Source organism: Arachis stenosperma, chromosome 2 (genome assembly GCF_014773155.1).
Source record: "Arachis stenosperma cultivar V10309 chromosome 2, arast.V10309.gnm1.PFL2, whole genome shotgun sequence".
Classification (NCBI taxonomy): Eukaryota; Viridiplantae; Streptophyta; class Magnoliopsida; order Fabales; family Fabaceae; genus Arachis; species Arachis stenosperma.
Genome location: NC_080378.1, coordinates 8,005,401 through 8,148,889, shown reverse-complemented (window position 1 = coordinate 8,148,889; position 143,489 = coordinate 8,005,401). Strand labels below are relative to the sequence as shown.

The window sequence follows — 143,489 nt, the reverse complement described above, 5'->3', positions numbered from 1 at the left end:
ATCATGAGTGAAGAAGAATTTGGGAGAAATATGCTTTGTTCTATCACCTTTGATGTATCCTCCCTTAAGTTGAGCAATGCATGCTGTATTATCTTCAAACAGGACAGTTGGAGCTATCTTATGATCAATCAGTCCACATGATGACATAATATATTGAATCAAACTCCTCAGCCAAAAACACTCGCGACTAGCTTCATGAATCGCCAGTATTTCAGCATGATTAGAGGATGTTGCAGCAATCGTCTGTTTTGTGGACCTCCAAGATATAGCTGTACCACCATATGTGAACAGGTATCCTGTTTGAGATCTCCCTTTATGTGGATCAGACAAGTATCCAGCATCTGCATAGCCAACTAGTTGTGATTTGGACCCATAGGGATAAAACAATCCCATATCAACCGTTCCATGAAGATATCGAAAAATTTGTTTTGATTCCACTCCAATGTCTTCTGGTTGGAGAGGAACTATACCTTGCTAGTAAATTCACCGCAAATGATATGTCAGGTCGCGTATTATTAGCAAGATACATTAGTGCTCCAATGGCACTAAGATATGGTACTTCAGGACCAAGGATATCTTCATTTTCTTCTTTAGGACGGAATTGATCCTTTTTCACATCCAAAGATCTTACGATCATTGGGGTACTTAATGGATGTGACTTATCCATATAAAATCTCTTCAAGATCTTTTCTGTGTATGTTGTTTGATGAATAAAGATCCCGTCTTTTATATGCTCGATCTGCAGGCCGAGACAAAATTTAGTCTTTCCAAGATCTTTCATCTCAAACTCTTCTTTTAGAGTTTTTATAATTGTTGGAATCTCTTCAGGAGTCCCAATGATATTTAAATCATCAACGTACACAGCAATTATAACGAATCCAGATGCAGATTTCTTTATGAAAACACATGGGCAGATATCATCATTCTTGAATCCGTTTTTGGCCAGATACTCAGTAAGACGATTATACCACATTCGTCCAGATTGCTTTAGACCATATAAAGATCTTTGCAATTTGACTGAGTATAACCCTTGCGAATATTCATTGGATGGTTTAGATATCTTTAATCCTTCAGGGACTTTCATATAGATATCCCGATCTAATGAGCCGTATAAAAAGGCTGTTACCACATCCATTAAATGCATATGCAGTTTATGATATGCAGATAAGTTGACCAAATAACGCAAAGTTATCGCATCCACTACAAGGGAATACGTTTCTTCATAATCTATACCGGGCCTTTGTGAAAAACCTTGTGCCACAAGTCGGGCTTTGTAGCGCACGACTTCATTTTTCTCATTTCGTTTTCTCACAAATACCCACTTATATCCAACAGGTTTTACATCTTCAGGTGTACGGACTATAGGTCCAAAGACTTCACGTTTTGCAAGTGAGTCTAATTCAGCCTTCATGGCTGCTTCCCATTTTGGCCAATCATTTCTTTGTCGACATTCTTCGACTGATCTTGGCTCAAGATCCTTACTTTCATGCATGATATCTACTGCCACATTATATGCAAATATTTCATTGACAATTGTCTTATTTCGGTCCCATTTCTCTCCTGTAAAGACATAATTTATCGAGATCTCGTCATTTTCACAATTTTCAGGTACCTGAACGTCTTCTGGCGTTATATCAGAATTTTGGACAACTGCCGGTGTCTTTACTATGTCTTTTTCAACAGGAATCGTATTTACCTCTTTTCTCTTTCGAGGATTTTTATCTTTGGAACCGACAGGCTTGCCACGCTTCTGGCGTGTATTTGCTTCCGTGGCTATTTGTCCTACTGGGACATCAATTCGAATTGGGGCATTTTCCGCCCTGCCACGCTTCTGGCGTGAATTTGCTTCAGTGGCTACTTGTCCTACTGGGACGTCAATTCGAATTGAGGCATTTTCCGCTGGTATATAAGATTTGGTTATCCTCTTTGTATCGGAAAATGCATCAGGCAATTCATTTGCTATTCTTTGCAAATGTATAATCTTTTGAACTTCTAGTTCACATTGCCCTGATCGAGGATCTAAATGCATCAACGATGATGCATTCCAATTAAGTTCCTTTTCAGGAAGCTTATTCTCTCCCCCTAATGTTGGAAATTTTGATTCATCAAAATGACAATCCGCAAACCGGGCTTTAAACACATCACCAGTTTGTATCTCAAGATACCTCACTATAGAGGGAGAATCATATCCAACATATATCCCCAATTTTCTTTGGGGTCCCATTTTGGTGCGATTAGGTGGTGCAATGGGAACATATATTGCACACCCAAATATTCTTAAATGGGAAACATTTGGCTGCTGGCCAAAAGCTAATTGCATAGGAGAGAATTGATGATAACTTGTTGGCCTCAAACGAATAAGTGCTGCGGCATGTAAAATAGCATGCCCCCAAACCGAGGTTGGGAGATTTGTTCTCATAAGCAAGGGTCTAGCGATTAATTGGAGGCGCTTAATAAGTGATTCTGCTAACCCATTTTGTGTGTGAACATAAGCTACTGGATGTTCAACACTTATTCCATTAGCCATACAATAAGCATCAAAAGCTTGGGAAGTAAATTCACCAGCATTATCAAGACGAATTGCTTTAATTGGATTTTCTGGAAATTGTGCTTTTAATCAAATAATTTGAGCCAGTAATCTCGCAAACGCCAGGTTGCGAGAAGATAATAAGCACACATGTGACCATCTCGAAGATGCGTCTATCAGGACCATAAAATATCTAAAAGATCCACATGGTGGATGAATAGGTCCACATATATCACCTTGAATCCTTTCTAGGAATTCAGGAGACTCAAATCCAATCTTTACTGGTGATGGCCTTAAAATTAACTTTCCTTGAGAACATGCAGCACAACAAAATTCACTAGTTTTAAGAATCTTCTGGTTCTTTAGTGAATGTCCATGAGAGTTTTCAATAATTCTCCTCATCATGGTTGTTCCCGGATGACCCAATCGGTCGTGCCAAGTTATGAACTCATTTGAGCTAGTAAACTTCTGGTTTACAGTGGCATGTGATTCAATTGCACTAATCTTGGTATAATACAACCCAGATAAAAGTGAGGGTAATTTTTCTAATATAACTTTCATATTTGAATCATGAGTTGTGATACATAAATACTCATGATTTCCCTCATTCATCGTCTCAACATGATATCCATTTCGGCGAATATCTTTGAAACTCAACAAGTTTCTCAGAGACTTGGTAGATAATAGTGCATTATTTATTATAAATTTTGTTCCTCCAGGAAACAAAATTATAGCTCTTCCGGAGCCTTCTATCACATTGCCTGAGCCAATAATAGTATTAACATATTCCTCTTTTGGCACAAGATGGGTAAAATATATATCACTTTTGAGAATAGTGTGCGAACTTGCACTATCCGCAAGGCATACATCTTCATTACATATCCTTGCCATTTTCTTCAAAAACAAATAATAATAAAATGAGTAGTATGCATAGTTAAATTGAATGCTTGATCAGAATTATTTCTCTAAGGAACACTATACATAAAATAATGTCATATACTAAAATTTTATTTTAAAATTTGACACATTTAATAATTTCAAAATTCATAAACATTAAAATTTTATTATTTATGTACATCACTTAAATACATAGAAAATAAAACTTAACAATAAGTTCTTTACATTATTTATTTACATAAATACTTCACAATCTCACATGTTAAACTATTCCATCATTGATCAAATGACCAATATTTCCTTCGGGATCCTCAAAGAAATCAGATACATCATAATGAGTGGTGGAGTTCTCAGCATCATTTGAAACAAAATTTGTTTCCTTTCCTTTGTCGTTCTTTTTCAAAGATGCCTGATAAAGATCGACTAGGTGCCTTGGGGTACGACAGGTACGAGACCAATGGCCCTTTCCACCACAACGGAAACACTTCTCCTCTGTTGATTTATTCTGCCCGATATTCTTTTCTTTATCCCACTTCTGGTGAGATCCTCTCTTTTGAACATAATTCTTTTTCCTTCCATAATTTTTCTTGTTATTAAAAGCTTGCCATTTACCTCTTCTGGGGTAATAATTTGCCGCATTTACTTCAGGAAATGGGGCGGCGCCAGCTGGGCGCGCTTCATGATTTTTCAATAACAACTCATTGTTGCGTTCAGCAACAAGAAGGCAAGAAATTAACTCAGAATATTTTTTAAACCCTTTTTCTCGATACTGCTGCTGCAGGAGCACATTCGAGGCATGGAAGGTTGAGAAAGTTTTCTCCAACATATCATGATCAGTTATTTTTTCCCCACACAATTTCATTCGTGAGGTGATTCGAAACATTACAGAATTATATTCATTTATAGATTTAAAATCTTGTAAACGCAAATGCGTCCATTCATATCGGGCCTGAGGAAGTATTATCGTTTTCTGATGATTGTACCTTTCTTCAAGGTCTTTCCAAAGATCTGCAGGATCTTTTAATGTAAGATATTCATTTTTCAATCCTTCGTCAAGATGACGACGGAGAAAAATCATGGCTTTAGCTTTATCCTTCTGGGATGCATTATTCTCAGCTTTAATGGTATCTCCAAGATCCATTGAATCAAGATGGATTTCAGCATCTAATATCCATGATAAATAATTGTTTCCAGATATATCGAGAGCATTGATTCAAGATGAGAGAGCTTCGACATAATGAAAAATTATTACCTGAGTCTTCCTAAAAATTTGATCAGAGTCTCGTGCTGATAACGTGTTGTAAAATAAAGGATATATATATAATAAAGATGTATAAATAGAAGACTCTATTATTAATATAATTAGCTCAATAATTATTATATATATAATAATAATATTATATGTTGTATTGTGTATATATATACAAAGATAAGAAAAAGTATTAAAAATAAAGAGAGGGAGATTTGCATTTGATACTATCTCAATATAATAAAGATGGTTAATATTGCTATTAATATTATATGTAAAGAGTAATAGAAAATAGAATTTAAAATACTTATAAAATAAAAGAAGAGAAAGAATTGTAATAGTAATATAAGAAGAAGGGTATTTGATTGCAACATAAAAGATAGAAGTATTCGTAAGAAGAGAGAGAGAGAGAGTATATTAGCTTTCTTTTTATTGCTGTACGTATACTTCATATCAAGTTCTTATTTATAGGCAAACACATGGTAACATTTTCAAACATTATTTAATAAGATTCCCTTTGAAAACCTGAGACTTGTGGAAAATGGGAATCCACCTCAGGCAATCTTATCACAACAGTACTATATATTTACAAATTTTAATTTTTTAAAATGGTCACGGTTAGTCAAATAGTTTTAAATCAGTAAAGGAAGAAATAAGACATATAAAATTATAAGGGGAGACTCACATAAAAATGGCCAAAACAACTCTTTTTTAATTGCTGACATGTCACTTTATTATTGGTATTTATTAAAATCGATTAATAAAATATATTTTTAAATCAGATGCTTTAAATTCGGTTCGATTCAGCTGGTTTAAATAAACTGGTCCAGATATTTTTTTTCTTAAATTCACTAAATTATGTCATTTCACAGTCTTTTCTTCTCCCTCAACATCACTTTCACAGAAGCTCTCTCATCTCTCGTACCACTTTCAAAGAAGCTCTCTCATCTCTCATATCTCATTTACGTGAACCCATGTTTTCTCCTTCTATCGGCATTGGTCTCTCTCACTATCTCCGACAAGTTCGTCGGTCGTCTCCTGCGATCACCGATCTCGCGTTCCTTCTTTGCCCTCGTCGTCACTAGAGGCAATAGCAGCAACTCCCGAACCTGAACGTCGTCGCCGCTCTATGTAGTCTCGCACTGTCGTTGCCCCCGTCGACACCGAGACCGAAGCAGCAGGTTCCTGACTTCCTCCTCGCCTTCAGCAACTCCTCGACTTCCTTCGCACAACCTGGTTTCAATTTGGTGAGTTTCAACAAATTTTTCTGTTCGCCTCTTTTGTGTTTGGTTGTTGTGTTTGATTTTTTTGCCAAAAATAATCACATTGAGTGAAGATCACCAATATAGACACATGGGTATTCATAAAAAGATGAACTGTATGAATGATTGAAGTCTAAATTAGGGTTTTTTACTATTTTATTAATAATTGTATAATTGGGATCAAATAGAATTAAATGGGTTATGCAAAAAACTGGTAACTAAAATTAAAATGGATTTTGAAATAAGAAGTAGTGATGAAAGGGAAACAGTAATATAAAAAAATATAATTGCAGAGGTGCAAATTGTAGAAAGAATATATAGCTATATATATGATAAGGTCTTAATATTTTTGTATGTCATTCTTTCTGTGTTGAATTCTTTGTCTTTTGTATATGTATTAAAGGTTTGTTGTGTCTTGTACTTTTTCATTGAGATTAAACAAAACATTAGAAGGGACAAATCTCGAATTGGAAAATCAGAAAACCAACAGAACCATAGGAATATATATATATATATATATATATATATATATATATATGAGTATAAAGGTTCTTTAATGTCTACTAGACTGTATCAAGGGATTAAAACAACTTTTCTACATGTATTCTATCCCAAAGTTTAAGATGCACACACATCCAATCATGAAAGTGAACATTTGCAATGACCATTTTTAATGGTTAGACTTAAGATCCTATCAAAATATATATTTATTTTTACGATGATTTAGATAGTTAATGCTTGCCAAAATGTTATCATTCTAATGCCTACTCTTGAATCTTGATAGCTTGATCTATTGCTGAAAAATTATTGAGATGAATTTGGTACTATTCTATTCAAATAATCTTGATAGTTAAATCTTTTTGTTGTTGAAAATCATTACTGAATTGAACTTGTTAGTGATTGAACCTTGAATTTGTTACTTCTAGGCCCCTTGGGTTACAATTCCTCTTTGTATGTTGCGTTTTTTTATAACTTAGTTTTAATTTATCAATTTTTTATTTAAAGTTTGAGTTGCATACAAAGCTCTTGTTAACTTCCATTTTAGTTTAGGTTAAGATGTCTTATGAAGCTATCTCCTACTTCTACCAATTCTTGTTTAGGGGGTAAAATGTTTACTTTTTTACATATATAGAATTAGAAAGAAAATGAGTCTGGGTGCAATGGATGTTGATTCAGAACCACTCAATTCACAAGACAACGTTAAAGATTGCTTGATGATTGGTGTGGAAGAGAATGTAAATTGCACTTGTGATTGTGGTGGCAGCAATAGCAAGTTTGTTGTTGTGATGGCCGATGATATTATAAACCAAACATTTGAAACATCAGATGCAACTTATAACTTGTATGTGCGTTATGCAAGGTGTGTCGGGTTCGGAGTTCGCAAGGGTGATACAGCGCGTGGAAAAGATGGAACACAACGCAAAAGGTAATTTTTTTGCAACATGGAAGGAAAGAGAGCCGATAGATATATCTCTAATTTGAACAGGAAGAGGGAGCATAAAGCACTGATTCGTACGGGTTGTGAAGCCATGCTTGCGGTGTACTTTGACACCAAAACTTCAGCTTGGAGAGTTAAAAAATAGTTGAGAAGCACAACCACGATCTTGTCCCCCAATGTTTGATACACCTAATTCCAAACCACCATGAGATGAATGAGGCTCAAAAAGCTCAGGCGAACACCATGCACGATATGGTCTACCAACCTCTAAAATAATGGGACTAATGGTAGGCCAATCTGGGGGTTATGCTAATGTCGGGTTCACAAAGAATGATCTGGATAACCACATTGAAAGAACTCGTCGTGCAAAGCTCATTGGTGGGGATTCTAATGCAACAATTAGCTATCTACTTGGAAAAGCCGATGTTAACCCCATGGCCATGGCAAGGTACAGTGCTACTGATGAAAGTCGGCTGGCGAATCGGATTATCAGTGCTTTGGAGATGTGCTTGCATTTGATACAACCTATCAAAAAAATAAGTACAGAAGACTGTTGGTAATCTTCCCAGGTTGTAACCATCATCATCAAACATGCATATTTGGCTTTGCCTTGATAGAGAACGAACAAACGGTAACATATACGTGGTTGTTGCAAAACTTTCTAGATGTCATAATGAACAAGTCTCCTAGTGTTGTGGTCACAGACGGTGATGAGGCAATGAAGACAGCAATTCAAGAAATCTTCCCAAATGCAACTCACCGATTATGTGGTTGGCACATTCAGAAAAATGTAACGGCAAACATAAAAAGTGAAGTTTTTTCTGACGACTTCAGAAGATGGTTGTATGCTCCATGGCATTCGGATGAATTTGAAGAATATTGGGAGAATATGATAAAAAAAAATATGGGTTAGAGGAAAATGAATGGGTACTAAATGAATATCAAAAGAGGAAAAGCTGGGCAAGCGCCTACTTGCGAGATAAATTCCGTGCTGAATTTAGAACAACATCAAGGTGTGAAGGGATAAACAACTTCATCAAGAGGTTTATAGGGCATTCGCCAAAGTCTTTTTTAAGCTAGTCCAAAATCTTGAACATGCTCTTAAGAATTATAGACACAACGAATTAGTTTCTCAATTTAAGACGGTGTACGGAGAGCCTGTGTTAACAACTCGCTTAGCTGCATTGGAGCTTTGTGGTGCAAATTTTTACACACGGGAGATGTTTGGCAAAGTAAAAACAGAGATTGAAGGAGTGATTGCATTGGATGTTATAAATGAGGAAAACATATCAACTACTGTTGTGTTAAAAGTTAAGGAGTATGATAGAGGGCAACATATATACACCGTACTTTATGAGTGCAACACCAAGCATATAGAGTGTGAATGTAGTAGGTGGAGTAGTGAAGGCATTCTCTGTAGTCACATGTTTTGTGCCATGAAAAGGGTAGGTTTTCAGAAGTTGCCAGAAAGTCTTCTTTTGAGAAAATGATCCAAAGATGCCAAAAAATATATGGATGAAAATTCAGTTGAAAGCACTGTGCAAGACAGAGAAAGAGAATTTTTAATGCGCTATGGCGCATTGTCAATGGCAGCTACGTGGATGGTATTCTTAGGAGATCAAGATGGTCCTTCTTTCCATGACACTATGAATGAAGTCTCTCATTTGACCAAAACACTAGAGTAAAAATCGTGCTTGAAAAGAGGAACAAGAGATTCTCCCATGCCGAACTTTGTTGGTGACCCTTCAGTTGTCAAGACAAAAGGTGCACCAAAGGAAAAAAAAAGAGGAAAATGGAGGTGCACTAAATGCAACAATGCCGGTCATGTAAAGAATAATTGTCCTATGAAGAATGAGGGTGACAAATTGGGTGATAAGACTGGTGGTGGCACACAGGCTAGCTTTGGTGCAGAAGAGGTCAGTCAAATTCAAAATGGCATTATGCTTTACTTGAATTAAAATAACCTGTTAAATTCTATGTTGTAGTTATACTTGATAGCAAGTTTGATTTTATGCCTTCTTTTGTCAGATGATTTAGATCAGAATAGGTTTCACCTCTTGCCTTTATATATTATCTCATTTGAAATCTTTTAAAATTTTGCACAGTTTAAATGTCAACTACATCCTATTATAAGAATGCATCTCCAGTTTTTCTTATTTTTTGTCATATCCTTTTTTCTTTCAGAGGTGCAAGTCCTGGAAGAGACCCTATTGGGAAGTCTGGGGAGCTAAACTAGGGACACAATATATTGGCTAGTCCTGGTCAAAAAGCATCTGAACCAGCATCTAAAACTCAGGACTTTTCGAAAAGTCCTTCACCACATGGTATGCCTAAGCGTATAAAAAAGGACGTGGCTTTACAGAGACCTATGCCTTTGCACGCAGATATCATTTTGCCAAGCTAGATTCTTTGGAACATGTTGGATATTGTTCTCAGTTTTATGTTATTTTTAGAAACTCAAGCTACATAAGATATTCTGAGCATTCCCCTCCAAGACGTTTTCGGAGCCCACCAAAGGGTAGGAACTGTCCAAGATGCTTCCTCCCTCTCATTTGCCGTCACGTAGTTATCCGTTGTTACCTTTTATTGTTACTTAACGAGATCTTAACCATATATAACTAGAATTGTCTATGTACATGCTATGGCATGATGGATGCTTCATTAAACTAATTTTTCTTCGAACTATAACTGCATTTTCATGGTTATTGTGTTCTTATACTATACCTTTGTCCTCCTTTCTTTATGTTTTTCTGTAATTGCATTTTAATGTAAACAAGTAGTGCTTCTTTCATGGAAACTAGTACAAAAAAATGGAAAACAATAGTGCTTAAACTTAATTCATATACTTGTTATTTTAGATACCAAAATAGAAGAAGTCGAAGTAGGAGCATCTCTCGCATTCCAGTGCGTGGCCGTTTTAGAGACCATGGTCGCAGCCAGAGTCCAGTACGTAGCCCTAGTCCTGAAGACAGGAGGCCTCGAATAAGTGACAGATTGAAATCCCGACTTGGTCCTCGTAATGATCTACCCTCTCCGGACAAAGGCAGGTCAAGGTCCAATTCCAGGAGTAACAGATCTTCTAGTTCCAGATCACCTGATGCGACACCACCAAAACGACGACATGAAAAAATGACATCATCTCGAAGCAGGTCTAGATCAAGATCACTGTCTGGACAAAAGGGGTTAGTTTCTTATGGAGATGCAATTCCTGATTCTGGGGCAACATAGGTATGGTGCTACTAGTAAATCCCAAGCCTTGACAGGAGCTAAAATTGCTATGCATCTTATAAAAATATCCAGTTGTTGGACATTATGGCATTAATTTTTGTCTGCTTATTCATCCGCTTGTCCTTAGTTGAATTAGGATGTTAAACATGTAGAGCCTATTTTAAGTGTTACCATTTAACTTTAAACCAAGTCACCAAGTCTCCTGAAGCCGTTTAGTTCAAGTAGGTTGTTGGGGCCAAAAATTTTAAGAGACGCCTCTTAAACTGGTTGCAATTGTACATTATCTTAAGCTGGCATTGTTGTGCTCATTATTTTTTTGAGAATAATTTGTGAACATAATAACATCTCTCCCTTTGTTTCTGACGTGTCTCATTTTTGTTGTGAAATGTTTTTGTCATTAGTGTTCTACCTCACTTTCCATTTTCAATGCTTTTGCTAAAAAAATAGAGTAAACAAATAATCATCATCAACAATACAATTCGGTTTCTCATTTATAGTTCATATGGAATAATGAGCAGATATTAGCTCAGGTGAAGACTATATACCCATTTTTTATAGAAAAAAATTTTGCAAAATAAATAAAGATGATGCCAAAAATAAGAAGTTGAAAGGAGGAAGAATAAGAAAGGGATTAAGAAGTTGAAAGAGACAGTGGTGTTTGTTTCAACGTGACCTTTCACTATATTTAATTTTATCCAACTTTATTTAACTCCACAAGAATACCTTTTTATTTTCTGCTTCATGAATTACTAATTTGAAACTATAGTTAATCCTAAATTCTGAAGATATATCTGTGGATTATCTTTAGCACATGTTAAAACATTTCTGAAATATTTTTCAGCTTTATGTATAGTCATATATGTAGCAATCTCTTACCTTTGACCTGTAAAATTATGCAGCAAAAATAGCACTGCTAAGATATATCAAAGCATGCTTCCCAGTAATAGAAATTCTTCATCTCCTTCCTGGTGCATACCTCATTTCTGCATTCAATTTGTTATGGAAGGTTAAAGGAATTCGCATCCATTCAATAATATATATATTATAGAGTAAAAACTACTGAACTTAAAATTTAGGTTAGGTTCAATAATAATGAAACAATTGCTGCAAAGATAATGTATAAATTATTATAAATAAAAAAGAACAATATATATTTAAATAGTTCAAAAGAAATAATATATAAATCATTATATACTAAAATATAAAGATAAAGAGTATCTTAAAATCCTAAGTTTGAAGGACAGACTGTTGCATCTTTTTATTCCAGTCCGCAACAGCAAGCTCTTTTATAATATCCTGCTTTGGGTTGTGCCATTTGTACACCAAATACATAGCCAATCGCATTTTTGAGTAATCATTGACAACCTAAAAGACATTAACAATGATATTATTTAATTAAATAAATCCAACAAACTAAACATTATAAAATTCATAGACGATTTTCCTACCCATGGCTTATTGACGCCCCAATAGTGGTTGAGGATCATCCATTCAACGACCCAAATACCACAATCATTCCTTCACCACAATTCAAGGCACACATTAACAAATCAATATTATAAAAGAACAAACAACCAGAAAATTAATTTGTACTTTGAAAATTCATATTTTTAAACTTATGATTTGGCATTTTTTGTGGGACAGCTGGCTTAGAGAATTTATACTTAGAAAATTGAAGGTTTTTATGTAAAGGTGTTTCTTGGAAGTTTTTATCGGATACAACTTCTCAAGATAAGTTAACACATTGTCAATGACATTCTTACGCTCTGTCATCGATGTACAACGCTTGAACGAGTCCATATATCTCACGGTCTCATAAAGCAAATTAACCACTATGAGAAACCAATGACCATTAAGGTAAATTAGCACAAAAATCTACAACATTTAGAAGATAATTTTTAATAAAAACAGTAATGGAATATTAATATTCCAATTAATTGAATATTGACCGGAATTAACGAACCTCGTGTAAACCGCCGAGGTCTCCCATAAAGTTATCCTTGATGTATTTTATTGTGCCGGAACATTTTTGTTTCGAACTTAAAATAATTTGTTACATTGCATATTGAACTAAGTGAGAAATCTTATTATATTTATAGTATAACTAAGAAGATATATTTATATTGAAGAGTAAATTTTGAATTGCTAATAAAGTTACGGAGAATGTCAGTGGCAAAAATCATTGGTTGCCTAATTTGATTTTACTTGGCCCAAATGGCCCTTTGATTATCATCGTACAAACTAAGGTAAGCACATATGGATTAAAGACAATCACGGTTATGCTGCACTAATCCAAATTTTATAATTTTACAAGCATAACAAAGAAATACTGCTGAAATAATTCTTCATCACCAATTATTGGCTTACTGGGCATCATAGTCAGAAGAGTCTCACGTGTGTCTATATAATGATCGTCTGGAACAAGTACTTCCCTTAATTTTACTTACTTCGGATCTAAATTGTTTCCAAAAATGTAAGCAGCAATAGCCAACTCATATTAAAAAAAGTTCATCTCTTTAGTTAGTCGAAATAAAAGGTCCAAACACTATAAAAACAATGTCAACATTAATTATTTAGTCAAAGTGTACACACAAAATTCTATTAATAATAATGTTATCCTAAAGACCGAAACTTACATGTGGCATGTCATCTCCGTCCATGTTTGGATTGTAATTATTGTAGTAAAGCCATGAATGGCCTGGAGGAAGCTTCTCCCTAAAATGTAATTCTTTCTACAAATCTAAAAAATATGACAATTAATTTAAGAAGTAAGGCAAATATGAAAGATATAACAGGGAATTTGATAATGATGTTAATGCTTTTAATTTCTCTAGAAAGATATAACGGGGAATTTGGTATAATTGAGATTTGATAATATGAAAACTTTTTGCTGTGCTTGAGAATAGACAATTCTTCCCTTATTGGTTCAAAAATTTGTTTAGAGTACTTCCAAAAGTAGTCTAATTGGCTTTGCGCCTTTTTCCAAATCGGTTATTCAATTTGAAGAGTTTCGTGCTAATAACGTTCAGCACCAAGAATATCACCTTTTAATCTAAGTAGCATATTTATCTTATAAAACTATTCTTGATTTTCTTGCTTGCTACTATAGCAGGTGGATAGAGGAAAACAAAATTGCCATAAAGTCTCCTTTAGTAAGTTGCAACTAATTCAAGGCAGGTTGATGGGAAGTAGCAACTCTACACATATCACAATTCATAATTGTACTCTTATCTTACAAATAACACAGAGGATTAGATAAGAATAAATTATAACCGTTTGTTTATTTTTATTCTTTTATATAAAAAGATTTCAGAAAAAAAGATAATGATAAAAATATAATTATAAAAATTAATAACAATAATAAAAAATAAAAAATAAATTGTGACATTTGTTAAAAAAAAACATAAAACCATAACTTCAGAGACTGGTAATCCATGCTTCCTTCCTTTGCACCTCGGTGTCCTTTTTTTCGTTACTGGCTCGTCACCAAATACATTGTGGGGTTGGCCTCGGTGTCAAGGAAGCGTTTCAAACTATCTGCCGGTGGTGTAACAGCTACAGCAGTATTCGAGGGCTTGACACTGTGATTCTCAATTTTTGATGAGGAACCAACCGTTTTCACAAATTTTGGCAGAACTTTTGTTGTCCCATCCACAACAGCTTCGCGTATCATCGGTTACAGTGCCTCGAGAATACCCTTTCCAAGCTTCAAGATGCCATACAATAAGACACGTATTACTAAATAATAAGGTAACAACACAACAAATCTAGACATCACAAAAGATAACTACACACGTGTTTAAAAAAACTTGCTAAGAAAGCAAGGCATCTTCTGCTACAACAGCCAAAAAATACATTACCTTCTCATCCAAAGCAGAAAAGTGCATGTTCGATTCTCCCTTAGAAGTTACAGAGGCTGCTAGTGTTCGCTAGTCAAACCAAATAAATTTCACTATTGATATTAGACTAAAAGGAAAATAGAAAATAAAAACAGATTACGAAAGATTGATAATCATATTTTTTATTTAACAAAAACATGTATGATTACCTTACTCATCCTCTTTGCTCCTTCAGTTTACTATGCCTGAAAAAAAAGAGTGCTTAGGTTTAAAACATCACGTAAAATACTATTATTTATAGCGATAACCAACAAAAATGATGCAGAAATCTAATTTTATTATAAAGATATCCTAATAAATAATAACAATATTCTAATTTCAAATTTGATATTCAAAATCAAATTCAATCTAGTAATTTTTTATAAAAATGTTGTACAAAATAATAGATAATCCAATTTACGATCTCATATTCTAATTAAAGATCTTATATTGAAATTTTAATTTACCCATTTGTTATGAGAGTGGCCTGCTTCCACGAATCTCCATCGTTGCTACGAGGAATCACAAACCACCACTTAGGAATCACACAATTACAGAGAGTTGGCGTAGGCCTTGTTTTCTCTGTAATCTCAACGGCAGTGGCTGCAATTGTTGAGGTGAAAAGAAGGGATAAAGGGAGAAAAGACCATTCTAACCCCATAAGCCTGTTCTGGCTTTCGTTCCAGTACACTATATTTGGTGTTCTGGTATGAGCGGATTTAGGGACGGTTAATTACTTCTGCTAGATTAGGTGATTTTTACCAACCTTTGGAATCACAGCAGATAAATATGAATTTATGGTAAATTCGTTTGGCAGCTGATAAAAATTGTTGCTAATCCGTCTGTTATGTCTCATACCAACAATCACTATAAATCAACAACGTACAAATAACCGAATAATAAGGAACCCTTACCCATCACAAGAAGAATACAATTACACTTCATCTCCGAGAAATAATAGACCACAATCAAATCAAACAACCTAACTATACTACGTGGCAAAAGCAAAACCGACATCCACTCTATAAATACAAAACCCTAAACAAGCAAAAGGTACGCTATTCACTCTGAATTGCATCATACTCATCTCATTCTCTTTCTGACTTGAATGTTCTGTCATTGCAGGTGCTCACTGCTGCCGTTCTTGGAAAGCTGATGTATACCTCATCCAACCTAAGTAGGAGTGAGTTCAACCCTGGATTGGACGAGCTATACCCCTCCCACAGCTTAGCACGCAGGAACATTTGGTGCCTACCATAGGGCCCGAAAATTCTAAACTAACCCCACATTTACTTTTTCTATATTGTTTTCACCTCTCTGTTGCAGGTTATAACCTATGGCGGACGAGCGGAGAAATCCTCCTCCACCCCCGTCCCAAGCCTAAATATTGGCCATCAATGAATCCCTACAAGCATAAAACCAACGGATGACCGACTTGTTGAATAAAAGAGAACACAATCAAAGCATGGGGGAAGAGCACAAGAACCCTGAAAATAAAGATGATGAAGAGGAGAACACGTCGGAGGCCAAACCATTAGTAACAACCACCGCGAAGCCAACGGTGAAGAGAACCAATTCATTTTCAAAAGACATCATGAACTTTTAGATGCCGAAGAACTTCACTTTGCCAACAAATTTGAAACCCTACGAAGGAATTGGCAATCCCAACATACATGTCACTAAATTCTACACGATGATGTTTATGAACGGTGCATCTGATTTAATACTCTATCGCACATTCCTTACCTTTTTAGACGGTGCTGCCTTGATCTTGTTTTTTAGCTTGCCTGCAAGTTCTATATCAAGTTCCAATTAGCTAGGTGACCTTTTTGTTAACAATTTTGCTGCCTCGAAGATCTATGTACACGACTCAGACTACCCCAGTACCATAAAACAAGGACAAAATGAAATCCTTAAAGACTACATGAAAACGTTCGCAAAGAAACCATGAAGATGCCAGACCTCAATCCAGAAGTTTACCTACACGCATTGAAAAGTAGGCTCCGACCTAGAAAGTTCCAGAAAACTATAGTTGTGACAAAACCAAAGACACTGGCCGAGTTCAGAGAAAAAGCAACAAGCCAAATTGAGATAGAAGAATTCTGACAGATCCAAAAGGCAGAGAGGCCCAACCCTAGCCGAGAAGAAGATAGACGAAGCAAATACCCAAATAACAAACCAGACTAGAAACCCTTCAAATTCACCCCAAAATTTGACACGTACACCCCTTTCAACACTAAGAGAGAGGACATCTTCAAAGACATCAAACCTCCAAATAAAGCAGGAACCTATCAAGACCAACGATATGTGGACAAAATAAAATATTGCACTTTCTATCAAAAGTATGGGCACACTACAGACAACTATATTATAGAAAAGGATCTTCTTGAGAAGCTAGCCCGCCAAGGTCTGCTAGTAGGGGTGGCAGGCGGGGAAACCCGCCCCGCCTAACTGCGGGCTGGCGGGCTAAACCCGCTAAATCTCCTCTTTTTTTTACTATTAACTATTAAATAATATATATAATTTTACAATCATTAATTTTAGTAAAATTATAATTTCTAAAAGCATAAAAAAATTATAATTTTTATATTCACAAACATTAGAGTCTTTGTAATTATAAATATCTAATAAGCATAATTATAAACCAAGTTTTCATCCAAAACATAATTATAAATATTGTCTCCAAAGCAAAATAATCATAATCCAAAATATAATTATAAATATTTTCTCCAAAACAAAATAAACATAATCCAAAATATTCAATTTTCATCTTCATTCTCTTGTAAGTTGGGTTAGGAAAAATTAGGTTTTGGCCAAAAAAATTGTAAAAATACCCCCTTGCCAAAGAACACTAAACCTGGCGGGGAAGCCCGCCTCGCCCCGTCAAAGTCCGCAGTTTAAGCGTTACGGGTTAGGCGGACTTTTGCTATTTGGCGGTCCCGATTTTCCAACCCGGCCCACCTTTTTTGGCGGGTTACACGGGCCGAGCCGACGGATTTAGGCCCGTTTGCCACCCCTATCTGCTAGACAAGTACATTGACAGCCGAGGGCATAAACAAAACTCGAAAAACCTCGACCAACATTCTAAATCAAGTGAACACCACTACGGCACTACCCTAGCCTCCAAGCTAGCTCTCTCCTTTTTCAGTTTCTTTTCTGAATCATTCGCCAACCTCACTTTCTCTTCAAAGGCCTTAACCTGGTCCAATGCCTCCCGAAGCTTATCACTTTTCTCTGTATTCTCCTTCATAACTTGATCAAAACAAGCCCTATCAAAAGCGTCCCTCATGTACTTTAGCTCTTGAGTTCGGCCAACAGACATCAGCCGAGCTCTCATGACCTGCACAATCTTTACCAGACATCATCCAAAAAAAAAAACAACGCCCCACATACCTGCAAATACTGAGCAATCTCAACATCACCAACATCCTGGACGTAGGGGGTGGCAATGGGGTGGGTAGAGACAGATTGTTGTCCTACCCGACCCTGCCTCACCCTACAATAACCCACATCGAACCCATCCTGCTTCTACCCGCTAGTAGTAAAAAGTTAAATCCTAACCCGTCCACCCCGCCTTTACCCGCCCTGCCCTGCCTCTGTCCGCTCCTATAATTATTAAAATCTAACAAATTAAATTAAATTTTAAAATTTATGTAACAATTATTACATACATAACATAAATTAAAATAAAAATTTAAATATAATACAATATTATTGATTATTTTATATATATTAAAAATATATATATATATATATATATATATATATATATATTATATACCGGGAGCGGGTTTAACCTAAACCCGCCCCGCCCAAGAACTTGCCCCGTTAAAAACCAGCCCTGGTGCAGGGACAGGTAGGGGTTAGGTGGGTACCCACGAGATCAGGTAGTGTTGTCACCCTAGACGAGCTTAACATCGGCTGGACATTAACCATACTCATCAAACACAAGCATAAAGGGAAAATGACCACTTTACACAGAGGTAAGATCCTTATTGCCCTTATACCCATGTAGCAATTTCTAGTTTTCAATAAACCTTTTCACTTCCTCAAAATTAACCTTCTTATCAACAAATTTAGTTTCGGTGAAATCCACTGTAGCTTCTTTTTCATTTACCCTTTTTCTTTTATACCCAACATTCTTTCGTGGCGATGCTTGATTCACCTCGGCCCCTCTTTCAGCATTTGCAATATTACTCGACCATTCCTTATACACATTCTTCGCTTTAAAGAAAGCATGCAAACTACTCGATGTAACCTTCGGCGCTTTCTCACCTGCAAAACAACACACAAACAACAATCAATGCCAAAACACTATAACATTAACAGAACACCAACTCTTTCTACATTACCTAAATACTCAGTCAAGGATTCTTTATCAGACTCCAACTCAAGCAACTCAGCAATAGCCAATAACCTTGACAACGATATATTATTTACTAGAAACTCCACAATCATTTCATCTCTATACTCCATCCGATCCATTCTCAGTATTTGACGCGGTGACACATGCCAAAACAAAGGAAACCTCTCCACAAAAAACTCATCAACATAAAACGGATACTCATGCTCAGGCGACCTAACCTTCACAAACATTTTCTTAAATCCTTTGAACGACGATTTGTAAAGACTAAATATAGCCCAGTTAGGAGCACTAGCCAAGTTCAACCATAACCCATTCTTCACCTATTTCGCCTGAAACAAAACGAAAAACACCTCCAGCGATGGTTCAATTTCAAGAAAATCCATTAATATCTCAAACCCTCTCACGAATGCCAAGAATTTGGATGCAATTGAGAAGGTGCACATTTCATTTGCGTCAAAACACCACATTTGAGGAAGGTGCACATTTCATTTGCGTCAAAACACCACATTCGAGGGAAGTAAAGGGAAACTCAATTCCCAACTCCATAAACAAATAAACATACATAAAAAATACTCATATCTCTCCCCTATATGACATGCAATCAGACTGCCACCGCTGTCGTTCTTGAAAAGCCGACATATATCCTAGATCGAACGAGCTATATCCCTCCTCAGCTTACCACACAGGAATATTTATTTTAATCTGTCAAATGTTTGCTGTGGTTTAAATCTGCTGCTGAATTCTAATTTGTTTTGGAAACCGAATGTTTATATTATGGTGATTCAATTTACTGTTGCGAAATTCTTTGTTATTTTTTTAAGTCTTTTTATTGGTTGAATACATTTCTTTTTTCTGTTTAATAATCAATAATTTTTTTATTTTGTATCATTTTTATTATTTTAAAATATTTATTAAAAATTCATTGAAATAACATTCAACTGCAAAATAAAATTGCTAAGTGAATAAAGTATATCCAATATATATAACTATAAAAATATTACGTGTATACAAAAAAACAATCATCATATATTTATATATTTATATATATATATTAGTTTTTTACGGTATCTTTCAATCCGACAGATCAAGAACTAATTCGTCGTGCACAATACTAAATTTTATTTAAAGATTTGCTATTGGTCAATAAATTATTATATACATAAAATAAGATTTAAACTCTGATATTTATTTAAATGGACTAATAAATTAACTACCAGACCAATCTATTAATCTAATTTGGTTGCGATCCTTGTATATACCTTACTTAAATATTACTTTTTCTGTTCGGCTAAAAAATTAAATAAGAGATATTGACAAATACAATAGAGCTACCTCGATAAGACAAATATTATTAGGGAATATTTTTTACTTATTTATTCATTGAGAAGAACAGCACTCAGAATTTGACATGCGCAGTGTGCTCAGAATCTTGCTCAACCCTATTTAATAAAATTAAAAAGAAAAAAAAAACTGTATCCAAATCTTCGAAACTAACAATTGAATAAAGGATAGCAACATTATTACAATGTATTATACTGTAAATACTTCTATCTGTATTATTTGCTAACAATCACGCCAATTTCGGCATTCTATGTGTCTCTTTGATTTGATCTGTGACTTTAAATTAGGAGATATGTGTATTTATGTTGTATGTAATTTAGACACTAATAATCTCTATTAATTAGTTGAATTGCTCAAAACCGTGATTTGCGCCTTCTCATATTATTGTCGGTTCCCATCTATTGTCCCACCTTTTCCATAATTAGAAAATTAAAAATACGTCTCACGTTGAAAGTGAGTTTGTAATAACTAATGACTTAGTACCGTTAAAATTTAGGTAAAGTCAATTTTGTACGAAATTAATAATTAAAAATAATTAAATAAAAATTTAATTTAATAATTTTTAATTATTAATTTTACGTAAAATTGATTATATCTAAATTTTTATTGCCTAATATTCAATTTTAAATAGGTTAAAGGACTTTATTCACTTGCATAAAAAGAGAGAGATTTTATACTTGCATTATCTCTCAATGGTGAACACCGAACAGAGCAAAAAGTGCAACCTCTTAATATTTTCGTACAGTATTTTTTTTTTTGGTGACATTTTCGTACAGTATTTGAGATCATAAACATAGTTATTAGAATTAAATTAGTAATTAAATTGATTAAACTACTGATTTATTAGATTATTAGTTTTAGGGGTGAAGTTAGATAAATATTAGAGAAGATTAAAAATATTTATATAATAAAATAAAATTAAAATAAAATTTAAAAAAAAATTAAACTAAAATTTATATATAATTTACATATAAAAAATTAAAATTAGGAAAGGTCATTACTCCCCTTTATCACTATGTGGTTCTGTTCTGATTGGTTCAACCGGTAGATTATAAATTGAACCGGTTAATTCGATCTTACATAAATAAAAATATAAAATAATCAATACAGAACAACATATATACAACAATATATATAACAACAACAACATAGAACAACAATGAACAATATATTACACTATAAAACAATATATTACGCTATAAAATAAAAAATTGAATAATCTACCAGGAATCAACAAGTTATAATCAACAAAATATAATCAATAACAAATTTAGAATTCAACTCGACTATAATACAAATTTAACTCTAAATCCCACTATATTCCCATCACATAAAATTACTAAATATTTCTCCCATATGCACATGAATTCAACTGTTCATCTTCATTTGTTTCTAATTTTCAAATACTGAATCCTATTCTCTCTAAAACACTGTATTTAATAACCATCACAAGATTCAAATTCACTACCGATCTAGTCATTTCAATATCACACATCAAAATAAAGACAAATTTGGATTTTTTTTTAAACAGAGACAAATTCATAATCACAAGCAAAAAATTTCAGCACTACAACATTAATCAACAAATTTAATCAACCAAATATAATCAACTACAATATAGATTCAACAAATTTAATTAATCAACATCATTAATCAGTTAATCAACATTATTATTCCAAAAAAGGCAGAACTCTATCTCTCGTGGATTAACTGATTAGTTATAATGATGTTGATTAACTGATTAATGATGTTGATTAAGTGAATTTGTTGAATCTTGATTGTGGTTGATTATAATTTGTTGATTAATATTGTAATGCTGAAAATTTTTGCTTGTGATTATGAATTTGCCCCTGTTAAAATAAAAACTCTCCAAATCTGTCTTTGTTTTGATGTTTGATATTGAAATGATTAGATCTGTGGTGGATTTGAATGCTGTAGTGGTCATTAGATACAGTGCTTTTGGAGATGTTAGGATTCAGTGTTTGAAAATTTTAAATTTGAAAATTAAAAACAGTTGAAGATGAATAGTTGAATTCATTGCATATGGGAGGAAGATTTAGTAATTTTATGTGATGGGAATATAGTGGGATTTAGAGTTGAATTTGTATTATAGTTGAATTGAATTCTAAATTTGTTATTGATTATATTTGATTGATTATAACTTGTTGATTCCTGGCAGATTATTCAACTTTTTATTTTATAGTGTAATATATTGTTTATTACTGTTCTAAGCTGTTGCTGTTGTATATATATTATTGTATTTATATTGTTTTATGTTGATTATTTTATATTTTTATTTTTGTGGGACCGGGTTAACTGGTTCAACCTGTGATTTATCGGTTGAACTAGTAACCCAGTGACCTGATAACTTGATCAATTTAATTATTGGTTCGATTCTGACAACTATGCTTTTTCAACAAGAAGGTGTTAGTGTTGAAACGAGCTGCCACCTCAAACCAAATAATCTATAGAACCCTTTCTTCATTTCTCAGCATACGTTTTGAACCAACGCGATTCAAGGTAAGTCCTACTTTTGATTTCTTTGCCTCTATTCATTCACATTTCGCTCAATTTCACTTTCTGCCAAGGTTCTGAAAATCGGTTCAAACTGATTGAACGATGAACCAATGAGATTTGCGGTTCAATTAAAAATTATAGAGTATATATCCATTTTGGTCCTCAAAAAATTTTAGACTGGGCACTTTAGTCCCCAGCTAAAATTAATTATTCGATTGGTCCCTAATAATTAGCTCCGTTAGTCACTCAGGTCCTTTACTCCGTTAATTCTAACGGAGGACAAAATAGTCCCTGACAACTCTAACAGGGGACAAAATGGTCCTTGATCTCCTCTGTTCGGAAACAACAGTGTTCTCTCCCAATTTCCATCATATATCGCATAACACTAATAGTCTAACACTGTAACTTCAAACTACACAATGCACACTCTATAAATTTAATATTTACAAGAAAAAAATCCTCAACTTGTTCTCAACCAAGTCATACCCAGGAAACTAATGCCTATGTCTCTCAACTAGTTGTCGTCTTGGATGGATCCCATGAATCTAGACAGCAAGTCTGATTTGTTAAAACTTGTCGTCGTCGTGGCCATCTGCCTCCTCCTCTGCCCTAACATCTCCATGACCACATTGTCCACTACTCCAATCGCTTCCTTCAGCTTCTTCTCCATACCAATGTTCAGTAATCACTTCAGTTTCTATATGAGCGGCAACGACAACATTGCTCGTTGTGATAACTTGGATGCGAGGTCGAAGTTGTCTGCCAACATGGAATCCGGGAAAGAAGGAATGAAGCACTCAGTGTCTATTTCAAATGAGAATTTGCATATGATGTCGAAGGAGAATCTTTTCATGATGTTCTAATGTCCAACAATCTATATTGCTTGCCGGAGAGTGGAGAAAGGCATGCCTTTGGAGTAGTTGTAGAACTTGGTCTTGAGGATGTCGTGGACGTTGTCAGGGTTGGAGGTGATGTTATCAAAGACGTGGAAGTGGATACTTTTTGTGAGTGAAGTGCAGAGGAGGTGGATGTACCAGTCACAAAGATTTAGGAAGTGTGTGGTCCATGATATATTGAGATAGGTGCGAAACGTGTGACAATTACACCATGCCTTAATCTTGGAGCTAAAGAGGAGGAAGGAAAAGATGGAAAAGAAGATTGTGAAGGTGAAGAAGGAAAGTATGAATGTTAGAGTTATACGAGATATGATAAAAATTGGGGAAGAACAGTGTCATTTTCGAATAAAGGGGTCAGGGATCATTTTGTCCCTTGTTAGAGTTGTCAATGATCATTTTGTCCCATGTTAAAATTTTCAGGGACCATTTTATCTTCCGTTAGAGTTGACGGAGCCAAGAACCTAAGTGACTGACAAAATTAATTATTTGAGGACCAAAATAGATATATACTCAAAACTATAATGGCCAAATTTAAAAACCGCTGTCAAACTGTCGAACCGGTCAGTCAAATTGAATCGTGACGGACCGATTTTCAAAAATTTCCTCAAACGGCGCCGTTTTGTTTCAAACTCCAAAAAAAACCTAACCAAATTGCAGTACCCTCACTCACTCACTCCTCTTTCCTCTTTCCTCTTTCCTCTTTCCAGCCCCCTTCCTGAATCAGGAAGCAACCCTAGCCTCCAAACTCCAAAGGCTCAAACGGCAACCCTAGCCTCCACTCACTCACTCACCCTCTCTTAACCAGTTAATCCTAAAGGCCTCCCTAGTCCCTTGATTCATCAACTCATCATCAAGACTCATCAGCCAGCCACCATCAGCTGGAGCAGGCAGCAGCTCCTACCATCGCCGAACTCCTCTCCTCGGCCAGAGCTCACCGTCGCCACCGGAATTGTGACCGACAGAGGGTGCAGTCGCGGAACGTCTCTGCCACTCACCATCTTCTCCTCGCCGTGGAATCTCTGCTCGGAGCTCTTCTCGTTGCCATCGCGAACTGCTCCTGCTCGGCTCCTGGCGTCTCTCTCTATCTCTACAAGGTCGCTTTCAGTGCCGTGTTCCTCCGAGCTCACTCTGTCACCGCCGTTCCTCCCCCGGCGTCTCACCGGTAGGCCATTTCTTCTTCAGTTTCATCTTTATTTTCTAGTTAATTTTTAAGATTCTGAGCTGAGTGTGTGTTCTGAAATTGGATTCTGAAGTTATTGTTGGCATGAAGTTTTTTAGTTGTTGCAGTTGGTTCTGTTGTTGCCGAATTTGTGTTGTTGCTTCATTGTAATTACTAATTTGCAATCATATATAATTTCTGTTGTTACTGATTTTAGATATGAATTTGTTGTTGATGATTGCTGAATTGTTGCTTGATTCTGGCAAGATTGAACGCATATCTGGTTGTTAGCGATGATTGAACCATCTTAAAGCTCTCCCTTACATAACTTGAATCATTGAATGATTAGCTATGCTATTCTGTACTCTATATTCTGTATTCTTGGTGTTGAATTCCTGCAATTCAATTCGCTAGTTTCCTTAGCTAAGAAAACCTAAATCTCCTCATTCTCTGCTTAAAACTAGTATTATTGATCAATTAGTGTGGGAATATGTTCTAAACTTCGATTCTTGCAGTGCCTCCACCTTTTTGTGCATTTCATTTTAATCTGTGTCTGGGATAGGTTGATTCGACACAATGGTGCAGTATAACTTCAAGAAGATTACGGTAGTGCCGAATGGGAAGGACTTTGTTGACATCATCCTCTCCCGTACCCAGCGCCAGACACCAACCGTCGTGCACAAAGGATATGCAATTTCCCGTCTCCGTCAGTTTTATATGCGAAAAGTGAAGTACACTCAACAAAATTTCCATGACAAGCTCTCTACCATCATTGATGAGTTTCCTCGCCTCGACGATATTCACCCGTTCTACGGAGATCTCCTCCACGTGCTCTACAACAAAGACCATTACAAGCTTGCACTTGGACAGATCAACACCGCCAGGAATCTTATTGGTAAGATTGCAAAAGACTATGTGAAGCTGTTGAAGTATGGTGACTCGCTGTACCGGTGCAAGTGTCTGAAGGTTGCTGCTCTTGGTCGCATGTGCACTGTCATCAAGAGGATTGGCCCGAGTTTGGCTTACCTTGAACAGGTTAGGCAACATATGGCTAGGCTTCCGTCGATAGATCCAAACACCAGGACTATTTTGATTTGTGGCTACCCTAATGTTGGCAAGAGTTCATTCATTAACAAAATTACAAGAGCTGATGTGGACGTGCAGCCTTATGCTTTCACCACAAAGTCGCTGTTCGTTGGCCACACAGACTACAAATACCTGAGGTACCAAGTAATTGATACACCGGGTATTTTGGACAGGCCTTTTGAGGATCGAAATATTATTGAGATGTGCAGTATTACTGCTTTAGCTCATCTGAGAGCTGCAATACTGTTTTTCTTGGATATATCTGGGTCTTGTGGTTATAGTATTGCTCAGCAGGCAGCTCTATTTCACAGCATTAAGTCTTTGTTTATGAACAAGCCGCTGATCATAGTGTGCAACAAGACCGACTTGCAACCACTGGAGGGGATATCTGAGGAAGACATGAAGCTGGTCATCGAGATGAAATCCGAAGCCTTGAAGACTGTAATTGGCCAAGGAGGTGAGGCAACAAGTGATGACAGTGTGTTGTTGACCATGAGCACTTTGACAGAGGAAGGGGTGATTTCTGTGAAAAATGCAGCATGTGAGAGGCTACTGAATCAGAGGGTGGAGGTGAAGATGAAGTCAAAGAAAATTAATGACTGCTTGAATAGGTTTCATGTTGCGATACCAAAACAACGTGACCAGAAGGAAAGGCCACCATGCATTCCTCAGGCTGTTTTGGAAGCTAAAGCAAAAGCAGCAGCTGAAAAGGAAAAGAGAAAAACCGAGAAGGATCTGGAGAATGCGAATGGTGGAGCAGGTGTATACTCAATGAACTTGAGGAAGCATTACATTTTGGCTAATGATGAATGGAAAGAAGATATACTGCCAGAAATTTTGGATGGTCACAATGTGTATGACTTCATTGATCCTGATATTCTCCAAAGGGTTGAAGAGTTGGAAAGAGAAGAGGGCATAAGACAGGCAGAAGAGGAAAATGGCGAGTTTGAGATTGATGGAGCTGAGTTGACTCCAGAACAGCAAGCAGCTTTAGCTGAGATTAGAAAAAAGAAAAGCTTGCTCATCCAACAGCATAGGATTAAGAAGAGCAATGCGGAGAGCCGGCCAACTGTTCCTAGGAAATTTGACAAAGACAAGAAATTCACATCTGAGAGAATGGGTAGGCAGTTGTCTTCTCTGGGGCTTGATCCCAGTCTGGCAATCCAGAGAATGCGAAGTAGGTCTGTCTCTAGGAGAGGTCGGAAGAGGGACAGGTCACCTGATGGTGGAGACAGTATGGATGTTGATGGTGATACACCCGACAAGAAGCAGCGCCTGAGTAGGTCACGTTCACGATCCAGGTCTGTATCTCGCCCACCTCATGAAGTTGTGCCCGGAGAGGGCTTAAAGGACTCTGCACAAAAGATCAAGGCGATTAAACTTGCAAAGAAATCTGTCAAGAAGAGAAACAAGCAAGCTCGCCGCGGAGAAGCTGATAGAGTCATACCAACTCTTAAGCCGAAGCACTTGTTTTCTGGAAAGCGCTCCACTGGAAAAACCGATCGGCGCTGAAAAAGGTAATGTTTTTGGCCTTTACATCTTATTCTTTGTGCATCTTGCTTTACTAAGTCTACTAACTCTCCACAAACCTTAGATTTCATTGCATGCTTCTGTAGCTGTTGACTGCTGTCATGCCAAAGTTACTTGTGTAGTTAAGTTTATTTTATACATACATTAGATTTCATTACATGCATGCTCTTGTAGCTGTTGAATGCTGACATGCCAAAATTTCATCACTAGTTAGTTTTCCCTTGCACATACATTTATTCTGATCCTATAAGTTGGTTCTTCATTTTTTCTCAGCAGGGGAAATTGTTTTATGCTGGTTGTTGGAGAAGTTTCTCGGCATTACTTGAGGCTGCCAAAAGTTTTGTTTCTCTATATTAGTGATACTGTGTTAGATTTAAGTATGCTAATGTTGCCAAAATTTTATTATATACCTCTGCTTCAATTTTATTTTAGAATTTTCACTGTCTGTTGCACAGCTTGCATTATTCATCGTTGTATGTTTTGTCAAATTTTGGGGACCTTATAATATAGTTATTTGAACGAATGAAGATGGTTGAGCTTTTTTAAATGTTTCGTCACGTAAACTCGAAAGTAAATAAGTATTGTTTCAGCATTCTGCATCGTTTGGTCTGAACTTGTTCCAAGCTTTTGTGTAGTTATTGGAAGTTTAGCATTACAAGTTTAGTGCGCATCAAAGGGTAATTTATCACAAGTATTTCGCATTATTGCAGGATTGGAAAAAAGGCTGTACTTAGAGTATAATATAGGTAGTCTAACATGAGAATTATATCACTAATTCCGCAATTTGAATCCGTAGTTTTGGGTAATACGGAATCAACTCTAGTTATTCAAACGTTGTTCTAAGATTCCCTCACATAAGTTTAATGCCTAGTAAGTAAACAAAATTGAAGTTCCTAGAACTACAAGTGTATGAAAATATAGTAGTTACCGATTATAAAGAGGAAGAAGTGCTTGGATGCATTAGAAAATCATACTATACCTAATGCTTATGGTAATTTATTAATTAATTTGTTAGCTCCAAATGGATATTGTCAAATATTTTGGGTTTAGGTTTCGGTTTGTTGTATTGAATCAAGTTTTATTCTTAGTATGTTGGGTAACAAATGTGTTTGAGGCCCGCAGATTATAAAAACAAAGGTAGTGTTAGGGAGTCAATGGTTTAAGTGTACAATGGATTATTGAATTATAAAATAAACATCACCTATACTACCATCCGAGTACTAGGGATAATAAACATCTTGGGTCCTTCTCCAAAAAATTTGAACTGATTTTGGAATTCACCAAGAATCGAATTCTTAACATTTCAGACCTAGAATTATAATACCATGTCATGATACCACTCATTTCAAAAACTTCTGCGGATGAAAAAATGTAACATTAATGATTATATCTTTAATACTTCTTAAATCTCTATCCATTGGCTCCCTATACTTTCTCTAAAAACAAAACAATGAAAATACCGTTTCTGCAGATAAAAGAACTTAGTATATCAAGACCCAAAAAAAGCGACTTAGTATATCATAACCAAGATGTCAATGAAATCCTCATACCATACCTACTTTCCTTAGACAGTTAATGCGGTCAGAATTGTAAAGTTTTGATGTTTCCTGTATTGTACTTGCTGATGGTGATTGGCTAAGTCACTTGGCTGTGTTGCACTCCCAAGTGGCAAAGTAAGATGTAGCCTAGCTTATTATATGGCATAAAGGTAACAATTACTTGGTAACAATTTGTTTAACCATCACTAATTGCATGTTCAGCATTAAAAAGATTGAATACTTGGTAATTGAATAACATATATTTGATGTAACAACTTCTATACATAAATTTACAATGTATTTGTTGACGATTGAATATGCTTAAGGATTACAAAAACATTCTGATCACTGTAAATAATAAGTTAGTATCATCCACATTTCAGGCGCATTTCCCATCATTTTGGAGCTTTTAATAGTCTTGATAGATTTCAGCTTGCACGTATTGAGCAATCTTGGTATTGCTGATTCTAAGACCCCTTCTTTTTGACCAACACAAACAGAACCAGAACCACTTTTTCCATGATAAAATGTCTGATCTTTATAGTGTAATTGATGCCAAATTTTTATCAATTGATGAAAGATTCATTTGGATTCTTGTGCTTTGCCTGTGAGAAAATCAATTAGCAAGTTAATATATTCATGTCCATAGCATTCTTAACGTGAACCATTTTAGGGGATGAGACAAGAAAATTAGAAAATGATCGAAAGCAGGAAACAGAAAACAAATTAGAAGAAAATATATAATTGATATCACAGGCACCTCAAACACTGACCTTCATCTTTTCCCACTCTCCTTCTGCTACGCCACAAAAGTCGAATGGGTGTACCAGAAAAACCAGCATCAGTACGCAGTTGCCTCTCCATATAGCGGCGGTAAGTCTCAGGAAAAAGTTTTGCATCATTGACAAAGAACACAAATGTAGGGGGCCTTATAGCAGCCTGCAAGGGAACAACACCCAGCAAGAGTGTATTTGATAACAAGTAATTAAATTGCATATGACTTGTGAGTATGTCGAGCAGAAACAACCCACCTCATGATTGATCCAGTTGGCATTAATCATATCATTCAAGTTCTCATTGGTAAAAGTTTTCACCAGTAAAATATATTATTCATTTTAACATCTTAACAAATGCAAAGGGCAATACTCCGGCATTAAAAATAAAGGCAACAGGACAACAAACAGGGATTCATACAAACATCTAAGCTAAAGGCATACAATAGCAACTATTACAAGCATCACTACATGGACATACCTGTGTACAATAGTAAACACGCCCTCTTTTACCAGCTCGTGTCCTAGGAGGAGGCTTAAAAGCCACTGCTTCCAGCACTACTTGATTTAGTATAGAAGTTCCGAGTCTTCTTGATCTCTCCTTTTCAACCTCACTAGCAGCATCAATAATCCTTTGTTCAAAAAAGCAAAAGGGAATCAGCAATTCTCTCAGAGGATCAACTCCAATAAAAGGTTTCAATCCTGAGTAAGTCATAATATCATGACAAATATGGCACTAAATTATTGTCTACCTCCAAGAAACCTATCCACCATAATTGATCTAAAGCATTAATTACACTCTATAGTAAGGGAGAAAAGAAATCCTGTAAGGCTGTAACTGAAATAGAGAATTTGTTTGAAATAGCCGAGTCCATTTCCATGAGCATAACTCAAGCCCTATAAATAATTTATGAAATCATTTTGGTAGTACTAGTCTAGTATAGACTAGTTATGCAATGGAGATTATGTAACTACCACCATCCCTATATAGCAAACCCTAAATTTCAACAAAATATAAAAAATTGGGCTCATTCACAATGTCAATTTCAAGCTGATATTTATTTATAAAGATGAACTCCGCAGAAGGGTGAAACTGTTTTTAAGGAAAAGATGGAGTAAGTCACAGAATGAACGGTTCGTATATGACGCAGATTAAATTTATCAATAATATTTCAGCTAAAACATACTTGTCAACACTATGGCCAGCTATTGCAGTAGAATAAACAATTGGAGCCCAGTCAAGTATTCGAAGCTTCTCTCTGACATCTTGCTCATAGTATGTTGCAGTCTGCTGGTTCTTATTTGGTATTGTATCCCACTTGTTAACAACTATTACACAACCTTTCCCTTCTTGTTCTATTCTTTCAGCTATCTTGTAGTCCTTCAAAACATATTCATAGATGTGTGAGGAAAAATAAATTAAATAAATGAATAACCAGTGTATGAAAATTGATTATGAACTAGAATACATAAAATAAAAGCGTCTATCAAGAACCTGTTCTGTGATACAAGCCATGGCCTCAATTACAAGGGCAACAACATCAGAACGGCGAATAGCACGAAATGCTCTATTCACCGACAAAGCCTCTGTGGTACTTCCAGCTGAGGCTACAGCTGCTCTTTTCCTGATTCCGGCAGTATCAATAAGCTGGAATTTCTACAGAAAGAATACCAGAAGTCAATTATCATGTTGACCCAAAATTCAAAAAGCTCATACAAATATAATTATGGTCCAAGTAAATTAGCTATATGAACCAAGTGGGAAAACCTTATAACTAACAAATCCTTCCTAGTTTTCATTCTCACAGCATAAATTGAGTAAAAGATGTTATTGAGTAGTCATTAGCTTCACAAAAATTGAATTACTGGATAGTCACCAAAAGAATCAAACCTGGCCATCTGGTCCGGTAAATTCAGTATCAATGGCATCACGTGTAGTGCCACTGACAGGGCTTACTATTGTTCTGTCCTCACCAACTAGTGCATTCAAAATGCTACTTTTGCCAACATTTGGTCTGCCAACAATTGAGATTGCAGGGACATAATCTCCTTCTTCATCAATATTGTTTGGCTCCTATTGTTTTGCAAAAATAAATCATAAATTAAACAAGCTCGGGGTTCAAATAAGATTAAAACAAGCTGATCTATGATGGTAATTATAATATTTTCAATGAAGTTCCCATGATTTGTTACTGTTTTGGAGAAAGCATGATTTAGTCAAACCCACTTTCTTGTGACATGAAAAAAGATAGGACCCAAAGTTAGCTATTATCAATGATATATACAGAAGAAAATTCAATCTTCATAGAAACCAACCTCAACTTTTTGCAACCCTGAACAAACAAGATCAAGAAGATCTCCAGTTCCAGTGCCTGATATAGCTGATATTGGAATTGGTTCAAACCTGATATAGTAGCAAGTAATATACGTTAGATTCAAAACTACTCATTTGCTCATAACCAGTGGCTTAAGCTTTTGGAAGATATCAGAGTCTGCATGATTATATGTTGGCAAAATTAATCAGTTCGATCTCAGACCTCAACTGGATCTTCAAACCAATCCACAAACAATTCATGCTCATTAAGGCAAATTCAAAACCACATTTAAAAAATGACATCAAAAGCAAACATAACATATTATATATCTAGTCCACGATATCCATGCCAAGAGACCATAAAAATAAGAGTGTATCGTGATCATGTTGAATTGTGTCTAATCATGCCTCAAGCATGTAACTTTCCCACCCAATGACTCACCCATGGAAGGGAATGCTCACAGATATAACTTACCCAAGGGACCAAAATTCAGATGCCTGCAAAATTCCTTTGCGTGGAGACTCACACTTGTTAACTGCAAGAATGACACATTTATCTGAGTAGTTTCTACGAAGCCAATCCGCAATCTCCTCATCGGCAGCCGATGGACCTGCCTGTTTAGCATAATCAACTATGATCTTCAGGTGATGATCAGGAGTAGTTTAATAAAACAAGATCATATGACACACTTAATATACATAAAACCCAGATGTTATCAATCATGACTCACAATAGACTCAATGTGAAAAAAATAAAATATTTTATGCAAGCATAAAAATACCTGACCATCAACGACGAAAACAATAACAGATGATTCTTCGACAGCTGCAACTGCTTGCCTCTCAATCATTGATGGCATCCTGGCAACTGCAGCCTCTCTAGTGGCAAGCGGAATACCATCCATACCAACTGTAGTAGTAATAGCCAGATCTTCCATAACATTAGCTTGTGATTTGGAAAGAGTAAGAACCCCGCCTGTGTCCACCACCATGAATTCACGGTCTCCCCAGTAGGACCTACCATACAAGCGATCCCTAGTCACCCCAGGTTCGTCCACCACAATTGCCCTGTTTCCCTAACAATGTAAGCAGCAAGAAGACAACTTTAAAAACACAGACGAACTTTAATTCCCAATTTAAAGCTCAAAGAAAGATCAAATACCCCAACAAGACGGTTGAACAAGGCTGATTTGCCAACATTTGGCCTCCCTACAATTGCAACTCTTGGGAGAAGGTTGTCAGGGATCTGCCATTCAAATCAGTAACCTCTTTCAAAACCTATTTTATTTCAATGTCTTAAAGATATTGAACTCATAACTACATACAATCATGCAACTGCTCCTGTACTCTCAGATTCCTCCAGAATATAAAGAGTTCCATAATTCAGAAAACAAAGCTGAATGTTACCCTGACATTGTTTGCTCCGATTTTACCCCTCTTGAGTCTTTTAGCTGTTTGCTTAATATCATTTTTCTCGTCATCTGAAATCACCAAACACAAAAAACACAAAGAAAAATAAAAATAGAGTTACTGAGGAGTTTCGTGAATAAGCAAAATGAAAAGGAGAGTTTAAAAATGTAGAGTGACCAATGGTGAGAATGTGTGAGAGAGAGGTAGAGTAAGCTTCGATAGCGTCCTTGGCTTCTTGCTCTAGCGCGTTGACATCAAGCTCCTCGTTTTCATCTTCGTTGTCAGTGTCGGAAAATTGGAGGTGGTCGAGTTTGTGGGACGGTTCGTGGCGGTCGTGGGTGGTGCGTAGGACGGAGCAGGGGAGTGTCCGACGGGAGATGGAAATAGTGGAAAGGAAGGGAGGGGAGAAAGGGAATGAGAAAATTGAGATCAGGGTTTTAGGGATGGAAGTGGGAGCTTGCAAGTGCTGAACAAGAGATGACATTGCAGCAATTCTCAACTCAACTGTTAACTGTTTACAACAAGCGGAGCTAAGCATAGTTATGAGAATTGAACCGGTAATCAATCTGGTCATAAGACGGGATCATTGGGTCACTGGTTTAACTAGTGGGTTACTAGTTGAACCGGTGGATCCAATCACAATTAAATATAAATATAAAATTACAAAAAATAAGCTTAAATTAAAAATTCAAAAGCAAGCCTTCACAAATACATTAATAACAATCAAGTATTAATTCTTAAACATAACTAATAATGCAAAAATAGAAAATAAACTAGTCACTGGTATAAAATCCTTTCTCAATTTAAATGGAGAGCACAGTTCTTAGTTTACTTGCAAAAACCGAACCTATCAATGAACCGGTAGAGTGACTGGTTCAATGGTTCAGAGGTTCAACCGAAGTTCAACTGGTTTAATTAAATATAAATAAAATTATTAAAAATTTAATATATAATTTTAATTATTTAAATTTAATGATTTTAAGTTGATAAAATTTAAAAATTTACAATTTTACCTAATAAATTATCCCTAATTTATCAACTAAAATTCACAAACATCTTCAAACATCAAAATTTATAACTAATAAAAATCAAAATGCTCATAAATGACAAATAAGAATAAGAAACATCAGATCAGACAAATTCCAACAAAAGAAAAATTCCAACATAGCTCTGCACCACAGTATCTTCAACAACTCAGATCAGACAAATAAACAACCAAAATCAACAAATCATAAAAATCAGCATAAACAATTCAAAATCAGAATCATAGTATAAACAACTCAATTGATTCCAGCATAGAAATCAATGAATTGAAAGGGCTAAGTTATATGTCTCTGCAATCCCTACCAGTCCAGTCCCACAACATCCGTTTGCAACATTTATAGACCCTGAAATGATTAATTAACTTAAAACATACATGATATGGTGATTATCAATTGCCACCAAATTAAATAGCACATGAGCCACACTAACCTGAACTAAAAGGATTTTGTATGATCTTGGGCAGTGCAGCACAGAAATCAATGAATTGAAAGGTAGAACCAGAAAGTGCTGCTTGCAAAGAACTAACAGTCGATGCTAATTGACCATTGAATAATTGAGCTTCTCCATTGACAATATCAGAACACAATCTTAAAGGTCCTCCTGCTGCAGTTCTACCTCCTGGCAAAGCACCCCAATGGCAATGTACTCAGAACCCACACTTTTCTTGCTCCGGCATCGTATAGTTGCTTCGTCATATAATCATCAATTAACCAACAATAACATTATATAACGGTAAGCATGCATGTTGGAATCGGTGACAAATTAATTACCTTGGCGACGGAGCTTCCCAGCGGAGGAGAGTTCCGCGATGACAACGAAGTGGGACTGCGGGAGCTGCGGTGACTCCGGGGACTCCGGTGGCTGTGGGGGTTGCGGTGGCTGCGGGGCTGCGGGGGGGCTGGCGGTGCTAGAGTTCTTTGTTCCCTTTTCACTTTTCAGTTTCAGCTCAACCGCGGAGGATGACAGCGGGTGCGAGCTGCGCGAAGGACGACGGACAACAGCTTCGAAGTGTGACTGTGGGAGACGGGTGATGAACAACGGCCGCTGCGACAGCGAGGGAGAGAAAGGGTGAGACAGGGACTGCGACGGTGAGGAGGAGAGTGGAGATGGGCTGAGTCTGTGTGAGAGTTGAGGGAGAGACTGGATTTTGAACTGAAGTGGAGAGGACTTGAGAGTTAGGAGGATGATAACACTACCCGACCTCTACCCGTCCGAGTGGATACTTACCCGCTCGGGGTGGATTTTCCGTGGGATGAGGTCTGGGGTGAGGGAAAATTAGATAATATTCGTCTGGTGTTTATATAATATATATAAAATAATTAATGAATTAATTAATAATATTATATTTAAATATATGACGATGGTTATATAAATTTTAAGATTTAATTTTATTTATTAAATTTTAATAATTATAGGAACGGATATGGATGAGATAAATATTTGTAAGAGAAAAGCTTAGTATACAAGCGATTAGGGCTTGTAACTATTACAAGTTCATTAACGCCTAATCCACTAAAACGCGCTGCAACTTCTACGTCACTTACACGCGATATACAAAGATCTCGCGTTTGTATAACTACCAAATTTAAAAGATTTGTTTCCTTCTTTGTTTTCTTTCTTTTCAAATTTCATCGTTCTTCTTCTCGCGCGTCTTTCCCTGATTTTTCGATCGTTCTTTTCCTCTCCTTTTTCATTGGTTTGTTCTTCGTCATTGACGTTAGTTTTTCTCTCTGTAACTCCAGCTTCGTTTTGACATGGTGTATTTATAGTTTTTGACATGGTGTATTCTGCAACCTCTCTGTTGTTGATGACCAGTTTATTCCGAAGGTTGGAATGACCTTTACCACCCTTGAAGATGCTGGAAAATTTTACAGGAACTATACCAAGGTTGCAGGTTTTTCTACAAGAGTTCGGAGCACAAATAGAAAGGAAAACGAGATTAAGAATCAATTGATTACATGTAGCAGAGAGGAAAAATGAAACTCTCATAGCAAAGACTCATTTGATAGGAATTGGAATGATTTTCTGCTAAACTTTGGTCTTGTGGACAACAAGTGGCTTTCATGTAGTGTTGGGTTAAAATCTGCAGCAAAGGTGTAAATTTAATTTTTTATCAGGTGTATTTATAGTCTGTGTTTGGGTGTATTATGCAGATCTCTATGCAGACTGTTATATATGGGTTTCAATCTATCTAATCACCACTTCATATTATAGTACCTGTAAATCAGACATTTTGAATACACCAGAGAGAGTTTAATTAATTTTGGACTTGTAGACAACAAGTGGCTTTCAGGTAGTGTTGGGTTAAAATCTGCAGCAGGGGTGTAAATTTAATTTTTTATCGGGTGTATTTATAGTTTGTGTTTGAGTGTATTATGCAGATCTCTATGCAGACCGTCATATATGGGTTCCAATCTATCTGGATCACCACTTCATATTATAGTACCTGTAAATCAGACATTTTGAATACACCAGAGAGAGTTTAATTAATTTTGGTCTTGTGGACAACAAGTGGCTTTTAGGTAGTGTTGGGTTAAAATTTGCAGCAGAGGTGTAAATTTAATTTTTTATCGGGTGTATTTATAGTCTGTGTTTGGGTGTATTATGCAGATCTCTATGCAGACCGTCATATATGGATTCCAATCTATCTGGATCACCACTTCATATTATAGTACCTGTAAATCAGAAATTTTGAATACACTAGAGAGAGTTTAATTAATTTTGGTCTTGTGGACAACAAGTGGCTTTCAGGTAGTGTTGGGTTAAAATCTGCAGCAGAGGTGTAAATTTAATTTTTTATCGGGTGTATTTATAGTCTGTGTTTGGGTGTATTATGCAGATCTCTATACAGACCGTCATATATGGGTTCCAATCTATCTGGATCACCACTTCATATTATAGTACCTGTAAATCAGACATTTTGAATACACCAGAGATAGTTTAATTAATTTTGGTCTTGTGGACAACAAGTGGCTTTCAGGTAGTGTTGGGTTAAAATCTGCAGCAGAGGTGTAAATTTAATTTTTTATCGGGTGTATTTATAGTCTATGTTTGGGTGTATTATGCAGATCTCTATGCAGACCGTCATATATGGGTTCCAATCTATCTGGATCACCACTTCATATTATAGTACCTGTAAATCAGAAATTTTGAATACACTAGAGAGAGTTTAATTAATTTTGGTCTTGTGGACAACAAGTGGCTTCCAGGTAGTGTTGGGTTAAAATTTGCAGCAGAGGTGTAAATTTAATTTTTTATCGGGTGTATTTATAGTCTGTGTTTGGGTGTATTATGCAGATCTCTATGCAGACCGTCATATATGGGTTCCAATCTATCTGGATCACCACTTCATATTATAGTACCTGTAAATCAGAAATTTTGAATACACTAGAGAGAGTTTAATTAATTTTGGTCTTGTGGACAACAAGTGGCTTTCAGGTAGTGTTGGGTTAAAATCTGCAGCAGAGGTGTAAATTTAATTTTTTATCGGGTGTATTTATAGTCTGTGTTTGGGTGTATTATGCAGATCTCTATGCAGACCGTCATATATGGGTTCCAATCTATCTGGATCACCACTTCATATTATAGTACCTGTAAATCAGAAATTTTGAATACACTAGAGAGAGTTTAATTAATTTTGGTCTTGTGGACAACAAGTGGCTTCCAGGTAGTGTTGGGTTAAAATTTGCAGCAGAGGTGTAAATTTAATTTTTTATCGGGTGTATTTATAGTCTGTGTTTGGGTGTATTATGCAGATCTCTATGCAGACCGTCATATATGGGTTCCAATCTATCTGGATCACCACTTCATATTATAGTACCTGTAAATCAGAAATTTTGAATACACTAGAGAGAGTTTAATTAATTTTGGTCTTGTGGACAACAAGTGGCTTTCAGGTAGTGTTGGGTTAAAATCTGCAGCAGAGGTGTAAATTTAATTTTTTATCGGGTGTATTTATAGTCTGTGTTTGGGTGTATTATGCAGACCGTCATATATGGGTTCCAATCTATCTGGATCACCACTTCATATTATAGTACCTGTAAATCAGACATTTTGAATACACCAGAGAGAGTTTAATTAATTTTGGTCTTGTGAACAACAAGTGGCTTTCAGGTAGTGTTGGGTTAAAATCTGCAGCAGAGGTGTAAATTTAATTTTTTATCGGGTGTATTTATAGTCTGTGTTTGGGTGTATTATGCAGATCTCTATGCAGACCGTCATATATGGGTTCCAATCTATCTGGATCACCACTTCATATTATAGTACCTGTAAATCAGACATTTTGAATACACCAGAGAGAGTTTAATTATGGAAAAAAAATTTACTTATAATTGGATCAAATATATTTACACCATGTGTTCAATTTCTTAGAACAAGAAGATCAATAAAACCTAGAAGAACATAGAAGAACAGTAAAACATAGTTCTTCGATTTCGAAATCAGAAACAGAAATGTGAAAAATGTACAAGATGAGTAAAACAATAACGTACCTTGAATAATATTTTGTTGATGGTTTCTGCTATTATTCGCGACGAGTTCAAATGTCTCTTCAGTTTGGAATGTTGCTCGAAACTTGAGGATTTGTGTTATCTTTAAAGGAGAAGAGGAAGAGTGAGCCATAACGAGCGGTTTTTTCGAAGCGTAATCGTTCGAGTGACGCGCATGAAATTGACGCTCCATTTAAAGGGAGGGAGTGCGCGTGGATTAAACCTGAGTTGGGCCAACTTGTAAGATTGTATGCGTTATTTGCTTGTATGTGTAGCGGGGCCCTATTTGTAAAGGCAGATTAGAATTTAAATTTTTATTGTAAGGCAGGGCGGGTATAGTAAAAAAATTTTTCTATCCGTCCTATTACCACCCGTATTTAGAGACCGTTTAGATGCAAGATAGAAAATAGAAAGAAAGAAAATGGGAAAAAAAGAAAATGAGAGAAAAGAAAATAAAAAAATTGATTTTTTTTATGTTGTTTAAATAAAAAATAAATAAATAAAAAAAATAAGAAGAAATTTTTTTTTGTTTGGATGAAAGAAAAAAAATAAGAAAAGAAAAAATCATAACCAAATGATATTATATTAATATCTTTTTCTATATTATATATAAATTATAATATATTAATATATATAAATTATTTTTTAATAAAAAATAAATATATAATTGTATCTTTTTTATTTTTTTTTGTTTGTTTTCATCTCATAGGAGAAGAGAAAATATTTGGTTGTACAGAGGCAGAGCTTAGTTAAGACAATGGAGGCCATGGCCCCCCAAACTTTTGATAAAAAAAATTAGTAATACTTTTTCAAAAAATAAAAAATTAGTTCAATTGGTTCAAATATTTTACTATGACTTAAAATACCAAAGTTCAATCTTCATCTCTTGCTTTTATTGCATAATAATTTTTAGTTTTAAATATTCAAAACATGTTGGATTTGGACTGAACTGAATGTATTCGCATTTCGTAACTCTCTATTCAATAAGCAACATTATCTCTACCTTTGAGTTCAAATATAAAAAATTAGGTATTTTTTATTTATGTAATTTAACATTATTTTATATTTTACTATTTATTTAATTTAATTTTTTATATGATAAAAAATATTAGAATATTCAATAAGTATTGATATTATTGTATTTGTATAAATTGATAAAAAAATTCAATAAATATTATAAATTTTAATATTTGTAATTCTAACTTCTTTTTTACATATTTTAGAGGATATATATTCAAATTTTTATATAAAATAATCATGAAAAATCAAAGAATTGATGCATTTTTTAAGAAGAAAGCTAATATTCAAGAAGGAGAACATATGACTTTTACAATATCAACACATGTAGATTGTTCTTCTACTTTAATGAATCACGAAAAAAGTGAGATACAACCTCCAAAAGTTCAAAGAGTTGCATTTGATGAGTTTGACCTTAATTTTTTGGAACGAGACCCTGGAAAACGGATTTAAATTTGGCAATATCACCCAAATCAGAGAGATGAGGTTAGACGAATTTATCTTAAATGGAATTCATATCAAAAGCATATTGACAATTATTTTCTATCTTACCCCAAAATTTTGTTTCAGCTCCGCAATTGCTCATTTCACTTTTTTTTTTTGTTTCCTTTAAAACAAACACTGCATTAGGGTTAAGTTTAATTTAATGATAATTTTAGATATAATTTGATACTTGTATCATTTTTACGTTGTTAATTTTTGTTTTTTTTATTAAATCTAGAATTATATTATGTTTTTTATCCAAAAAATATTTTCTATTAATTAATTTAAATATAACTTTTAAAAAAATTATAAACACATGATATTAAAACAAGATCATAACTTTTAATGTAAAATTTCTTTTTATTTGTTAATGTATATATACCTAAGAACAATCATTAACAATATTTAATTTAATGAAAAATAGATAGTCATATTTTAATACAAAAATGATATTTATATACTAAAATCAATTATTATATATTTGCATATAAATGTGTTATTTAATTATTTTTAATATATTTTATATTTTAATATATATTTTATACTAGTAGCTGATTTTGATAATTAATTTTGATATACACCTAACATAATTGATTTTAATAATGTCACTTATTTTCTCTACAAATTTATGCAAATATATACTACAAAGTGTTTGTGTGAAGTATTATGAAAAATAAAGTTGACATGATCATTTTTCCATTTAATGTAATAATATGTAGTTAGTAACATCATTTTTGTAAAGCAGTTTGCATTTTATTTTGCTTCTCATATAGTTATACCAATTGTTCCACCACTTTTTATTATTACATAAATGTCTTTCTACCAATATTTCATTGATCTCTTCCTCCATGATACAATAATTAAATTTCTCTGTTACATGTGAAGCATCTTTAAGTTATATATTGTCAATAATGTATTTATGTACAGACTGCAGAACATTGGTGCTACCACCAAACCCCCACAAAAAAACCTACAAACTACCGAATAATGGGTGCTCTTACTTTCCTACTATCTTTGCATTGCAACATAAAATAGTCATCCCTATTCCCTAATTATGTCCATTTCTATGGATTCTTTTGATTGCCAATTGGAAGGGAATATATAAGGCCCTCTGCTTATTGTTTTAGGGGTAGCAACTCAAGAATTTCTTATTCTCTTATCATGCTTTGCTTGCTACCTCTGTGGAAACAAATACCTCTTCTGGTTTAACTTTTATCTTGACTGGATTCCCTAGCTTTGATTTATCTTCCATTCTTGCAATTTCTAAAGCTTTTGCACATACAGGAAAACTTTGATCATCCCATGACTCCAAAATCACACCGGAACCTATGCATTTTCTTCCCTCATAGAAGGCCGCAAATTGCCCAGCTGCTAGGCCTTGATCATCTTCAGATAACCGGACAACAGCAATGCTTTCTTGGCCATCCTCTCCTACTTCCATTTCGAAACTACAATCGTAGAATCCCGGACCGTGTCTCACCTGAAATGGTTCAAGATAACAGAACTTACAGTACTATACACAGAACGAAAATGTTTCTAGTTTCTCCCAACAGGGAAGAAAAACTGAAATTCGAGAACTCCTCACCTTGCATTGAAGCTGACTTGTCTGGGTTGCAGGCAGCCCACTCAACCATTTTAAAGAGCTTACACGAAATAGGCGCCTTCTTTTGTCAAAGGAAAAGTAATTTCTTGACACAAAGACTACATTGTTTTTAATATCCTTTTCAACAACATACCTGCACGAGAAGAAAAGTGGGATAAGAAACTTTACAAGGAGGCAAAAAGTGATACTTTAGACTAGGATAAATATACAATGAAAACAAATTTTAAAATGAATCTAGGTGGAGAAACTTATTGAAGAGCAAAAGCTTGATCCCTTTCACAAAAATTATCAAAAGTTCAAAAACCTCCCAATGTGAACTATATAGTTTAGACTTTCATACTTCTTCACCTACAATATGTGGGATCTATCTTCAGAATAAAATAAAATCTATAATTATATGATTGAAACTTTCATTAGATAGATAATACAGCTGATGCCAAAAAGAAATATATAGGGAACAAACCATGGGCCCCCAGGTAGACGTAAACCCTGGCGCTGGCCAATAGTATAAAACCAGAATCCCCGATGTTTGCCAAGGAAATCTCCTGTCTCAGCTTCTAGTATGATACCTTCCCTCTCCCCAATATGTCTTGCAACAAATTCACTGAACCTTATCTGTTACCCAGAAGGTAAGGACATGGTTTTGAATAAGAAAACAATTTTTGAGATTTGTTTCAAAATATTAAAATGTGAACTAATTGACAACGTAAAAGTAAATTATTCAAAATGTAAATTAACATGAATAAAATTTCAGAATCAACGTCGTCCACATTCAAATCAATTCAAAAGAATCATTAGTGATATGTAAAAGAATCTATTTCTCAAAACTTTGACATAGATATAGTGTAATGGAGCTGTTTACTTTGCATACCTTGCCCAAAAAGCATATACCTTGTGAATCCTTTCTATCCTTATTTGGAAGATCAAATTCTGTTGCCAGCCTGCGGACTTCATCCTGCAAAATTTGTGGCAGGAGACAAAAGTTAGACTTCAAATTTTATTTTTCACAATGCAGTGCTATAATTGTCTTTAATCTTTTCATTTACAAAAAAATGTTAGCATGCCCGAAATGATAAAAAATGTTAACTAAACAGAACAAAATAACTTCTTGGACCTTTCATAAGTGGTTAGTGCAAAACAGCATACAATTTTCAAACTCAAATTACAATTCAGGGCACTACAAAAGTAACAAGTATTTTCTGAATGCATACAGCCGATTAGTCATGCTAGACCATCATAAAAGTGACAACATAATGCACAAAAATAAAGCATTGTAACTGGTACAAGTCAGTCACAACAAACCTTGGAAATACACCCAAGAGGAAAAAGAAGTTGCTTCAGCTGGGACTGTGAGAGGTGTGAAAGGAAATACGTTTGATCTTTCACCTAAAATTTTAAAACCACGTAAGAAACCAACTGCTAACAAAAATATTTACCTGAGTAATAAACGAGAAAGCAAACACTTAATAGGACTTCTAAAAAAATTTAAGTTAATCTGTCTAAATTCTTCACAGAAAGCTGACTATGTATATCACCTATAAACCTGAAATGCAAACAAGATCAGGTAATGATAATGGTATATACATCTCATATGGGTACCATGTCTTGTGACAGCTCCAGAACAGAAGGTTCCTCCATTTGATCTGCACATGGGTGGATAACATTTGCATAATGTCCGGAGGCAACATAGTCAAATCCCATACCACTTATTGCATCCAAAAATGCACCTGAAAAACTAATGTTTGATTAACGAAATAGTACACAGAATAAACCATGGCAGTGGATTCGTTCATCACATGTAATTCAACGCGCACCAAATTTTATTCTTGTGTTACAGAGAACATCCGGATTAGGAGTTCGGCCACAACGATACTCTTCAATGAGGTAAGAAACCTGATATGCAGCATGTGTGCATCTTAATTAGAATCACTCAATTATTTTAATAGTCTAATTACACGAATGTGCTATAATTTGATGTTTGACAGCTTGGGTGAAACTGAGTAAAGAATAGACAAAAACAAGTTCAAGAGAGGGGTTAATTTCATCATACCACATTGTTCCAGTATTCATCGGTCAAATGCACAACTTCTAATGGCACCTCAACCTGTAATAAAACTCGTTTGCATTATACATAAGCAACAATGAGCTCTTTCTTTTGAGTAGTGAACAAGGAAAGAAATTAACCTGATTACAAACAGCTTTGGCATACTTCAAATCCTCTTCCCAGGGGCACTCTGACCAAAAGTTCTCAAAATCTTCCTACAGATAAAAGCCACGTGTCAGAACCAATCTAACCAAGTGTGTTGGGAATGGTTGGATTAAAATGCAGTTATGTTAACTAACTACATGCAAGCATATACTAGGTCAAATCATGTCATGAACACTCAGTTGTGAGAATTTAATGAGGGATTAGAGTTTGGAGGGAGCAGTACTTGGAACCAAATCTTGAGGTAGAAGGCGGTGCAGGAATGGCCGGCAGCGTGGAGGAGCCGGAGGGCGACGCTGCTGTCAACACCGCCGCTGAGAAGTACTGCGACTCGGAGGTGCTTGTGAGGCATGGAGCAGCGGAGATAAGGTTGGAGATCAACATGGAAGGAGGAGGAAGAGGAGTCACTGGGAGCAAGTGTCGCGGAGGCGGACAGAGGAGAGAGGAGGTTTGAGGTGGGGAAGCGGAGGAGACGTGGGCGGCGAGGGAATCGAAGTGTTGGGAGAGGAAGAGAAGCCATTGGCTTCCAGCAGCTCCATCGCACCGCCACTCTCAGCATCATACCCTCCTTCACCTTCTTTGCAGCTCGAAAACGGAAAATAAAAAGAGAGAAGAAAATTTCAATTTCATGTTGCTTTGTTGTTGCCCTACCCTACCACCAATATCAATTGTTTTACCTGCATTTATTTGCCTTTTGCTACCGAAACAAATCAAACAATCAATCAATTTCGCTCTCCGTGACATAACATAAAGGTGTTTGAGTAAACACTCAAATTTGGTCTTAAAAATAAGAACATAAAACACCCACGTGAATTGCAATAAACTCAACCAAGAGCATAGTTGTCAGAAGTCAGAACCAAACCAGTTATCAAACCAATCAGGCTACTGATTCACTGGTTGAACCGGTGACTTGGTCCCACGTAAATAAAAATATAAAATAGTCAATAACTTAATATTAAAATTTGAATTAGTCAGCTACAATGGCATCTTAATTTAACAACAATCAAGTCTCAATTAGTTAGTACTACAATAGTATCTTAGTTTAACACACGAGTAACAATTCATGAATTATATCTAAGAAATAATTCAGCAATTCGGAAATTCAGCAATGCATAAACTAATTCAGAACTGATTCAAAACCAATCCAAAACCAATTCAATCTAATTCAGCAATTTAAAACCAATTCAACATTTCAACTCTGCCAAGAAGCCAAAACTGAATGAAGAACTATGCAATAGCTTGAGGAACAAATAATAGCAAAGGAACCCTTTGAGAAAACAGAATGAAAACCAATAATCTATTGTAATCTGAATATACCTCTTCATTAGTATAACAAAAAAAAAGTGTATACAAAAGCAATGATCTATATCTCTCTCTTTAGAACCTGATGACTCATAGCTATTTATACATGTACTGCAAAATTAGTATGCAAACCAATAACCAACTTGAGAACACCAATCCTAACTAACCAATCTTGAGTCTTCTTGACTTCTTTCTTTAATATCTTTGCTATCTTTATTTATACCTTCAATAAATTCAACCATTGCCTTAGTTATTTCTAATCAGCTCATAAACCAATCAACAATAAAATTCACAGCAATAACACAAGAAATTTCAGCAATTCAGCAAATTCAGAAATTCAGTAATTCATAAACAAAGTTCGGAAACCAATTCAACTAATTCAGCCATTCAAAACCAATTCAACATTTCAACTCGACCCTGCCATATTTATTTCTAATCAGCTCATCAACCAATCAACAATAAAATTCACAGCAATAACACAAGAAATTTCACGGGAAAAAAAAAAACTGAAAAAACAAGTAAATGCTCACGGCAGGAAAGAGAGTGGAGCAGTAGAGCACACCACGAAGAGTGCTCACGGCAGGGAAGCAATGGAGCACACCAGGGACGCAGGCGGCCGGAGGAGGAGACGCGAGATGCGAGCGGAGGAGAGCTGGTGGATCCGGCGAAGGCGCGGCGACGGAGGTGAGTGTGCGGTGGCGCCGTGGCGGTGAACCGAGGTGACAGAGACAGAGTTGGGGTGGCTGCCGATTTGGAAGGTGGATTCAGCCGTTCGGTTCTTCAGGAGGACAGGAAGGACGAAGTCACGAAGGAGAATGGGTGAGAGTAACAAGGTTGAAGCTGAAGCTTGAAGGAGACAAGGATGGGGGAGAGTCTCAGTCTCTCTGAACTCTGAAGGGAAGGAGAATGGGGGAGTAGTGAGCTAGGCTTTCGTTTGGGGATGGGGTTTCTTTTTTTTTATTTTTTTAGTTTGAACCGGTCCAGATTTTAAAATTCGACCGGTTCGCCAATTTTCTACCAAACCGACCAATTCAAACCAGTTCTTACCGGTTTTATTTTTTATCCGGTCGTATGCATCATCCGGACCGAGCCGGTTCAGCAATTTTCCAGTCCGACCGAGTAATTCGATCCGATTTTGACAATTATGACCAAGAGCGTAAAAAGAAATTGCTGTACATTTTTATTTTATTTTAGTTACTAATTTTCAATCTGGTAAATAAATCTATGATAACATTAACAAGCTGAATGCATCAACACACAGCTCATATTTTACGAGTAAATAGACATCTATTAGCAGAGACCATTAATACGTTGCACTCCAAAATCAGCATTGTTAAAACTAATTTACACACTCTGATAATGTATTGACAATATTTTCGGTCTAAGCAATTACACCAATCTAACAACTCGGTAAAATTTTGATTTACATGGAAAATTAAAATATCAACATTTTACACACACAATTCAAAACTAGAAATGGACACTGCAATAAAAAAGACATAAGAAAAATTAAAACTACACAAACTGTCTTCCTTCCTAGTCATGCCTCCAAATACCAGAGGGAATAACTAAGCTCTACTAAAACCGCCGATTAAAATGGCCTCCTAGGTTTTCGTATGGTAACAAACTGTGTAATTGGGTCAGCTCATGCCAGAACCATGGCATATCAACTCCACCATGTTCGAGAGGGGTTTAAAGATCACAAGACCATGTTCATTAATTCCACAAGGAACTGAGTTTGGCTGCAAGTTTAGCACTCTTGTAATCGTCCCTAAGCTGAACAAATCTGGTAGACAAAAAGAAAAATGAATTGTATCAGAAAACATGAGCAACCAGCAAGTTATTATGGATATAAGATGATAAACAGAAGTATTAACAGTTCCAACATATACCTTTGTGCATCCTTGCGAATGCTAGGTGTACCCTCAAACAAACTTGCAAGGCTCTCCGGAGCAACAATAAAGACATTGGCCATTCTATACAAATGTTCAGAAAAAGTTACAGAAATGACAAGATAATGGCAGAAATCTAAAAATCATTGCATATCTTGTGCACTTACATGCCCAACAACTCAAATTTCTCATCAACAGAAGGAGCATTGAAACTACGCACAAAATCTCCATAATCAGTGATGTCGCGCTTCAGTCGCAATCCCCCACTAGAAAGTTGGACAAACAACAATGAGAATGATCCCATAAAATGTTTTAGTGACAAAAATGAAGATCCTGAAGTACAGTTGGAGTGCCAAATGAGAAATTGCAGATAACATCAGTTGCTTACACAACATACTAAATTGATGTGGATAGACCAAGAGATAAAACATTGTAGGGAAAATTATAAACGCGGAGGACCTCTATCATAGATGAAGATTTTTATGTCATTGCAGTGTGCCCATTGCAACAAACTACATGGATCAGGGAATACAAGACAGAGGCCAATTACCTTGGATTAAACGTAAACTTTTGCCAATGGTTTAGCAACACCTTGTGCAAGCGATTTCCCTACAGTGATATATCAATGCAATTAGGAAAACGGTATGAAACTAAGAAACCAAAACCAAATCAGTACATCTCGCAATTTAACTACCTAAGAGAGCATGGTTAGCATTAAATTCAAGGTAGTTAGACATTCTTCAGATACAGCAAATGACTCAGTTAGGACCCTACTTCATTGGCAAAACACTGACTAATGACAGAAATATAAAAAAAATAAGAAATATATAAAGAAGTACATAATCTAAAGGATTTGTGTTTCTATAAGTATCATACTGTTTCATTCAGGGAACAGACATAAAACACATACCAACTCAGTCAGGAATGCTTGCTTGTTAAGACCTTCTAGAGCTGTGAATGCGGACTCCAGCACACGAGAAAGATAAGCCACAACCCTAACAAAGAACCAAATATACTTATTAGTAATAGAAACTTCGGGAAACAGATTTTGACTGATAATTTTATCACTCTAATGCATTATTTGACATAAAATAGAATAAACAGCAAGTCATTTTCTATCAAAATAATAATAGGAACAATAATCAGAGTCATCTACATTATACAAAGAATTTAAAACTGGTCTCCTAGATAACATTGAAACCTATGCTCTGGTAACCTATGTAAAACTGCTATGAAACCAAAGAGGACAGGAAAGATCAGGAACCACTCTGATCATCCCTTTAAAAATGGAAGCTTAGAAACTGATGGATTGACATTAAAGATATAGTTTGACGTTTTCCTTCGTCATTGTAATCCCATACTTAATATATGTAGTATTTTTTCTACAAATCCAAATTGGAGCTTAACGCCTTAAGACTCTCTCTTCAATAAATAAATATATATATATATATATTCAAATTTAAATGTTCAGTAAAAGAAAATAATTGAGAAACTATCAGTCCAATAATACAAATAACATTATCAATACCGCTAAAAAATATAACAGAAAATATACTTGGGTCTTCAAGTTATATCCACCTTGTGCAGGCATTGGTTGCCCGGTGATCAGGAACCAGATTATCATCAGATGTTCGATAGTCTGTTGCCTTTTGCTCAGCTGAGAGTAATCGCTCCACCTATCCATGGTTTAAAGTGGAACATTTATGATTTTAGATATTATAATTCCAGCTTTATATTATAGCAAAAAGAAAGCACGAAAAATTTAACCACCAAAATCTCAGCATTAAATTGTAGGATAGGTCGCAAAAGACTGTTCATGACAAACTACAGTCAGGCACAACTAACCTCGGCCATGACAGTTTCAATGCACTGTTGTAGTCCTTTGTAAGCAGCAGCCTCTGCACTGGACATTGCTGTTGCCATTTCTTCACAAGAAGCAGCATGTGCACCATCCACGGGAAGTAGAAGCCGGGATATAGAATTTGCAAAATACTGTAGTAGATAAGCAATCAATTCAGTTTGAGGTTTTCTTACTGTTAACCCAATATATATATATATATATATATATATAAAAGAAAAAGTCTTCTTAAATTACTTGTTGAATAATAGCTACACTGCTTCCAGAACGTTGTACAGCAACCATGAATGATCTGAAACTGCTTTCTCCAGCTGCAGCGGCAGCCTCAGCCTGCATATCGACAAGTAAATTCAATATGTTTTCTTAAAACACCTTCATATCTTATACAGCATTGGAAGCAAAAAATTCAATCATAAGCATGCAAAGGCTCTTGAAGTTACAGCAGATGCAGCTGCAGCAGCCACTCTACGGCTCACACTTGTACCCAGCACAAATCTTTCCCGTAAATTAGCTGCCTCAGTCAGGCTGTCTCTAGCTCGTTCAAGCCCATCCGCAATATATTGACTGACCTGTAAAATGAATAAAGACAGACCAGAAAATACTGAGCTCCAGTAAATAAAATGTACCAAATGTTTGCATTCTGACAAATTGTGAAGCTACCAACTTACTTGATCTAGTAAACATGTAAACACGGCTTTAACATGGGTTGCAAGTGTGGCAGGCTGCAAAAGAACAGAAGATTCAGCATTCCATTACACTGCTTTTACTCGGTAAAAGGTTCTTACAACAGTTATCCCAAGTGAGTACTATGTTGAGTTTCATAAAGGACACTTTTGGAAGAAAAATACCCCAAAATGGAATCACAGAAAAGTTACCTGGGAACAGAAGAGATTGCATCTTGATATGGCTTCTTCATTCCAACGGACAAACTCTGTCACAACAGTGACAGATATTTGTTGCTGAGATGAAGCAGCAGCCACTGATGCTCCTTTTGAGCGTCCAAGTGACCCAGATGAATCAGAAATCTGGCCTTCCGCTCGCAATTCCTCCATCTGCATTGCATTAACCCATCTAAAGCGTTGCCAACCAGATCCAATTTTGAAACGAAAAGAACTTAAAACAATTACCAACCTTCACTTTATATAATTGTCTAAGAGCTGCCTGCTCATATTCAAGATATTCATCTTTGTGACTAGAAAACAGGGACTCTGTCAGACCTGATCCACATCAAGTTTCTTTGTAAGTAACCTAAATATTTTAATATTCCAAGTCCAGTGCTAATCATGCTCAACCAAAGAACTTATTGACACACTTTTAAAACTGTTACAGTCAAATATTAATAGGAAAAATAATACAAGAATGAGGCATGTACTGAATACTAATACAAATAAGATCGTTGTGATAAAAGTAAAACTAAGTCGGAAAAAAAAGCTATACTTGAGAATTGCCATAAGCCAAAATTGAGTACTTGGAAATCCTAGAATGAATTGAATACAAAAATGAGTACTGAGGTTGCTAATAAAAATGAGACCATGAGGCAAAAGTTCCTGCTAAACCAATCAGTTGAGTAGAAAATTCCAATATGAAAGCATTCTCAAATTTTGGCCAAATAACAAATTATATTACAAGAAGAGGACCAACCTTGATGATTCATGAAAATCAATTGGTGACATGTCTTGCTATAATTGCATTAATTAGTTCTTAAATATTACTAGGAAATACATCTAGTAGTATAAGGGGTGGCAAACACCCAAAAAATATTTGAGTACCATCGGAATCTATGCTCCAAATTTGTTTCTTAGAGATGGGTTATTGTCAATGCAGAGAAATAAGGTACTCATGGAAGTATTGGTGTTGTAAAGTTAACTTTATTACCCTCGACATCCAAGTCACCACATCCCACAGTCCGTAGATCTGTCGCAAGTTCTCGAGTCTTTTCATATGCCACTGCCAGCATTCTAAGATACTGAAACACAAAGCACATAAAGATCAGCCTGCTCTAAAGCTGACTCTATGATAATAATGAAAGCATGAGGTTAGTTGTACTCACTAATAGCAGCCCACCTTCCCCCATGGAAGGTAAATTCACAAGAGACGGTTTCATTAAGAGTTTGTCCAGAAGAGCTGTGATTCGCTGCTCTAAAACTCGCTGCATATAGGATCAGAAGGAAATAAATTAACGAACAATACCAGTTTGCCTTGAGAACAACCAAACTATGCAATGTCTATAAAGCCACAGCATTCATTGAAGACCATATTCTTATCTTTGATACCTGAACTAAAATCGACATAACTTCACTTGGAGAAGGGAATACAGCAGTTATTGTTGCTGCCTCTTTTCTAACGGTATCTGCAACAAATTACTATGCATCACCAATCTTATCAATAAATTACTACTTTACTAACAAAACATTACACTTCAAACCTGTGATTTCTTTATACAAAGACGAAAGCCCAGAAGCAACATCACTAGGACTAGCCTGTACAGCCTGGTCACCAAGAACCAGCCTAGTGTCTGCATTCATTACTTCCACATCAATAAACATCGGACGTGTTGCCACATAATGTTGCATCGCACTTGTGCCCCTATTGAACTGCATTGAAAAGTTTATTTAGTGAAAAAGACAGTCAATTATAAAAGAAACATTATTGAAACAAAATTGATAAATCACTCAATGAACTTGAGCTAGTGAGTTATATTACCTACACTATAAGCAACCTAGACGGCGTATATAGGAAACAGAAACATCTGAAAGCAACCTTTCAAACAACTAATTTTTACAAATCATAAGTTGAAGCTTTGTTCTGTGTATATAATATAATCATACATTTGGATTTGGACTAGAACAGAAATTTACCCAAGACAAAAGATTTGATTTATTGTATGGTGTAATTATATATATCAGTGTTGAACATGTCCATTCACTAACTCTCTCAAGGATCTTTATTAAGAACTAGGCCAAATGCCAAATATGATCTAACAAAATAATTCCACCTGGTTTCGGTCAGCAACCTCATAAAATTTACGAACAAAAAAGTACAAAGGTAAAAGGTCAAAGAACAACACTGTCTAAGCAATGTACAGATAAATACAACGTTATTCTCAAATTGATCACTTGATAATGCAATTTACATTAAGCACTTTAGCTTATGCAGTCAATGAATGATGTGGGGAACTTTGGCACCAGATATATGAAGGTGGAGATTGGAGAACAGGAATAGCAAACTATTCTCATAACAAAATGAGATAAACTGAGATAAATGTTATGCTTCTTCTAGGAGGAAGTCAAGTACCATTTCTGTCTGGTTTTATCAGCCGGATATGAAGGGTTAAGCAAGGAGACACATGGAAGGGTGAAATCAGCTACAGCAAAACATTATTACCTGAGACAAAATTTTGGCACATTCCGCCATTGTAGTCAATTCTCTTTTCTGTGATGCAGAATCAAACCGAGAAATCAATCTATTCTCCAATTCTGCAGAAATAGAAAAGGAATCATGGAACGCATTAGGGCATCCAAGAGCCAAGAATTAAAACATTCATGGGTACTGCTGCTAAATATCTTGGTCTATCCATATGAAAGGTAAGCTACTCAAAATCATGTCAACCAAAGGGATAAGATTGTACTTTTATTCTTAAGACAACAAGAACTTTCTGCCCAATGGCCATGGTAAAGGGCAAAAGGTAGAATTGGGTTGATATTGAATTGTGAGTCTCAAGGGTTGGTTAATTCATTCATTATAAATATTCTAATTCCATTAAAAGGGATCAAATATTCCATGAGATCAAATCCCTTAAAATTGTTTACATTAAGATCATACTTTATTGAGAATAGATAAGAAATAATAAAATCTAAGGTCACAAAATTAAACAGGTAGGAATGGAGAGCAATAACACATAATGTGGATAGATATAATCATGTTTTAAAAATCACTTACCATTGCAATAGTCCTGCAAATTAGCAACTGCAACTTCTAATCCTCTGCTAGCAGCTGCATTTCCAACAGCTGATGAAAGTCTACCAATATCTTCCTCAGCAAATGTCCCTGGAAATGAACAGAATTAGCATCCCATTGACTTGATACGGTTTTGGCACTAAAAACGCAATCTAGGACACAAGGTTTGCCTTGGAGGATACATCTTATAGCCGTCAAACAAAAAGAAGGAACTAATTTTAGGAGTTGAGAATAGTGCTCTCTATGTCGCAATGCAACAACTTTACCAGTGCACTAAAGCTTTGGTCAAAGCATTATTTAAATAATAATAATAATAATAATAATAATAATAATAATAAATAAATAAATAAATAAAATAATAATTCTTACGTAATTTCTGGGCAATTGAAGCAGCCTCAGCAACACGACTGTCGTCAGAAAATAGAGGTGAAAGCTCCATCAGATCACCTGGGCTGCTATTGAACTCCATCAAGTACTGCAGAAATTAAATCAATCACACGTAAATTTTCCCAACATGAAATGTTGTATCACGGAATGAACAAACTAGTATTACTTTGATTAGCTCAATTGTTTGACTGGCAGTTTCACGCTGAGAATCCGCACTCTGACAAGAAATAAGAGTATAAATGAGATAAGACCTACATATAAAAACAATTTTATGTGCAAATCTGAGATAATAAACCATTTATCAAACACAAATAATGCATTGAACATCTTTCTACCTGGAGATGATCTCCAATCTTCGCAGCTGTCTGGCCTACACTTGAAATACGCGAATCCAACCTCGCAAAGCTCTCGAACAGTCCATCTACACCTTTCTCTAGCTGAAAAGAGAATCAAATACACAAACACATTTACAAAACCACAAAAGTTTAACAAATCATTCAAATTTAACCTTTCCAACAAAGTAGATGAAAAGTAAACAAAGGGAGGGAGAAAGAAAAAAGAGGGGGGGGGGGGGCACAATCCAGCTACTAAGATTACCATTTTTTTTTTCAACATAGAAATATTCCAAGGGTTGCAAATTCACATTGTTCATAAAAGAAAATATTCGGGATATACATAACATCAACAGAACAGAATGTAGAGGAACCTCGGTAAGTGTCTTTCGATGCTTATTGTCCTGAACTGCAACATCTTTCTTAAGATTGAGAAGTCTCCCATCAATCTTCATCCAAAATAACACCAATCAAATCAAATGTAACTAAGAACCTCTAGCATAATTTCTCATTTCTCAGGAAAAAAACTAAACAAACAAGCAAATTCAAAAGAAGTAAACCTGTTTGCGGAGCTCAACGAGCTCCTTACAAGAGTCTTTGAACAACGACAAGAGCTTCTCGACCTCAGGAAACAGAGGGCTGGAAGCCCCTTGCTGAGAACCAACAAACTTGTTGGTAACATGGCCATTTGGAAGAGAATCTTCCGCTTCCAAATCTTCCAATCTGAACGCCGGAAGCTGCTCATTCACTAGGTTCCCAAACAACGCATCGAACGAAAAATCGCCCTAACAATAACAACAAATCACGATCCGCCAAACGCATGTCACACGTAGAAAATCTCAGAAAATCAGCTCTACTAATAATAACACAATAACACGCTTCCGAAGCCACTATTAACCAAATTCTGAATTCACAGATATGAAATGTAAATCGAAAACAAGCTAACAACGCAAATTACACGTTTCAGAGAATCGCGATTCACCAAACACTGATTTCATATAAGCTAAAAAGGAACAAAAATTCAGCTGAAGATTCAAAACCTTGAAGTCATCGATGTCGAGAATGAGAGGGGAGGATTGAGCTGCGGGTTTCACAGGTTTAGGATCGTTCTTAGGATCTCTCATCTGAACGAATCAAAGGGAATATCTGAAAATGGAAATCGAAGAAGCTGAAGGAATGTTTGAGTCTCTGTTGTATTTTTGTTGGTTGAAGTAATCGAAGGGAGCAAAATGCAATGCGCGTGACAGTGAAAAAAAAAATGAAAGAAAAAAGAAAGTGTGTGAAAAAAGAAGCTGGTGTGATTCGTGAATGAGTGATGAATTATGAATTCAACACCACGATGTGGTAACATTTTTTATTTTTCAGCTGAAATGGATAAATAATTCGGAGTGAATTATTATTTTGGATATCAATCAAATTTTGCTTTTAAAAATAAATTATTTTCATTTTCAAAATATTGAAATTATATTTAGCCTTATATTTCGTGGGATCGAGTAGGGTGTGGCAACTTTTTTTTATGAAAGATAGGGAAATTTGAATTTACGATTTTTTAGATGAGTATAGAAAGATTACGCTATTTGAGTTATAATTTATTAGTAACTTTTTTTTAATAAAAGTATTGATCTTTTTATTTAATACATAAATAAATAATTTAATAATACCACTACCACGTGTGAATAAATTATTTGTATGATAGATTAAATTATTTTAGTAAATGATTATTTAGTTAAAGTTATATTGATTATTAGGGTTAAGTATGATTTTGGTCTAGAACGTAGAGGTCGAAAATTGGAATCGTTCCTAACTTTTTTTTGCTACAAAATGGTCCTTAAAATTTCAGTTTGTATAAAAAAAAAAAGAGATACATAAGCGGAAGGGGGAGAGAAGAGGGACTGCCATATCGCCGCACCGCTGCACCGCCGCCCTGCCGCCCTGCCATCTGCCGCACCGCATCCCACCACTATCTTCTTCTTCTTCGCCGCCTTGCCGCACTGCACCACCGCATCACCACCAGTTTCTTCTTCTTCAAATTGGATTTTTTATGAAATTTTAGATTTTTTTGTGAAATTTGAATTTGGAATATTGTTGTTGTTGAATTTGTTGATTATTGTTCAAAGTGCATGTTGTTTGAATTTTCTAATGATGATGATGAGGCCATGATGATAATGGTGGTGGTGGTGAGTTCTTGTTCAGCTTGGACTTTTGGTTGATTTTAGTTGATTTTGGAGAAAATTCTGATGAAGATGATGATAACCATGATGATACCGGTGGTGGTGGTGGTGGTTGATTTTGGGGTGAAGGGAGAAGGGTATTTTCGTCCGAGAGACGATTTTAAAACAAATTGAAAACTTTGAGGACCATTTCGTAACAAAAAAAAAAGTTAGGGACAATTCCGATTTTCAACCCCTACATTGGGAACCAAAATCGAACTTAACCCTAATTATTATATATAAATATTTAAATTAATTTTTAAAATTTTAGATTGAATATTTTAGTCCCAATAAAAATCTTTAAAAATTACTTTCAACAAATTAATTTTTTTATTATTTGCTTTTAGAAAAATTAATTTGTATTATAATAATATGTTTTGAAATTTAATTATTTTTAATATAATTATGTGGAGTTATTTATTTAACATATATTTAAAATAATGAATTGATCTTTTTAACGAAAAAAATCTTCAAAAAATTTTAAAGAATACAAATTTATTTGCCATAAAAAAGTGCCGGTTATAAAATTTCTTGGGAACATTTGAGTGTTTAATTCATAATCGAAATTCTTATAATCGGGTTTGTTAGAAGTCTATATTTTTTAAATCAACAATTAACTAACAAAGTAATAGATGGATATATAAATAAATAATTAAATTCCATAGACCGATATTAGACGATACTCGTATTAAAATAAAATGGCTAAATTGAGCAAACACCAAACTCGACTATGGTCTATTTTTTTGAAGGATAAAATCATTCTTGTATATAAAAAAAAGTGATAATTTAACTTTAATTTTTATTTTATTTTAAAATAATATAATTCTTCTATTAAAAATCGTTAAATAATAACAAAAATTAGTTTTGTTAGAATTTTATTTATAATTTGTAGGGTTTTAATTGGCTCTTTTTTTTTGGTATAGAAGTAAAAATAGTAATATACCTTAGCATTGTAATTTTTGGTATTTTTTAAAATTATGGATCCAATTTATGTACCTCAACTATTTTAATTTTTTTAACCCATATCGGACGGTTCAATTTCTGTACCTCTACAAATTAGACGGTCTAATTTTTCTACCTCTAACAAATCAAATGGTCCAATTTCTACTTCTTAATTAAACGGTTTCACATTTGACAATAACACCTTAACCGTTCACATTTCAAAAAAACACTATTACCACTCCAATATCAAAAATAAAAAGTGGTTTCAAACTTTCAAAAACTATTAAATAAGTTTATTTCTGAAAAATTCTTTCACCGTAGTGGTTTAGTGGAGAAAGACTTTGCTCAAAATTATGTTGCAAGAAAAAATATAATTGCATTACAAAAATCTTTTAAAAGAAAAAATAGCATCCAATAAGAAATTAAAGAAGAGAACATTAATATTAATGATATTGATATCAGTAATGATGTCGGTAAAGGAAACAACAATAAGTCAACGATAATAAAATATGGTTACATAATAATAATAATAATAATAATAATAATAATAATAATAATAATAATAATAATAATAATAATAGTAAAGGTAGAAATGATAATGATGAGGATGAAGTGGTGAAGAAGCTAATGATAGTAACATAATTGCCAAAATTAAACCGGTAATCGAACCGATTAAATTACTGGTTCATTAGTTCAATCGGTGGGTCATGAGTTGAGCTGATTGATTCAATTCTATGTAAGTAAAAATATAAAATAGTCAAAATTTAAAATTAAAATTTAAAATACATATATTTATTAACATTCTAAAAACACTCAAGTCTTAAATTTTAAAAATAACTAATATAAAGATAGACATAAAACTATTCAGTACTATTATAATAATATTTTAATTTGGCACAATAAAAATAACAATTCATAAATTATATCTAAAAAATAATTTAAAGTATGAGTATTTTTATATAATTAAATAATTATATATAAATTTATTTTTCTTCTCAGAATAAATAATTTTTATTTTATAATTCATTAATTAATTTGTACTTATTACATGATTCAAGTATGTGTTTAAAAATTAATATTATTAGATCATATAATTATAAATAGCAAAAGTATTTTGGGATTAATAAAAATATTTTTATTTACTTTTTAATTTATAGATGGTGTTCATACCCTGGCCCAATGATAAGGGCCCAGGTCCAACCGAAAGGCCTAACCCAATAGGATAAGCCTTACAAAATACCGACTTTCACATAAGAAGTCGGTGTCAACCACGACCTTGGTATGAAGAGGTCGGATGTGAGATCAGCTGGCAGATAAATACTCATTCAAATGAGTAACCGTCCCTAAAATCTCTCTAACCGCCTCATGAAGCCATATCTTAACCTCCCCAAGATAATGGGGATGGTTACCCCCTAAAGATACGGCACTACACCAACGGTGGTTATTGGCTCACCTCTATAAATACACTGACATCCCCTCAGGTATCCCTAAGTCCAATACTCTATAAGACCTGCTTACACCCTTGCTAACTTAGGCATCGGAGTGTCTTTGCAGGTACCACCCCCCATTCACACGCGAGCACAAGTCGGACGGAGCCTCCCGAGTTGCGAACCTACCTGGATTCTTCCTCCATCACTCACTTGGGCCGCCGAACGCCATCCATTGGACTAATCTCCGGTTACCTACCGTAACATTGGCGCCGTTGCCGGGGATCCGAGAGATCATCCCTCGATGGCAGAAAGATCCCATGAAGAAGGCCATGTCGAAACAGATTCTGAGCAAGAGAATCTAGACATGGGCAATGACAATGAAGACACAGCCCAACATCAAGACAATGATCAACACAGAGAGGGTACCTCCGGAGTAAAGAATCCGAAGGTAAATTCCTCAGATGGGCGTGAATCAGAAAAAGGCGGACCAGCTCACGTAGCTGAACTAATGGGATTGGTTCATAGCCGCCTGGAGCAATTGGAACAAGAGCGGGAGAGACAAAAGGAAACCGAAAGGTACCTTAAAGAAGAGATGGAACGGCGAAAAGAGTTAGAAAGAAAACTCTTGCAGCTAGAATCCTCTCTCAAGAACTCCCGCGACGAAGGAGAAGATCAACTCCCAGGCGGAGAAGATCCTTTCAGCGAGGACATAATGAGGGCAAAAGTTCCAACGAACTTCAAAAGCCCTGATATGGACCTCTATGATGGAACTACGGACCCAAAGCATCATCTTAGCAACTTCAAAAGTCGGATGTATCTAGCTGACGCCTCCGACGCTACGAGATGCAAGGCTTTCCCGACCACTTTGTCGAAAGCAGCGATGAAGTGGTTCGATAGCCTTCCCCCAAGATCCATCACCAGTTTTGAAGACCTCTCAAGAAAATTCTTGATGAGGTTCTCAATCCAAAAAGATAAGGTAAAACATGCACCGAGCCTCCTTGGGATAAAACAGGAGGTCGGAGAGTCTCTACGAGCCTATATGGAAAGGTTCAATAAAGCATGTTTAGAAATCCAAGACCTGCCCACGGAGGCAGTAATAATGGGGTTAGTCAATGGACTTAGAGAAGGTCCCTTCTCACAGTCCATATCCAAAAGACACCCCGTTTCTCTAAGTGATGTACAAGAAAGGGCCGAGAAGTACATCAACATGGAAGAGAATGCCAGATTAAGAGACCTGAGTTCACGACCTGGACCTACTTCCTCCTCTAGGGAGAGGGAAAGGGAAGTCAGGAAGAAGGAAGAACCCGGTCTCGAAAGGCCCAGAAAGTATCACTCTTATACTCCTCTAAAGACTTCTATAGTGGACGTATACAGAGAGATATGCAACACTGAAAGGCTGCCACCCCCAAGACCTATTAAAAACAAAAAAGGGGGAAGTCGCAGCGAGTATTGTGAGTACCATAAAATATATGGTCACTCCACCAACGACTGTTACGACCTCAAAAATGTGATAGAAAAGCTGGCTAGAGAAGGTCGGCTTGACAGATATCTCATGGAGAGGTCGGACATCCATGGAAAGAGAAAGCGGGATGATATGGACAGGAGAGATCCGCCACCACAAACCCCAGAGAGACATATCCATATGATCTCGGGAGGATTTGCGGGAGGCGGGATCACCAAATCTTCTCGCAAAAGACATCTCAAAAGAGTCTACCAGGTCGGGGATGAGACACCCGACTTCCCCACCATCTCATTCACGAAAGAAGATGGGCAAGGGATAATCCCCGGGCATGATGATCCCGTGGTGATAACTATGATCCTGGCCAACGCCCATCTCCACAGAACCCTAGTGGACCAAGGAAGCTCGGCGGACATCCTTTTCAAGCCCGCCTTCGACAAGCTGGGGTTAGATGAAAAAGAGTTGAGAGCTTACCCCGACACCCTATATGGGTTAGGGGATACGCCAATAAAACCACTGGGATTTTTGCCCCTTCACACAACCTTCGGAAAAGGGGAAAAATCGAGGACTTTGAACATAGATTTCATAGTCATCGATGAGGGGTCAGCCTACAATGCCTTAATTGGCAGGACTACCCTTAATCGACTCGGAGCAGTGGTGTCAACTCCTCACCTCTGCATGAAATTCCTGACTCCAGGAGGAATAGCAACGGTGAGAGGAGATCAAAAATTGGCAAGGAAGTGCTATAACGAAAGCCTAAATCTGAGAGGAAAGGGCAAAGAAGTCCACACCATAGAGCTGGGCGGCACAAGGACAAGAGAAGAGCTACGACCCCAGCCGGGTGGAAAAACCGAGGAGATACAAGTCGGTAAAGAGGAAGGGAAAATGACTTACATAGGAGCCAACCTAGGGGAAACCCTGAAACAAAGGTTAGGTGAACTCCTAAGAGCTAATTCCGACCTCTTCGCCTGGAAGGCTTCCGACATGCCCGGGATTGATCCCGAGCTCATGTCTCATAGGCTCTCGGTTTACCCAGGGTCCCGACCTGTACAGCAAAGAAGACGCAAGCTCGGCCCAGAGAGGGCCTCCATAGTAGAAGAGCAAGTACAGGCGCTCCTGGAAGCCGGCTTCATCAGAGAGGTCAAATACCCAACATGGCTAGCCAATGTAGTGCTAGTCAAAAAACAAAATGGTAAATGGAGGATGTGCGTCGACTATACCGACCTGAATAAAGCCTGTCCTAAGGACCCTTATCCCTTACCAAGTATTGATACCCTGGTGGACTCCAGCTCAGGGTACCAATACCTATCATTCATGGACGCCTACTCGGGATATAACCAAATCCCGATGCATGAACCCGACCAAGAGAAAACATCGTTCATCACACCAAAAGCCAACTACTGCTACGTGGTCATGCCATTCGGATTAAAGAATGCAGGAGCTACGTACCAAAGGCTGATGAACAAAGTGTTTTCCCCCCATCTAGGGAGCCTAATGGAGGTATACGTCGACGACATGTTAGTAAAAACCAAGCAAGAAGTCGACCTCTTAACCGACCTCTCACAAGTCTTCGACACTATAAGGTTGCATGGGATGAGATTAAATCCCGCAAAATGCGCCTTTGCAGTAGAAGCAGGGAAATTTCTAGGCTTCATGCTAACACAAAGAGGGATTGAGGCCAATCCCGACAAGTGCACAGCCATCCTAGAAATGAAGAGCCCGACTTGTTTAAGAGAGGTTCAACAGCTCAATGGCCGACTTGCAGCCCTCTCCAGATTTATGGCAGGATCGGCACTAAAATCCCTTCCATTATTCTCCCTGTTAAGGAAGGGATGCCAGTTTGAATGGACTCCGGAATGTGAGGAGGCGTTCCAAGAATTCAAAAAATTCTTAAGCCAACCTCCTATCTTGACCCGACCAATACCGGGAAAAGACCTCGTCCTATACTTATCCGTCGCAAACAGGGCTGTCTCATCAGCCCTGATCACAGAAGACGAGGTCGGTCAACACCCGGTCTACTTTACCAGTAAGGTTCTACAAGGCCCTGAGCTAAGGTACCACAAACTAGAGAAGTTTGCTTACTCCTTAGTGATAGCCTCACGAAGGCTACGACCTTACTTTCAGGCTCATACAATAAGAGTCCGTACAAACCAACCCATGAAGCAAATCCTCCAAAAGACGGATGTTGCAGGGAGAATGGTTCAATGGGCGATAGAACTCTCCGAGTTCGATTTGAGATACGAAACTCGGATTGCAATTAAAGCCCAATGCCTCGCCGACTTCATCGCGGAATACGCAGGTGAACAAGAGGAAAAACCGACCACATGGGAACTCTATGTAGACGGATCCTCCAACAAGACAGGGAGCGGCGCAGGCATAATATTGGTAGATGGAAAAGAGACCCAGATAGAGGTCTCCTTAAAATTTGAATTTCCGGCTTCAAACAATCAGGCAGAATATGAAGCCTTGATTGCCGGATTAAAGTTGGCAGAAGAAGTTGGCGCTACAAAGGTGATGATCTACAGCGACTCACAAGTGGTGACTTCCCAAATAAGTGGAGAGTATCAGGCAAAGGACCCCAATATGAAGAAATACTTGGAAAAAACCTTGGAACACCTCGGGTGCTTTGCGGAAACCGAGGTTAAGCACATAACTCGGGATCTAAATAGCAGAGCTGACGCCCTATCCAAGTTAGCAAGTACCAAACCCGGAGGGAACAATAGAAGCCTGATCCAGGAAACCCTCCAAGAGCCCTCGGTATCAAAAACAGAGGATCAACAAAAGGTACTTGAGGTAGTCGGCCTAAATCTCGGATGGATGAATCCCTTAGTCGAATACCTAAAATTCGACATCCTCCCCAAAGAGGAGAAAGAGGCTAAAAAGATCCGAAGGGAAGCACAACATTATACATTGGTAAGAAATGTCCTTTACAGAAGAGGGATATCAACACCATTGCTGAAGTGTGTACCGACCTCAAGAACCACCGAGGTGTTGGAGGAAGTACATAGTGGAATCTGCGGAAATCACCTCGGAGCAAGGTCGCTGGCCAGAAAAGTGATCCGAGCAGGATTCTATTGGCCGACCTTGCAGAAAGATGCAACCGACTTTGTGAAAAAATGCCAACCATGTCAGATGCATGCAAATTTCCACGTGGCTCCCCCAGAAGAGCTTATCAGTATAACTTCCCCTTGGCCTTTCGCAAAATGGGGAATGGATTTGTTAGGTCCTTTTCCCCAAGCACCAGGGCAAGTCAAATACTTGATCGTGGGAGTAGATTACTTCACAAAGTGGATAGAAGCAGAACCACTAGCTACTATCACCGCTCAAAGAAGTCGCAGGTTCCTCTACAAAAACATTATCACAAGGTATGGAATACCTTATTCCATCACCACAGATAATGGGACCCAGTTCACCGACGCCTCCTTCAGAAGTTTTGTAGCCAGTATGAAAATCAAACATCAATTCACCTCGGTAGAACACCCACAAGCCAACGGGCAAGCCGAGGCAGCCAACAAAGTCATACTGGCAGGACTAAAGAAGAGATTACAGGAAGCAAAGGGAGCTTGGGCTGACGAGCTCCCCCAAGTGCTATGGGCTTATAGGACGACCCCCCAATCCGCCACAGGAGAAACACCCTTCCGACTAGTCTACGGCGTAGAAGCCATGATTCCTATAGAAATCAGTGAGCAAAGCCCAAGGGTAATCCTCCATGATGAGGTCGGAAATGTACAGGGGCACAAAGAGGAGCTCGACTTGCTCCCCGAAGTCCGAGAGAACGCCCAGATAAGAGAAGCGGCATTAAAGCAAAGGATGACTACCAGATACAACAAGAAAGTCATTCGAAGAACATTCGCCGTAGATGACCTGGTCCTAATTAGAAACGACATTGGGATCAACAAATCGGGAGATGGAAAGCTCGCCGCAAATTGGAAAGGGCCATGCAAAATCAAGGAAGTGTTAGGGAAAGGTTATTATAAAGTAACCGACCTGGATGGCACTGAGTTACCAAGGTCGTGGCATGCTTGTAATATGAAAAGGTACTACAGTTAGAAGCGAACTCTACTCCCTGATGTACTCTTTTCCCAGCTTCATGATTTTTTTCCAAGAAGGGTTTTTTCTGGAGAGGGGTTTTTAACGAGGCATCATAGTAGAGGCTAAGGGAAACATGCTGTCAAAAACCCTTAGTAGCAAAAAGGTACCTTCCCAATTAATAAAGATCTTTTTCACTACTATGTCTCTATTAAATATCCTCCTTTATTTTTTAAGTCTTTCTACGAAACGCGCTGACTTAAGCTCGACAAAGCGTGAAAATCCCATGAACCGACCTAGATGGTCGTCAGGATAAAACGACGAGGTACAAGTCGGTGTAAAGAGGTTATACAAGTCGGTCGTAAAAGCTCGGGAACCAACCCAACTCATAAGTCGGAAAGAGATCCCGAGTAGGAAAACTTGGAAAACTTTGATCCACAGATCGGAGTATAACACCGAGTAGAAGAAAAGCGCATCGCAAAAATAACCTAAGTCATAAAAACTCACTAAAGCGAAGTCGAGTATAAAGGATAACAAAAGAGATATGACAGCCTGAAAAGTTAAAGCTTGCATACAAGCCTTTCCACGAAAAAGGCTCGAAAAAATAATGCAAGCTAGCAGAAGGTTTTTCGAAAAGATCAAACATATTTCAAAATAGAAAAGCATGTGCACGCGCAAAGTAACTTAAACCCTTATCCAAAAAAGGGCACCTACTTCGATTAGAAAACCCTTATCCAAAAAGGGCATTTATTTTGTTTAAAACCCTTATCCAAAAAAAAGGGAAACAAACAGAATATTTTGTTTACGGCCTTGAAAGGCCAGAAGCAAATTGTTCACAACCACCAGCAAATAAATAGAAGTTTAAAAAAGGGGGGACCCACAGGCCGGGCCCCCATATAGCCACAAAAATAAAAAAGTAACTTCTTGGACGGAGTAGAGGAATCACCACCACCAGGAGGAACATCACCAGGACCGGGAGGAGGAGCCAAAGAGGAAGTCGGAGCAAGGGTTGAAGAACTCGGTGGATCTGCGGAATGAGGAGGAGACTCTATAATCCTCTGCCCCCGAGTCTTCAGGTCTGACTCGGAAAGGACCTCGGGAGCAGGAGGATCAACGATGGCGCCATCAATCACCACTTTGTCAGGATGTAATGGAGAAAGATCCAAGTCGGGGGCTATAACCCTGACCTGCTCCAGGAAAATTCTCCAAGACTCCTCGGCGGCATCGGCGATAGAGTCCTCCAAGTCAGCATAGGCATTCCGAGAGTTCAACAAATCCTTCTTCACCTCCACCATATCTTTAAATAGGCTTTGGTAACTCTCCTGGGCTGCCTTCCTTAGGTTTACCTCCATAGTGCATTGGGCTCGCAGCTGGCTCTCCTTCCCCCGGAGGTCATCTCTCTCCTTCCTCAACTTATCCATCTCCTCCTTCAACTCCTTTTGATGCTTTTCAAATAAAAGAAGTCTCTCCTCTAGCTCCTCAACCCTTGAGGAAGTCCCCAAGGAGCTGAGAGGAGTCTTCTCAAACATGTCCAAAAGTTTGTCACAAACTCCCGCCGTCCTAAAACTTTCTTCGGTCAGAGTGGCAAGGTGTTTCCGAACAGAAACATCATCCATGTTTATGAGAGGATAGATGTTCTTTCGGACGAATGCAAAAGCATCCGCCTTAACCCCACCTTCCCAAGAAGGGCCAGACTCTGAAGTCTTGCGCTTCTTCTTCTCTGGCTCGGAAAGTAGTGGGACAGAAGGGAGTGGTCGAGTCAAACTTGAGGAGGAAGAGATGATAAGAGGTTGAGAGGGAGTACCCACATTTCTAGGAGGAGGAGGAGGAGGAGAGACGACCGCCTTGGAACCCCCGGACCTGGCCCGGGACTTTGCCTTGGCTTCCTGCACCCGCTGGTAGGACTCTTGAGCATTTTTCTTTGCCATATCTACAAAAGGAACAACCAAGTTACAAGTCGGTAAAATACAAGTCGGTAAAATGCAACTCGGAAACAAGAAATGCATGCACTACCTATGCAAGATTGAACAAAAACCGACGTCCCCTGAAGGATTTTCCTCGTATCCAAGTATGGGGCCCTCCCCCATGCTTCTCGGAAAAACCCCACGACGGCCGCCTCCACCTCGTCTAGGTCATCTAGACCAATCTTTTCACAAGGGGTGGCCGGCAGCCAATAAAGGGGAAAGCGAGGGGAGGAATGCTCGTCCAGAAAAAAGGGGTGGTGACCCTCTACGGCTTGAACCTTGAAGAAGAAATTTTTGAAGTCGTGGAAAGACTCGTCGAAAAGGGTGAAAATCCTCCAACCTTGAATGGCTCGGAAGGATACCCATTGTTGTTTGTTGTTTAGCCCACTAAAGGGCTTAGTCATATGGAAAAGATAAAAGAAGATTCTCAAGGAAGTCGGGAAGTCCAAAGCGTGGCTTATAAACTGGTAAATCTTCAAAAAACCCCATGAATTGGGGTGGAGTTGAGTAGGGGCAACCTTACAGTGGTGCAAAACGGATATCTCGAAATCAGAGAAAGGAAGAAAAACACCCAAACGGGTGGTCATGCATTCATACATGAAGAAAAAATGAGGGGCCGCCTCATTAGCTCTCCCAAAACAGACCCGGTCTTCAGGACCCGGGATTATCAGTTCATATTTGGGCTCGTCCTCGTCCGAAGTACAGAGCCTATGATGAGTACGAAGGTGGGTGATGAACTCAGCGTCAACCAACGGTTCCTCCCCAAGGACCGTATCGTCAACCCACTGAGAAAGAATGTCTACAGAAGCCATTTTTTATAAAGAAGAAAGTGGCAGAAAACCTACAAAAAGGAAAAAGAAAAAAGAAAATCAAAAAATACGGCCACTAAAGAGGAGAGATTCGAAATCTACAGGTCAACCTATCTACTCGCAAAACAAAACATGCAAGCATAAAGCATGGCATGAAAAAGCAAAACTAACCTTTATCCGAAAATGGAGGTTGGAGAAGAACAGAAATCTTTGAACGCAAGGATGCAACACGAACAGGATAAGAAGAAGTTTGAAAGATTGCAGAAACGGAAAATGGAAAGAGAGGGAGAGTATTTATAAAAAAGGCTAAGGGGCATAATGGTAAAAGCGAGGCAGCCATTAATGCGACTGCACCGTTACCAAAGCCCTCAATCCCTAAGTGATCCCTCAACGGACACGACGCTTGAATTGACGTAACTGTCAGAAATCAAAGGTCGCGAAAATCACGTCGGTTTCCAAGATCCGTATTCTCTCAAACAAGTCGACTACGAACCCGAGTTGAATACTCGAACCCAAACTTTAAAGAAAATTTGGGCTCAAGTAGGGGCACTGTTCATACCCTGGCCCAATGATAAGGGCCCAGGTCCAACCGAAAGGCCTAACCCAATAGGATAAGCCTTACAAAATACCGACTTTCACATAAGAAGTCGGTGTCAACCACGACCTTGGTATGAAGAGGTCGGATGTGAGATCAGCTGGCAGATAAATACTCATTCAAATGAGTAACCGTCCCTAAAATCTCTCTAACCGCCTCATGAAGCCATATCTTAACCTCCCCAAGATAATGGGGATGGTTACCCCCTAAAGATACGGCACTACACCAACGGTGGTTATTGGCTCACCTCTATAAATACACTGACATCCCCTCAGGTATCCCTAAGTCCAATACTCTATAAGACCTGCTTACACCCTTGCTAACTTAGGCATCGGAGTGTCTTTGCAGGTACCACCCCCCATTCACACGCGAGCACAAGTCGGACGGAGCCTCCCGAGTTGCGAACCTACCTGGATTCTTCCTCCATCACTCACTTGGGCCGCCGAACGCCATCCATTGGACTAATCTCCGGTTACCTACCGTAACAGATGGTTAATAAAATTTAATGTTTATGTTAATAATTGTATATAATTAAAAAATAATTAATTTATAAAATGTTAAGTATAAAAAACATTCAATTAAATGTATATAAATAGATAGATAGATAGATACTAAATAAAATATATACTTTAAAAAGCATAAAAGATAATTAAAAACAGATTGGCATAGTGGTTGTTAGCTTGCTCTTCATATTTGAAGAGCCAAGTTTAACTTCCACCATTTGCAATGTTTTTGAAAATTTTTTCAAGTGTATGTTGACTATTTGATCGATTCGGTTTGTATAAGTTCATATTGATTTTGGTCGGTTTATTTTTTTAAGTGGTTGGAATGTTAAACTGAACTAAATTAGTGTTCAGTTTATTGGTTTTTGGATTGAACCAACCAGTTTAGTGTGATTTTTACAATTATGAATAGTAATGATCGTAGTTAGTCATATTATTAAAAAGAACCATGGAGAGAGAAGTATAGGAGTTTAAAATTCTCTGTAAAAGTAATTGTCATTATTATTTAACAAATGTTTTAACAAAGTTATATTATCCCAAAAAAAAAAAAGTTGAATGTTAAAGTGTCTATTTTTATTCGCTTTGTCTTTCATAAAAATGAATAGGAACTAAATTGAATCTTTATTCAGCTAAATACTCAATTTTGTCACTAAACAGGCGAACTTTAATTTAATTTCTGAAGTTTTAATTGTCAGTATCATTTAATTTTCGAATATTATGAATGTAATTGATATTAGTTTCTAGAACAATTTTTGAAATATAAAATAAACATTAACAAAATGTTGGCGTGGACAGCTTGATGCCAAGTCACACTAGACTATGTTGATTTTAGTACTTAAATAGTCTAAAAAGTATTATAAGTAGTGTTTATTAAAAATTTTTCTTCCAAAACAAATGATACGATGTCATTTTTTAGATATTTAAGCGCCAAAATAAAAAAGACGTTATTTTACAAACGTGGTATCTGACTGTATAGATCAGCGCTCTATTAATGTCTCTTATGTTGGATATTGAATGCGAGTCTATTGTAAAATTTAAAGTCTAAATAACAATGTTTTGAAAATTGAACCAAATCGGGTAATTCATTTGAATTTACCGGAACCGATCTCCAGATTGGTTCAATTGAAACGAAAAATCAGCTGGAAAAAATTGGTGGAATCGGTGGTTAACCGAGAAACCAATTGAACCGGTTTTTTTAATTACTAAAAAAAGCAAAACAGCAAACACCCCCCCCTTTCCTCTCTCTCTCTCTCTCTCTCTCTCTCGCACGCACACACACACACAATTCACGAACGAAACCCTTCTAAACCCTATCAGAGGCAAGAAGAGCTGCAGCCACCTTCAAACTTCAGAACGCCAGCGATTGCCGTCGTCGCCTCTCGAAGGTCTGCTCGGCCCTTGTCTGCTGGATCCTCTTCTCCTCGACGTCGCCAGAAGGTCTGCTCGGAGCGTTTGGCGTCGCAGTCTCCGTCGTCGTCGTCAAGCCAGTCTCCGTAGTCGTCGTCGTCGGCCCTGTCGTCTTCGTCTCTGTCCTCGGCGTCAAGCCTCTATCTTTGAGCCCCCTCTCTCTCTCTCTGTCCGAGCTCACTTCTCTTCCTCCCTCGCCGCCGGTAAGCACTGCTGCTTTGTTGCTGGTTTTCTGAAATAATGGTTGATGGTTGATTTGAATGATTCTGTTGAATTTTTTTGCCAATTTAATTTGTCAGCGTTAATTTTGTTGATGGGGTCCTGAGATGGGGTTGATGGTTGATTTGAATGGTTGTTGTTAATTTTGTGTTCTGAGTTGGGGTTGTTGTTGATGTGATTCTGAATTTAGTTTGATGCTGAGTTTGGATTCTTTGCTTAATTTTTTTTGTTTTTGGATTCTCTGGTTTTGGATGTTGAGTTTTCTGTTTTTGGATTCTGAGTTTTTGTTGTTGAATACTTTATTAGAAGCCTTTGTTGAAAATTTTTGTGATTCTAAATTCTTTTGCCAATGGTTTGAGTTTTTGTGTAAGATTGTGTTTTCCATTGTGGCTGATTATTTGATTATTAGAAGTTATTGTTGAAAATTTTCTTATTCTAAATTTTCGTTGTTGATGTGATGAGTGTTGCTGCTGATTACTTGATTAGAGCTTAGAAGTTATTTAGAATTTTTTTTATTTTGTGAATTTTTAATGATAAAATATGAACAAGTTATTATGTGAAATTATAAAATTTTGAATTTTATTAGTTTAGAAATCATTGAATTTGAATTTTTGAAATTTAATATTAAAATAATTTTATTGTATATTTAATTAAATCGGTTTCAATGATCAGTTCGGTTCTCGCAACCTTGCTAAATAGAGACAATTAAAACTTCAAAGACTAAATTAAGATTAGAGTGCAAGTTCACGGATCAAATTGAGTATTGACCTTGTGTCGAAATTTTAACCCCTATAGTAATTCTTTTATTTTGACTGAAATTTTTATTATGAATTGAAAAAGGCCGAGACTAATTCGAGAGCTGCGAGTAACAAACGATGGCAGAGAACAGCAGAGAAACCCGAAGACGAAGAAGGATCCTCGATCAAGGATCCGACCGCCTCGCCTTCATTACGGGTCGGATCCAAACCCTCCCAACTCAGCCACAACCCGATTCTTCATCTCGTTCCGGTCATCCAACCACTACCTTTACTACCACAAGTACGTTTTCCATCTTTTCTCACCTTTCCCTTTCTTCATAACTGAATCTCAAATTCAGAACAAAAACTCACAAATTGCAGTAGCATTTTTACTTGTTTTTAATTTCTTATGCAATCCGATTCCAGACCCTAGAATTCTTATATTCACACCTAATTCCTGTAGCTACTATTAGTTGCCCCATCAATTGATTAGTCAGTTTTGACTGTTAATTGACTTAGGGATTAGTTACTCTTGATTATAAGCTTCTTTTGAATATGAGATAACATAATTCAATTAGGTAAATGATGTTGAGTTCCGAACAATTCATAACTAGATTCATACTTTGAAGTGAGAATGGGCTTGAATTTGTTGGCTATGAGAATTAGGTTCTCTAGATTGGCTATTGGATTTGGAATTGTTAATCATTTTCATATTGGATAGGCAACTAGTGAGTTTGTAGCGGCTACTCACTGCTTGTATGAATAAGATTTAGATGTTTAAGCATTTCATTAGAAATTGTTTTGTGAAATAAGATTGAGGATGTCATTAGCCAGAGAACTTGGTTTTCTAGATTAGCTATTGCATTTGTATCAATTTATCACGAAGTTGAATTCAGAAGATTTAACATCTATCATATTAGTTAGACAACTATCCCCTGCATCCATGAATGTAAGTTTGACAAAAACAGTACGTCAAAAAATTAATGTATCTAGATGTGATGTACGTATTTTCTCAAAATAACAGTATGTAGTAGACAGAGGTAGTAGTCAACCAGTCGGTAGGGTAGAGTCTATTATTTTCTTGAATCAGACCAGAAGTTTTAGACAATTTTATTGGTTGATTCATTTCATAAAATAAGATTAGGGTAAACTAACAGAATGGTACCTGAAAGTCCATATTACTGAAAAAATATCCGAAAGATACGAACGATAAACAAGCTTTCTAAAGATTTAAAAACCTGATAAAAATAACCAAAAATATATTTTGTTTTATTAGTAACAAACTAATTTTGTTTTTGGCAAACGAGGTGTGCATTTGATTCAAATTTTTGTATGAACATTTGGATAAGTATTTAGAAGATGCATGCAAAAACTAGAGCAAAATTTGATCACTGGACCTCTTTTTTCTTCTTTTCAAAATAAAAGTGGTCATTCACCAAAAAATTCACTGTGGTAGAATCACCAAATTTTATGGATGAAAATGTTTCATTTTTTCTAATCATACTCGCAAAAAAGGGCATCAAAATCCGTTCTCTAAAGCTCTTTGAGAATATGTATCTAATATGTGGTTATTTTTGTCACTTTTTAAATCTTTCAAGGGTTTAATGGTTGTTCGTATCTTTTGAAATTATTTTTGTCAGTTATATAAATTTTTGGGTCTCGTTTCGGTAGTTTACCTATAAGATTAAGAATCTTGTTGGTTAGGGAATATGGATATCTAGAATGGCTAGGATAAATTTCCTACAAAATTGTATGTTGGAATGAATAGTAATTACCATTTTGTTGACAAGCCCTGTTTCTTTTCAGCTTTGCCTAATGACGAGGCAGAGAAGAAATCAGATTCTATTATGTTAAATCACAATTCGGTTGTTGTTCCATCCCGCGAAGGCGATGCAAGTGTCAGTGGAAGCCAAACACCATTGCATGAACACGAGCCCAAAAGTGCAATTTCAGGTGTTCTTGCATCTCAAGATGAGCATGTTCAGCCATCTCAAGATTTGCCTCCTGATATCATAGAGACCGAGCAACAGTCACGACAAATGCCACAGATGGGAGAATCTAAACTTCAGATCACCCCAAGTGAAATAAGTTCTGCCATTGATGCCTCAAGGTTTACCCGCCTTCTTTGTTCTGTCATTGTGGCTGTACTTGTAGTTGCTTCTTATCTAGGATTTTCTCTGATGAGTAGCAAGTTGATTAAGAGTATAACAAGCTTTAGGCCACTGTACTTAGTTTTGGTAACTGATTTGTCGATTGTGGCTGCACGTGTTCTTTCTGGCAAGCAAAGAGGTTTTCGAAGGTCTAACGGGAGAGAGTATAGAACTCCTTCTGATGGAGATCAATACGCACAGCTTGCTAGGACATTGGAATTATGCTTGGTTATGAAGAACGCTATGGATGCTGTGTTCATTGATTGTGCTGTTTATGCAATCATTGTCGTATGCGGCATTTCTCTTTTCCAAACATAACAATGAATTCTTTTATTAGCTTGAAACTTGTTTTTGTGCTTTATTAAGTGACTTTTGTATTGTGTGAATTATGATTAAGCAAGAATGATTAAGCTTTTAGTTCACCAATTTCCCTCAGATTTAAGTTAATTTAAATTGTTGTTTTATTCACTATTGTGATATGCTTTTCCACGCTAGACAAGTTTTTAGAGAACAGTGAAGTTGTAAACTATCATTTTAGTGCTGGGTTTGGATCCTGTTGATTTTATTTGAATATGACTTTGCCATGTTTGCAAACTAAAGTAATGAACAATCAAATAGGAGATATAAACATGGCAAGATCATGTTAAAAATGAATGGGAGCGAATCCAAACCCAGTTGGGAGAATATATATGTTTTGACTTGTGAGAAATGAAGGAATGGTTGTTCATTTCTGGATTTCTATATTCTTGAGGAAAGCAACATAGATATCTATGTTGTGGTTACTTTTCATTTTGATTTCAATTGATTACAATGAAAAGCAACATAGGAACTAAAGAATTATGGATTTTAGTATGTCATATAACTCAAACAGGTTGGCTAGAAAAAACTGTAAACTACATTGCATATATTAAACTCAAAATGAATTAATTAGAGTAACAAAAAAAGCTAAGAAAAGGAGGGGGATACAAGGCTAGTTATGACATTGATATTGGTACAATTATATTGAGTTTTACTTGTTTTGTGTGGGATTAGACTTGCTTGGAGGAATTGCTCTGAAACAAGACTCCACCCTCTGCTTAGGGGAGTTCTTGTTCTTCCTCAATCCCCATGAAGAATACAACACGTGTGTGGATTGTGGAACTTCAACTTTGACCCTTGTAGATGTAGTGGAAGAGCATGTTGATGGTGATATCAATAATGGAAGTACAAGAACAAGAGAAGTTATTAGTGCTATGATGAACAAAGGCTTCATGGTATAATAGTAGTAGTAGAAGAGAGTATTGGATTCTTGATTCTTATTTTATTGTAGTTAAAGATGAATTGAATGTGGCATTGAGTCAAGTATCTTCAAATGTTTTCTAAGAAGAATTGTGAAAATGGTGAAAATTCTAGTTTGGGATTTGGTGCATATAGTTGGGATCATGTGGCCATTGTGTAACCTTTATTTGGGTGCACCTACTATGGCATTTTCTGACCTGAGGATTTGGTGAAAATGGAATGGTGACAGAAAGGTCATGTGGTTAGGCACGTGATGATGTTGCCATATAAAATATATGTATTTGAGCTGTAAGTAAATTTCTTGGGAAGTAAAATTCATTATATTTTCCAATTATAAAGTAAAAAGTGAGACATTTATCAACATTGGATTGGTGAAGTGGAGGACAAACTTTTTTTTTCTTTTAAATAAGAATTTTGAATTTAAGTTTTGTATATATATATATATAAAGAAAAAAAAAGAGAAGATATAATAAATATTTTTTTTTGGTAAAGATACAGTAAATATTATTAGATAGACTTTGTTGTTGCCATTTTTCCTCTTGCAAAAAGCCATACTTTTTTCTACTAAAAGGAGAAATTTTATTCCATAGCAAATAAAATGTCCAATCAGAACATCTCTAATAGAGTATTTTTAGAGTATTACTTTTGAATGATACTTTTAAAAAGTGAATTGATTTAGAATTGAAATCGTATTGAAATTGATATATGAAATAAAAGCGGTATCACTTTAAAGATAAGGTATCACTTTGATGGAAAATTAATAAAATTTTGTCATTTGTATAATTAATTAATTATGTTAATAAATAAAATATACTATAAAATTTTAAATAAACTAAGACTAAGTATTCGAGGAGCAAATTTCACTTTGAATTTTAAATCACTATTTATGATATATGGTCCCACAAATATTTTTATAAAACCCAAAATAAAATTGAAATTAGAACTAACATTAAAGATACTCTAGGTGAGACCTCTTTAGTCCACACTAAATTTAAATTAATAAGAGTCGTTTAAACAAATTCATAAGTTATTCTATTCCATTTTTTCTAACATATCTAAAAGAATCTAATCCAAAATTTCTTAAAAGAGAGAGTGCATTAATAATGAGTGATTTAAAACAAGTTTCACTCCGTATTCATTATTTGAGAGTCTTCACCACTTTTAAACAATCACTTTTCAGCATAAATACATTTGAAGTTTGGATATTATATGGCTATTTATCTATACTATGGTTAAATTCATTTTGATTAAAGTAAATTATTTACTTCAGCATCATCTATATTAGAACTTTTATTACCAGACTATCTCTCATAAAAGTTTTACAATAATGAGGCTAGGATAAAAAAAGAAAGCTTCTTCTCTCCTTTGAGATTTTTCTTTTTTGACAGTTAACAGAATTACATTAATTAAAAAGTGAAAAATCTAGTAGTGTACATGCATAGAATATCATACATAAATTGAAGGTCCTTTGAGGTTTAATTATTTTACAAAACAAAAGTAAACTCACATAGCTGTTTTTGCATCAACTTTGTTATTTTTCAGCAGACAAAAAAAGGGCGCAAGAGTAGGTGCCTTTTGGATTTCCCCCCATGATCTTCATCTAAATCATAAAAGAGCCAATAAAGGAAAGGCAAGAGAAATTTAAGGTGTGATTTTCATTTTTATTTTTAGTATTTTTTAAAATTTTATGAAAAAAAAATAGAATTATATTATTTTCATCATTTTCTTTTTTTTTTTTACAAAATTTTGAAAATAAAAATACTAAAAATAAAAACACACATCAAACATTCTTAAATTCTTAGTGAAAATTTATTACAAAAAGTTTTATACAACACTACACAGAATCATAAAGAATGAGATTTCAATAGCAACTGGTACTATATGTTAGTAAGTAATATTCTAAAATTACTATATGTTAAATCCTAACATAATTTTCACTTCCTTAATGAAGCGTTTCTAAATAAACTATTGGAGTGTTACTTATCTGAATTTATTAGGATTTAGAGTCACCTAATTATTAGTATAAGAGTCCTGCTAGGAGCTAATGACTTATTTATACAATGTGTACAACGAGTTATATGAATTACAAAATGAACATCACCTATAATAACCATCCGAGTACTAGGATAATAAACATCTCATGTCATAAAACAATTCATCCCAAAAGTTTAAGCTGATTTTAGGGTTCACCAAGAATCGAACTATTGACTTTTGGATCTAAAGCTCTAATAGATCTAAAGCTCTAATACCATATCATGATATCACTCATTCCAGAGGCTTACGCTGATGAAAAAAGGTAACACTAATAGTTATATCTCTAATACTCCTTAAACCTCTATTGTACGCATTGTACAAATATTCCATTGGCTCCCCCATAGTATAATAATCCTAACTATTAACTATACAGATGCTTAGTTGAATCAAAGGCAATGGTTCAACACTACAGAATATTATATATATTTTAAAAAAAAAACATCTGAAAACATCAGAGAGAAGACAAGTAGTTGAAGAACACCAATCATTTATTTTTTGATAAATAAAGAAGTCCAATAATTATATATATGGGGTCCCAATAAAGAGAACAGATATTTTGTTGGTAGTTCATAGTTGGAGTCGAATCTTCTGGACTGGAACATTATCATCATGTAATAAGTGTTTTTAACTTCTTTCTAGATATTATTGGTGGACAAAGAGTTTGCAGAAGCTCATTACATGTATATAATAAGTGTGAACTATCCAACTCAGTTGGAAAAAAAAATGTGGCTAATTGACAAATCATGCATAACAATGAAAGCTATGCCAATAAATAGAATAAATAACAGAAATCACCCTTAATTTTTTTTTTTTTTAAAAATACTCTATCCTTACCAATTTTATTTTAACAATGATTTTTTTTTTTGTATATTCAAACTTAATGTTAGTTAATACTTTATAATAAATAATAAATTATAGTGTTAATCCAATTTAGGAACTATTGTAATCTATTATTTTTAGTTAATTTATATATATACATATATATTATATTTAATCTATTCAAGTATTTTAGTATTGAATATTTACTTCTTATTTAATCTATTATTATTATTATTATTATTATTATTATTATTATTATTATTTTCACTTAAAATAATATTATATTAAATATTATTTTAAACTTTCGTTATATTTTATATTAACTTAAGTTATTTCTATAAAAAAACACTTGACGTTATTAGTGAACATGGATCAATTTGTTTAGTTTTAAATGTTCAGATAATTAATATGTATGATTTTAGGGATCCAGGTACTAATTTCACTGTATTTGACTGGCTTGTAAGTTGTAACCGTTTATAAGAGAGGTGAATTTAGATCTAGAATTAGGATGGTAAATTCTACCAAAAGTGCTTTTATTTCATTTATTTCTATTATTTTTATTTTAAATTAGATAAATTAATCTTGCTTACTAATGACATTAAATATTTTTTAATAGAAAAACTTAAAATATCCAATGAAAACCAATTTTAAGGATCTATTATATATTTTTTATTCTTTAAAAATATATTTATCTAATATAAAATTCTTCAAACTAAATTATCATTTTATTTAATAATTAAAAAATTTAATTAAATAAAAATATACACCAATTTAAAATTATTAAATAATTTAATATATTTAATTAAATTATTATCTAATAATAATTAATTATTAATTTTACATAAATATAATTAGATGTGAATTTTTACTTAAAAATAAGAAAAAATTTAGAGGACCAATAATTTTATTAAATTCTAATCAGCATGTAACCAGCAAAAGAAAGATGAATAATCTATATTATTGAATAAAATTTCATACTATTAAAATATTATTAATAACTACTTAATCACTACAAATCACAATAGTTGCTGCTCTTTAACACTCTTCTAAAAATAATTCACATTGACTTTGCCTAAATTAATAATAAGGCCACCGCACAGACAACAATGCAATACAAAGCCCACTTTCTCACACACTCACTCTCTCTCTCTCTCTCTCTCTCTCTGCCAAGTTTAAACGACGCCGTTTTGAGGATCCCTATTTTCCCCTTCTTCTCTGTCTGTTTTTTCCCTGAAAGGGGAAAAAATAATTAAAACGGAGTATCAGAAATCATAAATAAATTCCAAATCAGTTTTATTTTTTCTTTTCTTTTCTTTTCTGCATCGTCGAACCTAATTGGAACAGAAAACAAAAGCGGATCTCAGCCTCTCAGGTGAATTTTTCTTCTTCTTTCTTCGCTGTATGCTCACAAAAGAAAAATTTTCAATCTTTTATTATTAATCTGCGCTTTGAAGATTTGAACTTGTTGTTATTCTGAGTCTGGGGGTTTTATTCTTTTCTGGCGGGTGTATGATCAAGATTTGATTTTTATGATCTGATTGTGAAATTTCGTGGATTTTGATGTCTGGGGTCGTGAATTGATTTTCATTATTCGTAGCGCTGTAGTGAGAACAATGAGAAATTGAAGTACACAGAGAATCAAGGCGGATTTTCGCGTGGATCATGGTGTTTAGGTTTAATTATTTCAGTGACAGGACATTTAAGCTGTGGAATCAAACCAGAGGGTGATATGAGAATGGAAAACTCAAGGGGAGAAAGTATTTTTACCTATACAGTGTGACTTAGGGTTGCAATTAGGGATTTAGGGTTGACATTAAATGATGGCATGAAATGTTTGTATAGCTTAGGCAGGGAATACGGATTTTAAGATTGTATAATGTATTAATAACTAGGTTTAATCTGAGGAATGAATGAATTTTTTATTTCTACTGTTTGTTGGTTTGTGGTTACTGATGCATACAATTCTAGTGGCTTCATGGAACAATGGGATATACAGGAGTAGTCTCAGTGATTGTTCTCTTGGGATGATTTTTATGTTTTAGGGTTCTTGCATAAGTAGGTTTAGTTCTTTGTAACTTTGCATGGAGGATTGTTTTCATGATTTTATGCATTGGGGCAGACATGTAAGAAGCTGGGGATTAGTATAATTCTAGTTGCTTTCTATCTAGCAAAATAAAACTCTAATGGCATTTTGCTTTTATCCCTAATAATCACTATTGGGCAACTCTCCTCTGTTGAGCTTAATTTTGCCGTTGAGTTTGGTCAATAATCTTCAGATAGTATGTTATCAAATCCATCCTGTTGGACCATCTACATTGACCAATTCTGGAAACTTCACTCATGGTATGTTAAGTCCTGGGGATGTGGATGGGTTAAGTCACAAATTGCTTAAGGATTTGATAAGATAGCCTTTCATTAGGACAACCCTCTCCTTTTGAGCTAGCTTTTGTCATAATAAGGTCAGCAATCCTTAGAAATACATATCATTATATGATCTGTAGGCTTGTGAATTGTGATAGTTCAAACCTTTGATGGTTACCAGCTAGTGGTGCTGATAAAGAAGATAAACTGATGCACTTTGAGTAGTGATGTTTGTGTTACCATCTTCGTGCTTTACATGGCACTCCTATCCCTCTCTCTCCTACACACACATTCATTTTGGAATTGATTTTTGTTAACTTTTGTAAACTATTTTGCGGAGATTGCATATGTGACTTTCTATATTTCATATTCAATATATTGATTTATATATCTTCTTGATCAATGCTTAGCAGGAACATTCTTAATTGGATAATAAAGAGACAAAGTACTGTGTAAAGGCGTGCTCTTTATACTGCTTGAAGTTGTTGGATGGCAGAAAAGTCATGTATCAAGCGCCTTCAGAAGGAATACAGAGCTCTTTGTAAAGTATAGAATCTTTTGTTTTTTCAAAATTATGCTTTACTTTTTATTTTTATTCAAAGTTTATATGCTTACTGATTCTTTTGAATTAAAACTCTATACTTGTTTGTATCATTTTATTTGTTCCGTTTCACTTTTTTTTCCCCTTGTATTTTTTGCTTCTTGAATGGGTAATTTGATGTTCCAGCTTATAAAAGATAAAAGTTGAGCCATGAAAGAAGACATTTCCTTTGTATTTTTATTTTATTTTATTTTATTTCTCCCCTTTGTAGAATGTTTGTGTAGCATACTGTGTTGCACGGTATCAAAAATTGACAAATTGACATGGCATTTCTTTATTCATTTTTGAAGAAAAAATGATGAACATTGATGGTATTATTAACGTGATTATGCTCAATTTCAACGTTAAATTTGCAGGAGCCAGTGTCCCATGTTGTAGCTCGCCCATCACCAAATGATATTCTTGAATGGCGTAAGTTTGCATCACTGTTAATTGCTCATATCATTGATGTGGTACTACTATGGTCAAAAAGAAGAAATTTTTTTGTGTTGAACCTTTGTTTTGTTCATTTATCAATGTTGTGAACCTTTGTTTTGTTCATTTATCAATGTTGTAGATTCTCTGACCAAACAGGTCATAGACTCATAGTGAAGGTGCACAACAATATTACATTTGTTGCTAGGCTCACCCTCCTCAATACCATTAATATTGTCAAATAAAATGGAAAAGATTTGTCAGATGGTTAATTTTAATTTATTTCTTAGACTGGCCAATACTGATCTTATTCTAATGATGTTTCAGATTATGTGTTGGAGGGAAGCGAAGGAACACCTTTTGCAGGTTTGTCAATTTAGCAAATTGTGATTATTGCATTTCAACACGCCAATTTTTTAGTTCTATTGGGATTGTTATTTCTAACATGTCCAAGGTTATGTATTGCTATCAATTCCTATTTATGTTTTCCTCCTCTTGTTAGGTGGATATTACTACGGAAAAATCAAGTTTCCTCCGGAATATCCATATAAGCCTCCTGGAATCAGGTGATCCTTCTTGATACTGTATGCTTGTCAATTCTCATTTCCAAATGTGTTTTATCATGATATTGACTCAAACGTGTACTTTCTATATTGCAGCATGACTACACCTAATGGACGGTTCATGACGCAGAAAAAGATTTGTTTGTCTATGAGTGATTGTAAGTTCTTTTATCTGGTATAGCACAAGTCAGTTAATATTATGAGATACTGATTTTGATTTAATATTTCTGTGTTTTGCTGCTCCTGCTCCTGCTCTGCAGTTCATCCTGAAAGTTGGAATCCTATGTGGTCTGTTTCAAGGTCAGATTGATTTTAGTTATGATGTTTCGTTATGTGATTTGTTTTTTAATCTATTCATTTAGCTTTTGGATTGTGGTTATATGCTTTTACACAAGTAACCTGTATCTGAGACTGAGAGTAGTTGTAGATGTTGGTTACTTTTCTATACAGCTTTCTAATGGTCTATACTGAACTTTCTAATTTACGAATGCAGCATACTCACAGGGCTTCTTTCATTCATGGTGCGTGCCTTCTTTGTATTCTAATTAAATTCGTATTCCTTCCATTTCCTATCTTATTTCTTTGTTTGGAAGATAGTTGTCTTGGCTCACCAAATCAGAGTTATGGGATTAAAAATGCAAGTTATTGTTCCTTTATAGCTTTAGTAGCTTGCAGTTGGTACCTTGCCATGTATAGAGATTTTCTTGCGAGTTTTTGATATCTGATGGACTTCATTCTTTCAGATGGACAACAGCCCAACCACCGGCAGTGTAAACACCACCACCGCCGAGAAGCAGCGTTTAGCAAAATCTTCCCTTTCTTTCAATTGCAAGAAGTAGGTCTATTGCATCATCTTTTCACAAGTCAGCGTAGAATTTAGCAAGGTCTCTACATTTTGTCTCCCATTTTCACCATTAACTCCTCTTGCTTCGATAACTTTCCATGCAGCGCAACATTCAGGAAAATGTTCCCTGAGTATGTGGAGAAGTACAACCAGGAGCAGCAGCTTTCTGAACAAGTTCCTCCCGAGCAGGCATCATCAGAGACAGTGCCTAATGACACAAGTCCAAAGGCTCTTTTGGAGAAGAATTTGGATTCTACGGAAGAAGGAACGAAAAGAGTAGAACAGTTGAAGGTTGTAAAGAAAAACGGAAAGCAACCATTCCCAGCATGGATGATGTTATTACTATTCTCCATCTTTGGGGTTGTAATGGCATTACCATTGCTTCAGCTCTGATATCTTTATAGGTATACAAGGGTCTCTCTATAAAGGGTTCTCCTAAACTGGCTCCATAATATGTTCTTGCTTAGGGTATTGTATAGGGAAATGATGATGGACATGGAGGCTGTGTCATATGTTTTTTTTGGATGATTTTCTCCTTTGTGTCTATGTTGCCAGTTTCATGGTACTTTTGGTAGTAAATGCTATAAGAAAGTTTCAAGCTTTGATACTCTTGTACCTCTTAAATCTGTTGAGGTTCAATCTTCTTGTAGTGTTGGTTGGTGAAACACTCTTACATGTGGTGTTATAAGTCTGATCTGCACTTTACATTTTGAAATGGTAAATTAAATATTTTTGGTCTAATAATTGCTTATGTAATTTTAAGTTTAGGCAATAATTAGGTCCTAAGAATTTAAACTTGTCAGTATAGTTATCAAATAAGTTATAAGGTATAAGGTTTATTAATGGTTTTTGCTCTCCTTAATTAATTTATTTATTTTTAATATACTTCATATAATGTTAAAAACACCAAAGATTTATATTCAAGTGGCAAACCCTTCTAAAGAAGACTTTTTAATACTCCAACCTGGATTATGGGTAAATTATATTCATTTTCTTTTAAAATTTAGTAAAATTCAATTCAATTTCCCTTATCTTTAGAAACGTAGTTGTCCTTTCTTCAAATTTAACTAATACTAAACTACTAAAATGATGTTTTAGAAAAAAGAGGTCATGATGAATTCCATCAAATGTGAAAATATCCATGTAATTTTTCCGTTTTCACTATAATACAAATGTTATTAACTTGTACAACAATAGAATATTAAAATTATTTGTATAATTTTAATTGTTATGAATTAAGAAAACCAATCTAAGAATAGTGAATACAATCAGGGCTGGAAGTAAGCCGAGCTAAACCGAGTTAGACCAAATTCAAGCTTACGCTTATAAAAATTGAGCTTGGCTCACGGCTTGACTCATTAACAATCAAGCTTATTTTTTAAGCTCAATCTTGGCTCACCGAAAGCTCACGAGCTGTCTCAACTAATAAGAACATAATCTATAATTCAATAAATTATAACATTTTAAAAATATTTAAAAAGATCAATTGTTTATTTATCAATAAATTGTAAATTTTTTATTTACGTCCTACATCAAAATTATATATAAAAGATAAATATAAAATTTTAAATAATTAAGATCATTAATATATATATATATATATATATAATCGAGCTAATGAGTTGAGCTTATCCAAGTTCAAGCTCGACTTATTTAATTTATGAGCTCAATTCTATGCTCAAGCTTGGCTCACCAACTTACGAGTTTAGCTTATCGAACTATTAACGAGTCGAGCTCGAGCTTGAGCTGACTTGACTCACTTCCAGCCCTAAATACAATTATTAAAAAAAGAAAAGCTCCTTAAGTACATTGAAGTTTCAAGGCTATATAAGTCAAGGTCAATTTTTCGTTTAATTTCATTTTCCTATTCTTTCCCCCTCTTTAACATTGTGAATGTTTTAACAGTGTGAACTATTGATTGTTTTTTTTTTTTAAAAACTCCTTTTGAAAAATAGTTTTTTCCCATTAAAAAAAGCTAACCGAAAGTGAAGTGGAGGCCATTATATATATGGCCCCATGAGAGAAAATAAATTGATTTACTATAATGATGTTACCTAACCTCCTCTCAAGGAAATAAGGATGCCAAGTTCCTTTCAAAAATTTAAATCTTCTCTCCAATTTGTTTGTTGATCTTCAATTCTACCTTGAATGTTAAGTTTAGTTATTTATAGTATATGATTAGTCCTAATAATAATTGAGATTAACTAAGAAGTCAATTTTTCTCAGTCAATATAACCAATTTTTTTAAAAAAAAATTATATTAAATCCTAAATTATAAATTTTAAATCCTTAATTTTAACCATAAATCCTAATTCTAAACCCTAAATTCTATTAAAAAAAAGGTTAAAAATAATTTTACAATAAAATAACTAGTTAATACCAACCAATTAAAAATTAGTTCTCTATATTTATTCATAATGATAAATAATATGAGTAGTGTCTCCTTAAATCTTTACCATTTTCTTATTGGCATTATTAGCCTAACAGTTTGGTATGTTGGTGAATCTTGATTTTGTTGTACTAGGAAACAGGTTATATATAAGACAATATATAATATCCATTCACTCACATATATTTATGTAATATAATTGCACCTTCTAAATCACATAAATTTCTTAATATAATTGCACCACTATGAGTGTTTCTGTCATTTCTCCATAAACTGGCCTTGTGATTGTGATGTCTTGTTGAGGAGCTGTTGAACTTTGCTTTTTGTGATCAAAGATGGTAAATTTTCCAACCCCATGTGAATTAAATTTGCTGTATAAGTTAGAAGCTAATTTTATTTTATTTTATTTTATTTTATTTTTGAAGGACTACTACTTTCCACTATATGACATAATTCTTGTTAGGTAGGATGAGGAAGCATCACACTCAAGGAAGAGCTTTCTAGCCAAGTTGGCAACCATCAACCTTAGAAAATTTTTGAATTCATCTTTCTCTTGAAGTTCTTCTGATTCTGCTCAAGCTTTTTATTAGTTTTTTGTTTACAATGATGAACTCTGATGAATCACATCCAAGATATGAAGAAAATCATCACTATGATGACTATGGATTTTATCTACAAGAAGATTTTTCTCAGGTAACATGTATATATATATATATATATATATATGCTTCATTCTTGGTTTAATTTTGCATATATATTAATGTATATGATTATGTGATTTTGCATATCTTGAAGATTCCGATAAATATGTTTCAATTGATAAAGTAACTCGTAAAATTATCAAATTTTTAAGATAATCTGAAAATTGTTACGAATGTAAACATTTAGATCTCTGGATCGAGTTTACCGTTTTATTATTTAGGTGAACTTTTGAGTTAGATGATCACAATAAGCATGCCGCAAAATATTTTGGCATTTATTAGTATTTTTCTTAGGAGGTTTAATTTTGAGTTATATCATGAATAACATGTTTTCTAACTCCATATTATTTTGCTTTTGATTATATATAGTTCTTAGAGGAAGCAAGACAATATGGGAAGGAAGCAAAACTGAAGAGTTGTTCATCATCATTAGTGCACCCTGAAGAATCAAGAGGAAAATTCAAAGAGAATAAGAAGAACAAGAAGGGAAAGAAATCATGGAAGAATTCATTGGTTTCATGGTTGAAATCTGAGAATAAAAATAAAAGTACTAAGTCAAATGCTTATTATAGTAGTGAAAAGCATCATGGGCATGTTTCTGGTCCAATAACACAAAACAAAAACATTGATGAAAGGAAGCAATGGAGTTCAACATCTTATTATTCTGGCCCATTAACAAGTTTCTTTAAAGGCACAAAGAGAAAGGAGAGTGATATACCTTATATGTCACTTCACCAAGGAAACCATGCTAATTCACATAACTATGGTCCCCTTTATTTGGTTACTTGAATGTTGTTCATGTATTAATAATATTATCACTATCATAGATTGCAAATTCCTACTTTTATTTTTATTTACGTGATATTAAATTTAGTGGCAAATGCATTAGCATTGGGTGAATTTAGATAAGTTTGATAGCATATGTAATTGAATGAATAGTTTAATTATGTTGTATTTGGCTTTGAATATGAGCTGCATATGGATTTGTTTATAAGAATACCAGAAATTCAAGAATAGGAAGATCATAAAAATCATGTTATATATATGTTCTTGTTTCAAAGTCCAGACTATTTCTGCTGCCAATTTTTTCCCCTTAATTTTGAAAGTCTTATGAGTGCTCAAGCCCAAACAAATTAAGTAAGTATAATTTATAAATATATTTATCTTTAGTGCTTGTTTTGACGCCATTAAATTGATAAAAAAAAGATATTTCTTCAATAGAAAAGATCTGTTTTTATTTTTTTGCGTAGTTGATAAATTTCTAGTAATAAAAATAAAAGTACTAGAAATATTAAAAAATATTTTTTTTTGAGAATCTACGATTACCTCTTTTTTTTAAAAGATCTTTTTTTTAAAAGAAATTATTTTTTACGTAATAAATAAATAAAAAAATACTTTTATATAGTTATACCTAAACATAATTGATAAATAAAAGATTTTTTTGTAGAAAATATCTAAATATAAAATTACTTTTACTTTTTTACGTAAAATCTTTTAAAAAAATATAATTTAAATTTTTTTTTTTTAGAAATTCACTCAAACACGTCCTTATTCATACACTCACCTGAGAAGTTTTTTTCATTAATGAAATGTAAAATTCATGTTTCATCCAATAATAAAAAGAATGTGTCAGCTTGATGTGCATAAAAGAAAAAGAAAAAAAAAAGACAAGAAACTTTTTTAATAAAAGTACAAGTAACTTTTTCATTTGTTAAAAATGTTTATGGCTACATTTTCATGCTCACTATAATAACCAATTCTTGATTAGTGTTTCATTGTCTCCTCCCAACGATCATTATAATATTTTTACATTTTTTTAATGTAAAAAGAGAAAACTACTCAATTATATATAGGTAAAAATACTGATTAACTAAAAGAATAATATTATTAAGAGTATTCATAGATCAGAATATTTATAAATTTATAGTATTTATCTATTCTGATCTGTAATTTGCTAATATAATTCGATCTGCATAATAATCGAATTCAATTTGTATTTTAATTAGATCGGATTACGGATATTACATCTATATTTACATATCTGATTTGCATATCCACATCAAATAATAAATAAATAAATAAATAATATATATGATTTATGTTTTATTTTAATGAATAATTATTATTTATATATGTTGTATTATTTTATTTTTGTTATTTAAAAAAAGTTAGTTTGATAATATTTTAAAAATAAACATATTTAAAAGAGTGAAAGAGGAGTTTTATTTTTTTTTAAGAAATAAATTTTTTTAATATATTCTCTATTTTACAAATATATCTGATAGGGGCGTTCAAAATCGATCCGGACCGAACTAAACCGATGAACCGAACTGAAAAAATCGAAAATCGAATTAATTGAAAATCGAAAAAACCAAAAAATGATATTTTGCAGTTTTTTTGCGATTCGGTTCGATTTTTGGTTCTTACCACCAAAACTCTAACCGAACCGAACCGATTCTTCCCAAAACCCTAAATATTAAAAACTACCTGCCCCACCCCCCGAACGCGTTACCTTCCTTACTGCTGCGCGAGTCCCTCCCCAAATCCCCCATGGAAACCTAAGTACCTAACCCCCGAATCCCAGATCGGAGCCAGCCTGCCTGAGATCTCGCCCTCTGCAGCTTGCACAGTGCACACCCACTCACCCAGACCCAGCCACGGAGCCAGCCTGAGCCACGCACCTCCTTGAGACTCAAAGCCACGAAGACGAAGATCCCCCACCGCCGGTGCACCACGAAGACGAAGATCCCTCAACACAGCACCTCGCCTGGCTCGCCAGCACCATCCAGCGGCACCCCAGCGCCACCAACAGGACCGATCTGGCCACCTGCAGCACCGTTTGTGGCCACCCATAGCAGTACTGCTGCGTTTCTGGCCTGGCCACCCACAACACAGCAGCCACCGGTTGGCCTTCTTCCAGTGCTCTTCCTCCTTCCCATCCACTTGACTTCAGGTTTGATTTTCTCTCCTTCTATGTATCTGAAGCAATTAGACATATTGGGTTTATAATTATGAAATAGTTAGGGTTTGATTTTGTTAATTATAATTTCTATGATTCTAAGTTGCTGGATTTGTTTAGGGTTTTGTTAATTTCTTGTTAATAACTCTGATTCTGTGCTTCTGAGTTGCTGGGTTCAAATTTGCTTGTTTTGCTTAGTTCAAGTTCTGTGAGTCTGTGATTATGTGTTTCTGAATTGATTTTTGGTTTTCTGCACTTATTTTGCTTGTTTTGAAATTTTGTTAATAATACTAATGATTACTGTGTTTGTTTAATGATTTTGTTAATTTGAGTTGTTTATTTTGAGTTGATTTTGTGATTTAATTTATTAGTAATTCTGATTCTGTAATTCGGAGCTGCTGGGTTTAATTTATTTTTACTTGTTTTGAGTTGATTTTGTGATTTATTTGTATTCAATTTCTGTTCAATCTATTTGTTCATTATTGCTGATTGTTGTTCATTGTTGTTCATTATTTGTTCATTGTTGCTGATTGTTGTTCATTGTTCATTGTTGCTGAATTTGAGGTGATGAATTTTGTCTTATCACTCCAGAAGAACTACCAATTTGTTGAAGAACTTATGAAGTTCTTTTTGCTAGAACTTGTGGTGGAGTTTACCGTTGTCTGGTGGTTTGATTTCTTGGGAACAATGTTCAGTTTGTTCCATGTCACAGTTTGCTCCTGTAAAGAACATGCTGACAACTGTGTTAAACCATCTATTAACAACATCACCAAAGAGGGTTCAAGTTTTTTTATGTTCCAATCTATATAGTTGAAAATCAGAATTTGTCTTGTATTCAGAATTTCAACTTTGCCATTGGGGTATGCTCGGAGGAGGAGTGGTTCCAAGTCGCCTACATCATTAAAAGCAGTATGGAGGCAGTTCATTGCTCGAACAGTGATTGGATGAACCTCGCATGAATAAGAGATTCCGAATTTGGAAGGCACCTCGTCCTTCCTAGAATAATAATCCCTGGTTGTCTCTCCTAATTTTCTTTTCAGCTCCACCATGTCGGCCTTCATGGAGACATCATCCGGAAACAGTGACCGCCACATAATAAGGAATTCATGTATTATTTAAAAAATTGAAAAACCTTAGAGAAATTCATCAATGCAGACATCTCATTTTGAACTGTTCAAAATGAGATGTCTGCATTGATGAATTTCTCTGATGTTTTTTAATTTTTCAAATAATACATGAATTACTTGTTATGTGGCGGTCACTGTTTCCGGATGATGTCTCTATGAAGGCCGACATGGTGGAGTTGAAAAGAAAATTAGGAGAGGCAACCAGGGATTATTATTCTAGGGAGGACGAGCTGCATTCCGAATTCGGAATCTCTTATTCATGCGACATTCATCCAATCACTGTTCGAGCAATGAATCGCCTCCATACTGCTTTAATGATGTAGGCAACTTGGAACCACTCCTCCGAGCATACCCCAATGGTGAAGTTGAAATTCCAATATGGCCGGCAGGATCAGACTGAGCTGCTTGACTATTTCAACATAATGCGGAGGCCACGGGATCTTCAATGTTGAGCATGTTAGATTGTCTCAGTTTTGACACTTCTCATGTTCCAGTAGTTGATCCTAAATTGTGAAGAATTCATCAAGACTTTTCGAGCTCTGCTAGATGGCAATAAAGGTAAAATTGTTCAAATACATTTTTAATTACATGTTCTCCATACCCATATTTCAACTTCTATTAGTATTATTGTTCATTTTACAGTCACACTTTAATTGGACTAAAATTCACTGGATTAAGATGGTATTCTATTAAACCTTTCATTTTGTGTATAACAAGTCAATCATGTGCATTGTTTTTATGCACCAGTTATTGGATGAGTATGCTTATGAAAAATGAATGAGAACACCTATCCACATGCATAATAGATGTCAGTATATTTCATCTGTTAATTCTTAACAATTTAATCTAGGTTTAATTATTCTGTTGGTCCTTATAGTTTTACGAAATTTTCAATTAAGTCACTATATTTTTTTTCCTTTTAATTAGGTTCTCATACGTTACTTTTTTTTTCAATTAAATCCCTACCGTGACAAAAACGTCTAAAATAACAGAATATTCTTTTAAAAAAACGAATATTCTCTCTTTTAGGATAGCAGAACAGTCTTATATTTTTAAAATTCCAAAACAACCCTTCTCACTTCCACACTCACATATAGCTCTCTCTGAATTCCGCTGTTCGCAATTTATATATAAACCCAAACAATAGGGGCGCGTGAGCTCCACCTCCTCAACGGTCTCACTCTGACACACTCTCCCTCCCTTCGCTTCCTTCTGCAACCTCTCTCTGCGGTTCTTCCCTCACCACACCACTACTCTCTCCTCTTTCTTCTTCTTTTTTCTGTTTCTGTTTTACAGTAATAGGGTTTTACGGTTCATCTTCTTCCCGCACATTTCAATGCCGGAGAAGTCCAGGAAGGTACCTTTCACGGAACAAGACTCAGCAAAGCTCCTAGAAAGGTATTATTATTTATTTCTTTATTTTGATTATTTTATTTTATATTGTTATTTTAGTGATTTTTGCGGTGAAGTTTGAGCATGATTGGGGATTTTCTTCATCTGTTTTTATCTAGCAGGTATGATGCAACGACGGTGTTAACTTTGCTTCAGGAACTTGCGCACTATCCTCATGCGAAGATCGATTGGAATGAGTTGGTGAAGAAACATCAACTGGCATTTCCACCGCCAGAGATTATCAGATGGTGTGGCGCCACTTGGCCTACCGTCATGCCCTTGCTGAAAATCTTGAAGATGGTGCTCAACCTCTGGTTTGTGATTTTAGTTATATTATTTAATTATAAAAGAAAAAAATTTCTTGGGGTCATAAGATGAAATAATAAAGTTATGACAGTGGTTATAGTTGAATTTGTCAGGGATATGAATCTATAGTTACCACTTGCAGGAAATAAAAACTTGTCAATGCTTGTGCACATCATGCTAGTTCAGGCCTTCAGGGCCATATATCTTGTTTATGGAGACTATGTAAAATCATGGTATACCAAAGGCCCTGAAGGAAAAAGAAACATTGATGCTCTTCTGCTTGAATCTTAACTTCTTGTGTTTTCTCCTTAGCCTTGTGTTTTATTGAATGTAGCAGGTCTATTCAAGTTGATTCTTGAATTGAATATAACATGATATAGCAGTTCTAATCAGATTGATCCTTGAATATCATCTTTGACTTTAAAATGGGTCTTTAAAGACCATTTTGAAGTATATTTGCTATCAGATAACATTACTGAGTATCACATTGTATGTCTAATCTTGGCATGTGTAGTTTCTGCTTATTAAGAATTTGTTTTTGTATATCAGAAGTTTATTGTCACTAACCAATTTGTATAAATTTGATAGTTCCAGCATGAACTTTACATGTCCTTCATATTGCGAGCTTAATAGTTTCTTTCTGGTGTATAATGTAAATGCTTTACACTTTCTGAATTGCTGTGTTATTTACACCAGGTGAAGAAAATTACAATACACACAATGAAAGATGTGGTTGAAAATTTGGAGAAAGCACGGTTAATGTTTGCGATCTTTACTCCTATCTGGTTTGCATTGTGATGCATGCATGATTTGATTACAATGTTCACTTTGATAAGGCATTGTTAGATTATTGTTTCTAGGTTCATGAATCATGACTATGAATTTAAGTTTATTATTTGATTTACTAAATTGGTGATTTTTATACAGGTCTGGGAAAAGTGAGGTTCGGGATGGTTGCATATGTTTGCTGATGAATTGAAGTCTGCTCTCTCGGCTCTTTCAGAATTTTTCTCGGCTCAAAACCGTGCGTTATCAATGTTATTACATAGCTTTGTGGTTTTTTAGTGTGTACCATGATATGATAAAGACACAAATTATATTCTATGAATCCACACAAATGTAAAATGTTACATTATCATAATGAATATATGCTTATTACTATTATTTCTATTTCATTTTATCCATTTTTTTTAGGTTCTTAAGATAAGGTATTTTGAATGTAAAAAAAAAGAAGGTATTTTTGGTACAATTTATATATAAATAAGCAAAAAAATGATAGTGACAAAATAAAATGAATTATAAGAATATTTTTCATATCTTAGAATTATTGAATATGGATTATAGGAATATCTTTCATTGAATATTTATAGTTTTATCGAATTTTTAATTAAGTCTCTATATTTTTTTTTCTTTTCAATTAGGTTCCTAAGGGTATAAAAGTAATTTCACAATTCACTAACATTTTTTTGACGTTTAACGTTAATAGGGATTAAATTGAAAAAAAATAACGTATAGGGACCTAATTAAAAAGAAAAAAAATATAGGGACTTAATTAAAAATTTTGCAAAACTATAAGGACCAACAAAGTAATTAAACCTTTAATCTAATATATGCTCTAGCAGAAACTAAAGGAATTTAGAATAAGAGGTATACAAATTTATAATGCTCTATTTAGATTTGTTTTTTTTTTGTAAATAACTATCTCATATGTATGTAATCATGTTCCTATGAGATATTATTGCTTATGTTCATCCTCCATGATTTTAGAGAAAATATTTATTAGTTGCATGATCTTTAGTTAACTAGATAAGAAAATTAATGGATGTCAATGCTCCTAAACTCAGATGCATAAGTCTTATACGGACTACAAAATTCGAATAAAATATGTTTACATAGTAGTAATTTTATTTCTTAGGGGCTCAACACTTAGCTTTGACTTTTGCTCTTTAAGACAGTCTAATTACTCTAAGAATGTTATCTTAATGGATGTATATATCACTTCAGCTAGTTAACTATTTTCCTTATTCTGATTTTTGCTATAGATCTATTTTTGTCATACTTTTATCTGATAGGATGCAGTGAAAGATTCATTTGAATAGCACATCTTGTTTTTGTTTGATTTTTCTAGGTCCTGAGCATCCCACCCCTTGAGGCACGCAAGATTATTGGAGAGGAGGGTTGGTCTAAAATACAAGGATTGAATACGGAAATACATTGTCTTCTTTTAGTTTAAAAACTTGATGTTCTGATACACTCCAAATGTCATTGTGTTAAGCTTTTGAACTCTAAAACTTTGTGTGTCTATTATACTTTGATTTTATAGTCAAATTATGCAGTGGTTTATGATAGATTTTAGATTTGATGTGCTTATCTTATTCACAGAGAGATATATCCTGTGATGCCAATACTTCCATGTTCAATTATAATTTGTTTTTGTTTTTTATTTTATCAGGGCCTTCAATTGTTTTTTATTTTATAATATAATTATCTTATCTTTTTTTACTTTTTTTGTATTTTTTAATTTTTTTGCCAATTCAGTTAGAATAATATTTTCTAAAATAGTGGAGCTGTTTAGTCTGTTTTTTTCTTGAGTGTTTTTTACTCTGTTATTTATCAAAAAATTATTTCTAAATGTATTATTATATTAAGTTATGTTATATTATTACTAAAATTATTTATTTGAATGAGTGAGCAGAATAAATTAATCATGAATTTTGAACTCATAAATATGCATTTGACCTACTGGAAAGTAGATATTAGTAAAAGCGGTGAGAATTAAGTTGAGGGTATCACGATGATTCTCATTTTCAAACCTGCACTTTCAGTGTTTCACCATAAATACTGAACAGGCTTTTTTGAGAGCTAGACGAATGCTTCACGAAGTAAGTAGGAGAGGAAGCGGTGGTTGATTGATTTCTTTGCTGTTATTTGGGTAATTTGGTTTGAGAAGAATGATAGAGTGTTCCGTAATCAAGGCTCAGGTGTAGTGAAAATCGTTAACAGGTCCTTTATGCTATCGGACGAGTGGCTTGGTGGTACTACTCTTGGTTGTTGATGGCAATTATAATTGTATATTGCAAGACTCTTCATATCTTGCTCCTCTTATTTTGACCCTTTGTACTTGAAGTAGAAAATTGGATAAGCATCTCCATGGGACATTGTTTTGGAGCCCTCCTACTGTTTTGTCAGAGAAAAAAAAAAGATGGAACGTTGGAGAGGAACTCGCTTGAGTTCCTTCACGCATTTCAAAACAAGGGAGTTCCTCTGAATGGAGACTCCCATTAGCCAATCTACACTTGCCAAATGACAAGTTAGATAAAAAATAAATAATTCTATAAAATATTAATTAATTAAATAATTATATTATATAATTAAATAATAATTAATTCAATAATAATTATAATGACTAATTATATCAAATATTGATATTTTTATTTAATTAAAAATTTATATTAATTAATTAACTAATAATTAATTAAGTAATTAAATTATAATTAATTATTAATAATTAAAATAATTAAATAATTAAATTTTTATTTAATTAATAATTTATATTAATTATTTATATCATAATTAATATTAAATATTATTTATATTTATATTATTATATTAATTTAGCCGTTGCAAAACTAGCCGTTATAAAAATAGCTGTTAGAAACTAGTTGTTACTATGTTACCGTTATTATTAATAAATTAATATTTTGTTACTCTATATATACCACTTAGATACACTTCTATTCTCACACTCTTTACTACTATTCTTCATCTTCTTCCAAGTTTACAAAATCAAAATTCTGCTACTATTATTTTTTATTCGAAAAAATAGATCCAAACCAACTCAACTCTTTCTTCAATTACTTACAAAACTTTTCTCAAATTACAAATACCCAACAATCTCAAACCTCAAACTCTCAAGTTCCAAATCAAAACTTCATACTACCAAATACATTTCAAAATCCAAATCCACAAAATCTTTCTAATTTCATGTTTCAAGCTCCTTATAATAATCAATTTCCTATATTCCAACTGCAAAATCAAAATTCACAAACACCCCATTTTTCATTTTCATCCATATTTAACTCCTCTATCGGAAATGTTACTCCAACTTCCTTGCCCTTTCCAACTCAATTTAGTGCATCAAGACATAACTCATCTGGTGTTGGTGGCTCTTCTAACCCATCCTCTCATACTCCTATACAATCTAGTCCAAATTCACAATATTCAGATTTTGCCAACCCTCGTGGATTAGATGCTATCGACCTCAATGATGATGATATTGAAGATCGGAGGCAAGATAGTATTCAACACTGACATTGGAAAGAGGATGAGATGCTGATCAGTGCATGGTTAAATGTTTCAACTGACCCAATAGTTGGTACCGATCAAAAGGGGAAAACATTTTGGAGTCGAATTCATAGCTACTGTGTAGAATTTTGCTCCGACATGACAAGGGGGTATTTACTCGAAGATTCAGAAGAAGAAAATATCGATAGAAGCTCTATCCCAATTACTCGTAGATGGATCAACAAAGATCGAGAAGCAGGACATGATCGCCTTTACCAAGATTACTTTGCAGATGAACCGGTGTATAATGCTGACATTTTCCGACGAAAATTTCGAATGAGAAGAGATGTGTTCCTTCGGATAGTAGACGCTCTCTCAAACGTCTATCCGTATTTCCAATAGAGGGTTGATGCAACTGGAAGAAGAGGCTTGTCGCCACTCCAGAAATGTACCACTGCAATACGGATGTTAGCATTTGGCGTAGCAGCTGATGCTGTTGATGATTATGTGCGCATAGGCGAGAGCACTACAATTGAATGCTTGGAAAAATTTGTTGAAGGTGTCATTTTCATGTTCCAGGATGAATACTTGCGAAAACCCAATCCAAATGACGTACAATGCCTGCTACAAATAGCGGAGGGTCGTGGCTTCCCTGGCATGTTGGGTAGCATTGACTGCATGCATTGGCAATGGAAAAATTGTCCAAAGGCGTGGAAAGGTATGTACATGAGTGGTTATCGTGGGGTTGCAACCATAATACTTGAGGTTGTAGCATCTTCAGACCTTTGGATATGACATGCGTTCTTTGGAGTTTCTGGTTCAAATAACGATATCAACGTGTTAGATCGTTCTCCAGTGTTTGATGATATTCTAAATGACCGTCCTCCGGAGGTAAATTATACTATTAATGGTAATAATTATACAATGAGATACTATTTAGCAGATGGTATTTATCCTGAATGGGCCACATTTGTCAAATCAATCTCAAAGCCACAAGGGGAGAAACGCAAGTTATTTGCACAATATCAAGAAGGGCAAAGAAAAGATGTGGAACGAGCATTCGGAGTGTTGCAAGCACGCTTTGCAATTATACGTGGTCCAGCTCGTTTTTGGAAAAAGAAGAAGCTCGCCAACATAATGAGAGCTTGTATTATATTGCATAATATGATTGTTGAGGATGAAAGAGACACTTATGCAGGAAATTTTACTCAAAGCTTAGAGTATGATGATGTTGAAAATGGCTTATCACAACCTCAGTTGGGAGAAGAAGATTTTGCACCATACCATCAATTTCTCCAAAGAAATGCCCAACTTCGAAATAGGCAGCATCATAGACAATTGAAAGAGGATTTGATTGAACACATATATGGCAATTTCACAATGCTTGTCGTCAACTATAGAGTTTAATTATGTTTTTCTTTGTATTAAGTAATTTTACAAATTAGTGTAATCCCGAATTATATATTATGTATTATTGTTATATATGAATTTATTTAATATTAATATCTTTTAATAGTGAATTGTTTTTAAATTTAAATATTTAAATTACATTATTAAAAAAAATTAATTACATTAATTTCAAGTATTTTAATTAATTAATTAAGTGGGACCATAACAAGGACTAAAGTTAGTTCCTCCTAATGGAAAAGAGAGAGATGTTTTAAGTTCCTATTTATTGTTTATGACGCAAAAACTGATGTGGAGTTACTTTTTATGACAGGTGGAGTATAAACAGGAACTGAGAGATACTCTGTTCTTAGATATTAAATTAGTATATTTGTGTCTTTTTCATAGAAAGAATATAAAAATATTAATAAAATAAATTATTTTTTATTATTTTTATTAAATTTTTATAATTATATATTTTTTAAATTTTTGTGTGCGAAAGAAAATGAGATTAAATTAAAATTGTTCCTTTTTTTTCTCAAAAATTAAAATTTTCCTATTGTAATCCACGCTACCTTCTAACTGTAAACTTTTTCGAATATTTTTTTTTATTCAAAACTTTTTTTAATATTTCTACCTTGAACTTAGATTTCCTACAAAATAAAAAGAAGTGTGTTATCCAAATTAAAAAATACAAGTCCATTTACTCATTCATTCAAAAATATAGCTGCACTCTACGTGTAATTGACAAAGTATCCTGTTAGTATAAGGGAACTGCAGGTGCAGTTTCTCCAACAGTGCGTTTCTGCAGTTTCTCCAACAGTGCGTTTTAGGTTAATATACATATATATATATATATATATATATATATATATATATATATATATATTGGACCAGAATGTGTATATGATTTATATATTTGTTAATTTAATTTTTGTTGGATAACCATGAATTGGGCCGGTCCTAATGATAAATTACATATTCAGGTCAATGCAACATCTCGTGGGGCCAAGTCCAATCATTTATTAAATTTTATGGGACACATTTGAAAAAGAGACTTGTTATACATTTAAGTATTTTTTTTATCCAAGATCATTTAAGTAGGTCCAACATCAACAAAAATCACTTTCATTAAAGGAGCGTATCACACGTGCGTTTCATAAACACAACTCTTCGTCTTCGTCTTTGTCTTCTTTTTCTTCGCGCACGCAGATTCTTCTTCTTCTTCTTCTTCTTCTTCTTTCGTTATAGTCATCACCAACAACACCAACATTTTGCTCGGTTAAGTGGAGTTACTCATTTTAATTCAGTTGATTGTTAATGTATTCAGTTAAGTCTTTGTACATGCAGAAATATTTTTCTTACTGATTGAATATTTATCACGTTTTATTCAGCACATGATTGGTGTTCGGTTCAGTAGTGTTGGTCATTTCAGTTCACCTGATTGTTATGTGTTCAGTTAAGTCCTTGTACATGTAGAAATATTTTTCTTGATGATTAAATATTTATAACGTTTTATTCAGAACATCAATAGTATTGGTTCAGTGGAGTTGCTCATTTTGATTTACTTGATTGTTAGTGTCTTCAGTTGAGTCCTTGTGCATGCAGAAATATTTTTTTTTGTTGATTTAATATTTGTCACGTTTTATTCAGCACATGATTGGTATTCGGTTCAGTGGTGTTGGTCATTTCGGTTCACCTGATTGTTAAGTGTTCAGTTGACTTCTTTTGCATGAAAAAATGCTATTCTTGATGATTTAATGTTTATAACGTTTTATTCAGCACATGAATGTTGCTTGGTTTAGTGGAGTTGTTCATTTTGATTCACTTGATTGTTAATGTGTTCAGTTGAGTTCTTGTGCATGTAGTAATGTTTTTCTTGATGATCATTATCATGTTTTATTCCGAACATCAATAGTGTTGGTTAAGTGGAGTTGCTCATTTTGATTCACTTGATTGTTAGTGTATTCAGTTGAGTCCTTGTGCATGCAGAAATATTTTTTCTTACTGATTGAATGTTTATCACGTTTTATTCAGCACATGATTGGTGCTCGGTTCAAATGTGTTGGTCATTTCGGTTAATTTCTGTTTTGCACAATTCAAAACTCTTCCTCTTCACCTTCTACTACTTCTTCACCAGAGAGAGAAGGAGAAAAAGACAATAAAAAAATACAGCAGCAACAACAACAAAAGAATGACGAAAAGAGAAAACATGTAAAGAAAGAATGCGAAAAAGAAGAACGAGAATGAGGAGAAGGAGGAAGGCGAAGAAGAAAAAGACACTCCATGCATAAATGAACATGAGAAGAAGCATGGGGGAGAAGAGAAGAAGAAACGTGGGGGAGAAGAGAAGAAGCATGAAAGAAGAAAAAAGTGTAAAAAGCGCGTGACTTAAAATCACTTGGATGTGAAAAATATCTTTTTGGAAAATACTATAATGTGCCTTTTCCAAAACTTAATTACCCTAAAATTAAAATAAAATTTACACGGATCACACCTAATCAAATTGACAAATTCAACATGAGTTAGTGATTAATTATCTATTTTGTCATTTTCAATTTTTTTTTACAATTTTTTTCATATATTAGTACTAGGACAACTCTTTGCTGAGATTTCGTTCCTCCATCATAATACCTTTTGTGGACATTTTAATGATTTTATTCCTCAAATTGGATAGTAAATTTCAAAAGTAATTTATTAAAAATAGTTTTTAAAAAATAACATTTTAAATATTATAATGAAATGAAGAAGAATGGATTAACTTGCTCCACATTAAAGACAAACATAAACAAGTGTATGCAAACCAAATTCGTAACATACCCAACCAACTCAACTTTAAAGAGAGTACATTTCTTAGAAAATTTATAAACTAGTACCACCCATTATATATAGGAGGGCTCCATATAAGGTTTTTATTGTATATACATTATATAAACAACTAATAACGCGGCCTCTTTACAACAATGGGTGTTTCAACATAGCCCGCTTTTCGCAGCAATTCAACGGCCTCTTTCGGGTCTCTATCGTATGCTTCATAAGGGAGTGGCTTGAACTCCTCTCTGTCAATTCTGTGCAATAACGGGGTGAAGATCTTCCATGATGCCTGATATATGAAACATGGATATATGAAACATTACATTAGTCTTTCAAGGATATATGAAACATTGTATCAAACCATGCAACAAGTTGTTACCTCCAATTCATCTCTACGAACGAATTGTTGCTGATCGCCTCTAATCCTGCAAAACACGATACAATTGCCATTATTATTCAATTCAAATCTGTTTCTTTCGAACTTTCAAACTGATTGGTAACTCTACCGTTAGTGTTATTATGTGGCTTGGATGTATAATAAAAGAAGGCTAGAAAAAATTGATAATTCATAAAACATCAACTGGGAAAGTGAACATACGTGTCGAGAATGAGATTCTCATAAGCATCCTGGATGGTAATCCCTTCTTTCCCCGCCAGTAGGACAATTCCTATTCGCTTTGATATGTGGACATCTTCAACTTACCTAGCTTGCACTGCAACAACAGCAGATATCATAGATTTGTAAAAGTCTTATGCAGCAAATAATACATGATGTGGACTAGATTTGGGATTAATTTGATCTAGTTTCATAAACTTATCATGTTAACCGCCAATTAGGACCATTAGGTGTGTGTTGTGGTGTCACTCAACGTGTCACATTAATAAATTTTGACGCCTGTTAGAGTCACTAAATGGTTAACTTAAAATCTTTGAATGATGAATTTGATTAAAAAATGTTTTAGGGACTAATTTAAAAAATGAGTAATCTTTTGAAAACTAATTTGACTATTTACTCTTTTGTAATCAAAATTATGAAATCATTACATTATACATTTTTTATTTAATCACTATCTCCTGTTAATAATAAATTTATTTGCACACAAATTTTAGACACCATGCATACCTGATACCTAGGCACACTCATTTGTATTTTTTTCTTTTATCGAAAATTTAAAATTGTAAATTTTAACTATAAAATAAATATTTTTTAGTCAATATTAATTAATTATTTTAAAATTATTTTTATCCTAAATTCCAAATCTTAAATCCCAATTTTAAATCTTCAAAAAATAAGGATTAAAAAAATTTACAATAAAATTTTGACTAATTAAAAATTAGTTCTATATATTTATTCACTCTTTTAAATTAATAAGGTAAAACAGAAAGATGTTTCACTACTTTACTATATGAAGTAGTGGAGCAATGGCATTGAGTCAAGCTAACTACAACATAAAGATCACAATTAAACATATGAAAATTATTATAGATTTATAGAACTAGATATTACACCAGCTTTTCATTTTGCCTTCTTTTTACAACAGTTTCAATTGAGATATATCAGAATATGTACTGAAATAAATAATAATTGAAATGAATAACATCAACAAACTCCTAATTCTATGCTTGTTCCACATCAAAAGAATTGGGACTACAAGGACTAGTTGACTTTTTGTCCCTACTTAGAAGCTTCTTGATTGACCTCAATCTTGCTACCATTGGTGATGATGATTTCATCTCATCATCATCTTCAGGAGTGACCTCATCATTTGGTATATCAATCACCAACACTCCATTATTGTTTCTTCCATTGCTGCTGCTACTAGTGCTACTATCACTTCCACTCTCACTGCTTGAAGAACATGAACCAGATGATGATGAGCAATGTGGATCCTCAGTAGTGTGTGAAAATTGTGTTTGATCACCCCAAACCAACACATGTGTGGGAAAATTTGAAGACTCATCATTGGTATTCACATCAGCAGGGTTTTCAGCTTCTGATGATGACTCACTGTTCTCTGTGACATTCTCTCGAACACTTGGAGTGCTATTATTTAGCTTAGAGAGTTTTTCAGTAACTAGTGTCCTACAAAGGGGACAAGTAGAATGTGATTGGAACCACATGTCAATGCAATCAACATGGAACCCATGATTGCAATGTGGCAAAGCTCTAAACTTTTCACCTTCAACAAGCTCAGATATGCAAACAGCACATTCTAAATCCTCTTTGAATTCATGGGGTTGGAACACCAACACAGGTATGGACTTAAGAACTGAAGGGTCAAGCCCAACATTTTGAGTTCCATGGAGGATAGCGTCTTCGGCCAAGGCGAATACAAGGTGGCGATGGCGGCGGTGGCGGTGACGACGGCGGATTTGTGGTGAAGGAATGGAGGTTTCTTGCTGAACACGCCACATTGAAAACTTGGAATAGAGATGAAGCATGAAGACAAAAACAAACACCAATGACAGCAATATCACTACTGCAACCATGATCTTCCCAGAGATCACAATTGCATCAGAATTATTCAATATATTGCCTGAATCAGATTTTGTACTCATGATGAAAAAAAATTGAAAAGTAGCTTCTTCACTTTTGTGCTATATATGTATGGTAAGTTCTGTTGAGAAGTAAAAAAGGTTTAAACTTCAGTTACAAGTTAGAAATTTGGCACAACCCCAGATGCAAAATCAGTTTAAAGTTTATGATTTTGCAGAAAAAAATGGTGAAAGGATGATGATAAGGGAAGTGGTGATGATGGTGGTGATTGGTGGTGAAGCAGAATGAAGAGGTTGAAGGCTTTTATATAAACACAATTAAGAATTAAATGAGGATTTGAAGGAAGGTTCAAAAGGTAATTAGAAGTAGAATGGGATAAGTAACAGCATATCAATCCAAATACTGGACTTGAGACTTGGACCGAAGAACAAACAAAGAGAAGAATGTGACAGTTTTGAAGTCCATGAAGCAAAAATGTTAACATATGATTGTTATTGAACACTTGTTTTTGAGATTCTATGTTGAACACTTGTATGAATATTCTACACCTTGGCTAATCTAGCTCATCTCCAAAAAAACAAATTAAATTAAAAAAATTCTTTAATTCTTTTTTTTTTTTTAAAGTTATAGTCTCAATCAATTAATTACATTCTACTCATATATTCTTTCTATTCAGATAACTTGACTTTAATAAATTTTTTATTCCATATATATTATTGAATCACCTATAAGAGATACTAGATTGAGAGATACTGTAAAAAAATAATATATAATCTTTAATATTAAAATAGAATTTTTTTTTCTAAAAAAATAATGAATTAATTAACTTATACTTCTAATTATAAGCTTAAAAATATTGCTTATCATATGAATGGAGGTTTGATAGTATTGAGAGAAAGAAAAGAAATTAAAACAAGCCAAAAAATTGTATGGGGTTGTCTTATAAGAAACAAAGAGAAAAAGAGGATGTGGCAAGAATTATAAAACTCAAGAACAAACACTTAGGAAAATCTCATAATAATATCACAACGAATTAACCAATACAATATACACAAAGTAGTCAATGTTTTTTATAAAATATTTGGAGGGACATCGCCCTAGCTCATTGACTCTTCAAAATTTCACCATGGATACTATTTACTTCAAAAGTTTTTTGTTTGTTTTGTGTTCATTTTTCTAATTAAAAAGAAAGGTGGCATAAGATTTTCAAACACCTTTATTCCTATTTTGGACCATATATACCTAGACAAGTTAGGACATCTTTCTTTGTTTGAAACAATTATCCAAAGGTTTGCTCTTGGTGTTAAACCTTTGGTGATTAAAGACATGTTTCCTTCTTTTTTCTTCACCTTCTTTGACCCGTCTAATTATTTTTTTTCTCCCCTTTTTTGGGTACAAGATGAATGATTTATCAAAAATGTTATTCATATATGAAAATTAGTCACTAAAATCAATTATTAATGTATTTATGTATAAATACATATATAATTTAATTTATTTTTAATGTGTATTTATATTTTAATATGTATTTTATACTGATAATTAACTTTAGTGACTGATTTTAATATACACGTAGTATTTAACCATATAGAAAAAGATGTGCAAGCTAATTTTGTAATAAGCTCAATTTATTGTTTTCTTTTAAATAATTATAGCTACATTATGCCTAATTTAATCGACTTTTAAACTTAAACTCTCTTAAAATTGACCCCTTAATTACTTTTAGGTAATGTTTACTATTATCCATCATTGCATGTAGAAAAGAAAACATGAAACCAAAATAAAGATTTATTTATTATAAATGAATGTATGTGACTGCTGGCTTAATTACACTGACAAGTGACAACGAAGAGTTTCTAAAATAATGATTAACAGTTATTCAAGACTTATCTTATTATGATAAGGGATTGAATATAATAAAAGATCTAGGTAGCTATATAGTATTGACTTGTATGCTTATTATTTAATTTTTTTAAAGAATATAATTTTAATGGATTAATAATATAAAAATGTTTTATATAAATATCTAATAGTATATTATCACATCACTAATTTTTAAATTTATTATTTAAAATATATAAATACATAAATTTAATTGAATAAATCTGTAACACTATTTATATTAACTAATGATATGTGGCCAGTAAAATTTAACTTTTTTTGGTTAATATTTGTCTAACAAAAATTATTTTATAATAAATTTTAAATTATAAATTTTAATAATATAAAAAAATATATTGATTAATATTAATAAAAAAATATTTTTTTTAATATTTTTTATTTATATTATATGAGTATATCAAAAATAAAATCTTATTTAAAAATTTAAAATATTTTTTCATTGATATAAAATTATTAATAAATGTATGCATTTACGTTTGTGTGTCATCTTCAATTATATAAAACTCGCCACTCTGATTCGTTCAACCACCAGAACAATAATCAACCAGCAAGAAAGAACCCATCTTTTCATTATTATTATTATTTGTTCATCTATTTGGGTATCAACGTTTTCGTAGCTGTGAAAGGCGCAAACATTGTTTGCTGTTTCAGGGTATGTTTTTTAAATTTAAGAGTATATATCCGTTTTAGTCTTCAAAAAATTTTATATTGGACACTTTAGTCTCCGATTAAAATTAATTACTCGATTGGTCCTTAATAATTAATTTTGTCAGTCACTTAGGTCCTTTACTCCATTAACTCTAATGGAGGATAAAATAGTCCATGACAACTCTAACAGGAGACAAAATGGTCCCTGACAACTCTAACAAGGAACAAAATGATCCCTGACCCCTTTATTCGAAAACGACATTGTTCTTCCCCAATTTTTATCATATCTTGCATAACCCTAACATTCATACTTTCCTTCTTCACTTTCACATTCTTCTTTTCCATCTTTTCTTCCTCCTCTTTAACTCTAAGATTAAGCTATGGTGTAATTGTCACACGTATCGCACCTACCTCAACATGTCATGGACCACACACTTTTTAAATCTTTGTGACTGGTACATCCACCTCCTCTGCACTTCACCCACCAAAAGCATCTACTTCCACGTCTTTGATAACATCACCTCCAACCCCAACACGTCCACGACATCCTCAAGACCAAGTTCCACAACTACTCCAAGGGCACGCCTTTCTCCACTCTCTGACAAGCAGTATAGATTGTTGGACATTAGAACATCATGAGAAGATTCTCCTTCGACATCATATGCAAATTCTCATTTGAAATAGACACCGATTGCTTCCTTCCTTCTTTTCCAGAGTCCAAGTTGGCAGACAGTTTCGACCTCGCATCCAAGCTATCAGTACAACGAGTAATGTCACTGTTGCTACTCATATGAAAACTGAAGTGATTCCTAAACATTGGTTCGGAGAAGAAGCTGAAGGAAGCGATCGGAGTGGTGGACAATGTGGTCATGGAGATGATAGGACAGAGGAGGAGGGAGATGGCAACGACGATGACGGGTCTTAACAAACCAGACTTGCTGTCTAGATTCAGAGGATCCATCGAAAACGATAACTAGTTGAGAGATATAGACATTAGTTTTCTGAGTATGATTTTTTTTAGAACAAGTTGAGGATTTTTTTCTTGTGAACATTAAATTTATAGAGTGTGCATTGTGTAGTTTGAAGTTATAGTGTTAGACTGCTAGTGTTATGCGAGATATAATGAAAATTGGGAGAGAACAATGTCGTTTACGAACAAAGGAGATCAGAGACTATTTTATCCTCCGTTAGAGTTAACGGAGTAAAGGATTTAAGTGACTGACGGAATTAATTGTTAGGGACCAATCGAGTAATTAATTTTAGTTGGGGACTAAAGTGTCAAATCTAAAATTCTTTGAGAACCAAAATAGGTATATACTCTAAATTTAATTTTAATGTCCTGTCAATGTCAAATAATTATATATATATTTAATTATATAATGCTACATTAATATAAATAAATATTTTTTACATTGAATGATCATCTAAAATAACGGATGTGATTACAAGAAAAAGTAATACATTAAAATTTTCTTTTTTTTTTGAGAGAGGTCCTTTATCTTCCGAATCTTTACTAAAGTTTTTGACTTTTTCTTAATCTTCTTCTCAATTCGGAGGGCTTTAACCAGTGGCAGAGCTTAGTTCAGACAAGGGATGGCCATGGCCCCTCCAAACTTTTATTAAAAAAATTAGTAATACTTTTTCAAAAAATAAAAAATAGTTCAGTTGGCTCAAATATTTTATTATGACTTAAAATACTAAAGTTTAATCTTCATCTCTTGCTCTTATTGCATAATAATTTTTAGTTTTAAACATTTAAAATATATTGGATTTGAACTGAATTGACTGTATTCGCATTTCGCAGCTCTCTATTCAATAAACAACACTCCCTCTACCTTTGAGTTCAAATATAAAAAATTAGGTATTTTTTATTTATGTAATTTAATATTATTTTATATTTTACTGTTTATTTAATTTAATTTTTTATATGATAAAAAATATTAGAATATTCAATAAGTATTGATATTATTGTATTTGTATAAATTGATAAAAAAATTCAATAAATATTATAAATTTTAATATTTATTCTTCTAATTTTTTTTACATATTTTATCGGATATATATTTAAATTTTTATATAAAATAGTCATAAAAAATCAAAGAGTTGATGATGCATTTTTTAATAAGAAGGCTAATATTCAAGAAGGAAAACATATAACTTTTACAATATCAACACCTGTAGATAGTTCTTCTACTTTAATGAATCACGAAGAAAGTAAAATACAACTTTCAAAAGTTTAAAGAATTACATCTGTTGAGTTTGACCTTAATTCTTTAGAACGATATAATGGCTTCAAATTTGGCAATATTACCAAAATCAGAGAGATGAGGTTAGACGAGCTTATCTTAAATGGGATTCATATCAAAAGTATCTTGACAAATATCTTCTATCTGGCCCCAAAATTTCGTTTCAAGCTCCTTCACTGGCTTTAACTCGATTTCATTTTGATTTTTTATTTATTTATTTTTTATATGAAAAATTAATTCAGTGTCTTTCCCTTTTGATCTGGTGATGGAGTTATTGAGTGCAAATAGTTTTTTCCCTTGAATAAAACGAGGTCGTTTAGTGAGCAGAAGACAACCGGCCACATCTTAAAACCCGGATCGGTTCATGTGGTTACCGCTTCGGCCAACTTTATCGGTTTTCTGTCAGCCAAATTTTTATGACAACCAAATCAGCTAGAAGATTGGTTTTTGGTTAATCTAATCGAACCGAACGGTTCGGTTTGATTTTCGAAACCATGGTTAAAAGTCCATGATGGAATTGGAAACATTATCCAAATCCTGGTTGTTTTTCCATTTGTGGCTCATGTGTTCCAACAGCAACATCAACTAGTTGCTTCCTTCTTTGAGTTCTTTCCTTCCTTCATTCATTTTGATTCTGAATCCTCACTCCTCAACACAACACTCTCTCACAACAACAGAGAAGAACAGAATAGAACATACATATATCAATATCATATAACTGAGTTTGAGATATGATGTTGTTTCCATACCAACAAGTTTTGCACTCTCACTGAGATATGCCTTTGCTTGGTACACACTAACTCACTTCTCCCTTTCTTTATTTACTCTCATCTTATATTACATATGCTTCAATTATAACTATGTCTTTATTTCTGTATCAGTAACATAATATGCATAGATATAGTTTGAATTGTATTAGACATAATCTATTTATGTGTGCCTTACTGTGTTTCAAGATAAGATAATATACAATATATAATATGAAACTCCTTGTTATCTTTATGAGGTAAACTCATACCTAGGGATATACCTGTGTTCAAGAATTTTAGCTGTTTTAATAGTTTTAGTCATTAATTTCAATCATAAAATATACTACATGGTTGAGATTAAAACAACTGCAACACCCGGAAAACTTAACATGTTTCCCATAAGGTTAATTGCTATGCCCTGCATACGCATTATAAAATATTTTACACAATCACCTAACTATATCCCTTCTTTTGGAACAAAATAGTTATTATTTTTACTGACGTGGCATTATGATTGGATACACTTGTAAAACTTTTATCCGTCGATGATACGAGTTAAATCAATAGTATATTTTATTCATTTATTTAGTTTTATTTTGATTTTGTGAGCAGAAGTTGGAAATGCACACCCTTCCTTTCACCATCCAAATCCTTTGAGTTCACAGAAGGTTCAAATACCATGTCATGGCAAACAGTCATCAGTTTCATTTGCCTTTGGTCTTGGGCAGTGTGTTCCTTGTTCTTGGAAATACTTGGACAACAAACTTAATCATAACAGTGTGAAATTCAATGTGATTAAAGCAGTTGCTGCTACCCTTGAAGAGCCAAAGAGTTCTTTGGCTCCAAAGGGAAATGAATGGTATGGTCTAAATCCTAGTAATCCACCGAAGGTTCGACTTGAACCTATGAACCAATCTTCTAATGAAGATGATGATTCAGAAGAAATTGATGAAAGGGAGAAGTTGAGGAGAATGAGGATTTCAAAAGCAAATAAAGGAATAGCACCATGGAACAAAGGGAGGAAGCACAGTGCTGGTAACTAGCTAGATTCCTTCAAGCTCCATTCTTGGGCTGCGTTTGGTAAGTATTTTAGAATAGAAAACCAGACACACGGAGATGGAGATTGAGACAAGAAATAAAAGTTGTGTCTCCTATGTTTGTGTATTTCTATCCTAAGACAATTACCAAATCAGGCCTTATGTCATTGTTTTGTTGTGCTTTAGAATTGGCTCAAATGTTAAATATGTGACCAGAAACTTTGCGGAAAATCAAAGAGAGAACTAGGCTTGCAATGCAGAATCCTAAGGTGATGTCATGTAAGAATATTTTTTATGCCTTTGCAATACAAAGTTCACAATATGAATTCTAATTTGGCGTGGAACCATGAAACATGCAATGTAAAGTCACTTGCTAATAGTTCAATTTCATGTGGATAACATATTCATGGAACTGTGATTAGAAAGTTTTAACAAAAATTTGGTAATGCAGATCAAATTGAAGTTGATTAATAGTTCGCATCCGCAGACGTAAGTTGGTTAAATAGTTTTTAGTTGATTACATTTTTTACCTATAGAATTTGTCTGGACTCAGTCTTTTTTATCGAATTCCCAGTATCGAAACAAGAGAGAAGATTGGTGCTGCAGTGAAAATGACATGGGCAAGGAAGCGTGAAAGGAGGGTGGTGCAGGAAACTTGCTGTCTAGAGTGGCAGAATTCAATTGCAGAAGCTTCTAAACAAGGCTATGGTGGTCAGGAAGAGCTGCAGTGGGACTCCTATGAAGTATTGGATGAACAGCTGAAGCTGGAGTGGACGGCGAGTGTTGAGAAAAGGAAAAGAATGCCGAGGCCACAAGGTAGCAAAAGGGCTCCCAAGACTCCTGAACAAAGGAGGAAAATTGCAGAAGCTATCTATGCAAAATGGTCTGATCCTGTAAGTGTATATGTTAATGCCTTCAAGTTTCATTGTTTGTGGATTTTACTTGTGTCGCAAGCAAAGATTTATTAGTTATTCGACTATATATTAGTTGCTCTTTGCAAAATCTTGAAAATAGAAAATACTGAAAATGAAAACAAGAAACGAAAACAGAACTCGAATTGGCCTTTAGATTTTCGGCTTTTAACTTTTGAGCATGTGATTAGAATAGAAGTTACTATCAACTGTGATCATGAGTCCTTACCATCTGATTTTTCGTTGAATCAGGGATATCGCAAAAGAGTTTGCAATGCTATGACCAAGGATCATGGCGCTGAAGGATCCGAAACGAAACCAAGAAGGCGGCCAAGTGGTGGTTCACAAAGGAGGAAACCTACAATGAAAAAAGATACTAAAATTGTTAAGCAGGTTCTGTCAAAGAAAAGCAATGCAACTCCCTATAAAGATCCTTTGGTGAGTTCAAAGCTGGCAATGATAAAGAGCATTAGAGCTCAGAGAGGTGTTACTGAAACTAAACAAGCCAATGCCATTGAACAAGCAAGGTAACAAATTGCTCTTTCCTAACTTCTAACATTAATCAATCTATGGCAGAACATTATCTAAAAATTAATTACTTCATCCAATTCAGATATCTGTTAGAGTAATTTTAAGAAACCAACTTTTTTCAACCAGCATCAGCCAATTTTTTTTAAAATTATTTTGTTTATCTTAAATTCTATATCCTAAATCTTAGACCCTCGACCCTCGACCCTGAATTATTTTAGAAGTTGGTTCTGAATACTTTCTCTATTGATTATTTTAAAATTTTTTTTGATACATTTATAACCCAGTGTTTGTTTAAGCATATAAAACACTCTATTTCCATGTTATGTAACTGTGACAGATTGTTGATTGCTGAAGCTGAGAAGGCGGCGAAGGCACTCGAGGCTGCAGCAACGAAGAGTCCCATTGCTCAAGCTTCTCTCAGGGAAAGTAGAAGGCTTATAGCCGAAGCAATCGAATCGCTGGAATCGATACATAAGCGAGGGACAATAAGCAATGCTGTTTATGCTGCTATGACACAAACAAACAAGGAACAAGATGAAGAGTTTGAAGTTCTGAACCAACCATTCATGTTCCCATTAAATGGACACAAAACACTATCATCAAGTGATAGCAAGAAGTTGGTTAATGGTAGTTCAGAACTTCCTCTAACAAGTTCCAATGGCTATGCTTCATATGATGCTAGTTTTAGCAGCAAGATAGAGGAAGCAACAGGTTCATCATATGAAGAGAAGGAAGCAGAACCAAGAAGAGCTATTGTAACAAGAAAATGGATTTGTGGAAGGCTTGTTGAAGTAGCTGAATAGATAAAACAGTAGAGTTGTTAGAGAGGAACCTTAGCTTAGGTAGCTCAAAGTACAAACATCTTCTTTATGTTTGGTAAGTTAAAAGGATAGTATATGTGTACTTTATATTTTTCAAGGTTAGTTTGTGTCTATTAAAATAAAAAAAATTAATATAATTTTGTATATTAATAAATATTTATATATTTTATATTAATTTTTTAAATTTTAAAAAATTACTTTTAATAAATTACTTTTGAAAAAATTACCATCCAATTTGAGGAATAAAATGTCCACAAAAAGTATTATGATGGAGGTATCAAGTATCAACAAATAGTTGTCCTAGTACTAATACATGAAAAAAAATTGTTAAAAAAATTGTACATTGACAAAATAGACAATTAATCACTAATTCATGTAGAATTTGTAAATTTGATTACGTGTGATCGGTATAAATTCTATTATCTTAATTTAACAGTAATTAAATTTTTAATTTTTTACTTTAAAAAGATTTAAATTTCTAGTATATATATATATATAATGACAAAAAAAAATTTGCATCAAAATCTGTAACAAAAATTATACTCATTTTTTGATGGAAAAAATTTCAAAAGATTTAATTTTTATAAATAAGGTTTGGAAAAGTAGAGTAAAAGAAAGAGGAATGTTTAAGATATAATTATTACCTAATCAATTTACTAGTAATTTAATGATAATGAGATAAGATATCAAAAATAAGACACAAAAAACAGAAATATAATTATAGTTGTAAATCTTACTTGGGATTAGTGAGTTTGATCAAAAAATCAGTAAATTAGACTCTAAATTAGTCTGGTCTAGTATTCTAATTATTTAAGAAAGAAAATCGATCAAAATCCGATAGAACATATCAAAACGAATGCAAATAGAGAAAAAACGCAAGTCTACAATTAATAAAAGAGAACTCTTATTTAGGTTCAAACTTGAGTTGTCTTACATTTACAATAACTTAACATTTCATTACATTTGTTTTTTTTTTTAAATAAAATCTGCGTCAAAGCAAAATACTTAACTTAGTCTAATAAAGTTGTTATAACAACTTTTTAAATCACGCGTTCTTTTTCCTTCTCTATTTCCTTTTTCTTCTCCTTCTTCTCCTCGTTATTCTTCTTTTTCTTCTAAATTCGCGCAGATTCTTCTTCTTCGCTTCTTCTTCTTTTCCTCCTCTTTTTTCTTCTCATTCTTCTTCCAAATTCGCAAACTCGCAAACGCAGATTCTTCTTCTTCGTTATCGTCATCATCAATAATACTAACATTTTACAAACATCTTTATTAGTTTTGATTTTCTGTGCTGCCATCATTAAATAATTTTAGTTTATTTCTTAATTTATTTCGGTTCATTTGTGTATTAATTGAAGTTCACTTGATACTGCTTATAAGTATTGACCAAATTTTTTATTCCTTAAGTAATTTCAGTTTATTTTTTAGTTGAATTGAGATTCATTTGGATCCAAAAATGAATTCGATGCGTTTTTGTTAATGATTGAGTCTTTTTTTTAGCAAAAAATTAAAATTATTTATTATCACTTTATTCAACTGTATTAGATTTCATTCCATTCTATTCAATTTGTCTTGAAAGTCATTCAAACAATTGGGACAAATTATTTATCGACAATACACCTAGACTACAAATGAACCAAAAATATTATTAAAATAAAACCATTGTATAATACTAAATAAACCGAATATGGTCCATTATATAAAATTCAAATTCAATTTAAAATGTTAGTTTTTGTTAGTAAAATGTTGGTGTTGTTAGTGATTACAATAATGAAAGAGAGAAAGAGGAGGAGGAAGAAACAAAAAAATAGAAGGAGAAGACGAAGACAAAGAAATTACATTACTGAAACATGCGTATGATGAAAGTGATTTTTGTTGAGTTTAGGCCAACTTGGTCGCCAAAAACACTTGAATGGGTAACTAGACTGTTTTTTTAAATATATAATCTATGCAATTAAATTATACTTTTAAAATTTATATTTATTAATTATAATTTAAACAGTTTAATAAAAAATTTATTGCTTAAACCAGAAAATAAAAGAACTAATAATCTTATCGGTTCCATTAGTCACCCAAAATCTTATCGGTTCCATCACAATTTGGTTCTACCAACTACGGATATTGGATAGCCTTGGTCATGATATGATTCTGAAAATCGGTCTGGATTGGTCCAACCGCGAACCAAACAGAAATGCGGTCCGATTTAATCTAAAACTGGTCATTTTAAAACCGTTTATAAACTGCTAAACCGGCTGAGAACTTGCCGGTTGGACCGAATCGGTACCCCACCAGTCTCTCCCCTTTCAAGCTTTCCCTCAGGCAGAGCTCTTCCCATTCTTCCTTGAAAACCCTAGCCTCCATTGCGCCGCCATTGGTCTCACCGCCGCCGCCTGGTTTGTCCTGGTCGTTCGCCAAATCTCCTAGTTCGTCGTGCTCGAAGGCCCTCCCGTTCGCCTAACGCCAACGTCTCCAGGTCTTGCTCCAACGTCGTCCGTCCGTCGTGTTCGTCGCCAGATCGCCAGCGTTCGTCGCCAGCTCCCCGTCGTCCGTCTCCATCTCACCAGTGTTCGTTACCAGCTTCTCGTCGTCCGTCGCGAGCTTCCCGTCGTCCGTCGCCCGTCGCTCTCCCTCAAATCTATGGTCACTGCCCTCGCCGAAGGTAATGCCTCGGATGCTCAGTCAGTTCTCGGTGCTTTTTCTTGGTTGATTGGCTCTGCTCATTGCTTGATGATAAATTTTAACTGTTACTGGCTTGTTCTTGCTTGTTTTGGGTTGATTAACTCTGGCTTACTGATTGATGATAAATTGTTACTGGCTTGTTCTTGCTTTTTTTTGTTCCTGTTGTTAAATTTTGTTAAAGTTTCTTGATGATAAATTTTGTGCTCATTGCCTAAAGGAAATACTTGTAATTTAATCATAAAATGTAACAAATTGTATATTGAAATGAACTCACATAATCATCGTCTTACTGACATTTTAGTAACTATACTTTACTGTTTTAGCTCTTAGAAACCAGGTGATTATCATTTCCGCCTGTGTTAATACCATTGGATACAGGGAAACACTGAAATGATATGTGATTAATCACTATTATGTCAACTTGAAAGTAATTGTGTGCAAAGTTTGAATGTTGTCAATTTTACTTTATGCTTAATACCAACAAGCCTCACTTTTTGACTTAAAATTTAACTGCCACTATGCAATTTGATTTATTGGTTAGAAATCACCTTCTAGAACCTTTGGGATTTCATACTTTAAAATTGAACCTTTGTTTATTCATTGAACTTTCATAGAACCAGTTGTTTATGATCCCCTTTTGAAGTAAAAAAAAAAATTGCAGTGCTCACTGCTAGTGTTTGTTTTTCATTTTTTTTAATGCTCGGTTCAGAAATCATATTGTGTTTTGTATTTTTATTGAATGATTAATTGATTATTGATTAGCTCTGGCTGCTCTATGCTGCTGTTTTGTGTTTTGTGCTTCTTTTGCATAGTGATGTGTTGTTGGAATATTATGCTGTGCTGTGTTTATGCTTTGGGCTTAATTGTGTTTAGTTTGTGATTGTATTGAAGATTTCAATAGTAATATAATGGGTATTAAATTGTTAATATCATGACGAACTTTCATGATGTTATTTTATATTTGGATATTTCCTTTTGTTATTTAACTTTTAAAATTGTATTTTGATAAGATCATAAGACTTTGGTTGATAACATTTGATGTACTGCTTTAAATTTGGAAGACATTTTAAGGTTTATATTAGACTATAATTATGTTTTAGGGTATTTTTTTATATTTTATTTGTTATTTTATTATAAAACGATATTTTCGATTGAACCACTATTGAACCGATTAGACCAATAAACCAGTGAACTAATAACTAGAGCGATTTGATGACCGGTCAGGTTTTCAGAACCTTACTCATGATACACTTCAAAAGTTAAAATCTCATGTAAGTGTTCATAACATACTTACATGACATGAATAGTGTTGCAACATCTAATAGCCTGAATGATCAAACTACTCAGGATTTCTATTTTTATAGATAGATAGATTTCTTTTTCCCTGTCACTGCTCTGAGACTCTTACACACCCATACAGTGGCCACCTCTCTCCCCGCGCCGCTGCCCTCTCCATCGTCGCTGCTCCTCTGTGCTCCTTGTCGGCACTGCCTCTGCTCGTGGCTGTCGCCGTTGTCTTGCAGGTAGGTTGAGTCCATCCTCAATTTGTTATTTTATGTCCCGAATTCATCGCCAGATTTTAGTGCATTTTTTATTACTGAATTTGTTATTTTTGTTAATTTAGATTATTGAGTTTGTGTCCTGCTTTCTCTGCTGCTCAGCTTTGTATAAAACGTTATATTGAATATTATTATGTTAATTTATGGCTTCGGTCCGATTATGTGAATGTGAAATGTGAAATGTGAAGTGAGTAAATTTATCTCGTACTCAAATTTTGTTTGAATTGCAATGTTCCCTTTTCAGTCTTCATAGTTATATTGCTTTGTTCTTTACAGTTTCTCACTCAAATGAATTGAATAGGTCAATAGGAAGCATTACGTGCTTCACTACTATGTATGAATTTCTGTTAAGCATTTAGGGGAAATTCATTTTCTCTTGCAGGCTTAACAATAGGAATTGGTTGACATGAACTTGATAAAGTTTTCACGGCTATATGTGGTTGATGAAATTTTCATTAGGAGCCAAAACTTTGAAATCTTCATTTTGTTTCAAGTTAGAATAAATAGCAATGATTAAGATATTGAGTTGCTATTGGAGCTAACTTGAATTGTACATTTGAAAGCAACTTTATCCTTCTGCTAGAAAGGATCACGGAATGCTTTGTTCTATGATTGTTGCTATTTTAATTTTGGGACTATGCATGGGTTTCCACAATTTTCATTGTTAAAAGACCTATGTAGCTAAACCAACTCCAAAATAATTTGCATTACAGCTGAAAGAGTTGCATTGCAGTTAGACTGCCTGAATTCTTGGTTGTTTCTTAATGATTCCTTATGAATTTGTTATCTCGATTTTATTAAATACTTTGTTAGTATGTCCTATGCCATTTTAAAGAGTAGTTGGGGCCCTTGATAGATTTGATTTGTTGGTCATGGTTTTCAATTTTGTGGTTGAGTTTGCAATTTAGAGATAAGGAGGATGCAATTGAATTTATTCAAAAGCATTGAGCATGACAACGAAAAGAGGGGAATAGTTGATATTTACTATGATTGTCGTTATAAAAAGAGCTGGTGAGAATGAGGAGACTGGTGTTAAAGAATCAATGGCGGAAGAAACAATGGAGGAGTGTTTATTTTAACTAGTGGACAAAGTATATGTAGATATGAACAGTTCAATATATAGGGACAATTTATTAATTAATGACTGACTGAGTGCACCTGAATATGTAGAGTTGGTTTAGGTTTTGGTCGTGCTGAATTGTGCTCTCTGTGGATCTGAGATTCCTGAAAACAAAAGTTGCATTCGCATAGTATTTTGATGCAAAATAATATAATTACTAAACCTTTACATGCAATGATTCGGACTTGAATATTGTAGTTGTCATGCACCTTGGTGAGAGCTTTACCTTCAGCTAAATGTAGGCTGTCTTCAAATTCTGAGTGGTTTACTAAATTGTGTTAACTTATTTTGCATTCAGAGTAAGTGGTCTTGTTAATCTTGGGTTGGATTTTATGTTTTAAAAGTTCTCTTCCGGTTATTGTTGGTATTTTACTATTTGCCTATTTGGGTTTTTTTTTATAGTTTAGCTGAGCCATACATCTCATGTTACATTTTCCAGGTTTACTCACATTCAAGATTTAAATTCATTCTGGGTTGGTATTAGTTTCTTTAAAAGGAAATATTTGTACTGTGTAATATTTAGCCTTTGGATGCACTTGCTTTTTAATGTGTAACTTCAGTGAAGAAAGTTCAAAATCACACAATTCCAGTCCTTTCAAGTTTCAAAAGCAAAGTCTCACAACCTTTTACTATAAAATCAAATGATTTTTCCCTCTTTCCGTTAGGTTCAAGTTTGACTTCATTGCACAGGCCTGGGTTTACAGGATTTTATGATCTGGAAACTTGGAATTTTTTATTGTAACCTGAACAGTGTAATGCACAATGATGTCCTATTAGTTTCTTTGGAATGCTGATATTGAGTTAAATCTCAATTTGGCCCCTGAAATTTGGCCTGATGCTCAGAATGACCCCCATAATTTTGTTGGCCCCAATTAAAACCCCCAAATTTACAATTGTGGCTCCAGCTTGCCCCTGTGATCATCTTCGTCACCGGAATGCTGATCTAGCGCAATTGCATGACATGTTGGACACTAATTAAACGACGGCGCATTAGTTTCGCACGCAAAACCTTTGGAAACCACGTAGTGTAAGGATTTTCTTGATGTTTGACAACTTATGATCGTCATAGTGGAAAGAAAGAGAGTTTTAACCCACAAAAAACTGAAACGGTGTGGTTTTTTAAGGGCTTCGGCACAAAACCAATGCGCCGTCGTTTAAGTAGTGTCCACCGTGTCATGCAATTGCATCAAATTAGCATTTTGGTGACGGAGATGATGGCAGGGGCAAGTTGGAGCCACAATTGCAAATTTGGGGGTTCTAATTGGGGCCAACGAAATTGTGAGGGTCATTCTGAGTATCGGGCTAAATTTCAGGGGTCAAATTGAGATTTAACTCGCTGATATTTCATTAATTTTTTCGCCCTTTGGGAATGTACATATTCCTAGAGTGAATGTTGTTGTCAGAGTCTTTGTTTTGAAAAGTGTTTTTAATTCCTTGTTAAAATATGGTGGTGCGTCTAGAATTCTGCTTTTGAAATTCAATTGTGGCTCCTCTAGGATGATTTTGAGTTTTTTGACAAGGTCGCCTGAGTTTTGTTTGGTTTGGTTTTATATCTATAGAGTTCAAAGTATTACATGAAAAGAAGTGAATTTGCAATTGATAAATTTATATTATTGATTTGTAATTTGATGCACTAATTTTGCTTTATAATTTAGGTGCATTGATTCTGGTCAAGGTTGGCATGTACTTGGTTCTATGAGTTTCAGTTCTTGGAGGTAGTGTCACATGGCCGCATATGATGAGAGAAAAGTTTGGGGATGGTTGTTCGTGTCAATTGGCTTTCTTTACTTTATCGTGTACTTCTTTATCGCAATTATTTCCAAGGTTTTGCCTCCGTCAAATATTGCAGTGATATCTGCCATGCAAAATGATTGGTAATCTTCACAACTATTAAGTTCTACTTTCTAATTCAAATTATTTTTAGCATATTTATTGATCTATGGAAAGGATTGGCATTGCATTATTTTTCACAATAGATTTTGTTTATAGATTTCATGCCCATAATATGTTATTGTAAAATACATAAAAGAGTATGCTCTTTCATCCTCTAAACCAAAATTTAACACATGTAAGGGTATATGACCCTCCAAACTCATTTCTGATTGATGAGATAGTTGTACAGAGATATATCATGGAAGTGGGAGATACAATCTGATCTTTTCTTTATTGATTACTTTTTAATGTTCGGTGGTGTGTTATTATTCAATTTTGAGTAGAGACAAACTTTTTGTAGCTTCTTTGTATTTTCTATGGCTAGCTCCTTGGTTTTTCAGCATATCTGAACAATGATCTATTTTGGACACCACAAACATTCAAAACAATGCTATTATCCTTGTTTTGATTTCTTTAATCAACAATCATTATAAGCATCATCGATATTGCTATTATTGTTACCTCCCCTTTGGCAAAGGAGCGTGAGTGTTATTAAAAATTCATGTTTTTCATTTCTGTTTGACTAATACAACAGGTATTACTGCTTCTTAGTGCCGTTGACTCTCCCTATAATTGTGGTTCTTGTATACTTCCATTGGCTTAGCATGAAGATGTTCAAGCATGCTTAACTTTTCGCCAGATTTTCTGCGGTGGAATGAAATGCTGGCCCAACGGAGCAACATGCCCCTATAACCATACTTGTCAGCCATGTAGAACTTGCACTCCTCTAACCATACTTGACCAAATTAAAGGATATAACTTTATTTAAATCATCTTGTGATATATTTGCCTTCACATGATTAATCATAAAGGCTATGCATTTTGTATATTGCATTGTGGCGTGTCAAAGGTCATTCTTCTGTTCGGGCTTTGGATCTTGTGTAATTTACTCATATAATTGTTTCTCCTAATTTTGGTGTATATTGCAAGACTCTTCATATCTTGCTCATCTTATTTTGACCCTTTGTACTTAAAGTAGAAAATTGGATATAAGGTTGTGTTTGTTTACTAATACCAGACATCGAGACTTTAACAGATGGGATATGGATGTAGATAATGTGCACAAATTATTTGGGATTATATTAGATACACTCCATATATTTTATTATATATATTCTAATATTTGTTTTATATAATCGGATATAATATCAATATATATGTGCATTTCGATAATTGAATATATTGCACAAATATTTTAATATCGTGCGCTTAATGATGCATAAAGAAAAATGAGTGTTATCTACTTTCGAATACAACAATTATATTAGAATATCAGTATTAGTAATAAAAAGTGTAAAATGCAGTTGGAATTAAATTGAGTCGAATTTGTTGATGCACATGCATGTTACGTTTTGTATTACTCATTCTCACAAATTATCACACAAAGTATATTATAGGAAATAAAAATATTATTAGTCATTAAATAATATATGAAATAAAAAAATATTATAGGATAAAACTGTTCCAATCAGAATTATACTTCTCTTTTATTCCTTGTAAGTTAGAGTATTGATGAGTTTTTTTTAATATATATATATATTTTTTTCATTACTGTTATTATTCTGTGATTCACATTCTAAGAGTAAGTGGTAGAAATTAAAATCCAATACTAATTAACTTGTCAAAATTTTAACTTATTTGAGAAACTAAGTCATGATTGTCAACAAGCCAATATGCTCTGCTTCCCTATCATTCCATGAACACATAGAACAAGTCAAAATCTCTAAATTGCAAAATCAGCATCCTACTTATGAGATAAAAAATCATTGGAATTACTCTTAAGTTGGAATGGAACATCCTCTTCTCTTCTTTTTTTTTTATTTTTATTAAAGATAAGAGACTCGAATCCACAACCTCTTAATTGAGTACGGAGAGACTATGCCATTTAAACTATTAGGCAACATCCTCTCCTCTCCTTTCCTTAAACATTAAACATTTTTAATTCTTTAATTTATAGTACACATTATAACTTCTCATATATTCGAATATAAGGAAACATATTCGAAAGTGCAGTGAACATTTGTGCACTATATTCGAAACTCTAAAATATCAAAAATAAGAACATATTAGATTATATAAATTAAATAATAAAATATATAATTGAATATGTGTTATACGAATTCCATTGTTACATGTGTGGAAGAGATGAGTATATTCGAAAACGTTATTCTAATATATTATTCCTTATTCTATTTTTGCGATTTCGGACTTTAGATGCAGAAAAATTGAGAGGGGCAAAAATAGAAGTAAGGAGATTAACCTGTAACGGTTAGGTGGAAGATAGAGAAAAAGTGAAAAACTGAGTAAAACAAAAAGGGAGAAGATAAAGAAAATTATGAAAACAAATTGTTTTAGGCGCTTCGGGGACAAAACATTGGTTGCGCACCTAATCCGTGTCCCTCCTCTCCTCGCTAACCGCCACCTACTCACTAAACCGAGTCACTTTCACCGACGCACCTTCAACTCGACTCAGTGACTCACCAACGATTCACTCACTCGCTCTCTGGCTCACTCACATGGCTGGATCTTCTGCAACTGCAACCTCTTTGGCTCTACCATTTCTGCTACTCACTCACTGACTCCTTCACTCGCTTCTTCATCACACTGCCGCCGTGGCTAACAAACTAAACCATATGGATTCGTCTTCTGACGACGAAGACGACCGCCACAACCTCATCGACCAAAACGTTAGAAAGCCTCCCACTCTTCCCTCCACCTCCACCACCGCCGGCGCCGCCGCTTTCCACGTCGAAGATATCAGCTCGAGCTCTCGGCGATTCCAGCTCCGGAAGAGGTACATTTTCTTGATCCTCGTCGTCATCGCCGTCGTTCTCTTCTTCTCTATCACCGAAATTCGCCATGGCCCTATCGCCAGCTTCTCCTCCGATTATCTCTCCGGTCAAATGAAGGAATCCGAATTGCGCGCCATTAACCTCTTGCGGGAGCAGCAACTAGGGCTCTTAACTGCTTGGAATCGAACTTTTCAGCACAATGCGTCATATTCCGATCCAAATCAATTGGAGGATCTGAAATCGGCGCTGTTCAAACAGATCTCTCTTAACAGAGAGATTCAGCAGGTTCTGCTGAATCCGCATCGAACAGGTAACACAAATGAGCCTGAATTCGATTTTAGAAATCCTAATTTGTTCGGTGGAGTTAGTTACAATAGGTGTAGAACAGTGGATCAGAACTTCTCACAGAGAAAAACCATTGATTGGAATCCTAGAGATGATAAATTTTTGCTTGCTGTATGCGTTTCTGGCCAAATGTCAAACCATTTGATTTGTTTGGAAAAACATATGTTCTTTGCTGCAATTCTTAGTAGGACTCTGGTGATTCCAAGTTCCAAAATTGATTATCAGTATGACAGGGTAATTGACATTGATCACATTAACAAGTGTTTGGGGAAAAAAGTTGTGATTTCCTTTGAGGAATTTGCAAGTGCTAAGAAGGATCATTTGCACATTAATAGTTTCCTGTGTTATTTCTCTCTGCCACAGCCTTGTTATCTTGATGATGATCATTTGAAGAAGTTGGGGTCTTTGGGTTTGTCAATGAGCAAGCCTGAGCCTGTTTGGCAGGAAGATACTCGGAAGCCAACACCGAAGACGATTAAGGATGTTCTAGATAAGTTCGGTCATGATGATGATGTTATGGCTATTGGGGATGTTTTCTTTGCTGATTTGGAGAATCAGTGGGTAATGCAGCCAGGTGGCCCTATTGCTCACAAGTGCAAGACTCTGATTGAACCTAGCCGCCTCATTGTGCTCACTGCTCAGCGATTTGTTCAGACCTTCCTGGGAAAGAAGTTCATCGCTTTGCATTTTCGAAGACATGGCTTCTTAAAATTCTGGTGAGCCATTATGATATCAGTGGAGCTTGAGTCATTATTGTTCTCATCGTTGGTGTTTTATGATATCGGTCTATATGAAGTTTGAGTATGATAGTGGTAAACTCTGCCTGCATCTGCTTGCTTTTTTCGATTGCTGAATTTTTCCTTAAAAAAATGTTACTACTAATGATTGATTACTTCGCTTGTTTACAGCAATCTTAAGAAACCAAGTTGCTTTTACCCGATTCCTCAAGCTGCAGATTGCATCTTGAGGGTGGTTGAAACGGCCGATGCACCTGTCATTTATCTTTCTACGGATGCTGCAGAAAGCGAGACTGGTCTGCTTCAGTCAATGGTTGTGCTGGATGGCAAGCCTGTTCTGCTTGTAAAACGCCCTGCTCGTGACTCAGCAGAGAAATGGGATGCTTTGTTATACAGGAGTGGCATTGAGGGGGACTCACAGGTGAGATAACAATGTATTCTTTTTCTTTGGTTTCGAAATTTAGGAAATGAAAGATTGAGAACTTTTAGGTGCTCCTGCAAGTTTTTACTTTTCAACTTAGAATTGAGTTGGATTGAGAATAGAAGTTTAAGGGTACCCGATGGAGCCATAAGTTTATGTATCGCAATCACGAAAAAAGAAAGACATCTGCGATGGCACTTGGCAGTGTATTGCTATATACTCGTTTTTCACTTCAAACATTTTTGTTTGGTTGGATTATTATGCCATTGAAAATACATCAGTGAGAAGCTTTTATATGCGGTGATAACTCTTCCTTGAAAATTGTTTTGTTGATATGAATTTTGAATGTTTCCACACTGAAGGTTGAAGCTATGTTAGACAAAACGATATGTGCAATGTCTACAGTGTTCATTGGAGCCCCTGGTTCCACTTTCACCGAAGATATCCTGCGGCTGAGAAAGGATTGGGGATCAGCATCGTTGTGTGATGAGTACCTTTGCCAAGGTGAAGAACCAAATTTTATAGCAGAAAATGAATGAGGATAAAGACCATTTTTTTGTGCCTTGACTCGAGACCAGTTATGTTTGTTGCTCTATTATAGGTTTGATTGGGAATTTTGTCAATTGTCAATGTGAGAGTAATCATGTATGATAATAGAATTAGCCAATTTTATTCATTAAGTTTTGCTTGTTATGCATATTCTTTCATTAATGGAACCTCGTATTGGTACCTAATAAGGATTGCATCTTGAGAGCTTTGCCCAAAGGGGATTATAGTAGTAAAGTTGTTTGATTATGATGTGCTCATTTCTACTTTAACTATTATGGAATAGATTAAGATAGCATGGAAACATTTGCAATTTATTTGTTAATTAAATGACTATCTTAAAGTAAGAAACCTCCATGTGACATTACCTTTGCAGTATTTTAAGCAAGTAGTAGGTGGCAATGTAATAATATATTAATACTTTTTTTGCTTACGTGCCTTGACCACTAAGGAAACAATTGTATTTGTTGTGTCATTGACTCATTCATTTTCTTTCTCACCATCAATCTACACTTGTCTGACAGTAAATTCGGATTTGCAGCATTATCCTATTTAATTTAGGAAAGTGTATTAAAAGCTTTAATTTGTTACAGAAGCAATTTTAAGATAAATGATGTTGGTTGTTTTATTTATCAGCTAATTGTTGGCATCCTTTTATAGCGAAGTCGTTCATCTTTTTTATCTTGTTTCTATTTAAATAAAGTACAACTAAATATTCTTTAAATATTATTTTTTATTCAATCGTCAGAGTAAAAAAAAAAATAAAAAACAGGTAACTTTTAAGAGTTTTTAGACAATTGATATGTGAAAGTAGGAGTTAATACTCAAAATCGTTCCTAAAAGATATCCCGATCTCCATTTTGGTCCTCGAAAGATAAAGTTAATCGAAATTGTCCTCAAAAGATACACGATTTGGTCACGTTAGTCCTTCCGTCAGTTGGATGATGGCGTGTCACGTTAAGTGCCACGTGGCACATGATGACGTGGTGGGTGATGCCATGTGTCACGAGATGATTGGTTGACATGTCAGATCAGTGACACGTGGCACGTGTCACTTGACATGTAAAAAAGTTATTGTTAATCAAAATAGTTCTTGAAAGTTCAGACGTAAGTCATTTTCGTCCCTAAAATTTTAAAAAATAATCAAATTAGTCCTTATATAATTTTTTTTTATTTTTTCTTGATAATATTAAATTTGAAATATTTTTTGATACTACTAATTTTAATAGAAATGTAATTGACAAACAAAAAATTATTAATGTATCTTTTCTTCTTAAAAATTTTGTCAATAAAATTATCTCTCTCTTTTTCTCAAAATCTCTCTTATTCTTTTTTATTCTAAAACTTTTTTCTTACATTATCACATTTTGCTAGAATATATATATATATACTCAAAATTAAAATATATGTATTTGTTAACCTAAACAAAGTTATACGCTCAAAATCAAAATTTATGTATTAAAAAAAAATTATATAATCTATCTCAAACATATGAAACACACAAAAATTATATAATCTTTCTCAATTATAAATTAAAACTAATTAAATTTAGAAAGTTATAAGAAAAATTGAATTTTTTTTCAAATTCATTATTTAGAAAAAGTAAAATGACACTCCTTCAATCCTTGAATAACATCACTTATAAATTTAGATGTGATAATCACGTGATTAGTTTAATAATTTCGTTTGTGCTATTTTATATTTGTTTCTTGTAAATATTTAAAAAAAAAAAAAGAAAAGATTTGGATCTCTTAATAGATCTATTTGACTCAAACCAAAATAATTTGACAACTAAGATATTAACGCTGTTAACGAATATATATTATGACCAGATTAATATTTTCTTTAGTACTTCCATATAGTTAAAAATATTTAATATTTTGTGTGTTTCATATGTTTGAGATAGATTATATAATTTTTCTTTGAATACATAAATTTTGATTTTGAGTATATAACTTTGTTTAGGTTAATAAATACATACATTTTAATTTTGAGTATATATATATTCTAGCAAAATATGATAATGTAAGAAAAATGTTTTAGAATAGAAAAGAATAAGAGAGATTTTGAGAAGACTTAAAAGAGAGATAATTTTATTGACAAATTTTTTAAGAAGAAAAGATACCATTACTAATTTTTTGTTTGTCAATTATATTTTTATTAAAATTAGTAGTATAAAAAAATATTTTAAATTTAATATTATCAAGAAAAAATTAAAAAAAATTATATAAAGACTAATTTTGATTATTTTTTAAAATTTTAGGGATGAAAATGACTTACGTCTGAACTTTCAAGGACTATTTTGATTAAAAATAACTTTTTTACATGTCAAGTGATACGTGGCATACCACGTGTCACTGATCTGACACGTCAACTAATCATCTTGTGACACGTGGTATCACCCACCACGTCATCATGTGCCACGTGGCACTTAACGTGACACGTCATCATCCAACTGACGGAAGGACTAACGTGACCAAGTCGTGTATCTTTTGGGGACGATTTTGATTAACTTTATCTTTCGAGGACTAAAATGGAGATCGAAGTATCTTTCAGAGACAATTTTAAGTATTAACTCGTGAAAGTAGGTATTTGTTCATACCCTGGCCCAATACTAAGGCCCAGATCCAACTAAAAGGCCTAATCTAAAGGATTAGGCCTAGCTAAGCGCCGCCTTTTACATAAGAAGTCGGTGTCATTCACGACTTGATTCGAAGAGGTCGGATGTGAGATTGGCTGGCAGATAATACACTCATTCAAATGAGTAACCGCCCCTAAAATCTCTCTAACCGCCTCATAAAGCCATATCTTAACCTCCCCAAGATAATAGGGACGGTTACTACCCTAAAGATATGGCACTACACCAACGGTGGTTATTGGCTCACCACTATAAATACACTGACATCCCTCAGGTATCTCCAAGTCCAATACTCTCTAAGACCTGCTTACACCCTTGCTAACTTAGGCATCGGAGTGTCTTTGCAGGTACCACCCCCCATTCACACACGAGCACAAGTCGGACGGAGCCTCCCGAGTTGCGGACCTACCTGGAGTCCTCCTCTGTTATACACTTGGGCCGCCGAACGCCATCCATTGGACTAATCTCCGGTTACCTACCGTAACATTGGCGCCGTTGCCGGGGACCCGCGAGATCATCCCTCGATGGCAGAAAGATCCCATGAAGAAGGCCATGTCGAAACGGATTCTGAGCAAGAGAATCTGGACATGGGCAATGACAATGAAGACACAGCCCAACATCAAGACAATGATCAACACAGAGAGGGTACCTCCGGAGTAAAAAATCCGAAGGTAAATTCCTCAGATGGGCGTGAATCAGAAAAGGACGGACCATCCCACGTAGCTGAACTAATAGGATTGGTCCATAGCCGCCTGGAGCAATTGGAACAAGAGCGGGAGAAACAAAAGGAAACCGAAAGGTACCTTAAAGAGGAGATGGAACGGCGAAAAGAGTTAGAAAGAAAACTCTTACAGCTAGAATCCTCCCTCAAGAACTCCCGCAATGAAGGCGAAGATCAACTCCTGGGCGGAGAAGATCCCTTCAGCGAGGACATAATGAGGGCAAAAGTTCCAACGAACTTCAAAAGCCCTGATATGGACCTCTATGATGGAACCACGGATCCAAAGCATCATCTAAGCAATTTTAAAAGTCGGATGTATCTAGCCGATGCCTCCGACGCTACGAGATGCAAGGCATTCCCGACAACTTTATCGAAAGCAGCGATGAAGTGGTTCGATAGCCTTCCCCCGAGATCCATCACCAGCTTTGAAGACCTCTCTAGGAAATTCTTGATGAGGTTCTCAATACAAAAGGACAAAGTAAAACATGCACCCAGCCTCCTGGGAATAAAACAGGAGGTCGGAGAGTCTTTACGAGCCTATATGGAAAGGTTCAATAAGGCATGTTTAGAGATCCAAGACCTGCCCACAGAGGCAGTAATAATGGGGTTAGTCAATGGACTCAGAGAAGGTCCCTTCTCACAGTCCATATCTAAAAGACACCCCGTTTCTCTAAGTGATGTACAAGAAAGGGCCGAGAAGTACATCAACATGGAAGAGAATGCAAAGCTAAGAGACCTGAGTTCACGACCTGGACCCACTTCCTCCTCTAGGGAGAGAGAAAGGGAAGTCAAGAAGAAGGAAGAGCTCGGTCTCGAGAGGCCCAGGAAGTACCACTCTTATACTCCTCTAAAGACCTCTATAGTGGACGTATACAGAGAGATATGCAACACTGAAAGGCTGCCACCCCCAAGACCCATTAAAAATAAAAAGGGGGAAGTCGCAGCGAGTATTGTGAGTACCATAAAATATATGGTCACTCCACCAACGACTGTTACGACCTCAAAAATGTGATAGAAAAGCTGGCTAGAGAAGGCCGGCTTGACAGATATCTCATGGAGAGGTCGGACACCCATGGAAAGAGAAAGCGGGATGATATGGACAGGAGAGATCCGCCACCACAGACCCCAGAGAGACATATCCATATGATCTCGGGAGGATTTGCGGGAGGCGGGATCACCAAATCTTCTCGCAAAAGACATCTCAAAAGAGTCTACCAAGTCGAGGAAGAGACACCCGACTTCCCCACCATCTCATTCACGAAAGAAGATGGGCAAGGGATAATCCCCGGGCATGATGATCCCGTGGTGATAACTATGATCCTAGCCAACGCCCATCTCCACAGAACCCTAGTAGACCAAGGAAGCTCGGCGGACATTCTTTTCAAGTCGGCCTTCGACAAGCTAGGGTTAGATGAAAAAGAGTTAAGAGCTTACCCCGACACCCTATACGGGTTAGGGGATACGCCAATAAAGCCACTGGGATTTTTACCCCTTCACACCACCTTTGGAAAAGGGGAAAAATCAAAGACTCTGAGCATAGACTTTATAGTCATCGAGGAAGGGTCAGCCTACAATGCCTTAATCGGCAGAACTACCCTTAATCGCCTTGGAGCAGTGGTATCAACTCCTCACCTCTGCATGAAATTCCCAACTCCCGGAGGAATAGCAACGGTGAGGGGAGATCAGAAATTGGCAAGGAAGTGCTATAACGAAAGCCTAAACCTGAGAAGAAAGGGCAAAGAAGTCCACACCATAGAGTTGGGTGGAGCAAGAACCAGAGAAGAACTACGGCCTCAACCGGGAGAAAAAACCAAGGAGATACAAGTCGGTGAAGAGGAAGGAAAAAACACTTACATAGGAGCCAACCTAGGGGAAACCCTAAAACAAAGGTTGGGAGAACTCCTAAGAACTAATTCCGACCTCTTCGCATGGAAGGCTTCCGACATGTCCGGGATTGATCCCGAGCTCATGTCCCATAAGCTCTCGGTTTTCCCAGGGTCCCGACCTGTACAACAAAGAAGACGCAAGCTCGGCCCAGAACGAGCCTCAATAGTAGAAGAACAAGTACAGGCGCTCCTGGAAGCCGGATTTATTAAAGAGGTCAAATACCCAACATGGCTAGCCAATGTAGTGCTAGTCAAAAAACAAAATGGTAAATGGAGAATGTGCGTCGACTATACCGACCTGAATAAGGCATGTCCTAAGGACCCTTATCCTCTACCGAGTATTGATACCCTGGTAGACTCCAGCTCGGGGTACCAATACCTGTCATTCATGGATGCCTACTCGGGATATAACCAAATCCCGATGCATGAACCCGATCAGGAGAAAACATCGTTCATCACACCAAAAGCCAACTATTGCTACGTGGTCATGCCATTCGGACTAAAGAATGCAGGAGCCACGTATCAAAGGCTGATGAACAAAGTGTTTTCCCCCCATATAGGGAACCTAATGGAGGTATACGTCGACGACATGTTAGTAAAAACCAAGCAAGAAAACGACCTCTTAACCGATCTCTCACGAGTTTTCAATACTATAAGGTCGCATGGGATGAGACTAAATCCCGCAAAATGCGCCTTCGCAGTAGAAGCAGGGAAATTTCTAGGCTTCATGCTAACGCAAAGAGGGATTGAGGCCAATCCCGACAAATGCAGAGCCATCCTAGAAATGAAAAGTCCGACTTGTCTGAGAGAGGTTCAACAGCTTAATGGCCGACTTGCAGCCCTCTCCAGGTTTTTGGCAGGATCGGCACTAAAATCCCTTCCATTATTCTCCTTATTAAGGAAGGGATGCCAGTTTGAATGGACTCCGGAATGCGAGGAGGCGTTCCAAGAGTTCAAAAAATTCTTAAGCCAGCCTCCTATCTTAACCCGACCAGTACCGGGAAAAGACCTTGTCCTATACCTATCCGTGGCAAACAGGGCTGTCTCATCGGCCCTGATCAGAGAAGACGAGGTCGGTCAACACCCGGTCTACTTTACCAGTAAGGTTCTACAAGGCCCTGAGCTAAGGTACCACAAACTAGAGAAGTTTGCTTACTCCTTAGTGATAGCCTCACGAAGGCTACGACCTTACTTCCAGGCTCACACAATAAGAGTCCGTACGAACCAGCCCATGAAGCAAATCCTTCAAAAGACGGATGTTGCAGGGAGAATGGTTCAATGGGCGATAGAGCTCTCCGAGTTTGATTTGAGATACGAAACTCGGACTGCAATTAAAGCCCAGTGCCTTGCCGACTTCATAGCGGAATACGCAGGTGAACAAGAGGGAAAAACGACTACATGGGAACTCTATGTAGACGGATCCTCCAACAAGACGGGGAGCGGCGCAGGCATAATATTGGTGGATGGAAAAGGAACCCAGATAGAGGTCTCCTTAAAATTTGAATTTCCGGCTTCAAACAATCAGGCAGAGTATGAAGCCTTGATTGCCGGATTAAAGTTAGCAGAAGAAGTTGGCGCTACAAAGGTGATGATCTACAGCGACTCACAAGTGGTGACTTCCCAAATAAGTGGAGAATATCAGGCGAAGGACCCCAATATGAAGAAATACTTGGAAAAAACCTTGGAACACCTGGGGCACTTTGCGGAAACCGAGGTTAAGCACATAACTCGGGATCTAAATAGCAGAGCTGACGCCCTATCCAAGTTAGCAAGTACCAAACCCGGAGGGAACAATAGAAGCCTGATCCAAGAAACCCTCCAAGAGCCCTCGGTATCAAAACAGAGGATCAACAAGAGGTACTTGAGGTAATCGGCCTAAACCTCGGATGGATGAATCCCTTAGTCGAATACCTGAAATTCGACATCCTCCCCAAAGAGGAAAAAGAAGCTAAAAAGATCCGAAGGGAAGCACAACATTATACTTTGGTGAGAAATGTCCTTTACAGAAGAAGGATATCAACACCATTGCTGAAGTGCGTGCCGACCTCAAGAACCGCCGAGGTATTGGAAGAGGTACATAGTGGAATCTGCGGAAATCATCTCGGAGCAAGGTCATTAGCCAGAAAAGTAATCCGAGCCGGGTTCTACTGGCCAACCTTGCAGAAAGATGCCACAGAATTTGTGAAGAAATGCCAACCATGCCAGATGCATGCAAGATTCCACGTGGCTCCACCAGAAGAGCTCATCAGTATAACTTCCCCCTGGCCTTTCGCAAAATGGGGAATGGACTTGTTAGGTCCTTTTCCCCAAGCACCAGGGCAAGTCAAATACTTGATCGTGGGAATAGATTACTTCACAAAGTGGATAGAAGCGGAACCACTAGCCACTATCACCGCCCAAAGAAGTCGCAGGTTCCTCTACAAAAACATTATCACAAGGTATGGGATACCTTATTCCATTACCACAGACAATGGAACCCAATTCACCGACGCCACCTTCAGGAATCTAGTAGCCAGTCTGAAAATCAAGCATCAGTTCACCTCGGTAGAACACCCACAAGCCAATGGGCAAGCCGAGGCGGCTAACAAAGTCATACTGGCAGGATTAAAGAAAAGATTACAGGAAGCAAAGGGAGCTTGGGCTGAAGAGCTCCCTCAAGTATTATGGGCTTATAGGACAACTCCCCAATCCGCCACAGGAGAAACGCCTTTCAGATTAGTCTATGGCGTAGAAGCCATGATTCCAATAGAAATCAGTGAGCAAAGCCCAAGGGTAATTCTCCACGATGAGGTCGGAAATATACAGGGGCACAAAGAGGAGCTCGACTTGCTCCCCGAAGTCCGAGAGGGGGCCCAGATAAGAGAAGCTGCACTAAAGCAAAGAATGACTGCGAGGTACAACAAAAAAGTCATTCGAAGAACATTTGCTACAAATGACTTGGTCCTAATCAGAAATGACATCGGAGTCAACAAATCGGGAGAGGGAAAACTCGCCGCGAATTGGAAGGGACCGTACAAAGTCAAAGAAGTCTTAGGAAAAGGTTATTATAAAGTAACCGACCTAAATGGCAATGAGCTACCGAGGTCGTGGCATGCTTGTAATATGAAAAGGTACTACAGTTAGAAGCGAACTCTACTCTCTGATGTACTCTTTTCCCAACTTCACGATTTTTTCCCAAAGAAAAGGGTTTTTTCTGGAGAAGGGTTTTTAATGAGGCATCATAGTAGAGGCTAAGGGAAAATAAGCTATCAAAACCCTTAGTAGCAAAAAGGTACCTTCCCAGTTAATAAAGATCTTTTTCGTTTATTATATCTCTCTTAAATATCCTTCTTTATTTTTATAAGTCTTTCTACGAAACGCGCCGACTTAAGCTCGACAAAACGTGAAAATCCCATGAACCGACCTAACATGGTCGTCAGGATGAAACGACGAGGTACAAGTCGGCGTAAAGAGGTTATATGAGTTGATCGTACTAAACTCGGGAACAGTCCGACTCATAAGTCAAAGACAAGAACCCGAGTAGAAAAACTCGGATATATTCCGAGTTAATGAAAAACGCATCGCAAAAAATAACCTAAGTCATAAAAACTCACTAAAACAAAAGTTGAGTACAAAGGATAAACAAAAGAGATATCGAAACTTGGAAAAAGCTCAAAGGTTGCATACAAACCTTTGAACGAAAAGGGGCTTGAGAAAACAATACAAGCCAACAAAAGGTTTCTTCAGAAAAGATCAAACATATCCAAAACAGAAAAGCATGTGCACGCTCAAGGTAACTTAAACCCTTATCCAAAAAAGGGTACGGATTGGAATATTTTATTTACGGCCTTAAAGGGCCAGAAAAAGCAATTGTTCACAACCACCAAACAAAGAAATAAAGTTTAAAAAAGAAGAGACCCACAGGCCGGGCCCCCATATAACCATAAAAATAAAAGAGTCATTTTTTTATCGGAATAGAGGAATCACCACCACCAGGAGAAGCGCCACCAGAACCGGGAGGAGGAACGGAGGAAGAACCCGAGGCATCCGTAGGACGAGGAGGAGACTCGATAATTCTCTGTCCCCGAATCTTCAGGTCTGACTCGGAAATGACCTCGGGGACAGGAGGATCAACGATGGCGCCATCAATAACTACCTTGTCGGGATGTAAAGGAGAAAGGTCCAAGTCGGGAGCGATAACTCTGACTTGTTCCAAGAAAATTCTCCAAGACTCCTCGGCACCATCGGCGATAGAGTCCTCCAACTCGGCGTATGCGTTCCGAGAGTTCAGCAAGTCCTTCCTCACGGCCACAATATCTTGAAATAAGCTATGGTAGCTGTCTTGCGCCGTCTTCCTCAGGTTAGCCTCCAAAGTGCACTGAGCCCGGAGCTTACCTACCTCCTCCCTAAGGTGATCCCTCTCCTTCCTCAATTTATCTCTCTCCTCCTTCAACTCCTTCTCATGTTTTTCAAAAAGAAAAAGTCTCCCCTCCAACTCCTCAACCCTCGAGGTTGCACCCAAGGAGCTAAAGGGAGCCTTCTCAAAGATGTCCAAAAGTTTGCCGCAAACACCCGCCGCCCTAAAACTCTCCTCAGCCATGGTAGTGAGGTGGTTTCGAACAGAAACATCATCCATACTGATAAAAGGATAGATGTTCTTTCGGACGAATGCCATAGCATCCGCCTTAACCCCACCATCAAAAGAAGAAGAGCCAGACTCTGAAGTCTTGCGCTTCTTCTTCTCGGGCTCGGAGAGAATTTGGGCAGAAGGAGGTGGTCGGGGCAAACTCGAGGAAGAAATGACAATGGGTTGAGAAGGAGTGCCAGTGTTCTTAGGAGGAGGAGGTGGAGGAGGAGGAGAGGTGATCGCCCCGGCACCCCCGGACCTAGCCCGGGACTTCGCCTTGGCCTCCCGGACCCTTTGGTAGGCCTCCTGAGCGTTCTTTTTTGCCATATCTACAAAAGAAACAACCAAGTTACAAGTCGGCAAAATGTAAGTCGGCGAAAACAGCTCGGAAATAAAGAATGCATGCACTACCTATTTGAGATTGAACGAAAGACGGTGTTCCCTGAAGAATTTTTCTGGTATCCAAATAAGGGGACCTCCCCCACGCTTCTCGGAAAAATCCTACAATGGCCGCCTCCACCTCATCCAGGTCATCGGGACCATATTTTTCACAAAAGGAGGGCGGCGACCAATAAAGGGGAAAGCGGGGAGAGGAATGCTCATCCAGAAAAAAAGGGTGGTGACCCTCTACGGCTTGAACTTTGAAAAAGAAGTTTTTAAAGTCGTGGAAAGATTCATCAAAAAGGGTGAAAATCCTCCGACCTTGAATGGCTCGGAAGGATACCCATTGCTGTTTATTGTTGAGCCCACTAAAGGGCTTGGTCACATGGAAGAGAAAGAAGAAAATCTTTAGAGAGGTCGGAAAGTCCAGAGCATGGCTTATAAACTGATAAATCTTCAAAAAACCCCAAGAATTGGGGTGAAGTTGAGTAGGGGCGACATTACAATGATGCAAAACAGATATCTCAAAATCTGAGAAAGGAAGAAAAACACCCAAACGGGTGATCATGCACTCATACATAAAGAAAAAATGAGGGGCCTCCTCATTTTCTCTCCCAAAACAGACCCGGTCTTCAGGACCCGGGATTATCAGTTCATATTTGGGCTCGTCCTCCTCTGAAGTACAGAGCCTGTGATGAGTGCGAAGATGAGTGATGAACTCAGCGTCGACCAACGGTTCCTCCCCAAGGACCGTAACATCTACCCATTGAGAAAGAACGTCTACGGAAGCCATTTTTTATATATAAAGAAAAGTGGCAGAAACCTACAAAAAGGGAAAAGAAAAGGAAAAATCAAAAAACACGGCCTCTAAGGAGAAAGATTCGAAACTAGAATCTACAGGTCAACCTATCTACTTGCAAAACAAAACATGCAAACAAAAAGCATGACATAAAAAAGGCAAAGCTAACCTTTATCCGAAAATGAGGGTTGGGGAAGAACAGAAATCTTTGAACGCAAGGATGCAACACGAACAGGATAAGGAGAAGCTTGAAAGATCGCGGAAACGGAAAATGGAAAGAGAGGGAAAGTATTTATAAAATAGGCTAAGGGGCATAATGGTAAAAACGAGGCAGCCATTAATGCGACTGCACCGTTACCAAAGCCCTCAATCCCTAAACGCCTTCTCAACGGACACGACGCTTGAATTGACGTAACTGTCAGAAACTAAAAGTCGCGAAAATCACGTCGGTTTCCAAGATCCGTATTCTTTCAAACAAGTCGACTACGCACCCGAGTTGAATACTTGAACCCAAACTTTAAAGAAAATTTGGGCTCAAGTAGGGGCACTGTTCATACCCTGGCCCAATACTAAGGCCCAGATCCAACTAAAAGGCCTAATCTAAAGGATTAGGCCTAGCTAAGCGCCGCCTTTTACATAAGAAGTCGGTGTCATTCACGACTTGATTCGAAGAGGTCGGATGTGAGATTGGCTGGCAGATAATACACTCATTCAAATGAGTAACCGCCCCTAAAATCTCTCTAACCGCCTCATAAAGCCATATCTTAACCTCCCCAAGATAATAGGGACGGTTACTACCCTAAAGATACGGCACTACACCAACGGTGGTTATTGGCTCACCACTATAAATACACTGACATCCCTCAGGTATCTCCAAGTCCAATACTCTCTAAGACCTGCTTACACCCTTGCTAACTTAGGCATCGGAGTGTCTTTGCAGGTACCACCCCCCATTCACACACGAGCACAAGTCGGACGGAGCCTCCCGAGTTGCGGACCTACCTGGAGTCCTCCTTTGTTATACACTTGGGCCGCCGAACGCTATCCATTGGACTAATCTCCGGTTACCTACCGTAACAGTATTTAAATTAATTAAATAATAATAAATTTTTAAAAAGGCCGATCAAAAGTTGACTTTTAAAGGATACTAACATTTTTATTTATTTATCTGAGGAAGATGGTTGGGTCAAAAAACAAACATTGATACTTTAAAAGTGCTCTGAACAATATAACCGACAAAATCAGAGTTGCTGAATTTTTTCAAAAAGCATAATGTAAAGAGTACGGGATCTTCAATGTGGAACATGCTAATATGTCTCGAACTTAATTCACTTGATAATCATCCATCAGAGTTTTTGAAGAGCTTAGTCCCAAATTATGAAGTGTTCTTTGAGAGATTTCGTACTTTAGGCTGCGTTTGTTTTCGAGAACAGGATATAGACACAAAATACACTAATTCAGTGTCTTTAGACATATTGTCTCTATCCATATCTCTTTTGCCAAACACGATCATATATCTCTGTGTCCCTGTCTCAGTGTCCTGTCTCTGTAAACAAACACAGTCTTACTGAATGAATATCAGGACATATACCGTCTAAATTAGGGGTGTTCATGGCCCGGTCCGGACCGACCCGAAGACCCGGTCCGGTTTCGAATCTTTTAGGAACTAATTTGGTGTGATTTCACCGAGTTTAGGGCCGAGTAAGAGTCTCAAAAATAGACTCGGTCATTATTTTGGGTCGGATCCGGGCCATACTTCGAGTCACCCGAACTCGACCCGGTGGCCCGGTCATCATACACAATTAATATTTTATGTTATTAGTGATGGATGATAGCTATTCTTATGTGGAATTTAAGTATTGTAAATCTTAATATTGTGTTATTAGTCATTATAAGACTATAAGTTAATGTTTTATATTTAAAATGCATAAGACTTTAGACTAATGCATAATATTGTGTTATTTGTATTGATTTAAATATTTGGTGTTATTAGACAATATTAATATTGATTGTGGTTATGCTTTAATTTTAAGAAAGGGTTGGTTCTTGTTACATTTTTCTAAGTGAATTTTACCATGTCAAATAATGGTTGGAGTCTTAAAAATTTGGATATTTTCACATGCTAACTTACAAGAAGGTAATGTTAACGGTCCGGTTTTTATCCGGTATAATCGTGGCCCGAAAGTGTGTAGATTTCATCGGATTTAGGACCGAATTTAAATCTAACAAATAGGCTCGGTATATATTTTAGACCGAATCTAAATCACATCAAATCCGGTTTCACTTGATCCATAAACACCCCTAGTCCAAATATTTCATTGGGCTTGTCCTACTGGCGGCGGAATCAAGAGGTTATTATTTCGAAGACTTATGAGAGTCTCATTTTCGACATGTATGTTCATTTTTCCAGTTCATATTTGATTTTGACTGAGATAAATATTAAATTATTCAATATTTTATTTGATCACATTAACTATAATTAATTAATTATATTAATGATTTGATTTGATTAAAATAAATAAATTGATTTTGTTTTAATTTATATTAATTTTTCGTTATATGTGTTTTGACTAATATTTTTTAAAAGTGTTATAATTAATTATGTATTTGATTTGATTGATATAAATATTAGATTATTTAATATTTTATTTGATCACATTAACTATAACTAATTAATGATATTAATTATTTGATTTGATTCAAATAAATGAATTGATTTTGTTTTAATTTATATTAATTTTTCGTCTTATGTATTTTTGATTAATGGTTTTTAAAAGTGTTATAATTAATCATATATTTGATTTGATTTAGATAAAGATCAAATTATTCAATATTTTATTTTTTATTTGACCAATTAACTATAACTAATTAATTATATTAAGAAAAATACTCTGATGACCATCTAGCATTTTTTTTTATACTTTAGCACACATTTTTAAATACTGATAACTAACTACAGGCTAAAAATAATAAATTATAATAACTTTCTAGCATTTTTTTTATATTAATTATTTAATTTGACTGTAATAAATGAATTAATTTTGTTTTAATTTGTATTAAATTATTTGTATTGTGTATTTTGATTAATAATTTTTAAAAGTGTTATAATTTTTACATAGCATAATTATAAGATATTTTTTATTTAAATTATTTTATTGAGCCAAATAATTATAATTAATTTATTATATCAATAATTTAATTTAATTAGTTTAAATATATCTTAATTGATTCAATTTATTGTCACATTAATATTTGAGTTGTTGTTTCCCCAAAATTTCTCTTTATTTTCTTTAAATTTGTTTTCATTGTATATATACAACTAACTTCCCAAACCTCAATAATAAAAGAGACCCTTTTTAAATAATGGTTTGCCCGGGAAGCCAACAGAGTTGCATATTGGCTGGCATGGTCTGAAACGGTGAAACCATGAAAAAATCAATCTAGGTTTTTGCAATAACAACAACAACAGAAGGTAGTGTTTATATTGATAACTTGACTTTGCGACTCTCTTCGGCAGTTCTGCTCTGGATTCACACTTTCCATTTCAACTAGCTCCTTGCATGTGTTTGTTGTTTGTGGATCACCCTTTTGATCCTAATATTATTGGTTCCTGTGTCTTGATCCCGTGCTCCATGATAATTTAGGTTTGATTTTGATAATTGGGTTGGTCTCAAATTTTTATATTTTTTAGGTGTGGCTTTTACTTTGTTTTCAGCTGAACTTTGTTGCATGCTTGATAAAAGTTTGTAGCTTTTTATTTTTGTTTCTATCTGGATTCATTTTGATAAATTTGGTAGTTAAAAGGGGTATTTTCATTTTTCTTTGGTGCGCTTGTTAGCAGCTGAATCACTCTCTCCTCTGGTCCTTCCACGGGAAAAGTTAGAACTACGGCAAGCGAGTCGTAGAAAAACACTTCCCTAATTCTTAAAGGATCAGAGTCTGGTAAGTAGAGTGGGATTTTTGTAAAAAGATGAGGGAGATTCTGGGTAAGAGATTCGTGTTGGAGAAGACTCATGAGGAAGGAATTTATGGCCAATCAGCATGCTGTAGGCATGTTCGGGGAGTAGCCTGATTGATAAAGTATCAACTTGTGTGGTGTGATTGAGATTTGTGTTGGAACTAAATCCAAAAGGCATCGAATTTGAATTTGAATTTGGATGGAGTGATTTGTTGATTTATTACTTTTTGGTTTGATGATGTTTTTTTCTGATGGTTAATTCTGTGTTTTGGAGAATCAATTTTATGCTTATTAGTTTGTGGGAATCTTCATTAACATTAATTAAAGCTATAGTATATTTTCTAAGTTCTTCTTCTGATTTGATACATGATAAATAGACCACTCCCAATTTAGATTCCAGAATAGTTGCTAAAGGATGGGAACAAGAGAGTCTTCAAATGTATCTGAAACTGGCTCATTCTCCATTGTTTTGCTTTGTGCTTCTGGTGATCTGGCTGAGAAGAAGTCGTTGTTTCTGGCACTTTTCCACCTGTATGAGAAGGTTGGTGCCTTCTGTTTATAGAGCAATATATCAAAGTCTTTGCTATTGTTCTTTTTGTAGATGGGATATTTTCTAATAGTTGTTTCCTTTTTCTTGAAGGATTTGTTTCTTACACTTGGTGAATTTATTTTTAGGGATTACTACCGCCAACAGAAGTTCAAATTTTTGGTTATGCAAGGACAGAAGTTTCTGATGACGAACTGAGAGATCAATTGCGAGAGTGAGGCTTTTTCCAGAGAGAAAAGTGCATCTTCCTTTTTCCAAATATTTATGGAGACGAGTTTATGGTTGCAATTGTTTCCTTTGAATTAGCCAAGAAATCTTTACTATACACTTTTTTCTATGGTCAACATTTCATGAATTCTTGTTCGCGGGTTGTTTCACCAAGTTGTTCTATAGAAACTGCGTTATCCTATTAGTTCATAGATTTTAATTTATAGTATCTAAACTGTTTATAAGCATAACAAACATGACTCGTGCAGGTATCTTATTCCTGACGAAGATGATTCCCCGGAACAGGTGGAAGATGTATGGGATTTTCTGAATCTGGTTAGCATTTCCCTTGTTTGCGTTGTTGTACTTGTATATAAATTTCATTTTAGTCTCACTAAAAAACACTTCTGATCAGCCTAAAATGTTCATTCTGTCTCATTTTTTCTCTTCCATTTAGATCAAATACATAAGTGGCTCTTACGATTCTGAGGAAGGTTTTCGCTTGTTGGAGAAAGAGATTTCAGAGCATGAATATTCGAAAAACAGCAGAGGGGGTTCGTCTCGGCGGCTTTTCTATCTTGAACTTCCTCCTTCAGTATATCCATCTGTTTGCAAGATGATCAAGGCTTGTTGCATGAATAAATGTAAGAGTTATAATCTATGGTTCTAACATATATTTTATGTTTAAATGCTATAAATACAGCTGCTGCCGGTGTAGATTTTTTATTTACAGGATGACTGCATGTATTATTATTTATTATGTATCGATTAAAAAGGAAATAATAATGAAATAACTTTTAGCTTATTATCCGGAATGTCTAACTTTTGTTTCTATTGATGCTACATTTGCTGCCTTTAGCCAATCTTGGTGGGTGGATACGCATTGTTGTTGAGAAGCCTTTTGGAAAGGACCTAGAATCTGCAGAAGAACTAAGTACTCAGATTGGAGAGTTGTTTGAGGAGCCACAAATCTACCGTATTGGTCACTACTTGGGAAAAGAACTAGTGCAGAAAATGGTAAAAAATGGTTATATGATGATGTACTTAATACTTATTGTCTGCTCCATGAGCTCTGTCTAAACCCTTTTCATTTTATTCTTATAGGAAGTTGGTACTTCGTTTTGCAAATCAATTGTTTTTGTCTCTTTGGAACCGTGACAACATCGACAATGTACAGGTGAGATTTTTTTTAAAGTCAAAGTTACGGAATTGGCTTAATGGTTTCACACACCGTTGTAACTTTTAAGGGTTAATCTTGTCAACATTTTTTTGGATGTACATACCAAATGAACATTTGGCTGCTGATTTCATTGCAGATAATTTTCAAAGAGGATTTTAAAGTTGAAGTCCATGGTTGATATTTTGACCAATATGGGTATGTGTAGAATTTTGCTTTAGTCAAATTATTCAATGATGCTTTCAAATGATGAGTGAGAGATACTAATGAAAAGAATTTCTGTATAGCAATTTTACTTTCACTGATGATATTGAACGTTGAACTTTGATTTTTCATTTTTTTTATATGCATCAATATTGAATATCTATTATTCGTTTTGTATAGAATTTCTCTTATTAGGTCTGTGGAAGTATAAATCATTAGTGTACAATTTTTAATTTGGCAGAATTATCCGAGACATTATTCAAAACCATCTGCTTCAGGTGAACTCTTCATTTTCATAATGATATAGAATAATATACTTTGACATTGTTATAATTATTTTGTCTTGTCAGGTGGATGCTTCTGTTAAATCATAGCTCATAAGATATCGAATATGTTGAATTTTTCTCATCACTTTTCTACCGTTTAGGTTCTCTGCTTGGTTGCTATGGAAAGGCCTGTTTCTCTCAATCCTGACCACATTCGGGATGAGAGAGTGAAGGTGTGCGCATTTTCCCTTCAATTTATGCCGAAATTATCATGTTATGCTGCTATTTCATTCGACTTTTCTGATATGAGGCCATCAATATCAGACAGAAAATCTTTGTTCTCCTTTTAAATCGGGTTCTCATACTTGCAAATTTCAATTGAATCAATGAGATATTTTCATAACTGGAACCTTTCGTTGTTGCACTTCAATATTTATCTAGATTTTGAGGTGTTCCATAGCATGCAATCAAAGTCTAAATTGTTTTCTATTGGTCACAGAAAATGCAGGTTCTTGAATCAGTAGTACCTGTTAGCGACGATGAGGTTGTTCTTGGACAATAAGAATGCTATAGAGATGACCCAACCGTACCTGATGAGTCGAACACTCCAACTTTTGCATCTGTTATTCTGCGCATACACAACGAAAGATGGGAAGGTATGATAAAATATTTAGCATTTTCTTCCCAAAGGAAAATACATAATTATCTTGTCACGCATTCCATGATTTTCTTTTTGGCATCAGGTGTTCCTTTCATACTAAAAGCAGGGAAGGCCTTAAATTCTAGAAAAACAGAGATACGTGTTCAATTCAAGGATGTTCCTGCTGATATTTTCAAGGATGTTCCTCATGAAATTTTCCAAAAATTTTCTGGTACCGTACCTTTTTCATTTTCGGGTGTTATCTCTTCATACATAAAAAGTATTGAGATGTTGATCATCTCAATAATCCATAATCGCAAACATGACAAACATAGATGCCTGTTCTTTATCGGTTTTGAAAGTGAATATAAATGTTTTCTAGTAAATACTTTTTCTCATTCATCAAAATATCGATGTCTGCAAAATGAAACCTCACTGTAAACTTGTGCATGTCTAGGTCAGATGCATCGGAGAAATGGGTTTCGTATCTGCCTACAGCCTTTAGAAACTATTTACATGAAGCTTATGGTATATGATCGCCTACGTTTCGACGGTTCTCTATATTGTCAGATGCATTCATTGAGATTGGAAGTTTGATGTTCATATAGCAAATATAGATCTCCCAATATACTGTTTGGAATCAAATTTCGTGATATCTAAATGCCGACATGGTTAAATCCAAAATTATTTTTTTTTATCCCAACTTGTAATAATTAGACTAAATCTTCTTGTCGAATCACTGAAGAAGTGCACTCCATCTATTGATTTCTTGTATTCATTCACTTGATAATTTAATGTTAAGTGTATTAAAAAACCATTATATGTTAGATTTAGATTATGCATTTGCTGCATAAGACTTTTACAAATCCATGATATCTGCTGTTGTTGCAGTACAAGCTAGGTAAGTTGAAGATGTCCACATATCAAAGCGAACAGGAGTTGTCCTACTGGCGGGGAAAGAAGGGGTTACCATTGAGGATGCTTATGAGAATCTCATTCTCGACACGTATGTTCGCTTTCCCAGTGCATGTTTTATGAATTTTCAATTTTTTCTATCCTTCTTTTATTTATACATCCAAGCCACGTAATAACACTAACGGTAGAGTTACTAATTAGTTCGATAATTCGAAAGAAACAGATTTGAGTTGAATAATAATGGCAATTGTATCGTGTTTTGCAGGATTAGAGGCGATCAGCAATAATTCGTTCGATAGAGATGAATTGTGGAGGTAACAAATTGTTACATGGTTTGATACAATGTTTCATATATCCTTGAAAGACTAATGTAATGTGCTTAACTATATCAGGCATCATGGAAGATCTTTACCCCGTTATTGCACAGAATTGACAGAGGGGAGTTCAAGCCACTTCCTTATGAGGCATACGGTAGAGGCCCGAAAGAGGCCGTTGAATTGCTGCAAAAAGCAGGCTATGTTGAAACACCCATTGTTGTAAAGAGGCCGCTTTATTAGTTGCTTATATAATGTATATACAATAAAAACCTTATATGGAGCCCTCCTATATATAATGGGTGGTACTAGTTTATGGATTTTCTAAGAAATGTACTCTCTTCAAAGTTGAGTTAGTTGGGTATGTTACGAATTTGGTTTGCATACACTTGTTTATGTTTGTCTTTAATGTGGAGCAAGATAATCCATTCTTCTTCATTCCATTATAATATTTAAAATGTTTTTTTAAAAACTATTTTTAATAAATTACTATCCAATTTGAGGAATAAAATCATTAAAATGTCCACAAAAGGTATTATGATGGAGGAACGAAATCTCAGCAAAGAGTTGTCCTAATACTAATATATGGAAAAAATTGTAAAAAAAAATTTGAAAATGACAAAATAGATAATTAATCACTAACTCATGTTGAATTTGTCAAATTGATTAGGTGTGATCCGTGTAAATTTTATTTTAATTTTAGGGTAATTAAGTTTTAGAAAAGGCACATTATAGTATTTTCCAAAGAGATATTCTCCACGTCCGTCCAAGTGATTTTAAGTCACGCGCTTTTTTCACTTTCTTCTTCCCTCATGCTTCTTCTCTTCTCCCCCACGTTTTTTCTTCTCTTCTCCCCCACGCTTCTTCTCACGTTCATTTACGCAAGGAATGTCTTCTTTTTCGTCTTCCTCCTTCTCCTTATTCTTTTTCGCATTCTTTCTTCATGTGTTTTCTCTTTGTCGTCATTCTTTTGTTGTTGTTACTGTTGTATTTTTTTGTCTTTTTCTCCTTCTCTCTCTGGTGAAGAAGTAGTAGAAGGTGAGGAGGAAGAGTTTTGAATTGTGCAAAACAGAAATGAACCGAAATAACCAACACATTTGAACCGAGTATCAATCATGTGCTGAATAAAACGTGATAAACATTCAATCAGTAAGAAAAATATTTTTGCATGCACAAGGACTCAACTGAACACACTAACAATCAAGTGAATCAAAATGAGCAACTGCACTGAACCAACACTATTGATATTCGGAATAAAACGTGATAAACATTTGATCATCAAGAAAAATATTACATGCACAAGGACTCAACTGAACACATTAACAATCAAGTGAATCAAAATGAACAACTCTATTAAACCAAGCAACATTCATATGCTAAATAAAACGTCATAAACATTAAATCATCAAGAATAGCATTTTTCCATGCAAAAGAAGTCAACTGAACACATAACAATCAGGTGAACCGAAATTACCAACACCACTGAACCGAATACCAATCATATATTAAATAAAACGTTTTAAACATTCAATCAACAAGAAAAATATTTCTGCATGCACAAGGACTCAACTGAAAACACTAACAATCAAGTGAATCAAAATGAGCAACTCCACTGAACCAACACTATTGATGTTCTTAATAAAACGTTATAAACATTTAATCATCAAGAAAAATATTTCTGCATGCAAATGGACTCAACTGAACACATAACAATCAGGTGAACCGAAATGACCAACACCACTGAACCGAACACCAATCATGTGCTGAATAAAACATTAAAACGTGATAAATATTCAATCAGTAAGAAAAATATTTCTGCATGTACAAGGACTCAGCTGAACACATTAACAATCAAGTGAATCAAAATGAGTAACTCCACTTAACCGAGCAAAATGTTGGTGTTGTTGGTGATGACTATAACAAAAGAAGAAGAAGAAGAGTTGCATTATGAAATGCGCGTGTGATCACACTCCTTTAATGAGGATGATTTTTGTTGATGTTGGGCCTACTTAAATGATCTTAGATGAAAAAATACTTGAATGTGTAACAAGTCTCTT

The 143,489-nt window shown here is 35.2% G+C and overlaps 12 protein-coding genes and 1 pseudogene across 32 annotated transcripts; 9 read left to right on the top strand and 4 right to left on the bottom strand.

Annotated features, from left to right (window-relative positions):
• Nucleotides 1-24,269: 24,269 nt before the first annotated feature.
• On the top strand, nt 24,270-27,940 carry LOC130961033 (nucleolar GTP-binding protein 1-like). 3 transcript variants are annotated; one of them, XM_057886648.1, is made up of 3 exons: nt 24,270-24,761; nt 25,321-27,361; nt 27,651-27,940. In XM_057886648.1, exon 2 carries the CDS (start codon nt 25,335-25,337, stop codon nt 27,354-27,356), a length of 2,022 nt encoding a protein of 673 aa, XP_057742631.1. In that variant the 5' UTR covers nt 24,270-24,761; nt 25,321-25,334; the 3' UTR covers nt 27,357-27,361; nt 27,651-27,940. The 3 variants fall into 3 exon arrangements, with proteins under 3 accessions (XP_057742631.1, XP_057742632.1, XP_057742630.1); XM_057886649.1 differs by having other exon boundaries at nt 25,274-27,361; nt 27,648-27,940; XM_057886647.1 differs by having other exon boundaries at nt 27,648-27,939.
• A 968-nt stretch (nt 27,941-28,908) lies between these two features.
• On the bottom strand, nt 28,909-35,704 carry LOC130961724 (uncharacterized). Of its 7 annotated transcripts, none has more exons than XM_057887716.1 (15): nt 35,224-35,640; nt 34,883-35,071; nt 34,757-34,797; nt 33,587-33,920; nt 33,407-33,480; nt 33,162-33,245; nt 32,782-33,075; nt 32,475-32,614; nt 32,002-32,089; nt 31,577-31,759; nt 31,181-31,342; nt 30,873-31,066; nt 30,167-30,317; nt 29,686-29,851; nt 28,909-29,517 (listed from the first exon to the last, which is right to left on the bottom strand). In XM_057887716.1, exons 4-15 carry the CDS (start codon nt 33,891-33,893, stop codon nt 29,495-29,497), a joined length of 1,866 nt encoding a protein of 621 aa, XP_057743699.1. In that variant the 5' UTR covers nt 33,894-33,920; nt 34,757-34,797; nt 34,883-35,071; nt 35,224-35,640; the 3' UTR covers nt 28,909-29,494. The 7 variants fall into 7 exon arrangements, with proteins under 7 accessions (XP_057743699.1, XP_057743698.1, XP_057743695.1 ...); XM_057887715.1 differs by having other exon boundaries at nt 28,917-29,517; nt 33,587-33,939; nt 35,224-35,704; XM_057887712.1 differs by having other exon boundaries at nt 28,917-29,517; nt 33,587-34,797; nt 34,883-35,139; nt 35,224-35,704.
• Nucleotides 35,705-41,233: 5,529 nt separating this feature from the next.
• LOC130960683 (uncharacterized) lies at nt 41,234-46,331 on the bottom strand. The gene is made up of 11 exons (XM_057886131.1): nt 46,082-46,331; nt 44,476-44,834; nt 44,228-44,302; nt 44,094-44,147; nt 43,858-43,936; nt 43,643-43,770; nt 43,346-43,429; nt 42,915-42,998; nt 42,507-42,658; nt 42,026-42,176; nt 41,234-41,920 (listed from the first exon to the last, which is right to left on the bottom strand). The coding sequence occupies exons 2-11, from the start codon at nt 44,809-44,811 to the stop codon at nt 41,600-41,602; spliced, it is 1,464 nt and encodes a 487-aa protein (XP_057742114.1). The 5' UTR covers nt 44,812-44,834; nt 46,082-46,331; the 3' UTR covers nt 41,234-41,599.
• Nucleotides 46,332-46,818: 487 nt separating this feature from the next.
• LOC130960682 (exocyst complex component SEC10b) lies at nt 46,819-55,276 on the bottom strand. 2 transcript variants are annotated; one of them, XM_057886130.1, is made up of 24 exons: nt 55,018-55,276; nt 54,538-54,762; nt 54,352-54,426; nt 53,981-54,082; nt 53,812-53,862; nt 53,628-53,733; nt 53,241-53,348; nt 52,686-52,777; nt 51,727-51,895; nt 51,575-51,651; nt 51,352-51,450; nt 51,177-51,267; nt 50,433-50,518; nt 50,177-50,353; nt 49,970-50,023; nt 49,742-49,870; nt 49,539-49,631; nt 49,289-49,435; nt 49,022-49,119; nt 48,354-48,438; nt 47,994-48,052; nt 47,611-47,709; nt 47,444-47,527; nt 46,819-47,337 (listed from the first exon to the last, which is right to left on the bottom strand). In XM_057886130.1, the coding sequence occupies exons 1-24, from the start codon at nt 55,099-55,101 to the stop codon at nt 47,268-47,270; spliced, it is 2,460 nt and encodes an 819-aa protein (XP_057742113.1). In that variant the 5' UTR covers nt 55,102-55,276; the 3' UTR covers nt 46,819-47,267. The 2 variants fall into 2 exon arrangements, 1 of the variants encoding a protein (XP_057742113.1); XR_009079192.1 differs by lacking the exons at nt 46,819-47,337; nt 47,444-47,527 and having other exon boundaries at nt 47,691-47,709; nt 48,999-49,119.
• A 13,908-nt stretch (nt 55,277-69,184) lies between these two features.
• LOC130960462 (uncharacterized) lies at nt 69,185-72,899 on the top strand. Its single transcript, XM_057885855.1, has 3 exons — nt 69,185-69,528; nt 70,385-70,582; nt 72,088-72,899. Exons 2-3 carry the CDS (start codon nt 70,420-70,422, stop codon nt 72,747-72,749), a joined length of 825 nt encoding a protein of 274 aa, XP_057741838.1. The 5' UTR covers nt 69,185-69,528; nt 70,385-70,419; the 3' UTR covers nt 72,750-72,899.
• A 4,787-nt stretch (nt 72,900-77,686) lies between these two features.
• LOC130961583 (ubiquitin-conjugating enzyme E2 34-like) lies at nt 77,687-82,018 on the top strand. Of its 2 annotated transcripts, none has more exons than XM_057887539.1 (10): nt 77,687-77,934; nt 79,337-79,469; nt 79,881-79,935; nt 80,266-80,304; nt 80,441-80,504; nt 80,598-80,659; nt 80,762-80,801; nt 80,995-81,022; nt 81,245-81,336; nt 81,450-82,018. In XM_057887539.1, exons 2-10 carry the CDS (start codon nt 79,413-79,415, stop codon nt 81,736-81,738), a joined length of 726 nt encoding a protein of 241 aa, XP_057743522.1. In that variant the 5' UTR covers nt 77,687-77,934; nt 79,337-79,412; the 3' UTR covers nt 81,739-82,018. The 2 variants fall into 2 exon arrangements, with proteins under 2 accessions (XP_057743522.1, XP_057743523.1); XM_057887540.1 differs by having other exon boundaries at nt 77,703-77,934; nt 79,334-79,469.
• A 1,932-nt stretch (nt 82,019-83,950) lies between these two features.
• On the top strand, nt 83,951-85,444 carry LOC130962201 (uncharacterized). Of its 3 annotated transcripts, none has more exons than XM_057888339.1 (3): nt 83,951-84,072; nt 84,202-84,427; nt 84,805-85,444. In XM_057888339.1, exons 2-3 carry the CDS (start codon nt 84,338-84,340, stop codon nt 85,222-85,224), a joined length of 510 nt encoding a protein of 169 aa, XP_057744322.1. In that variant the 5' UTR covers nt 83,951-84,072; nt 84,202-84,337; the 3' UTR covers nt 85,225-85,444. The 3 variants fall into 3 exon arrangements, with proteins under 3 accessions (XP_057744322.1, XP_057744323.1, XP_057744320.1); XM_057888340.1 differs by having other exon boundaries at nt 84,198-84,427; XM_057888337.1 differs by having other exon boundaries at nt 84,160-84,427.
• Nucleotides 85,445-88,615: 3,171 nt separating this feature from the next.
• On the top strand, nt 88,616-91,399 carry LOC130961476 (uncharacterized). Of its 9 annotated transcripts, none has more exons than XR_009079563.1 (4): nt 88,639-89,919; nt 90,036-90,227; nt 90,916-91,004; nt 91,147-91,399. XR_009079563.1 is itself a non-coding variant. In XM_057887403.1 (3 exons), the coding sequence occupies exons 1-3, from the start codon at nt 89,858-89,860 to the stop codon at nt 91,196-91,198; spliced, it is 309 nt and encodes a 102-aa protein (XP_057743386.1). In that variant the 5' UTR covers nt 88,616-89,857; the 3' UTR covers nt 91,199-91,399. The 9 variants fall into 9 exon arrangements, 4 of the variants coding, with proteins under 4 accessions (XP_057743386.1, XP_057743388.1, XP_057743387.1 ...); XR_009079566.1 differs by having other exon boundaries at nt 88,641-89,919; nt 90,916-90,980; XR_009079567.1 differs by having other exon boundaries at nt 88,642-89,919; nt 90,916-90,974.
• A 3,263-nt stretch (nt 91,400-94,662) lies between these two features.
• Nucleotides 94,663-95,910, top strand: LOC130962467 (uncharacterized). The gene is made up of 3 exons (XM_057888674.1): nt 94,663-94,803; nt 94,906-95,221; nt 95,348-95,910. The coding sequence occupies exons 1-3, from the start codon at nt 94,663-94,665 to the stop codon at nt 95,908-95,910; spliced, it is 1,020 nt and encodes a 339-aa protein (XP_057744657.1).
• Nucleotides 95,911-100,218: 4,308 nt separating this feature from the next.
• Nucleotides 100,219-101,623, bottom strand: LOC130962351 (RING-H2 finger protein ATL60-like). The gene has a single exon (XM_057888573.1). It carries the CDS (start codon nt 101,260-101,262, stop codon nt 100,321-100,323), a length of 942 nt encoding a protein of 313 aa, XP_057744556.1. The 5' UTR covers nt 101,263-101,623; the 3' UTR covers nt 100,219-100,320.
• A 4,922-nt stretch (nt 101,624-106,545) lies between these two features.
• Nucleotides 106,546-110,153, top strand: LOC130960646 (uncharacterized). Its single transcript, XM_057886093.1, has 7 exons — nt 106,546-106,785; nt 107,358-107,780; nt 107,999-108,051; nt 108,234-108,271; nt 108,357-108,675; nt 108,946-109,220; nt 109,562-110,153. Exons 1-7 carry the CDS (start codon nt 106,773-106,775, stop codon nt 110,025-110,027), a joined length of 1,587 nt encoding a protein of 528 aa, XP_057742076.1. The 5' UTR covers nt 106,546-106,772; the 3' UTR covers nt 110,028-110,153.
• Nucleotides 110,154-119,638: 9,485 nt separating this feature from the next.
• LOC130960460 (O-fucosyltransferase 36-like) lies at nt 119,639-122,422 on the top strand. The gene is made up of 3 exons (XM_057885853.1): nt 119,639-121,185; nt 121,378-121,627; nt 121,990-122,422. Exons 1-3 carry the CDS (start codon nt 119,966-119,968, stop codon nt 122,164-122,166), a joined length of 1,647 nt encoding a protein of 548 aa, XP_057741836.1. The 5' UTR covers nt 119,639-119,965; the 3' UTR covers nt 122,167-122,422.
• Nucleotides 122,423-137,444: 15,022 nt separating this feature from the next.
• Nucleotides 137,445-141,726, top strand: LOC130961716 (glucose-6-phosphate 1-dehydrogenase, cytoplasmic isoform-like; annotated as a pseudogene).
• The last annotated feature ends 1,763 nt before the right edge of the window (nt 141,727-143,489 follow it).

Coding starts and splice junctions, on each gene's coding strand:
- LOC130961033 (XM_057886648.1), top strand. CDS start 25,335: ATGGTGCAGTATAACTTCAAGAAGATTACGGTAGTGCCGAATGGGAAG.
- LOC130961724 (XM_057887713.1), bottom strand. CDS start 33,983: ATGACCAGATTGATTACCGGTTCAATTCTCATAACTATGCTTAGCTCC. Junction 33,481..33,586: donor CTCACACATTCTCACCATTG/GTCACTCTACAT, acceptor TGGTGATTTCAG/ATGACGAGAAAAATGATATT. Junction 32,615..32,781: donor TTTTCGTCGTTGATGGTCAG/GTATTTTTATGC, acceptor TATGCTAAACAG/GCAGGTCCATCGGCTGCCGA.
- LOC130960683 (XM_057886131.1), bottom strand. CDS start 44,811: ATGATGCTGAGAGTGGCGGTGCGATGGAGCTGCTGGAAGCCAATGGCT. Junction 43,937..44,093: donor ATGAATACTGGAACAATGTG/GTATGATGAAAT, acceptor GCTGCATATCAG/GTTTCTTACCTCATTGAAGA. Junction 43,430..43,642: donor TGGAGCTGTCACAAGACATG/GTACCCATATGA, acceptor TTAAAATTTTAG/GTGAAAGATCAAACGTATTT.
- LOC130960682 (XM_057886130.1), bottom strand. CDS start 55,101: ATGAGAGATCCTAAGAACGATCCTAAACCTGTGAAACCCGCAGCTCAA. Junction 49,120..49,288: donor TTGAAACTGTCATGGCCGAG/GTTAGTTGTGCC, acceptor AACCATGGATAG/GTGGAGCGATTACTCTCAGC. Junction 47,338..47,443: donor ATTCGCAAGGATGCACAAAG/GTATATGTTGGA, acceptor TTTGTCTACCAG/ATTTGTTCAGCTTAGGGACG.
- LOC130960462 (XM_057885855.1), top strand. CDS start 70,420: ATGGCAGAGAACAGCAGAGAAACCCGAAGACGAAGAAGGATCCTCGAT. Junction 70,583..72,087: donor CACTACCTTTACTACCACAA/GTACGTTTTCCA, acceptor GTTTCTTTTCAG/CTTTGCCTAATGACGAGGCA.
- LOC130961583 (XM_057887539.1), top strand. CDS start 79,413: ATGGCAGAAAAGTCATGTATCAAGCGCCTTCAGAAGGAATACAGAGCT. Junction 81,023..81,244: donor CAGGGCTTCTTTCATTCATG/GTGCGTGCCTTC, acceptor TCATTCTTTCAG/ATGGACAACAGCCCAACCAC. Junction 81,337..81,449: donor CTTTCTTTCAATTGCAAGAA/GTAGGTCTATTG, acceptor CTTTCCATGCAG/CGCAACATTCAGGAAAATGT.
- LOC130962201 (XM_057888339.1), top strand. CDS start 84,338: ATGATGAACTCTGATGAATCACATCCAAGATATGAAGAAAATCATCAC. Junction 84,428..84,804: donor TACAAGAAGATTTTTCTCAG/GTAACATGTATA, acceptor GATTATATATAG/TTCTTAGAGGAAGCAAGACA.
- LOC130961476 (XM_057887403.1), top strand. CDS start 89,858: ATGCCGGAGAAGTCCAGGAAGGTACCTTTCACGGAACAAGACTCAGCA. Junction 89,920..90,032: donor TCAGCAAAGCTCCTAGAAAG/GTATTATTATTT, acceptor GTTTTTATCTAG/CAGGTATGATGCAACGACGG. Junction 90,228..91,146: donor AAGATGGTGCTCAACCTCTG/GTTTGTGATTTT, acceptor ATTTTTATACAG/GTCTGGGAAAAGTGAGGTTC.
- LOC130962467 (XM_057888674.1), top strand. CDS start 94,663: ATGACAAGGGGGTATTTACTCGAAGATTCAGAAGAAGAAAATATCGAT. Junction 94,804..94,905: donor ATTACTTTGCAGATGAACCG/GTGTATAATGCT, acceptor TATTTCCAATAG/AGGGTTGATGCAACTGGAAG. Junction 95,222..95,347: donor TTGTCCAAAGGCGTGGAAAG/GTATGTACATGA, acceptor TCAACGTGTTAG/ATCGTTCTCCAGTGTTTGAT.
- LOC130962351 (XM_057888573.1), bottom strand. CDS start 101,262: ATGAGTACAAAATCTGATTCAGGCAATATATTGAATAATTCTGATGCA.
- LOC130960646 (XM_057886093.1), top strand. Junction 108,052..108,233: donor TTGCAATGCAGAATCCTAAG/GTGATGTCATGT, acceptor TTGGTAATGCAG/ATCAAATTGAAGTTGATTAA. Junction 108,676..108,945: donor ATGCAAAATGGTCTGATCCT/GTAAGTGTATAT, acceptor TCGTTGAATCAG/GGATATCGCAAAAGAGTTTG.
- LOC130960460 (XM_057885853.1), top strand. CDS start 119,966: ATGGATTCGTCTTCTGACGACGAAGACGACCGCCACAACCTCATCGAC. Junction 121,186..121,377: donor CATGGCTTCTTAAAATTCTG/GTGAGCCATTAT, acceptor GCTTGTTTACAG/CAATCTTAAGAAACCAAGTT. Junction 121,628..121,989: donor GCATTGAGGGGGACTCACAG/GTGAGATAACAA, acceptor TCCACACTGAAG/GTTGAAGCTATGTTAGACAA.